Source organism: the organism of the source record quoted next, unplaced genomic scaffold (assembly GCF_019419815.1).
Source record: "Pyrus x bretschneideri cultivar Hongxiangsu unplaced genomic scaffold, Pyrus_bretschneideri_v1 Contig2, whole genome shotgun sequence".
In the NCBI taxonomy this organism is placed as follows: Eukaryota; Viridiplantae; Streptophyta; class Magnoliopsida; order Rosales; family Rosaceae; genus Pyrus; species Pyrus x bretschneideri.
In genome coordinates, this window is record NW_025999501.1 from 11,251,552 (window position 1) to 11,360,464 (window position 108,913).

The 108,913-nt window shown below is 37.1% G+C and overlaps 11 protein-coding genes, 2 long non-coding RNA genes and 3 pseudogenes across 41 annotated transcripts; 8 read left to right on the forward strand and 8 right to left on the reverse strand.

Moving 5' to 3' along the window:
- The first annotated feature begins 9,946 nt into the window (after positions 1–9,946).
- LOC125476745 lies at positions 9,947–11,246 on the forward strand. Of its 2 annotated transcripts, none has more exons than XM_048583195.1 (2): positions 9,947–10,566; positions 10,738–11,246. In XM_048583195.1, exons 1-2 carry the CDS (start codon positions 10,401–10,403, stop codon positions 10,881–10,883), a joined length of 312 nt encoding a protein of 103 aa, XP_048439152.1. In that variant the 5' UTR covers positions 9,947–10,400; the 3' UTR covers positions 10,884–11,246. The 2 variants fall into 2 exon arrangements, with proteins under 2 accessions (XP_048439152.1, XP_048439153.1); XM_048583196.1 differs by having other exon boundaries at positions 9,947–10,563; positions 10,735–11,246.
- Positions 11,247–14,100: 2,854 nt separating this feature from the next.
- On the forward strand, positions 14,101–16,462 carry LOC103930172 (annotated as a pseudogene).
- A 256-nt stretch (positions 16,463–16,718) lies between these two features.
- LOC125476634 lies at positions 16,719–20,007 on the reverse strand. Of its 2 annotated transcripts, XR_007257943.1 has the most exons (3): positions 19,433–19,897; positions 18,046–19,308; positions 16,719–17,816 (listed from the first exon to the last, which is right to left on the reverse strand). It is a non-coding gene; the product is annotated as an uncharacterized LOC125476634 (long non-coding RNA). The 2 variants fall into 2 exon arrangements; XR_007257942.1 differs by having other exon boundaries at positions 16,719–19,308; positions 19,433–20,007.
- Positions 20,008–25,067: 5,060 nt separating this feature from the next.
- Positions 25,068–27,679, forward strand: LOC103930187 (annotated as a pseudogene).
- Positions 27,649–30,200, reverse strand: LOC103930175 (BAG family molecular chaperone regulator 4). The gene is given in 6 exon segments (XM_009339474.3): positions 27,649–28,013; positions 28,015–28,044; positions 29,211–29,357; positions 29,441–29,775; positions 29,860–29,908; positions 29,910–30,200. Coding segments are annotated over 6 exon segments (882 nt in total). The 5' UTR covers positions 30,057–30,200; the 3' UTR covers positions 27,649–27,839.
- Positions 30,201–38,504: 8,304 nt separating this feature from the next.
- Positions 38,505–39,092, forward strand: LOC103930188 (transcription factor bHLH140-like). The gene has a single exon (XM_009339489.2). The coding sequence runs from the start codon at positions 38,505–38,507 to the stop codon at positions 39,090–39,092; it is 588 nt and encodes a 195-aa protein (XP_009337764.2).
- A 4,395-nt stretch (positions 39,093–43,487) lies between these two features.
- Positions 43,488–46,899, reverse strand: LOC103930178 (receptor-like protein 7). Its single transcript, XM_048583410.1, has 2 exons — positions 45,682–46,899; positions 43,488–45,605 (listed from the first exon to the last, which is right to left on the reverse strand). The coding sequence occupies exons 1-2, from the start codon at positions 46,897–46,899 to the stop codon at positions 43,488–43,490; spliced, it is 3,336 nt and encodes a 1,111-aa protein (XP_048439367.1).
- Positions 46,900–49,517: 2,618 nt separating this feature from the next.
- On the reverse strand, positions 49,518–55,493 carry LOC103964689. 24 transcript variants are annotated; one of them, XR_007258150.1, is made up of 17 exons: positions 55,106–55,493; positions 54,926–54,990; positions 54,539–54,739; positions 54,335–54,420; positions 53,931–54,179; positions 53,739–53,832; positions 53,536–53,620; positions 53,409–53,437; positions 52,980–53,033; positions 52,799–52,869; positions 52,528–52,701; positions 52,331–52,396; positions 52,126–52,173; positions 50,835–50,886; positions 50,341–50,405; positions 50,031–50,122; positions 49,518–49,911 (listed from the first exon to the last, which is right to left on the reverse strand). XR_007258150.1 is itself a non-coding variant. In XM_048583553.1 (3 exons), the coding sequence occupies exons 1-3, from the start codon at positions 55,209–55,211 to the stop codon at positions 54,573–54,575; spliced, it is 333 nt and encodes a 110-aa protein (XP_048439510.1). In that variant the 5' UTR covers positions 55,212–55,493; the 3' UTR covers positions 54,538–54,572. The 24 variants fall into 24 exon arrangements, 2 of the variants coding, with proteins under 2 accessions (XP_048439510.1, XP_048439509.1); XR_007258161.1 differs by having other exon boundaries at positions 52,799–52,889; XR_007258153.1 differs by lacking the exon at positions 53,409–53,437 and having other exon boundaries at positions 54,931–54,984.
- Positions 55,494–57,269: 1,776 nt separating this feature from the next.
- LOC103930177 lies at positions 57,270–63,340 on the forward strand. The gene is made up of 5 exons (XR_007258165.1): positions 57,270–57,556; positions 59,412–59,476; positions 59,946–59,991; positions 60,467–60,511; positions 62,968–63,340. It is a non-coding gene; the product is annotated as an uncharacterized LOC103930177 (long non-coding RNA).
- An 861-nt stretch (positions 63,341–64,201) lies between these two features.
- LOC125476846 (receptor-like protein 33) lies at positions 64,202–68,184 on the reverse strand. The gene is made up of 2 exons (XM_048583411.1): positions 67,831–68,184; positions 64,202–67,324 (listed from the first exon to the last, which is right to left on the reverse strand). The coding sequence occupies exons 1-2, from the start codon at positions 68,182–68,184 to the stop codon at positions 64,202–64,204; spliced, it is 3,477 nt and encodes a 1,158-aa protein (XP_048439368.1).
- A 3,389-nt stretch (positions 68,185–71,573) lies between these two features.
- On the forward strand, positions 71,574–73,149 carry LOC125476847 (annotated as a pseudogene).
- Positions 73,150–73,295: 146 nt separating this feature from the next.
- On the reverse strand, positions 73,296–75,785 carry LOC125476848 (receptor-like protein 9DC3). Its single transcript, XM_048583413.1, has one exon. The coding sequence runs from the start codon at positions 75,783–75,785 to the stop codon at positions 73,296–73,298; it is 2,490 nt and encodes an 829-aa protein (XP_048439370.1).
- A 3,015-nt stretch (positions 75,786–78,800) lies between these two features.
- On the forward strand, positions 78,801–87,002 carry LOC125476849. Its single transcript, XM_048583414.1, has 4 exons — positions 78,801–78,956; positions 85,072–85,396; positions 85,546–86,476; positions 86,658–87,002. Exons 1-3 carry the CDS (start codon positions 78,801–78,803, stop codon positions 85,968–85,970), a joined length of 906 nt encoding a protein of 301 aa, XP_048439371.1. The 3' UTR covers positions 85,971–86,476; positions 86,658–87,002.
- Positions 87,003–87,495: 493 nt separating this feature from the next.
- LOC125476850 (receptor-like protein 33) lies at positions 87,496–90,750 on the reverse strand. Its single transcript, XM_048583415.1, has one exon. The coding sequence runs from the start codon at positions 90,748–90,750 to the stop codon at positions 87,496–87,498; it is 3,255 nt and encodes a 1,084-aa protein (XP_048439372.1).
- Positions 90,751–91,532: 782 nt separating this feature from the next.
- On the forward strand, positions 91,533–94,553 carry LOC125476851 (aprataxin-like). Its single transcript, XM_048583416.1, has 6 exons — positions 91,533–91,646; positions 91,711–91,872; positions 92,419–92,493; positions 93,034–93,108; positions 93,199–93,285; positions 94,218–94,553. The coding sequence occupies exons 1-6, from the start codon at positions 91,533–91,535 to the stop codon at positions 94,551–94,553; spliced, it is 849 nt and encodes a 282-aa protein (XP_048439373.1).
- Positions 94,554–100,045: 5,492 nt separating this feature from the next.
- On the reverse strand, positions 100,046–103,753 carry LOC103930189 (receptor-like protein 6). 4 transcript variants are annotated; one of them, XM_048583551.1, is made up of 4 exons: positions 102,130–103,753; positions 101,301–101,410; positions 101,059–101,152; positions 100,714–100,943 (listed from the first exon to the last, which is right to left on the reverse strand). In XM_048583551.1, exons 1-4 carry the CDS (start codon positions 103,579–103,581, stop codon positions 100,860–100,862), a joined length of 1,740 nt encoding a protein of 579 aa, XP_048439508.1. In that variant the 5' UTR covers positions 103,582–103,753; the 3' UTR covers positions 100,714–100,859. The 4 variants fall into 4 exon arrangements, 3 of the variants coding, with proteins under 3 accessions (XP_048439507.1, XP_048439508.1, XP_048439506.1); XM_048583550.1 differs by having other exon boundaries at positions 100,046–101,152; positions 102,130–103,749; XR_007258142.1 differs by having other exon boundaries at positions 100,804–100,943; positions 101,301–103,749.
- Positions 103,754–108,913: the final 5,160 nt, after the last annotated feature.

Below are 108,913 nucleotides of genomic sequence, written 5' to 3' on the forward strand. Positions count from 1 at the left end.
TTCTGGAGGCTCGGGACACCAATCTTGGTGTTCCACGTACATTAGCGGCTAGCCAATCATCCGCCCCTACACAAAAGCATGGCAACCTCTTGGTTCAAAGGATTCACAACCTCGGAAGAGGAAACCCACGACACAAGATCCCGAAGAGCCTATCGTGAATCTGACTATCGCTTACTCATTATATCCAACTCATGAGGAAAATCTAGATTATGGAAGCGTCCTTGAAGAGACGAATCCTCCTCCCGAGAATTGTGAGATTTCGGTCTATTATGCTAGCTTAGATGATGTGTGGCATAGAAATGAGATGATTGTCGACGATGCATTAGCATTTGGAGTAACTACAGAGATCATGTTAAGCGATGACATTGAACCACGTTCCGTTGATGAATGTCGACATAGAAATGATTTGTCAACTTGGAAACAAGCAATCCAAGTTGAACTTAATTCGCTTGCGAAATGTAAGGTGTTTGGACCTATAGCTCCTACTCATCCACATGTGAAGCCAATTGGCTACAAGTAGGTTTTCGTTCGGGAACGTAATGAGAAGAATGAATTATGCTTTACAAAGCTCGTCTTGTTACACAAGGTTTCTCACAACACCCCGGGATTGACTATGATGAAACTTATTCACCCGTTATGAATGTGATTACTTTTCGCTACCTTATCAGTTTGGTAATTTCTGAAAAACTGGATATGCAACTGATGGGCGTAGTAACAGCGTATCTCCATAAGAATCTTGATACAGAATTCTATATGAAAGTTTCCGCATGACTTACATTGACTAGTTCAAATATTTCCAAACCCCAGAACACGCTCTCAATTTGGCTAAGGCGTTCACTCTATGGTTTGAAGCAATCTGGAAAAATGTGGTATAACCATCTAAGTGAGTATTTGACGAGTCGAATTCCTCAAATTCTGCATAATGCTGAATCTATCTTGACTATCTACACACTCAAGGGGGAGTGTTGTAAACATTCCTAGTTTAAGTGTGATTGTGTAAATCCTAGGTTAGATTTGATTCTAGTTATCCTTTCCTATTACAACTTGTATTACTTGGGGACGAAGGAATATCTTCTCTCCTTTGACTACTATAAATAAAGGCACAATGAGGAGGGATAACAACACACATTCCCCTACAATTCTACAAACATATCTCTCTCAATTTCTCACCCTCTACCGCCGGTACCCTTTAACCTTATCAGATAAAATAGACCACAATAAAAATCTTATTTTCCTCCATAAAGAGGTATTTATGATACAAGAAGATACAAGGCCGATCGAATAAATACCTAATTACTTGATGACAAGGAAACTTAGATCTTAAAAAATATAGCACAAAACGGATTTCTAAGTAAATAAAAACTTACCCTTTTTATTTTCCAAACCACCCGAAGTTATGTTGTGGAGAATAAAACTACAAATTAAGTGAATAATTTCAACACTCCCCTCAATCTTGTGCTTTAATGAAGCACGAAGTAATCAAAGGATTATTAACGTAATCTCTCGAAGAACAAATCTGAAATTCACTAGAAAATTGAGAGAAATCCAAAATGGTTGTTTGTTTAATTGATAGTTGAATAATGAAAATGAGTATTTCGTCCAGAAGACTTAAATAAAGTATTCAAACGTTTCGAACAACTCAAAGGACTTCTAGAAATTAAAACAATATTAACAAATATTAATCGGATGAAAAACGAAAGATTTGATGGCCAAGTTCAGAGCTCGGACGCCAAAGTAGACAATTCCCAGTGTGTCATTTTGTCTTTTGATGATCCATCTCCTCCTTGATCCATTCTACCATTTGTTGTAGATTAGTCCCCTTCACTTCAAAAGAACTTGACCCCAAGCTATAGCCAAGATAAGAACTTCATCGTCCTTGAACTCATACAGATCAGCAAGATTGAAAGTATTGAAAAATCCCATAGAATATGGCAAATCAATAGCATAAGCATTGTCATTAAGTCGTTTAAGAACTTTAGAGAGACCATACTTTCATGGCTTGAGCTTGCTGTAAGTTCCAGTTGGAAAACTTTATCTTCTCAAGAATACCATGACAAAATCTCTTTCTTGAAACACTTAAACTTGCCGGTGATTATCGGCTACCGCTTTATACTTGGCATTGGTCTGCTCAAGCTATTGTTTGACTTCATCACGAACTGTCACCATCGTCCTCAGTCATATTATCTACATCAATGCTAACCTCGTGTTCTCGAAGCAGTTTCATTAAATCCACTACATGGTGAGGAACGACAGTGTAAATAATGGAAAATAAAGACTTCCCTGTAGCACAATGCACAACACTTTTATAAGCAAACTCCATTTGAGGCAGGGCATAGTCCTATTGTTTCAGCTTTTTTCCCACAAATGTTTCGAGCCATGTTGCCAAGAGTCCTATTGGTGACCTCCGTTTGTTCATCAATTTGGGGATAGGTAGTAGTACTTCGGGTCAAAGCAGTCCCAAACATCCTCCATAATGTAATCCATAAATGACCCAAGACCTTGGTGTCTCGATCGAAAGTGTTGGACATATGTACTCCATGCCATTGAACAACCTCCCTCAAAAACAATTTGGCTTTGTTTGGTGCATTTCGGTCTCTCTGCAAGCAATGAAATGAGCTATCTTGGAGAATCTGTCAATCACTACAAAAATTGAATCCACCCTCGACATCAAGCAGTTACGGTGGTCGCCATCAAGTTGTCATGACGATAGACATCAAGCAGTTGTGGTCAATCTATGCCTAGATTAAGGATGGGTAACAGTTATGGCGGGCGGGTAATCACGGTTATTTACCCATAACCGTTTAAGCTTTTACCCACATAACCGTTTACCCGTTGGGTATTTACATAAACGGGTATACTCATACCCATAACCTTTTATAAATGGTTAACCATACCCATTTACCCATAACCGCGTACCCGTTTACTTTTCTTTTTTACATGTCTACCTATTTTTTTAACAACTTGAAAATTAAAAAGAAATTTGTCATAATTTTCTTTTTTATAACTATTAAATACCGTTATAAGTACATTTAACATGTATTTTTATATTAACGGCAATATTATTTATGAATATATGCAATGTCTCCTAATTATTTGACGGTCAATCTATTACAAGAATCATGCATGGTTGTAGGTTAATTAATATTCTTGTATACATATACATATACATATACATATACATACATATACATATATATGTAAGTACGCATTAGTCTGCTAATAGGCTAATTTGATAAATATTTGGATTTTTATTTAGAATAATACATTCATCGATCCAAGCCATTTAATTGATTTCTAATTTTGGGGTCCAAATATTTATTGAAAACTCAAGGCCAATTAAATATATGTATATAGGTACGCATCATCTAATAATAACATGTTTCTAAATACTCAAGGTAATCATTATCTTGAATTGGTCAAAGCTCCAAAAGACTCTAAAACAAAACTGTCGAACACTAATGCTTTAGCACATTCAATCACATATATTAAAACATTAGCCCGTTCTATCAACTATATTTTTCTCTCAAGTGAGGCGCATATATATATATATATGTATATTATGGCCCTTCATAATCAAATATATCTCGGGATACTAAACCTAGTTAGAAACTTTTTTTTTTTTTTTAGTTTTACATATATTAAAATAAACGGTTAAATGGGTACCCGTTTATAACAGCGGGTAATACCCATAACCGCCCATTTAAATTTCACGGGTAAACGGTTATACCCATAACCATTTATTTATCTAAACAGTTACCCATAATCGTAACTGTCAAGTTTAAATGGGCAGATGACCGCTATTACCCATAACCAATGGGTATTTGCCCCATCCCTAGTGAGGATCCTCCTGACCAAACCCATCGGGCCATTGAAATTTTATCCAACAACTACAATTATTATAACTTTTAGAGGGGCCCCCTGTTTTTAGTCGTTGGATAAAATTTCAACAGGCCCAATAGGCTTGGTCAGGGGGATCATCACCCTTTGCTCAGGAGAGGATCTTGTATGTTTTGATATGGATCTAATGTATTGCACAATCATAGATAGGGTCTAATAAGTAGAGCAATTAAAGTGTCCATAATTTGAAAACAAAATTGCACCGACTGTCGTTGAATATTTTATCATAACTCTTCCAGAATTAACATGGAACTTTAAGTTACACATCAAATCTCATCATTTCATAAAAAAAAAACTCTCATTTTTTTTAGTGTAAAATATATCGTTGTATTAAAACAATAAAAAGACAAAAAGGTTACTCAAATCTCGTTGTTTCATCAAAAACTCTATCCGACTCCTGTTTTGAATTTTCCTTGCGATTCCTGCAGATTAGTATCCAAATTTGAATTTGAATTCTCATGAAGCTATGAGAACTACAAGTAATTTTACATGGTTTTGTTGAGTCGTTTACAATAATAAGCTTCATTTTTGCTGATATTTGTTACATGATTTGCAAGCGTTATACATTGATTGTCTTACATAAGTAATTGCTCAAAAGGCTTTTGACATTGATTGTGTTAGCTTCAGAGGCTTTTAACATTACCAAGATGGAGGACTACATCTTACTATTAGAATCATGTAAAATTACTTGTTCCACCATAATAGGTAGTTACAATACGATAGGAAGTTTAGCTTGTACAAGTACTTACATGGCAGGTAGTTCAGACTGTAAAAGTACTTATATAATAGGTAGTTTAGATTATAAAAGATTGGTTGAAATCTAAGTTTATGCCAACTAATATTATAATATGATAGGTAGTTTAGCTTGGATAAGTACTTATATGACATGTAGTTTAGACTGCAAAAGTACTTATATGATAGGTAGTTTAGATTGTAAAAGATCAGCTGAAATCTGGGTTTATGCCGACTAATAGGGTACCTGAGTTGAAAATAATAATAATAATAATAATAATATAACTAATAGCGAGGCCCCCCAAGAGATTTACGAGGCTTCGAAATTTTGGAAATGTCCTAAATTAATTTTAGGAAATATGTGGTGCAAATAGAATGACTCTAATTTTGGCTTATAGCACACAGTTTTTTGTGAAAAAAAAAATGAAATTTTTAGCTTTAAGAAATATTTTGCGCTGGAGTTAAGGAAAATATTGCAAAACCTTTGGATGTGATCCTACCGATTATTAGGTCCTAAAACTATTTTTTATTGATTCTTAAAGTGAGAAAATAGAAAAATATCTTTAATTTTAGGTTTTAAATCATTGATTATAAGTGTTTAAAAATGAATTATAATATATTTTGCACGGAAAAAATATATTTTGAAAAACACAAATATGATAGTTTGTTGTTATAGTAAGAGAAATAAAAGAAACATTAACAAAAAAAATAAAAAATAAAAAACTAAAAAAAAAATTGAAAACGGAGGGATCGGTATGAAGATAGCGACTTACTCTGGAAAAAGTCGCTATCTTTTTAGCGATTATACTTAAGAAGAATAGCTACCAAAGTACCGATCGTATCATTTTCTTCTTTTTTATTCTTTTTTTTCTTTTTCCATTGAATAGCTATAGTAGAGTAAAATAGTAATCACAATGCAAAGTATCAACCTAATAACAAAAAGTGCTGACACATGGAGTCCTATTCATAGATCTAATAATAAAAAAACTAAAAATTGGACTAATCTAATTGTTAGGCCATAAAATTGGGAAAGGGATCCTTTCCGGATCTCTTCCACCATATCCACCCAATTACCTAATTCGAACCCTTGAAATTTAGTCCAACGGCTAAAGTTATTATAACTTTTAAAGGGGCCCCTTGTTTGTAGTCGTTGGATCAAATTTCAAAGGCCTGGATTGATTGATTGGGTGGAAGGGATCCGGAGATGATCTCTTTTCATAAAATTGGACCTATTTCAAGTTAGTTTATTTACACATAACAGATTTGTAAGGAAGAAGTTAATTTAAACCACATATTAATGAAATTCTTTTTGTCAACTATAAGAGGGTGAAAACCATTTTTGTCTTCTATCACAAAATAAAATTATGGACAATAAACTAATTTGCACAAAATAAATTTTACAATTGTTTTTAAAAGCATTATCTACATGTAATCCTAACAAATCACCTAAAAGAACTCCGGATTTTTACGCGTGTATTGTTTTATGAAACTTCGAATTTCTATGGCACTTATTTTCAAAACTTCAAGTTCGAGTTTAAGTATGAACTCTAGGTTCATGATACCTACAAACAAACACAATATACATATGTAGTGAACGAGAATAGCTTCGGGACCTATGTGTGAAAAGAATGAGTGACGACCCAAAATATGGGGTTATCGTGGCTTGCAAGCCCAAAAGAGTGGTTGTTGGGTTGTTGAGCAACAAAGGAGAAGTAAATGGGTTAACAAATTATATACCCAATTATTGGGCTAAGAAGGAAAAGTGAAAAACAAGGCCTAACACATGGGCTTGTTATTTCATGCAAGCCAAAAATAAAACAAGGCCCAAAGAAAAAAGAAAAAAAAAAAAAAAACAAGTGGGACAGTTTGGTGCATATGCCTAATTGGGTTGCGGGTTGACTGCAGGCAGTCCATGTCCATAAGAAAGGTGATGCAAAACGGCTTTGTTTTGGACCTTAGAGTTTTGGAGCAAGAACAACTTGGTGGCTCAGGTAGCACAGCTTCAGGCTGCAGCTCCCATGCGTGTAGGGTTTGAAAATTCCCTTTTTTTTTCTTCTCTTATTCATGCATATTCAATTCACCACAATTATAAGAAAAATCAATTTAAGCTAAATCTATAATTTGGAAAAAAAAAAAAAAAAAAAAAAAAAAAAAAACGTAAAATTAGAGTTCATGCTTCATGGTGAATGTTTCATGCAATCATTGCTAAAAAAATATCGAAATTGAAACCATGTTTTATAGATTACTTGCTTGATGAATATTGTGAACGGCTTTGTAGTAAACAAGCATTCAGTTCCTTAGTTCAGTGTTAGGGGCATGTTTAACAATGCGTTGTGGCCTAAATTTAACTGAATGAGAGAGAAAGGGGTGGAGCTGCATAAAGAGAAAAGATATGCTTGGGAATTACTGTGATGATATTTCTCCGTACCTTGTGCCTTTTTAAAGAAAAATAATGGGGTTACTTGCCCTACAAGTAATACAAAGTTGTGCCTTTTTGTTTTTTTGTAATTAATTCTTGAATTGTTTCTCACTAACATTAGTAGTTGTTGAGACTATAAATACTCAAGTAATGATTTTTATTGTGAAATTGGTGTGAATGCCCACATAAAGAAAACAACCACATATGACTAAGGGTGGAAAGTGGAAGAATAGAAGTCAAAATTATATTGCTTAAATAGTTTTTATTGTTTTGGTGTGTTAGCCTTTTACATGCATTAAAAGAGACGTATGCTTGTATCGTATGGGTAGTACAAAAAGATGAAAAGTAGAAAGTAATGATCATGATTTTCTCATTTGTCCCTCTCTACGTTCATTTTTCTTATTTGATATTAGTGAAGAAGATAAACAGAATAATACATGGCTCCCGTTTCACTTCAATCTCCAACAACTCTAATAATATATATAGATACACATCATCTGATAATAACATGTTTCTAAATGCTCAAGGTAATCATTATCTTGAATTGGTCATAGCTCCAAAAGATTCCAAAACAAAACTGTCAAACACTCTAATACTTTAGCACATTCAATCACACATATTAAATATTAGCCCGTTCTATCAACTATATTTTTCTCTCAAGTGAGGCATAAATATATATATATATGGCCCTTATGACCAAATATATCTCGGGATACTAAACCTAGTTAGAAACTAATTTTTATTTTTTTTTAGTTTTACATATATTACAATAAACGGTTAAATGGATACCCGTTTATAACCGTGAGTAATACCCATAACCTCCCATTTAAATTTCACGGATAAACGGTTATACTCATAACTATTTATTTATCTAAATGGTTACTCATAACCGTAATCGTCAAATTTAAATAGACGGATAACTATGGTTACCCTTAACCAATGAGTATTTGTCCATTCTTAGCCCAGACCAAGCAAAAAAGTCGACGAATGGCCAGACCAACCACGGAGAAATCAATTTTCTTCTTATTATTTTTACTTGTAATTGCGTTGGTAGACATTATCCTAGACCAACCATAAGCGGCCCATGTTTATAATATCATGATGCTATAATAATTCCTTGCAGTTTTATATATATAATCACTTTATCTTGGTTGTAGAAATATCCAAAACCAATCTCTAACCTCTCTCAGTAAGAGGAAAGATAAAACCTTAGCAATTCTTATGGTCCAATCATATTTTGAAATAACTGAGTTCCCTAGAAAAATGTCAAAATAATCTAGTAGAAACTAACCAATATTTATACACGCAATATAAAAAAGGGGTGACTTAAACTCGATACCTTAGATGTAGAGTAAATATTATTAACCAATTGAGTTAAAAGCTTTTTGCAACCAATAATATTTAGACGAAAAAGAAATGTTAGTCAATAACTTACTTAAAATAGCTAGCATTATATTGGTAAGAATAATGGCAACACTTAAGGATAAGGATATATTTTACAATCAAACCTAGATGGGAATAAAAGAACCAATAAATCACCAATGTTTCATCTTGAATTATTATGAAGTTCTTCCATGCCACATCAGAAGATGGAAATAAAGATTCTGCCACACCCATTATTACTATAGCCAGGCTAGCTATAAGCATCCCTCAAATTGGGTCCATGATCTGCTTCATGTGAGGAACCAGGAAAAGTACCCCTTCTGTAGAGAAAGAGTAAGAGAGCAATGAGGAAGGTGGCAAATAGCAAGACTAGAACCAGCATCATAATCTCCCCTTGGACAGCGAATTTTGGGTGACTGATCAAGGGGAGAAGCTCATCGTTTTGAGACTTGGGAGCCAATGAAGGTGACAATAATGGAGTACTTGCCATGCTGAATAAAATTAAGGTGTAAATTAATTTCCTTTGCTCTAGGAATTTAAGGGATTGGTTCATGCTTTGCCAGGCGTTTCAATTGTTAACTGATTGGTTGGTCCATACTTCTTGTTGTTAGTTGATGTTGTGTTGTCAGGTCTGCATGTGAAAAGTGAGGCCGACAGGATACAGAGCACGCAAGGAAAGTATTATGGGCTAGTCCAACCGATCCTCTCCGGATTCTTATGAAAATCTTAAGGATTCGTGAATTGTGTTTATTTATTATACATTATATAATTAGTTTTTATTAAGTATTGTTTATGTTAAATTTTAAATATAAAAAATTCAAATAATTTCTGACCGCATGATGTACAATGAACGGGCACGATTCACTGATTCCTGAATCCTCACAAAGAGGATCAGAGCGAGGATCTGAACTCTGGCCTAGTTTGGTATTGATGTGTTATTTAAAAAAAATTATTTTTGATGTACTGTGAGAATAAAAAGCTATAAAATAATATTGTTATGTTTTTGAGAAAATTTTATGTAAAATTGTTGTAAATATGTTATGACTAAAATGTATATATTATTTAATGTGATATAATAATTATGAAAAAGACTAATGCAGTGACAAATATTAAAATTTTGTAAAATATGCAGAGTATACTTGTTATTTAAAATTTTCATTAAATGTGCACTGTTTACTAAGATTTGAAAAAACAAAACATTTTTTTAGAAGTATGCTAAACTCTAATTCTACTTTTCTACTATTATTGACAGCAATTTTTTAAATAAGATTTTTTTTTTTATTTTACCAAATTTTAATTTTTTTCCATACCAACCCTATATATAATATAAGGTAAATCTCAGTTTATTACTCTGAAATTTCTTGATTTTCAACATTTAATAAATATTTTTTATCTTAGAATGATACATAAAGTTATAATTTTGAACATTTTCATACATCCGTTAAGTTTATTGATAAATCAACCGTTAACTGATAACATAACGCACACTTGAACATTGATTAGACGCTATGTGTCATAGGAGCCCCGTAAATATTAAAAAAAATTAAAAAAAAAAAAAAAAAAAAGTTTCTAGGTTGCCCCTACCTCAACCCCCGACCCCTCCCTCCCTTCAACTGGGCGGCGGGGGAATGAATCCACTCCCTTTTTGTGCTGCATATGGGTTTCCCTTTCCCAGATCTGCAACTCACTCCCTTCTCTTACCTCCCGTTCAACTGGAATAAAAGAAAGAATCCCGTCCATTTGCATCTCAAGAAGTTGCAGAAGTATTAGCAGCAGCACCGCTGCCGGTCATCGATTCAGCGTCTTCCACCGTCACCAACTCCGAATCCGAAGACAACCCATCGTCGCTGCGGCCTAATCCGGAATCCCCAGTTCGTTCTCCTTCTTGGCCATCGCCAACTCCTGCTCCAAACGGTCATCCTCCTCATCTCAAAACCCAACTCCATCCTCTTCACCTCAAAACCCAACCATGAAATCAAAAGACACCCTTCTCGATCAACAGCAACTCCAAAACCCTATCGAATCGGGCCCTGTTGAACCCAATCTGCGAGCCAAGAGACGCCGTCGCAGGAAGAAGTTCTTCACAGTGTCCAATGGTTCTCCGTCGTTGGCCAAGAACCGCCACACCAACCTCAACAAAGACGTCGACGTCAAAGCCAGTAATTGTAATATCAGTGGGTTTTCCGGTCGACTCGCTCACGGAGGAGGAAATTGAGGCCCACCGGTCTGTCAGCGTCTCTCCCTCAATGCCCAATTGGATCTCCTCCGTATCACCCCTTCTCTCTTCTCCTGCTTCGACGCTGTCACCATGCTCGCCCTCAAATGCGACCGCAGATCCATCGGCGACGAGGAAAATGGGTCCAGCAGATTGGACGCTCACAGCGGCAGTGGTTTGACCATGAGGGAAGAGGTGGTTTGGCGATTCGACGGGAAGGGATGGGCTTACGAATAGACGGTGGAGTTGGGATGATGGGTCGGGGATTACAATCCGCTCTTACCGGCATGGGTATGGGTCGATGGAACTGGAGGTGGCAATGGTGAAGAACGAAATGGGGATTTCAAATTATTAATTTTGCTGGTTGGATCGAAATAGGGATGAGGTTACTTGGATTGACAAAAAAAAAAAAAAAAAAGCCTAGTTTTAAAAAAAAATATTTCTTTTTAAAAGTTTATTTTTAATTATTTTTTTATGTTCAAGTAGGACCATATTCACATATGACATTTAATCATAAGACCACGACAGATCCTAAAATAAATGAAAGGAAAAAGCATGTATCAATGAATAATTCTAAGAATATTTTATTCTTATCAAATAGGTCCAAAGCCTTATTAAAATTGTTTGAATTCTTGTCATGTAATAAAAAAAATTAATTTGGTCGGGTCAATAAATGGGTAGAACCCTACTATGGTTCCAATTATAGGAAAACGAAAAGTAATGAGCTTCGCTAACATGGTAGCGGCATGTATAAGAGCTGAAATGGGGGTAGGCCCCTCCATGGCATCAGGTAACCATACATGAAGGGGAAATTGGGGTCTACATAAATGTCACGTCATCAGTTGACTGCTGATTTAACAGTACATTTAATGGATGTATGAAAGTGTCATAAAATTATAACGTTATGTACCACTCTAGGATGAAAAAAACTTCATGTATAAAATATTGAAAACCAAGACACTTCAAAGTAGTAAACTGATATTTATCGTATAATATACTACCATTTGATTTGACACAACGTCTGGCTACCATCTAATCACAAATCAAGTTCACAACTATATGCCGTTAAGTAACATCTATGAGTCTATACAATGTTCCCTCTCATCTGATCTAATGTACGTTGATGGACTTGAATGAGAATTCTTTTCGGATCCTTTTTATGAGGATTCTTTCCGGATCTTCATTGTAAGGATTCTCAAATCATGTCCGTTTATCATACATTATACGGTCAGAAATTATTTTAAATATTTTTATTTAAAACTAAATATGAATAGTACCTGATAAAAATTGGCCGCATGATGTACGATGAACAGACATAATTTGAGGATCCCAAAATCCTCACAAAGAGGATCTGGAGAGGATTCTCATGCAATGGAGTTATCCAACATTAGGCCAGAAATTCGTATCGTGTTTTTCATATTCGTGTCGTTTTCATGTCATACCCGATATCTTAACAAGTCGTGTCATGTAATACCCGTTAAAGTAAACGGGTAATATGATCCAACCTGAAATCGACATGTTAATATTATCAGGTATAACCCGACTAGTTACCCATTAATGAAAATATATTTTAAATCAATGAATAATGAAAATGAAAAGCATGACTTGACCCAAAAAAAATGGAAAACATAATACTAAATTAGTATAAGCATGCATACCACATTGTCACAATAATATTACTTCAAAACATGAAGAAAAAAAAAACATTTGTCTTTGAAGTATTATATACCCCAAAATAAGAACCTAATGAAAAAACATTACTTCAAAATACCAAATATTCAAGGATATGCAAAATGAAGGGAGTTTTGTTTCAAGGTTGAGGAACCTTGCACGTTTTTTACAATAAAAATTCAAAAGATGATGTACCCATCCAAAAAGCTTAGAGGATGTGATCACGAGCGCATGCATATTTTCTTCACATTTTTCGCACTTGTATTATAATTTTTTTTAATGTGTTTAGTTATTTTAAATTACTTGATATTTTATTTTTAATGTGTTTTATATTTTTTTTAATCTCACTTTTTGCCTATAGTATACTAAAAAAATAAATTTTAAAATTTTTAATTTATATAGAATAATAATACAATAATACATATTTGTTATACAATATATACCTATACATCTTATAGTAAGTTGTTTTGTAGTATAAAAAATTAAAATCCTCAAAATAACTTTTTTCTTAACTTGGCGAAATGGGGTATCCGTGTGTCACCATCACGTAAACATGTCAAGGATCCAGTATTAACGGGTTCTTATCGTGTGACCCGATAACAACTTAATTAGTTATCATGTTAACCCGAAACCCGTTATTTTCGTATCATTAACAAGTTGTGTAAGAAATTGTCAAGTCTATCCAACATGACTTAGGAGTAGTTTGTGAATACTTTTATAGGAAGCATTTATAATAATAATGGTCTTTAGTGAAAGCACTTTTGTTAGAAGTGTTATTTGTCATCTGAAAGTTCTTCAAGCGATTTGAAAGTGCTTTTCTTTCAAAATTAATTGGAGTCAAACAAGCCAATACTCTTGTGGGTTTGCAGTAAGCATGTTTACTAGATTCGAAATTAAAATGAAGTTTATTAGTTTTTTTTTTTCTTATATTATTTTGTGTTTGTGATAGAGTTAATTGTGATACAATATAAATGTGTGTATATATTATGACACGTTCATGGGCTGAATCTAGTAGACCAAAGAAAATCTATGACGGATGTAGCCCCATTGGTCTTTCTGCTTATATGTTCAGTTTCTATGTCTGATGCCACAAACTAGAAAATCATTGACCAAAAAAACCCAACCCCATAAGAGCGAGTTTGAGGGAATCATCAAAGTGGCGACCCAGACTAAACGAGGATTCAGTGAGCAGAAGTGGCAGCAATTGTTTCTTAGTACGTGTATGAAGATTGATCTGCCGCAATGGAATACCACTACACTTGTACTAAGCAATGGAATACCGCTGCACCTGTACTAACTTCTAGTATCTACTGGACAAGTAAATTTAAGCCATCGGTTAAATATCAACCAAGTACCAACCGTACCATGTATTGTCAGTCGATACTTGTGTCAAACAATCTTTTCGTGTAACTTTTTAATATTAACTGATAATATGACTAGTAATTAATAAATGAGACTCACCATGGCACCGAACCAAAAAATTCGTATCCCTTGAGGTATATTTATATTCCAACATCATTGTTATTCCAAAGGCATGATCTTGATGGAATATCAATTGAATTTGGAATGAATTCTGCAAAGTAATATAGTGCCCTGGCTGATATAAGTTGTGGAATCCACGTAGCAAATTGCAAGCGTGGTCCTCTAAACAGTGCCACCCATTCCAACTTTAACCATATTCCCAAGTCAATTTGTTGGCTTAAAATTCCAATATTTTTTGTGATGGTTGTTCAAATATTCTCCCCAATTCCATTCCCTATGCTCCGATGGAGATTTGCAGCTTCTTTGATAATGGAGGCATGAAAAAATACAAGGAATAATTTACTTTAAAACTGTTGTCTATATACTGCAAAGAACATGCATATAGTCGGCCAAAAATTACAAATGGCTAGCATAGAGGATTGGGGAAGAAGCCAAACTCTACACAAGCTTGCCAAGCAGCTTGAGTTTTACAAACCTCCCTCCGCACTGGATAAATCGGAGGATGATAACGAAAGCGATAGATCTGTAAACTCTGGTATAAGCTTCAACTCTTTAGTAGTCGGCAATGAAGAGTGTTCTTGTGTCAAGTTGAGGTTGAGAGAGAGAAGAGCAGCTGTCCTGATATGCATCTTTGAGGGTGCTGAGGGTGAGCTAAGAGTTCTTCTTACTAGGAGATCCATGAATTTGGCATCACACCCAGGTATAATATGCTAAATTTGTTGTAAGGGAATGATCAAGCTCCTTTTCACCCTCGCGCCCCTATTTGTTTCTGGCCTTTATATAGAATAAAACCAAAGGAGAATCCAAGGATAAATAAATAGGGGTATGCAAGGGAAAGAAAGATGTGTGGAAATAATTTCTTATTTGTTAAGAATGCTACTAGACCCACCCCATTGTCTTATTTTCCCACCCATATTATTATTTCACTCACCATAAAAATTTTAAAAATTAAAATGCTATTTTCCCACCTACTATTATTCATAAAATAACCTTTAATATATTTAAAAAAAAAAAAATCTTGATCTCCATCCTTAGTCACATCGCTACACCTTCATTATACTCTAGCCGCACCAACACATGACTTTCAATGAAACTTTGGATTTGGGTGGTGGGTCGGGGTCCGGCTATTGTGGTCAAGTTGGTGGTTTGCATTTTCTATGCATGTTGTTGGTTCTCTGAAACTTTGGATTCAAAACAACCCACCAATGACTTTCAATGAGGTTGTGAGCTTCTTGGTGTTGGAAAGATGGAAGCATTTTACGGAAAATCATGAGCTGGTGCTTTGATGTTGCCTTTCTTAAGCTTAAGTGCATCTTGTTGAATCCAACCCCAATTGACACCCAAACCCCTCACACTTGCCTCAAATTCAGGCCTTACCAATATCCACTTTTGCATATCGGTGTCGTTGAGGACGATGGGAGGTGATTACTTGTTAGTGGCAGGTCACCCTGTTTTCTCTTATTTCGCCAGCCGTATGATCAAATCCACTCAATCTTGGCCATTACAAAAATAGTAGCGTTGACTGCCACGTAGGACCACATAGGGGTTTAAAAGTCTTTTGATAAAAAGATAAATATGTCATTAAAATTTTCATTAACAAGTGGGTGGAGAAATAGGTCACTGGGGTGGGTTTAACAGCACTCTTTGTTAATAGTCTCAAATTAATGTTAGACTTGGCCATGAACGCTATGGTTTTCTAAATCTGTTCTAGAGATTACACAGGAGATGTAGCATTGCCCGGCGGAAAAATGGATAAGGAAGATGCAGATGAATCTGCAACAGCACTAAGGGAAGCCATGGAAGAGATTGGACTCAATCCAAGTCTAGTTCAAGTCGTTGCAAAGCTAGAGTGCTTTATGTCCCAGGTACCACATACATGTATATGCTCATTTCTTTTCTTTTGACATATCGGTACAGTGAAATTTGAATCGAACGTACTTTTTTTTTTTTTTTTTTTTTTTTTGTTTGCCTTGCGCAGCATTTGGTCACCGTTGTCCCAGTGATCGGACTAGTAGCTAGAATTGAAGATTTCAAGCCTGTACTCAACGCCGACGAAGTTGATGCCATTTTTGATGTTCCAGTTGGAGATGTTTCTCAAGGTTATTTCTACCATACAAAAATAGTATATTGCCCTACAAAGGTCACAGGCAGAGCATGCATATGTCAATTTATAATCTTTTGTCAAAACGTAATTAAAAGTGGTTTCTTTTTTTGTGTAATGCAGAATGATAATCACAGATTTGAGGAGAGAGAATGGAGGGGTTGCAAGTACAGTCTCCATCTTTTCGATTTTGAATCAGAGCAAGGGCCGTTTCTAATTTGGGGACTAACTGCAAGCATTTTAATTCGGGTGGCCGCTGTCATCTACAAGCAGCCTCCATTATTCCAAGGACACAGCCTCCCTGACTTCCAAGAATTACAAAAAGCCTTGCATAGTGTGCATAATGTTAATGTAACATGAGATTATATACTACTACATATGTTGGAGAAATAAAAAAAGAAATGAATACTAATTGATACATCATATTCCGGGGTCTTAGTCTATGATTGAAACCATTTAATTTTTAGATTCTCTTTCAACGGTTATCCGTAGTAAAAGTCAACAAAATTAGTAATTGCTTATATGCTTAAACTTTTTGTATCTCTATTTTAGCTTTATACCAAACCACATTTGCACATTTTTAAGTGACCAAACAGTTTTGGATTTGGATGATTTTTATGCTAGGATAACCTTGAAGACTTCAAATATAGACAATTTCGACCGTTGGATTGCATTGTGGCACAACCTTAGGAAGAACTAGAAAATATGCCCACAGTTGCTGAGGGAATTGAATGCATCATGCGTAACTACATGAATAAGACACATTTAACCTAAATAAATTCAACACAATCATCAATGAATAGAGAGACACGAGTGAATGAGGTCAAAAAGATAAGCAGGCTTGGTTTTTATATACATTCAACTGAGCTGACATGTAAAGACATTGTACAATTAGCTAGACGAAACTAAACGTTCAAGTAGCTTAACTTTCCAAGCACAAACGTTCAAAGCAAAAAATATGCAGAAGACTTGTTTCCATAAGAAACAGAAGCACCATGCACTTGACACATATTTTGCTTCTGCAGTTAAGACGGCACACACTCAAATTGCACAAACACTGCACACACTCACACACACCTGCATGGCACAAAAGCAGTGTAAAATCTACATGTTTAGGCAATATCATCATGCTTGAGAATTCAAATTGTACAAACATTGCACACACCGGAATTCATATTATGATCCAGAAGCTTTCAAACTATGCATCAAAAGCAAAAGCAAGATATAAGAAATGAAAATGAAAAAACAAAACGAAAGCAAAAGCAGAATGAAAGCTAACATATGTCTTGGCCAACATATTTATAAGATATGGATACCAATCCACGGGACTCTAAACACCAAATAATTACGAATTTAGCTAAAGAATGTTAGCCACAAAAATCCTATTAATGAATCTCAAAATTTTCCCTAACCATTAAAATGGTAATGAAGCTCAGAATATTCCCTAAACACCGAAACCCACAGTACATGCCGTCTACCCAACAAAGATAAATTAAAAACAACAATTGCAAGATCAATAAGGACTTTGTGAACTACAACGATTAAAAGGGCTGGAAAAACACTAATCTAGATAAACAAAAGAAAGTGCACATTAAAGAGCACCAAAAAGCCAAACACTTTCAAGGTTGTCAAACAAATTTCAGTTCAAGGGGTTGAACCCATTGATCTAACTGCAAACATACAAAGGACAGAAGAAAAAATGCAGAAGAGAAAATCCAAAAATAAGAATGCCCCCATGATTATTGTTTTCATTTATCACTCACAAACCAATCACATATTTAAAATCTAGGCATGAAAGCTTTAGAAAGATAAATAAAAAATCCATTTAACTAAATAGGCTGTGAACATGCAATCAGGGCACATAATTATATACCTAAAAATGGCAAGGAACCCTTCTTCCTCCATGACCCGAGTTTCTAAAATTTCCAAAGAAAATAAATCCTTTAGCAATTCAGAGAAATTCGAGGACCAAATCTGATTAAATTCTGGTTAAATGAGCAAAGCTACACCAATTAAATGAGAAATTAAAAACATATTGAATCTAAGAAATAGAAGAATAATCACACTAAGACTCCCAAGACGACTATATTCAAACATTTTAGAGACGAAAGGAGCTCAAAAGTTTAAAATAGGCAGGTCAAATACCTTCAGTAAAATGCAATGATTTACCAATCTAATCACCAGAAAGTAGCACACAACACCAATCCGAGAAATAGGAACATCGGGATTGAATCCAAAATCACCTAATCAATGAATTTAATAAGTTTAGGGATTAGGTTCCAGAAAGATAATTGAAATTATAAAGAAACCAAAAATAGGGGTAAATTTCTATACATGGAAAGACAGTGAACCCTAAACCCTTATTTTCAAGCTCAATATATTTGCTGTTTTATCATGCGAAACACATAGAAAGCCAAAGTTCCCGATCAAGTTTACAACGACAAACACATCACAACTTGCTGTTTTTACATGAAACACATCCAAAAGTCAATACATTTGCTGTTTTTATTCATGAACCAAGCTCAACCCACTTTATGATTGCAAGAAATGCAAAAAATACAAAAGAAAATGTACACAGCATGAACCTCACCAAAAAATCTTCAAGAAACAACACAATCTCACAGCGGTGAAACAATAATGGCCTTGCGCCAATAACCATCAATAATCAATGGGTTCATGCCTTAAAACTTGTTAATAATAATTAACAGACAATGGGAGCAACAAAAGCTTGTTAATAATAATTAACAAACAATGGCAGCAACCTAACTGTTGAATTGATTAACTACAGTATCTGCTGAAAATAGCTTCACCAAAAAGAAGATTTTCAAACAGGCAGCAACCTGCCTGTTGCCATTCCTAGTCTCATTACTTGTACAAATAGCTTCACCAAAAAGAAGATTTTCAAACTTGAATTTAAAAATTCACTTAAGTTTAAATACGTCACGGATGAATTGATTAACTACAGTATCTGCTGAAAATATATGACAAAAAGTTAAATTTGAATACTGATCAGGAGGTAAACACAGAAATTCCTAATCAACCAAGTTACCAATGTCCTAAATCCTAATCACAAAAAAAGCACACTGATCAAATTAAAACTCCGAACTAAAACAAACCCAACTATAAATATCATTAAAAATGAATATTTCATCATTTTGGTATAGCAGCATAAAGCCTCATTAAAAAGAGAAAAAGAGAAAATGCAGAGGGAGAGAATACAGCAGCATAATCAATCAAGTTGATGCATATTTCAGTCGAGCCTCATTAACAACAGAAAATACGGCAGCACAGAGCATAACAGAAGCTTGGAAATGGAAAAGGAACCTGCAATTAGGTTTCTTCAGAAGCAAAAATGGCAGAACGAACCCAGAATCACAGAGACAGAGAGAGAATGTGGAGTGAGTCAATCTGAGCTAAATAAAGAAAATGAGCTTTAGAAAGTAGGAAAGGATGTTGTTCAACAAACTAAACAGTCAAGAAACCATTTTTAAATTTGAATCAGAGGACACACCAACTGAACACAGTGCATTACCTTTTGAATCAAGGGAGGAAACAGAAAAATCAAACTCTCCCATACCTCCTTCAGTAACCCCTTCCTGACCGGCTAACCCCACAAACTGCACACAACCATGCCTTCCCCATCAATTCTTGCGGAAATGGCTTCCAGCCGGAACAAAAATTCTGAAAGCAACCCTGCCCCCTAGCCCTCCACCCCTGCCTCGCCGTCTCTCTGCGCACCCGTTGCCAACAAAAACAAAACCAAACTTTCGGGCACCCCTCTCTCCTCCCATCTTTACTCCCATCCCTTTTGCAACGCACGGCTCTTCCTTCTCTCCTCTTCCCTCTGCCATTCTGCAGGCTGAAGGTTGGCCTTTGTCGGTGAGTCACTGCATCCACCTCACCTTATACCGAATCCAACCACCAGCCACAGCCCAAACCCGCAAAAGCCCATCCGCCCAAACCCAAAAAAAAATAAAAAAATGTTCCAGCCCGAACCCAAACCTTCCACAAAGATCACTCATTAAAGCAATGGCATGGCGTAAATAGAGCGAAAATCGGGTCCAAACCACAAAGGCCACTCTGTAAAGCAGTGGCTTGGCCGTAAATAGAGTGAAATCCGGGTCTAAACACTGTTCATTTGAACAGTGCAATTGGAATCCCTTCTCTAGACTAATGTAATGTCTGTGATATAAAATTTAAAGAGCGTTCAAAAATAAAATAAAATAAAATAAAATTTAAAGAAAACTAATTAAAATGATTTGAAAATTTTAAGTTTTAACGATAAAGATAAAATAAAAGATAAAGTGCATAGTATATGATTGACTTTTTAGTGTAAAAATATGGTTTTTCGTTAAAATGAATAGTGCCGGAAGTTTTTCGTTAAAATTCCCTAAAATTTATTGTAGAAAGACCATGAATAGTCATAGTTTCACAGAAACTTCTCCAAAATATAAAACTGGAAAGGTTAGCACTGAGTTCTTTGAAATTCAGTTGCCTAATTCAATGTAGCTGATATATGAATGAATGCATTCCTTTTGGTCATGTTGTTGCAAACCAAGAATCCTTCTATCAATTTGCTTATTAATAAGGGAGTTTTAACGAAAAGCGCACAGTATTATTCATTTTAATAAAAAAATCACATTTTTACACTAAAAAGTCAATCCTTGTACTATTCAATTTACCCTTTATTTTATCCTTATCATTAAAACTCAAAATTTTCAAATATTTTTTATTAGTTTTTCTTATTAAGATAAAGCTATAATTTCATCGAAAAAATCCGACAAAAAATTATTTATTCACAGTCAAACTATCACCAGCATCCGTGTATACATATACGCAGACTTAGATGACATGTTCCCTTTGTACATGCTCCGTACCATGACCTAATCAACTCTATAGAAACTTCACCGTAGTTTCTTGCATCTTTCATGGTGGAAAAATAGGTGCTCAAATGACCAACCTTTTATTCCTGGCAAAGTTTTATAATGATCGGTCGGATCACATTACTGATCAAACATTAATATTGTCACTAAATTAATTAGTTGTGTAATTCAGAAAAGTGTGTTGAGAAAAATTAGAGTACACAACTTGCCACAAGTGTTGGAGAGATAAAACAAGTAAAAAAATTACTTGTATTACACTCACAAAATATTACAACACATACTCTCAATGACACACCTTAGAAGCTATGACACTCTCTTTTTTTATAAAGACAAACCCTAGACCACTCACTCTTACAAAACTACTCTTGCTTCTCGCTCTCACTTGGTTGCCTCCTTGCTTGATTACTTGATTACAACACCACACGCATATTTATAGGTGTGATCAGCCAACCTTCCTAAGTGCCCAACCGACTTGGGCTTTCATTATAATTAACCATCTACTTGTTTCTACGAACAGCCCACCGACATAGGCTTTTGCTTCACACATTTGTTACAAGCTTCTAGAACTTTTTAGCTTAATATGCATGAACCACCGACTAAACAACTTGCTATAATTATCTAGCATTTTCTTAATATGCATGCACTGGCCATTGCTAGAATTGTCTAGAATCTAGATACCAATTGGGGTTGGTGCTGTTGATCTTCAACACTCCCCTCAACACCAGCTTATTCTTTCTTCCATGTTGAGTTGATGTCAGAGCTTTTTCCTGCACACCCATTTGCGTGATATGGGTTTCACATCTCTTCGCTTTGGCACGAGATTCCAAGCTTGATTTAGCTCCACTGCAATGACTTCTTCTCCCAACTTTGAGCCACTCAAGTTCAACTGCTTCTTCTTCTATGGTTACGTTAGCATATCTAGAATTTGGCTTCCAGATTCTTGTTGACCTCCTTAGTTGTGATCGTGGAGTTGATACTTCCACTTCACTAGGTCTTTCTTCTTCTGGTTGTTGATATACGCTAGGTTGCTAAGGGTTTTGAGGTACTACTTGCTCAACATCATCACCATCAAGTGAATCCTCATACTCATTTGGTCTCGATTGGATTCAAACAATTTGCTCCCCCATCTTCTGCTGCAGCTTATCTTCAATCTCTCTCGAATCAGGCAATGCCTCTTTTTTTGAAGACCACCAAGAAGATGTTTCATCAAACACCACATCTCGTGATGTGTAACATCTTCCAATTGTAGTATCACAACATTTCCACCCTTTTCTTTGTCTATCGTATCCCACAAAGATACATCTGATTGCCTTCTTGTCAAACTTGCTATGTAAATGACTTGGAACATATACATAGCACACATAGCCAAATACTCGAAAGTAACTAACTGTGGGTTTCATATCCCACAATTACTCTAAGGGTGAGACAAATTCTAACCTTGGTTGAGGAAGCATGTTGATCACATGAGCTGCAGTTCTCATTACTTCAGCCCAAAACCTTCCTGGTACATTTTTTACATGTAGAATACTCCGACATATTTCTACAAGATGTCGATTCTTTCATTCCGCTACACCATTCTATTGTGGAATGTTGGCACATGTGAACTGGTGACGTATTATACATTCTCGTAGATACTGGGAAAACTTATTTGAGGTATATTCTCCTCCATTATCCGTGCTTATGCAACAGATCTTTTTTCCCACTTCTCCTTCAACTGTCTCCTTAAACTCTTTAAATTTTGAAAATGTTTCAAATTTTTTTTTTATAAAGAAAATCCATACATACTTGGAGAAGTCATCAATGAATGTCACCATGTACCGCATCCCACTTATCGATGGTTGCTTGATGGGCCCGAACACATCGGAATGAACCAACTCCAACAGTTATTTTGCTTTAAACTTTGACTCTTCGTATGGTAGTTGATGTGCTTTGCCATACTGGCATCCTGCATAAACCGTGTATGTTCTCATGTCAAGTTGAGGTAGCCCTTTAAGCATTGACTTTTTCATCATCACATTTAGCTTGTGATAGCTAACATGACCCAATCTCATGTGCCATAAATCTGATGTCTTGTTCTTCCTTGTCTTGTCTACGTATGCAGTTTCTGCTGACATTACATAAACTGACTACAGTTGTCGTCCCTCCATTGTTTACGTCCCTAAGATCATGAGGTGTCGGTACACCTTCACATCTCGTGGGCCAAACAAGGCATCATTTCCTAATGACGTCAGCTGAGGCACTGAAAGCAGATTTTTCTTCATCCCTGGAACATGGTAGACATCTTAAAGCGGCACTTGGTTAGTGTTGTACCGGGGCACAATTACTGTATTACCGATATGAGCAATCGGTAACCTCGAGTCGTTGGCCATCACCACCAATTGACCTCTCTTGTACTCAGTCAGACTTTGACTTTTTCTTATCACCCGTTATATGGTTTGAGCAGCCTGAATCCACGATCCAATCATTCTTGTTGTTAATCGACTCCTGATTTGTTGCTGTGAGAGCTGACTTTTGCTTCTCCATAGCGAAAAATGCTTTAGCGTCCCACTCTTCCTCTAAAACTAAAGATGCAACGACGTCCCAATCATCTTCACTTTTCTCCTTTGAGCTGGCGACATTACTCTCTGCATACTTTTTGAACCAGCAATCATTCGTTATGTGGCCTTCTTTCCACAATTGTAACATTTTCCCTCATACCTTTTATTATTTTGGGACTGACCACGGTTGCCATGATACTTCGAAGCTCCCCCTGGCCGAGAACTCATTCCTCCTTGATGACCTTTCACCTTGTCACCATTTGATTTAGATCCTCCACCAGCGCGCTGTTTTAAGCTGCCTTTACTTTCAATGTAGAGCGTTTTCTCCTCACCTTATAACGAGACCCCTCCCATTTGCTTTACCAATGTTTCTTGATCGGTAAGTAAATTCTCAAACTCAACAAGTGATGGTTGGGTCAGCCATCCTTGTACAGCAGCAACGAAACCTTGATATTCGGGTCTCAACCATGGATAATTATTCTTTTTTACCTTGGTTTCTATAATTGCAGCAATAGGATCTAATTCAGAAATTTCACAGCAAATAGACTTTACCTTGTGGAAATATTAGGCAATCATCATGTCCCTTTGGGCCATTTATAACAACTCATTCTCGAGAAGTTGCAATCTTGTATCGTTCCTCTTTGAAAAGAGTATGGCAAAGGTGTCTCATGCTTCTTTCGGTGTTGAAGCCTTCCTTATATACTCCAACATGTCCTCTTCAACTGTGGTTTTCAAGGAGAACATTGCCTTACTTGCCTTGATCTTCCATTTCTGCAAAGTTCCGTTGGTGTCTTCTTCTGGCTATGTAACTTCATTACTGCCGACGACATCCCAAAGATCTTGGCCTTGAAGGTAAGACTTCATACATGTCACCTATGTGTTGTAATTTTTGTTGTTCAACTTCCTGATTCCTCCAACAACTTGAAGATCTCCCATCATGTCGGCAGAACTTCGATAAGCCAAACAAGATTAGTCAACAATCTTGCGAAGTACTAAACTTCTCACGATTCTTGAAAGCTTCACTAGAGACGATCCTCGATCGTACCGCTCTGATACCAATTGTTGAGGAAAATTAGAGTACACAATTCTCAATACAAGCGTTGGAGAGACAAAACAAACAAACAAATTACTTGTATTACACTCACAAAATATTACAACACAAACTCTCAAGGACACACCTTAGAAGCTATGACACTCTCTTTCTTTGTAAAGACAAACTCTAGACCACTCACACTCTCACAAGACTACTTTTACTTCTCACTCTCACTTGGTTGCCTACTTGCTTGATTACTTTGATTACAACACCACACCCATATTTATAGGTGTCATCAGCCAACCTTCCTAAATGCCCAACCAACTTGGGCTTTCATTATAATTAACCTTCTACTTGTTTCTACAAACAGCCCACCAACATAGGCTTTTGCTTCACACATTTGTTACAAGCTTCTAGAACTTTTTAGCTTAATATGCATGAACCACCGACTAAACAACTTGCTAGAATTATCTAGCATTTTCTTAACATGCATACACCGACAATTGCTAGAATTCTTTAGAATCTAGACACCAATTGGGCTGGTGTTGATCTTCAACAAAGTGAGGTTTCGTCACAGAAGATCTCGATGCAATTAGTAGACAAAACATCCAAGATAAGGAAACTTAATTTAATCAGGCGTCCAGACGTGGGACATGCTGTAACAATTCCAAATCTCGTCTGGACATGCTTTAACAACTCCAAATCTCTTTAAAATCAATTACACGAGTGACGTCCAACCCCATTCCCATTAAAAGTGAATTTCACACGAAGCTACCAATGGATTGATCAGATTACAAAAGCTTAAAGTCCATACCTTTATTTTTCTCCACAAAAAGGATTACATACTACTAACTAGCCACGAAGGCAAAGCTCTTAGTCCCCAAATTTGGCCATGGCCGGCATAACAAATGCTTATAGTGCAATAACCCTGGCGGTTCCGCCGTGGCTAAACAAAGGCCACAACACATGGCAACTTACAGCCGCCACTTTTGTAGGGTTACAAAGCATGTGGGGCCTTATGATCTTCTACGCCAGCATAGTGAAGAAGAAATGGGCAGTCAACTCAGCCTTCATGGCCCTCTACGCCTTCACCACCGTGCTCATCTGTTGAGTCCTCGTAGGCTACCGCATGGCCTTCGGGGACCAGCTCCTGCCATTTTGGGCTAAAGGTCCACCCTCTCTTGGTCAAAAGTTCCTCATCATCAAAGCCAAAGTGCCAGAAAGCACTCATTTTCACGACGGCGGATTGATTGAGACCTCGACGGTTGAGCCATTTTACCCTATGGCATCCCTTGTCTACTTCCAATTCACTTTTGCAACCATTACTCTTATTTTGCTAGCTGCGTCTGTTCTTGGCCAAATGAACATCAAGGCTTGGATGGCTTTTGTCCCTCTTTGGCTTTTATTTTCGTACACTGTTGGAGCCTTTAGTCTTTGGGGTGGTGGCTTCTTTTACCATTAGGGTGTCATTGACTACTATGGCGACTATGTCATCCATCTCTCCTCAGGCATAGCGGGTTTCACCGCCACTTATTGGGTAAGTACTTATGATTAAATCGTGAGTTTGGATCCTCTACTAATGTTTTTTGTGCTGATACTACGCATGAAGTTTTAGAATTTAGACTAATTTAAAGTTTTGCACATGTACTAATGCCATGTTTGCTTATGTGTTCTAGGTTGGTCCAAGGTTGAAGAGTGACAGGGAAAGGTTTCCACCAAACAATGTGTTGCTAATGCTTTGTGGTGCTAGTATGTTGTGGATGGGCTGGTCAGGCTTCAACGGTGGGGCCCCTTATGCTGCAAACATTGTTGCTCCAATAGCAGTGTTGAACACAAACATATATGCAACTACAAGCCTTCTTGTGTGGACGTCTCTGGATGTCGTGTTCTTCGGTAAGCTGTCGGTGATCGGAGCTGTTCAGGGCATGATGACGGGGCTTGTATGCATCACGCCTGGGGCGGGGTTGGTGCGGTCGTGGGCGACTATTCTGATGGGAATACTTTCTGGCAACATTCCACAGGTCTCCATGATGGTCCTGCACAAAAAGTCTACCCTATTGCAAAAGGTTAGAGTTTCTGCTTTCCACACTGTCTTTTTATTTCTACAATTTTTTGGTACTGTTTTTTGGCATATGACACGCATTGTGTATTTTCTAATCATGTCGTTAAAAACTTAAACGTTTTAATCTTATAAAGATAATTTTTAACGTTCTAATCTTATAAAGAGTTAATTTGTGCTCCTTCGATACATGAAATAAAGAATCTTAAGTAGGTTTAAGTCTCCATCAAACATTTTAATTTGTTTATATTTGGTCTTTCATTTCTTTTCCTTTGTTTTTTAAAATATTCATCTAGCTTACTTTGTATTCAAAGATTTCTACCTTATGGTCCCAACAAAAATCACATCCATCATTTTCCACTATACTAGTATATTATATTCGTTCCGTTATCCTTTAAATTTGTGCCTCCATCAACAGTAAATTGACCACCATGAAGATTAGGTTTTCTAGAAGATATTCCATTAGTCCTCTATCCTCTTTCCTTAATGCTTGACCAATCATCAATGAACAAAAGATCATAAATGAAATGAAAGGAATAGAAGGGGAGAAAACTAAAACTAACATTACAAATCCGAGTTCGTTCGGTTAAGATAGTGTATTCGCTTGAAGCATCTAATTTTAAATTACTTTTTCAAATTAGAACAACATAGATAATCGCCTTACTGTCACATAAATTAAATTAAATTCTTACCATATACAATTTTTTATTATTTACAGGTGGATGACACCCTAGGGGTATTTCACACACATGCAGTGGCAGGGCTTCTGGGAGGTCTGCTGACTGGGCTTCTGGCGGAGCCAGCACTTTGCAGGCTTATACTGCCAGCCGGCAACAGCAGAGGTGCATTCTACGGTGGCAATAGAGGGATGCAATTTCTGAAACAATTGGTTGTAGCCATGTTTGTGATTGCTTGGAACATCGTCTCCACCACTTTTATACTTCTGGCAATTAGGGTTTTCATACCTCTGAGAATGCCGGAGGAGCAGCTTAATATCGGAGATGACGCCGTTCACGGAGAGGAGGCTTGCGCTCTTTGGGGTGATGGAGAAAAATATGATCCAATCCTGTATCTCCAGCCAACAGTCCACTCTGTGTTCAATTTCTGAAGAAGATAACTCTTTTTATGCGAGTGACACTGGGAGGGGAAATCGAACTCAATACCTCAAGTGCAATCACAATTGCTCCGTAATGGAATACAAAAAGACGAGCAACATAACATGCAAAACGAATAATATGAATCCAAAGTATACCAATTCCATTTGATCTGAGCAGATGGTAGTTTCCTTTACAGTGATTTAAGGTTGTCATACAAACCCTTGAACTGTTAACGTGGGTACCAGTACCCAAAAATAGCTACTTTACATGCTAGAGTATCCTATGTCCCACTCTGAATCCTAAAACCCAGAAAAGTAGATAGAACTTTGGCTAATCGAAGTGTTCCCATTCCTGATTTGGTTCTGTTGAAGATGGCTCTGGCGTTGACGTTGGGGGATTCAGGGATCCAACTCCAGAGTCAAAGGTCTCCCACTCGGTTGTTACTGTGACAGCATTGCTACTGTTGTTAACTGGATTGCTGTTCCTCACCTTTAGAGCATCCAACTGCATCCACAAAGTTCTGGACACGTCGCACCTGTACAAGAAAATTGTTAAACCTGCCATAACAGATCCCTAATAGTTTATGGAACTTCAAAAGTTTGTAACAACCTATAAAATAGCCATTACATACTGACATTCCAATGTACTATTGCAGCAAATCAATTTTCAGCACAAAGAGAATAAGCTGCGAACATAAGGAGACCTTTATAGTTTATATTCACATCCATAAAATTCCATTGGAAGCAGTCCTATCTGCTGTACAAACTTTTAACCATGGTTGTGATACAGTAGACAATGTAAGAGAGGGTCGCCACACCACTAGCAACCCGTAGCTTAGCGGTACCTCTTCCTATTTCTAACAGGAAGCTCTTGAGTTCCGATCCTAATATAGCACATAGTTGAATCTCCAAAGGCAGGGCAAGGGTTTAAGTGAGGACGAAATGAGGAAGACAGGACTGAAAAAGAGCATGGCGAAGGGGAGAAATAGAATAACTATTGGAATTTGGAAGAGGGGTAACCGATCTCGTAATGCTGATCCATAAGAAAATCTAACAGCTCCAAATGCAGAAAGTAATGCAATTCCATCGCAAATACCAACATCAACACACATATAATGCTACTCTATGAAGAATATGACATCAACCGTAAGACACATGATACGTAGCAACAACAAAAGCCAACAATGCTTATATTGAGCAATCCTTTCGTTGTTTCAAGCAATACAATGAAATGATCTCTGTGGTGGAAGCCCTCAAGTGGAGTCTACTATGTGCGAAGATACTGAAGTTGGGCCCAAAGGACAAGTATATACTGACTACTATGCATCCAACCTTTCCTCAAAAACAATTTAGAAGAAACCTGGTGGGGTTCTTTAAATTAACACAACGGTAGAATCCTAAATAGAATACAGATAGGAAATCTTTTGATTCTCCCTCCCATCGCTTTGCATTGCTTCAATCACTCTAATCATTGGCAACGCTGCCATCTCACCACTAGAATCCATCAATTTTGATACAATCCATGCTACAGCAAAAGAAATTTTCACCTCCCTATATCTATAAACTACAACACTCCTCAACGCCGATGATCACAACAACTTCATTGTGTGATCAGTACAACACAGCACATCATTTCCACGAGAACAAACAAAATGCGTAGCAATTCCATCATAAGAAACCAAAAATCATGAAAAATACAAACCTCTGCCTTGCGTTGCATTTTTTCTTCTCCTTCAGCTTGAATGCCGTCCAATTTCAGCAACTGCCTCATGAGCAACTCTGTTGGCACAACAAATTCTTTATCGGAAACCTCGTTCCTGCCAGCCACAGCCACTTCCAAGGCAGTAACCTTTTAAAATCCAACAAAGCATTGTGAGCACCAAACAAATCTAACATTTTGGTAACTAAATACAATTGGCACACGGAACTCACCCTCTCCGCGAGCTTATCAACCTCGGCTCTGACTTCAGCAATCGCTTGAGAAGCTTTTGACATGACATTGCTTTTGCCTCCAACATCTCCACCACTGTTTGGCATCTTTTTGCTGTTGACTCCAACTTCTCCAGCACCGACTGGCATCTCATTGCTTTGATTTACCTCCTCAACCTTACTCTCCTTTCGGGCTTCCAGAAGCAGCACCTTCGAATTATTCTTCACACCGGCAATGTCCAGATGCTCCTCATCTGCCTTCTCCATCCCCCTGAAAAAGAGTCTCTGCGCCTCTGGCTCCAAATTAGTCTTCTGTGCAACATGTTTCTTCATATCCCCTGACGAAATCCAAAACAAAAAACAATCAAATTAATAGTGATGATTAAAATGGAATGATAAGAACATGGGCGAAAGGAGAATACCGAAAGTGGACTGGGCAGGGAGGAAGAGCTCGTAGCGGGGCCCGTTCCCCAGGGCCGAGAACGACGTCGATCTTGATCATGGGCCCACGAGGGGAGGCGGAAGCACCAACGCCAGCAGCCACTGCCGCCTTGTCCTCATCTTCCCGCCTCTGGACCAGCGCCTTCGGATTCGGGTTCGGATTGCTTTTCACCATCATAAAAAATGGGGCGCGAATCGAGTCGGGGTATCTCGAAATGGAAAGTGTCGGGCTGGGGTTCGAGAATTTGGGAAAAGAAGGGTTTTGTATCGACGGTATTGACTAGATAGCGACTGAGTGAGGGTTTGAGGGAGATAATGAGATATGATCGTACGGGTTTTAACGGAACGCGTTTCGTTAATGGGTTGGTCGGTTCCAATATTTGAGCGGCGCATTTGTCATCACATACACGGGGTTGATATTTCAACCACAATGGTTATTTAAAAATGAATATGAACACCTATTTAAATTTTTTAATATTTTAATTACAGAATTTTATATTTATGATTAGAATCGTTCATATTATGAATGACATTGTAAAGATTATTTTTGTAAAAAATAAATTAAAATTAAGGTCGTTTAGTCAATCTATTATAGCAAATACATAGACGGTTTGTAATACTTTTACTAGTACTGTTTATTTGTTTTTAAACAGTTTGATGACTAAACAACCTTAGTTTTAATTAATTTTTTGCAGAGGCGATCTTTATAGAGTGATTTATAATATGAACTGTTCTAATTATAAACACGAAATTCTATGAATTGGCAACGAACAATTTTGAGAAATTTTAAGTAGGAGTTCCTACTCATCTTTGAGTAGCTAAGTATTGTTCTTTCAACAAACCTACATAAGGGGAGTGGATAAACAAAAAATTGTTTAGGGAGAGAAAATGCTCTCTCAAACTCCCACCCTTGCGACAAGTGGCCATTTACTAAAATGGTGAAAAGTGTTGAGCTTTTTACATAACGAATGAGTTCAAACCCCGTCGATAGCTAATTTAACATCTAAAAAAAGACTCCCAACCTCGCGTGCTGCCTTCTGCTACCATTTTGAGAGCCGGTGGCATACTTCCTCAGCGTTCATTGGGCTATTTTTAGCGTATCTTTTGCTCTCTTCATCTTCTTCTTTACTCCTCTTAATTATCTTTAGGCTGTCATTTTTCAACAACCATCCTCCTCCATCTCATTCCTCTACCACTCATCCTTACAATCCATCACGCAATTACATTTTGAGTAGTGATATAGAACAATTTTTTGAACCAAATTTGCAAACTAAATTATGTGTAATCAATAGGAAATAGGTACATTAATCAACACTTAACTAATCTAATCATCAACCACCACAATATTTGATTTACAAATTCTGATTTAAAATTTGGTTTCCCTAGCATTACTCTTACATTTTCTCAAATCTCCACGCAACAAACTAAAGACAAACACCAAATTCAATTCCTCCCTTCACTGCCCCTAACCAACATACATATTGGATTTTCGAAATCAAGTGTGTCGTGACTTTGGCCAAAGCAAGAGTATTTCACATACCTCTTTGCCTCACTCATTTTTTAATAAACCTTCCTCGGCTTCTTCCCCGCCCCCTGCCTACCTCCTAGCAATATTTAGAACTTTGTTAGGTACCTTTTTTTATTCTTTAGAAAATGTATATAATCCATTTTTCAAAATTTTTATTTCTCAGGCTCATTCAGAAAAATTTGTCATGAGCCTGAAAAACTTGTCCCAAAAAAATTATAGCTCAAGTGTTTATACCTTGAGTTAAGAAATTTTGTTTTACACAATGATGTTCTACTAGCTGAGAGGTTCCTAGTCAAGTTATAATAATTATGTGTCAAAATCGTCATTTAAACAAATCAAATATATAAATTATTTTAAATACAAATTGGTTGTATTCATGAACCAATTGAGACACATGTATAACCAGTTCAAATGTTCTAATACAAATGCACAATTTCATTGCTCACTCTTTGCTACTTTCATTTCATTCCTTCGCTCCAAATGAACCCTAATAACCTTTACAATGAAGAAAGTTGAGAAGATATAGACATGACAACAATAATCGGTGAGTGAATTGTATGATATTGTTGTCGAAGAAGATGTTACTGTCAAACACCAAATTCACAGATAAGAAAATCAGCATGATTTACATCAACGCCCAATGAAAGATGGCTTCGGTCTAGGTGATCAACCTCCAAGATATATATACCGTCGAGCAATTTCAGAGGCGCTGCCGGTTGCGACCTTCATATGCACTTGGACAACAATAGTTGGAGGAGTCGTCAACAATGATGATTATTTTAAGCAGAAATTATATGCACTTGGAGTTATGGGTTTATTGCCCTGTCAAAAGATAACAGGCGCGCTTCGGATGCAGGCATGCAGTGTCGGATCCAATAAAATATTTAATCATGTAAAGTTTCTGATTTTGTGATTAGGGAGTACAAACATAGCTTCAAAAGAAGTAAAAAATGATTAGGAGGTAAGTAATTTGCAATTATTGGTTATGGAACTGCGGGAGTGGGTGTGTACTGACTGACAAAAACTCATTTGGAGTGGTCTATTTGGTAATGGCGTGCCTAAACGCAGCGTAACATCCAATCCTGCCCTGTACTCTGTAGGGTGTTTGACAATTTTGGGCATCTACTCGAAAGAAAAACAGTTCCATCAGGCAGGGCACGTGTTGTCTTCCCACATTGTGAAAACATTCCACGTGTTATGTATGTATGTTGGGTTACTGGTGAAGTGATAGGGCATAGTAGGAGATCAGAACTGTGGACAGCCCCTGTTCTGATACGTCTCCATTGATCATGCGTTGTAAGGCCAATTCGTATAAACAATATTTAGTACATAATCTTCCTCATGCAGGAGCAGCTCATATTTTCTTTCAGGAATTTATTGTTTTTTGCAGCCCTGAAACTGAATTTTCGAAGACTTATTTCTCGAACTTTACACGTAAAACTGATGTCATCTGAAAATCAAAATAAAGTAGGCGCTTAAGAACTTGCATGCCAGACTCAGTCATTGAATAGATTTATAAGAATGAGGTGCATAATGATTACAAGCAGATAATGAGCTATAAGTCGTTACATTATCATCTTATGTACTATTTTTTTTGGTTGAAATATGAGTTTAAACTTAATTGCTTAATTGGATGAGATGACTATATGTAAGTGATAGTACCTTTTTTAGTTGATCAAGAGAACAATTCTGTATATGTATGTATGTTGTTACAGTTGTCAAATTAAGTTCAACTTATACTATCAAATTTATCATGTTTATGTATTCTTTTACTTTTGCACATACTCTGAAGAGAAACAGGTATGAAGTTAAAACCGCATAATGAACTAGCTAAAATTAGTTATAGATCTCATCATAAACATTATACGTCATTGTCATTCATGTGAGTTAAACATGATGCTTCTTACTTAGAAGTTAAAAGAAAATACTAATAAACCTCAATAGTAGTTCGCATTTATTCTTTAATATATATGTATGTGTGTAACTTTGCTAAACAAGCATGTCAAGTTGTCCAACTATAACCTTCATTTTATTGCTTTTTAACAGTGGGAAGTTGGGTACTCAAACTTTTAAATTCTCAAACGTTCTGAGATAAATACTAATTAAACCAACCTTTTCAGGTAATAAATTCTATGTGATAATGTCAACTCAAAAGCCAATATTTCATAAGTTGGTTAAATTAAAATGATGTGTATTTAGTCTGAGAGTGGAGCAAGAGTTCCGTGATTCTTATACTTGCGTGCGCTCTTCTTAATTCTTCTACTTTTACCGCATCGGTGCCAAAAACAGCATAATGCAGTAAGACCAACTCCAACAATGGCTTATAACCTAAAATTCTCCTTCCCTACCCCCTCCTCCCAAAACCCACTCCAACCCATGTGCTAAACAAAACCTAAAATCCAAAACTCAAAAGAAGGCCAGATACCAGCCCATTTTTAGGCCAGAAGTCATTATGGGCCCTACTTGTTGTGAGTGAAACACGGGCTGTGAAGCCCAGATGCTTGAGCCACTCGCCCAACGCGCCAGCCATATTCCCACGGGGACCCCACCCACGTGGGCGTGTCCCCTGCTGTCAGTAGCCTAACGGCTACTTTTTTCGATCGAACGGCCATATTTAAATGGGCCGTTGGTTAATCCAACGGTCCAGGTTCAAATACAATCAAACGGCTTAGATCAAATACAATCAAATCTAACGGTAAAAAAAAAAATCTAACTGTCCAAACTTAAATCCAACGGCTAAAATAATTTAAAAAAATTATTTAACTTAAAATTCAACCAAAAACTCTATAAATACCTATGTATTTGTTCAAACATCCACACAAAACTCACTTTTCTCCTACAATTCTTCCAATTTTTCTTTCTACCATTTCTTCTCATTTCCAAAATTTTCAAGATGGCAAAAAAGCATGTTAGAGGTCGTAATTGGACCTTTAACTGAAGATATTGCTTTATGTTTGGCATAGATTTCTGTTAGCGAAGATGGTATCATCGGCACCAATCAAAATAGAAAGGTTTTGTGGGGTAAAATCGTTGATAAATTCCATGAAAACTCCAACGTTGGTCGAAGGGAAGTTGGTGGTGTTTATGATTCGTGGAAAATTATCAACAAAGCGTGCACTTTGTGGAAGGGAAGCTTGGAGAGAGTCATGGTTGACATGCCTAGTGGAAGGGGCGCCTTAGAAATTGTGAGTTTCTTTGTTGATATTTTAATTGTCATGTACATAATAGTATTTTGCAACTAATTGTTTTTATGTATTTGTTGCATAGGGTGACAAAGCAATGACAATTTACAAGATAAGAACTACACCAAAAAATCAAGCTTTTAAGTTGCATCATGCTTGGAACATCCTCTAGGATTGTCCAAGGTGGGGAACCGATGTGAACCAACAATGTGGAAGATTATTTCATAGTGAAGCCCCACCCCCAAATGATGTCAATGAAGGTGTGAATTTTGCCGACAATGAAGGTGTCGAACAAATGACTCCAACTTCTTCTTTTGAAAGGCCCTCGGGTAGAGATAAGCAAAAGGAAGCAAAGAGAAAAGGGAAGTCCCAAGATCCGACACGTGCACAATTTGCTAGCGAAATGGCAATAATGAACGAAAACCAGTGCTATCGGCAAGAAGAATCGCCCCAAATGCTTTTGGCCATGAAGGAAGAAGGGGATAGGGAGCAAGAAAGGTACAAAATTAATTTGATAATGGAGGACCTCGACAAATACACTCTAGAGAGAAAGAGATACTTACGTGGTAAACAAAAGGAAATTTTACGAAGGAATGCCACAAGGAGTATATTTCAAGATGATGATTCATCTCAAGACTATCACCCAAGTCCATCACCAAGTCAAAATGGTGGATATCATTATTAAGTTTATGTAGTCTATGAGTTTTCGATTGTATTAAGTTTATGTGGTTTATTAATTGTCTTTTTTTTTTAATTTTTTTTATTTATTTTTTTAATTTTTAAAGTTTATGTGGTTTATCATGATTTTCATGTATTGATTTAGTGATTTTTCAAAATTTATCGGAATTTAAATATTTTTAGATTAAAATGTTCATAAAATTAATTTAGGATAGTCTATATAATATTTTTTTTTTAAAAGTTAATTTAAAAAACATTATCCTTAATTCATTCTTTGATAATCTGAGACTAAAATTTTAGGTCAGAAGGGTTAGAGTAGAAAAACTATTTATGGACTAAAACTTAAATTTTCTAGGCTAAATATTTTTAGGTTTTAAGTTACCATTGGAAATGGTCTAAGAAGAAGTCAACTTCCATTAAATGCAGAAAGAGATGTATGGAAGGAGGCGAGGGTTTGATAACACCGTGAAAAAACAAAGCATATGAAGCAGCTTGCCAGGGCAACACAGAAGACGTTTCGTAACGTTTCTGTTACTCAAAAACTGCAGCAACAGTAAAAAACCCTGTGCACTGTATTCACCTTATAAAGCCAAAAACCATTCCTGCCGGCCTCGTAACAGTCACTTACTTTTCCTCAACAGTAAGCATCACTCCATATGATGTCGATGTTTCCATTTCCAATCTTCACGGGGCCCAACACTCAAACATCAAGTGGCTAATCCGCAGGTTACCAACTCCCTCCGTCCCAGCACGTGTGGACAGTGGAATAATAATATGTTCTTGTTTTTTTTCTTCATATTTTTGTAAAATGAAATGTTTTATGTTTTCTCCAAGGGCACGTGCCCACGCTCACTTTTTCCGTGCGGGAACTTTACATGAAGCTTGTTAATACAATACGGTAAAGAAAATATTACAAAAAAATGTGCCAAATTTTGTAACAAGTCGAACAAATTACCTTGATTTGTCACTAAAATAAGCTTCAATTCTGTAAGCTACCCCATTTAGTCAAAATTTTGGCTCCGGCTTTGTTCACATAGACGACTTCTACATGCATGCACATTCATAGGTTAGCTAGACAGACTTAATACTGATTGTATTTTTTTTGTTAACATACTTAATTTGTATAGAGATCTGCCATACACACTGCGAGAGGTATGATGGCGTTTAAATACAAAATCCGAAACAAATTTTATGTTAAGATAATATAAATGTGTCAAAACTATCACCTCATACATCATCTGTTTGTGACTGATGTGTGGTTTGACGAAGACAGATAAAGCAGGTAATTTTCTTTTGAACAAGTAAGAATAATTGGGGTTCTACCCACCCCATTGTCAAATTAAACTGGAGCCTCATATGTCCTGCTAGGGACCCCCAGCCCCACCTGGTTCCGTTGCTTCTTTTAATAGTTGTTTTCATACTTGCTTTTATCTTTTATGTGGGAAAGCAACAATCTATCATTTGCACTGCTGAATGCAAAAATTTTGAATCTACCGATTGAAACGGTACTTGTGGTGAATGTATCAATGTGTTCTTCTATGCCTATTGGAATGGGGGGACATTGATAGTGTTGTGATTTTTTTTTCCTAAAAAAAAATGCTTCGTCACGACATTTCATAGTGTTATCATATAGCAAATAATTTCCATGCACGTGCACTAGTTAGAGCTAAAGAATTCGCATTCATCCTTAATTAAAATGGTAACTTGATCAAAATTTAGGATATATATTTATATATAAAGAATTTGATTTCCAATAAAATGTGTTCTTTTGTTTTGATAGTTGTTTACAGAAGTACAAATATACTATCGTTACAACAGTTAATGTTACTTGTACTCAAAATTTTGAGCTAACAACATGTATATGTAAGTCTAATATAATTTTACCAAATAATTTCTATGTGAGATCATGGATGAAATATTATAGAAAATTTCTCTTTTTAAAATTTTGAATTAATTCACACAAAGAACTGTCTGACTCTTAAGAGAAAATCTTATCAAAATGTGATTCTTTCAAATGTGAATGAAGAAATTTAAAAGTATTATTATGATATGAGATTTAAGAGATAGAAAAAAATGAACATACAACATAATACATTGATTCAACAGATTTCTTATTTAGAATATTATCCGTATAGTATTATTAATTATGGAGAATCGGGTTAAATATTCAATGGGTGTGTTTGGGAATGAACATACAACATAATATATCGATTCAACAGATTTCTTATCTAAAATATTATCCATATAGTATTAATTGTGAAGAATGGGGTTAAATATTCAAGGACAATATTCAACCGGTGTGTTTGGGGGATCTAGCTGGAATCGTAGTACTAGTTGAAGCAATTTTTGCTAAAAAATTATCTTCAAAAGAAGAGCTGATGATAAGACCGCGAATCCATTTCTTTTTCTTCCTAAAGAGGTGCAATTGAGGGGACATGAATAGTAAATCTCTTTCAGAAAACAGTGTATATCCTAAGGATAAAAACTATAAAAAGCATAATCGTACAATTTAAAAGCCCGGCAAGGATTTGGTCCTCGGATTTAGACACACCTGCAACCAGGTAACATCCACTTAGAATTCATAAAAAAGGACCCCCACCCTCACTTCTCTCTTTAGTCTTTCCCTTCATTCCTGACCAGCCACGAAAAGCCAATTGGACTCCAACCCTAACAACAAAACACCGGACCCTCTCTCACTCTCTCCTGCCGACTGGTTAAGAGGCACTATTCCTTGTTTTTGGAGGGAGGTGTTTTCAATTGGTAATACAAGAATCCCTCTTATAACATGTTGTATGATACTTGTGGAAAAAAAATACTCACAAAACAATACTAGCATACTACAAAGTCACTTTAGATAAATGTATATATAGTACAAATGTATAATATCCATCAAATGCCTAAATAATAATAATAATAATAATTTGAAGAAATTAAAAGAGAAGCAAAAAGCAAAGGAAGCCTTTTGCTTAGGCTAAAGAACTCCTGGGCCTCTATATAGGACCCTAGGTAGACACCCGAATCCTGCGCCAAGATTGGCTGACTTACATGACGACATCTCTCTCCATCTCTCATTCTCCTTCATTCAAAATCATCAAATTAATAAAGAAATCCACAATCCATCTTTCCCTATCTATAAATACGTGCCCAAAGGCACTTCTTCCTACCAAGTTCTAGCTAGCCACAAAAGCCCAGATTCAAGCACCATATAGCCTACGTTTTACTGTGCCTGCCTAGCTAAATGGACTACTTCACTGCTACTAATGACTCTAGCTCAAATAATTTCTCTAAATCTTCTTCTTCCGTGACAAAAACCAATCGTGGTGGTGGGAAGAACAAAAGCAAAGGAGTGAGGCTGTCCACTGACCCACAGAGCGTGGCTGCTCGTGAGAGGAGGCACAGGATCAGCGATCGGTTCAAGATCTTGCAGAGCTTGGTTCCTGGTGGGACCAAGCTTGACACTGTGTCCATGCTGGAGGAGGCTATCCACTATGTGAAGTTCCTCAAGACTCAGATATGGCTTCACCAGACCATGATCAACTCTGTGGACGATCACCATGATCCATCATCGTCATCATCACCGTCCATGTTGATGGACATTCCAGCTAATCGTCATGGTCTTCATCCAACTGGGTGCTTTGATCAGCTTCCTCCGCAGCATCATCAGCAGACTCATGATTTGTACGCTCACAGCAACTTCGTTAGTGCTGCTGCTTCAGTGCAACCACCGTCGCCAGCGGTTAATATTCCAATAATGCCGGAGTATAATTACTTCCAAGGTCAAGAAACCCTTGCCAATATTGAAGCCTATATGAAATATTATAGCTAGCTTTAGCAGAGAGGGGACGGCCGGGTTAAAGAGCTAATATCGCCGAATCCTTCTCTGCTCTCATAAAGAAACTAGTTAGATTAAGTCTCTCTTGTATTAGGTTATGTATTAGTATATGTTGGGAGTTAGATGCGATTTGATGGTAGTGGTGGTGTGTTTAAATAACAAAAATATTGCTTTTAACTAATATTACTTTGTGTTGCTCTAAAAATGGAAAGGAATGTTCTCTGTGTTTGATGGTTTCTGTCGAGACCGATTTAGATTAAGTGCAAATTTGGTGTGCTGATGAACCTAGGAATGATCCTAAAAGTATCGATTAGCTTAAATATCCTGTGGGTTTTAGGCTGGATTAGTAGGGCATGTTTGCTAAATACGTGCTTGGGTCGATACTCGTTAGTTTCCTATAGTATTAAGGGAATACTCTTGGATCAATATACTCTTGTGATAAAAACTCCTAAAAAGTGATGCATTGTGAATCAATTTGCACTTTTTAATTTTATCTATTTTTTAGCTAACAAGTATTTTTCTTACATATAATCTATCGTGCCATAAAAATTCGCCCTGACGGAATTATAGCGTTAACGGAGTAGAGACCTCCCCAACAGACCCGATCGGATATATGTGAATTTAATTTCTACAAACTCAAGTACAGGTTCGTGAAACTTTTGAATTCGTACTTATTATGCTAAAGATAAAAAAAAATATACAAAGAGTAAAAATGTCAAAATAGATAATCAAACAAACCTCAATCACTTGTGTGTTTGAAACTGCTTTTGAAACAACGCTAAAAGCGTTTTCTAATAATAAAAAACAATATTTTGTTTTACGTTTGCTAGAAAATACTTGGAAATGGTGTTAAGTTGTAAAATCATTTAATTAAGAAACACATATTATGTACTTCATTCTGAAGCACTTGAATTCCTCATTAACTTTTGAGTTAATTGGGATCCACCTTGCCAATCATATCTTTTAGACTAAACATTGTTGTCTTTTTCAATTTAAAATGTGAGTTAGTCGTATGATATATAAATGTCATACTTTTGATTTTTTGAAACGCAAGTACGATATTCATTCATAACAGGAATAACGTATGGTTAGAGATAAGGGTGCTAACAGTAGGACCTCGATAAAAACCTTCCCGATAAGTAACCCGAATGAAGGGAAAAAGAGTGTTCCGCAACAAACAAAATAACAATTAAGACTATCCTCCCAAATAATCAAGACATTAACAATGAGAACCATCCTCCAACAGAAGGTCAGAAATTAAATCAAGGGGTTCCTTAAACCAAGAAACTGGGTGCTCCAAGGTTAGACTGAATCTGGCTAGCCGATGAGCCACTGAATTAGCATGTCTTCACACAAAGCTTGCTTTCCACGTTTTGAATGACTGCAAGATCCTTCGGGTATCCTCCAATAAATGCCCAAATGGCCTGTGATTAACCACCGCATTATTTTGAATTGCGACGATGACCAACAACGCATCCCTTCCAATATAATCTGCTCAGTCCTCCATTTGCTATAAAATCCCCAGCTACATTCCTAATGATGACGCCAACACCACCCGCTGCCGCATGTTCATCCCACGCACCATCAAAATTACACTTGAACCAACCTTCCTCCAGCCTCCTCCATGTCTGCGCATCATTAGGTTTGACAGGCTTTTGTACCACATTCCACTTTTTAAACTCATAGCATGAGCTTGTAATTGGATTTCCTGTGGTTGTAAAACTGATTCCTGCCAAAGCATTGCATTACGAGTGTTCTATATCTTCCAAATCAACACCAGTGCCAAATCAAAGCTCTCCTAGAGAGAGACTGAGCCAACCGAGCCAGTCATTCTTGAAACCCAACCTCTCTGTGCTGCAACATTTGCAACCCCAAAGGACTAAAGAACCATATCGCTGCTGCTCGGGAGCAATGCAATAGACCATGTTCAATTGCTTCTGGTACGTTGGCACAAAAAGGACAACAATCATCTACAATGGTGGTGAGCACACACTTTAGTTTAGTAAAAATGATATTCTTAACAATTATTTGTACCATTATTCGTATCACGTCTATAATAGAAATAGAACTCACGTGCTGGTAGACTTTATCTCTATTAGAAAAATAATACATGTAAATTGTAAGTGTAGCACTACTCTTAATTTAGGGGTGACTGGTGAGCACAAATACTCCCAACACTTTGTCATGAAAAAAAAAAAAAATTTATATAATGATCACAATTATTTTGTGAACTTGTAGATGAATTCAAGGGAGATTTTAATTAAAAGTCCACGTCACTAATTGTATTCAAGTTCGAGTATTAATACCGTCGGGTTCGTGTTCTTCATCCTTTTTTCGAATCACATAAGCAAGCAAGGTCACCAATCTCGGAACCATTAGTCCATCATTAACCAGGAAAACCCACCCCACCCAAACCGAATGTAAGGCCATCTCCATCCAAAATGGCTATACATAACTCTGTTCAAAATTATAACCATTTAAGAAATTATTTTTAAATAAACAGTATCGGTCCATATTCATATACCATCTTTAACCCAAGGGACTAAACATAGCCCTCTTACTAATTTATTAGTTTTAAATTTAATGCTTAATTTAGTTAAATTACCGTTAGATGTTTTTAAATCTTGCCATTAAATTTGAATCTATTATTGCAATTGGTTAAAAAAAAGGGCTAAGAGGGAGACTATATTTGGGTAGCCTGATGCCTCTTTGGCTAGGTAATAGTTTGGTGAGCTTCAGAAAATTATAACCCAACCATTAATTGGAAATGAATTTTTTGACAAATTAGTTCATTTTTTTTTTGTTTTTAAACCTTTAGCCCTCTCCGTTAAAGATGATCTAAGAGGATTGGACAGGTCACACCACAAGGTCCATCAAATGATAACACCGTTAATTGGGTTAGTTAAAAGTACTTGCCAATCAATCTTAAATTTGTTTTTGGGAGAAAACAGTGAGAGAGGCGACTGTCCATCACATTGTACTGGGTGCATTTGATAGGTTGTTTTAACCATATATTAATCGATAATAAAAATAAAAAGTAATAAAAATCATGAACCAACCTAGATTTTGAGAAATTTTTTAATGTGTTTGGAACACATAATGGTACATCATGTGTTAGTTAAATAAGTGATGAAATATTTGTGTTAAAAAATCAACAACTTAAAATATGAAACTTCCCTTTACTTATATAATGACAAATAATATACCATCGTGTTACAAACATAATAAAAAATTTATCCTAGATTTCCGTATAGCATTTGTAAGAAAAATAAAAAGTAACAAAAATGACACACAGTTCCCAAAAAATGGCAGACAAAATGAAACACTTTGGTAGTGTGTAATGTCAATGTAGCCAGCTAGAAAATAATACAACGTTTCGCAAAAACGCTTATGAGCAACAATGTTTAGGATATTAAGAATTATGAAACGAGCCATCAACGTTAGACATGAAAAAGCTAATAAAGAATGCACGAAGCGCATATCAAGTGGAAACTGGTCCTTCTAATGTCTTTCTTTCTCTTTGTTTTTGAAAAAAATAACAACTAGTGGCATACCGCTATTATCTACTCCTCTAGAGCATGGTTGGAATTGACAAGTGATGTTCATTTCCTCTTATGTTTTCGGGTGGAAAAATTTAAATTGTAGCTTCAATCATATGAGAAGTAAATAAAAAACATGGTTGATTCCAAATATTAATATAGTTTTACCTAATTGAAATGTTTTTCTTCCTTTTTGTTGGAAAATTTGCTTTTGCACGATACTTTCCTACCCAGTGGGCTTATAGTAAGCCCAGATGCATCTTTATATGGCCCATACAGTTGTTCATTAACAAGTTTTAACGTCCGACGACACCGTCGGAAGAGCCACGGCGGGAACCGTAGCAAATCTAACAAGTTCAACACTCTGCCATGCTGTGGACCACATTTTACAAAGAAGGGAGAGAGAGCGCATCAACGGCGCACTTTTATTCAGGTACCTAAAAACTTTAGCTCGTTTGGATGTGCTTTTAAAATGATTGAAAATGCTTTTGGAGAAAATATTTTTGGAACCAATCCTTAGTAAAAATACAAGTAAATTATGAAAAAGTATTTAAAATGTTTAATGAAAGAAACACATAATTGGTGATTTTTCCAGAAAGCACGTATTTTTGAAACCTAAAAATATTTTCTCTAAAAGGTTTTCAATCATATGAAAGTACATTCAAACGAGCCCTTAAACTTTTAGGTGCTTATTTGGTATACTAGTTTAATGGCTCACCACCTGTTTGATGAAAGTTCTCACTGGCATTTCGGGGTTTATAATTATATGAAACTGTAACACTAGCAAAAGTAGAAGTTAAGAAGAAATGTGAAAAAATAGAGAAGAAAGTCGAAAACAAAAAAGCTGTGTCTATGGAGTAAATGAGTAGGAAGAGGAAGAAAATGATGTAATAGGTGGTGAAAAACTGCATGTACAATTTGGGTTATGGATGGCCCTCTTCCTACTTATATCAAGTTTTGAACAAAACACACAATATGGACCCCGAAACACTCTGTCTTCTGAATCAATCTCGTCACCGCTATAGTCTTGCATGATATATGTGCTCTCTTCTTCGGAATCTTCGTCCTCCTCATCATCGTCCCATTCGTCGCGAGTTCTGTAAGAATATCCCATCATTGGAAGAATTACCAGAAGAATTTTGTCAATGGTGTCCTCTAACCAGTTTCTTCCTTCTTCCCACACCATTAAGAGGATAACAACAACTCCTCCTCCCACTCCATAACCCACTCCAGTATATATGGACTGCCAATCAAACTCAACTTTTGATGCTTTGTCTCGACCCTCTGGTGCTGCATTTGGTGATATGTTGGCATCACTGCATTTTAGAAGTGAAGGTGGCCCACATAATCCTTTATTGCCTGCGAAGGACTCTGCTGGAAATGTTGAAATCTGGGTACTGAATGGTATCTTCCCGACCAGTTGATTGTATGAGACATCCATGAAAGAAAGGAAAGTAAGGCCCCCAAACTCCACTGGAATTTGCCCGCTCAAGCTGTTGTTTGAAAGGTCTAACGACTCAAGTTGTCGTAGGTTACCTAATGATGATGGGATTGGGCCTGTGAGAGAATTGATGGACAAGTTGAGGCCATAGAGGGATTTGAGTTCTCCCACCTCCAAAGGTATTGATCCACTAAAGTTGTTGCATGAGATGTCAATGTAGGTGAAAACAGTTAGAATCTTTACCAACTCCATTTCCAGACCCTTATTTGTAACTGTTATAGCATCCTGATAGTATACCTGACTGAACTTGAGAACTTGAAATCGAAGGTGATTAGTTTTTGACTCGGCATCACTTTCGTCAGCCATCATTGCTTTCCAGGTTCTCAAGCATCTTCCTCGTATTTCACCATTAAAATTGTTGTGAGCTATGTCAACAATTTGTAGCTTTGGCCAGGTACCACTGATTTTGTGACATTCCATGTGTCCATAAAAACGGTTGGATCGCAAAACAAGGACACGCAAGGAGGATATCTGCTTCAACAAGCAAGGATAGGTATCTCTTATCTGATTGTTTCCAATGTTTAAAACCTCAAGCATTCCGCAATTGCCAAGAGATTTTGGAAATCGACCTTCTATCTGATTTTCATTGAGGTCAAGAGTTCTTAAACTGCAATGCTGAGGAAATCCATCAGGAACAGAACCATTAAGTCTGTTTCTCCTTAGATTAAGTACGGAGAGTGTCCCGCTTATGTTAGTCAAGCATTGGGGAATCGGGCCACTTAGAGAATTATTGGACAAATCAAGAACCTGAAGATATGGTTCCTTGCACATCGATTTCGGAATGCTTCCATTTAACTTGTTGCTTGAAAGAGAGAAGAACACAGTGTACATAAGGAAATCACCAATTTCAGCCGGAATGCTTGAGCTGAAATTATTTCTTGAATAATCCAGATAAGTGGCCAATCGTGGAAGCATTGGAATTTGTCCCTGAAGCTGGTTGGAATGAAGGTCAAGCAAATACAAAGTAGAAGTAGGATTGAGGAAAGGACCTTGTAGAGTTACCAGAAAGTTGCAAGAAAGATTTAGTTGACTAAGACTACTGAGCCTCCAAATCCAGTTGGGTATCTCACCATGAATCTGGTTTAGTGAAAGGTCCAAATAGCCTAATCGGGATTGATTTCTCAAGAAATCAGGAAACACTCCCAACTTTCCAGAAGCCAATTTCAATGTGGTAATGTGGGGATAAGAGGAAAACGAGGATCTGGAACTGTCATAATTAATCAACAAGCTATTGTATGAAAGATCAAGACTCGAAAGATTTCTCAGCTGCTGAAGGCTATTAAGTAAAAAGGTGCCACTGAAGTTGTTCGAAGAAAGTGAAAGTATCTTGAGCTCACTGAAATTAAAGATAGACACCGGAATTGGTCCTTCCAACTTGTTGCTACTCAAATCAAGGGTGTCCAGTACAGAATTATTAGCAAATCCATGCAAATGACCAGAAAATTGATTGTTGGAAAGCTGTAGCTTCTGCAGCATGGGAAGAGAAAACACAGATGGTGGAATAGTCCCATTAAGTAGATTGTGATCGCAAGTCGAGACTCACCAGATTAGTCAGGTTTTCCCAGTGCGAGGAATTAATCTGACCCGTTAGCCGATTGTATGAAAGATTTATTAGGGTCAGATTCTTGGCCATACTGAAGGATGGAACTGAACCATTGAACTTGTTCTTTGCGAAGTCCAGATAAACCAACTGCGTAAGCTCTTCCGTTGACCTCGGGATTGATCCAGTGAAATTGCAAGTTGCAATATCTATTTTGGACAGGAATCTGAGGTTCCCAATAGAGTTTGGAAGCAACTGGCCTGAAAAATTTGCCCCACTGAGAACCAGGGATCGAAGAGATCCATTCTTCGGAAATTCTGGCAAGGAACCACGAAGCTGCGGATTATCGGATAAGTCAATAGTCTGCAGTGTAGGTACCTGGAAGATCTTCTTAGGGAATGCACCATGTAATCCAGAATTCACCATTCGTAAGGAAGTCAAATTCGGGAAATTCGAGAAGAACTCCGGAACATGAGTAGACAAATTGTTGTTCTCAATACGAATAACCGAGAGAGATTGAAGCTTCAGTAGTGAACTATAAATAGGGCCTGAAAGATTACAAGAGGATAAGCTCAACACCCTCAATTTTGGCAACGAAGATGATATCGCTTGACACCACTCGGTCCCCTGTGCTGATATATTCACACCATCAAGATAAAGTTCAACAAGCTCAGAAAAGTTCGCAAGCAGCACATTCAATTTCGGATTCTCAAGATTCAACGAAGGAGTTCCGGGGAAATAAAGGGTAGACAAATCCAGAGTTACCAACCTCGTCAAGTGCGAAATCTCAATTGGAACCTGCCCCGCAAAGTAAGCATTCGACAAGTTCAGATTACTCAAACCGGTTAGCTGCTTGAACTCGGAAGGAATCTGAGTGTAGTTGAACTTGTTGTAAGCCAAATTCAGGTTCTCGATTGACTTCAGACCGAAAAGAGAACTCGAATTATCAAGTCCACCACTAATCGCCTCGCTGCTCAAGTCCAAATTCGAAACACAACCCTTTTTGCAGGACACTCCTTCCCAAGAGCAGTAATCCGTTCCATTCTTCCACTTCACAAGTTTTTTAGATGTTGCAGTGTCAAATACGAGGCTGTTCTTCAATTGTAGCAACAAAGATTGCTGATCCCCGGGACACTGGCCGGAGACATGAAATATGTTTATGCTGAGTGAAAAGTAATAAAGGGGTATTAAGAAAAGCCATGAAAACAGAGGAATTCTCATTGAAAGCTCAGAAAAAAGAAGCAGAGCAGGCTAGGATTTTCTCAGTGGATAAATGAAGGCAAACATCCATGAAAAAAAACCCTTTTGGCCCGTGGATTCGAGTCCTTGACCGGACCAAAATCTAGAGGAGTTAGCTCGGAAGGACGAAGAATTTAGAGGGAAGAACAAGGAGGAAGAAAAACGCAGACAGAACTGTCGGGATGGGGATTTGAAAGAAGGCTTGGAAACGCGTGTTTTGTATAATGTGGACTCGTTCTTACTTGGGCGGCCTTTGATTATTGTATTTTTATTATATTGTTGAAAAATAACGATTGCCATTGTTGATCCAAATTTTAAGTGGCATGCTTTTTGCATTCGGAGATTTTTGGATAAATCTTTTTTGTTTTAAATTTATAGAAAAAATAAGAAATTTGTAGAGGCATTATTACAACGGTCGGATTTTGAGTAATACATCTTGTCTATACGTTAAGAAAAATATATTGTCATTGCATATATGTGAGTCGAACCTATATACTCTTGAAATCAAGGCCAGACTACTAGATCCAAAGCTAATTGATTTAATTACTTTAAAGTTAAAATAATTCTTAGAAAACAAAATCATAGAATCTCGTTTTTATTTTTGGTTCAAAATCATAGTATAATTAGAAGAATCAGTCTTCAATTCTGACCAAACGGTGGTTGTCTCTCACATATTAATAAAAATTCTTGTAAGGCCTGGTAGTTGCAACACCAGACCGTCATCATCCTTAAATAATTATATTTTAATGATTAAATATGATATCCGTTTGCATGTTTTAAACAGTATTTAGGGCCTAAACATATGAAACGTAATAGGCTCCCTTCTATCTTATAGCCTGAAAAATATGTACGTTCGTAACTATCAAGATGTGATCCAATGATAAAGAATGAATTTTAGGCCTATATTCTACAAGGTACATTCTGAGTTTGATTCATGGCGCTCATAATTGCATGATAATGGACAAATGAAAGTTAAAATGTCTCAGAGAATCTTTTCGGCTCCTAGAAGGGGTAGATGACATTGGTGAAACCACCTGCTGAACTTTTTTTAAAGAAAAAAAATGTACGTACGTTCTTTATGTACCAAATATCTTCGCTATTTTGGTTTTCAAATTGGTGCTTTTCATGTTAAACAATGCATATGTGAATTTTTAATTTGGAATGCATCTTTTTCTTGGTAAGAAATGTCGATATCAGTTCCCTAATTTATATAGTGTGAAACCATTGATAAGTCGGGCATCTTTAAGTGGAGGTCAATTCTTGGAAAAGAAGGACAAATTATTATTTATTTGTCATTTTAGTTATGGATGATTTTGAAGCTGATTTTAGTGGTAGAGTATGATTCTCTTCCTTTTAAATTAATTTCTTCTTCGATCTTCTTCTATTTGAACGGTTACGATTGAGTCATGTTAGCATTTTGTGTTGATATATTTATAGAGTGAGATAGAGAAAACAAAAAGTGAGAAAGAGAGAGGAGAAAAGGGAGGGGACTCTTATTTGAATCCTCACGATAAAGCTAGTCAACATCTCGTGTTGACATCTTTATAAGAAGAGAAAGACATAAAAAAAAGTGAGAAAGAAGAAAAGGAAAGGAAGAAAATCCTACCCGGTCAATGTCGTTGTTGGTAAAGAGCAAAAGTCATGCAATCTTGTCAGTAAAGTTTGACATTTAGCCATGTAGTTTGGTCTTTGGTGCTTACCAATGATCTAAACACTTCAAAATAAATTAAAAGCATAATGTGGAAAATACTTGACTTTAACGTAGAGCCGTTACTTTTCTAAAGCCAATTACTCTCCGTTCGAGGACTTTTTAGTAGGAAACATTTTTGTTCTTAAACTCTTTTGTGACAAGTGTTTAGAAACAAGTTGAACTTTTATTAAAATTCCAAATGCTTTCTTGCAAATTACTAAAAAGTGCTTTCCAAATAAGTATTTCAGTTTTTTTCCTCTAAAAACATTTTTAAGACCAATAAACATTTAACCTTTTTTATCGAGCACAATTAGAAGTAATACTAAACCAATCCGAACTTGTTAAACACTTTTCACACCAAAATACAGATCGGAAAACCGAGGGAAACAAACACATACACAAGGGTAAATGAACAAGCGTAATGATTGAAGTTCCATACCAATTTAGAGCCTAGACAAGCGAAAGGAGTCGTTGAGTGGTACATGTACTACATATGGCCCCCCAATTTTTGGAGTCTTTGGAGTTGGTTTAATATTCTGCCTACAACGGTAAAAAATGGTCCCATGCGATGCGATGCGATGCGTCCTACCCCAACTACCCTGGTTTCCCTTAGACTAGGACACCCTGAATCTTCCTGCCCTTTAGGCAAAGGTAGATATGTTGTCACTAACAAGGGAGACTTGACATCTCAGCTTATCAGTTAGCTCGCTCATCTACATTTCTACTCTACAATTTTCTTCAATTTCGATCCTGTTGATTATTGAGGGTTCAATTTTAGGTTTGAACTAGAAAATGTGCCCGCGCGTTGCTGCGGGACTTGAATGCATCACCTTCAACTGCATGAATAAGATACATTTTACCTGAATAAATTCAACACAATCATAAATGAAGAGAGGGATAGATAAGTGAATGAAGTCGGTAAGATATGCAGCTTCGTTTTTATATATATTCAACTGAGCTGATATGAAAAGACATTGTACAATGAATAGGACAAAACTGAACGTTTTGGTTCCCTAGCCTGAAACCCCTTGTCTCAGACACCAAACACCTCTCTCCCTCAGAAGATTGAGACTACTTTTCATATTTTCATTTTAATGTACCAGCAAGGAAACGATAGTATATTCCAAAATCAACAGTTTACAGAGAAATATAAATATTGTTTTCAAGGAATTAATATGATTGCAAATTTAATAGCTCCATACATAGTCAGGTAGGATAAATGATGGAAGACGCACTGAAATTTGAGGTCCATAGGTTGAGAAGAGTCCATAGCATTGATCCATATATGGATAGCTTGCACAGATCTACAATTCAAGCTCCGAACAAAGTATCAATTTATCAGCAATTGTGACATTCATTATTCCTAAAAAAGTTATTGATTCACAAATAAACAAATAAAAGTAATCGGAAAAGAAACGCTTACCACATGCTAGCTGAATCCGAACTCAAAATGACCACGATATTATCCCAGCAATGATCACAAAGAGATTGCTGCCGGGGACTTCAGTCCATCCCCTGAAAACAATGGAATAATATATCCATTAAAAAACGTCACAAAAAGATTTACGGTCACTGCCCAACTATTATAATTATATGGTTCTATTGGCACATTCAGAATTCAAAATAAAATCTGGCAGTTGTTTGCACTTGTAAAAAATTTCTCTTTACAAAACTACATAAATTGTAATGACCCAAGAAATCAAAATTTGATTAGGCATTAGAAACAATGTTACCTTTTGGAGAAAAGGATGCTCAACCAAACGGAAGCCCAAATTTAAAACAGCAACTGAATGAGAATCTGACGTTATAAAATCCATAAGAAGCGTGTAGTGCGTCTAATTTAAAAAGTCTCTCACACATATGTAATTGCATGTAGCGCACCAGATTTATAAAAATAAAAAATAAAAAATAAAAATTAAACCTTGATACCAAAGGACTGCAAAGGATTGCTTTGTCATAGAAAGTAAAAGAATAAATTGAATCAACCGAACATGCTTCTTGCCAACCAACAAAGTAAAACACAGGGCAACAAAATCACAAATCAACATAGGCATCTCTTAAGAATTTAAATAACCAAGAATTCAATGAACTGATTGTAATCATTTGTGCATAAATGTGTCACTATTTACATAAAACACTTGAAGGACAATCAGTTTAGAGTTTCAAAATATAAAATATTAAAATTTCCATAAAAGATAAGCATTGGGAAACAAAGTTGGCATCTCACCTTCCACAATAGGTCAACAAATCCTTTGATTACGCTTTAGCTTCTTGTTAAACTGAAAACACAAATTCATTGTTCAGAATATCATAATTTCATGGAATGGTTCACCTTTGAATCAAGAACTGCCTTGTTTTATGTATGGTACTGATAATCAACTCATAATATTGGATCTCAATTTATTTCAAACTTTTATGCATTTTTTACTATTCTAGGATCCATTTAGGCAATCTCTTAGACCATTAGTTTGTTCCATTTGACTAAAATTAAAAACAGCACATCCGCTTGCTGCTTAGTGACTTGATAAGCCAGTCACAAAGATAACATGTAGAATGCAAATATGGATCAGGAAAAAACAACAGCTATAGAATTGATTATATAGAAGAAGAATACATACTTATTGTGAGGTTATCCCAGCTATACAGTATGACCCAATATATATAGCAAGTAAAAACTATGGTAGCAAAGATCTCACGTATATAAATCTTACATAAACTTTGTTTTTGTACAGTGTCTTCTCCCTTCAATGGCAGTTTGTTTCTTATCCAGAAAAATAAAATGAGCAGGTTAACGATACTCACATGTGCAAAATGCTAATCCTATGGTCTAAAGTTAACTGAGTTTTTTAGTGTAAAATCCCTAATTTCACTGCATTTCGATTGATCACAGTTCGTGACTTGTTAAACTTGATATATCCTTAGACATTTTGGGAACTTGATAGCTTAAATTTTCTTTAGTCACAGATGTGCTCATAAAAGCAAATTACAGCGACCCAATCTATACTAAAAACTTGGAGAAGGGACTCAATTAGTCAACGAACAGGTGCCTCACCTTTCATGTTAAAGACCAAAGAGAGAAAACCAAGCCGAACTCTTCAAAATTCGTTGGCACACATGCATCATCGGCTCAATTGAATGTATAATGCATACTTAGATACAACCATTCAAACAATTGTTATAGATTGACATAAGCATCCAAACTTCAAAAAAATTGAAACCTTAAAAAAAGCAAAACCTTTTTTCCTTCATATTTGAACTGTTTCAATTAGTTTATCTCTCTATCACTTGATTCATTATTTCTAAAGCAAGTTCTAATCACTACCAAAACAGCTTAATAACAGTTGATTATCTCTAAAAAAAAAAAGAGGGAAAATATGAAATACGAACTGTACTCAAAATCCCAAATGCTTAACACATGGTTCTAATCTAAACCCTGATTCTAAAATTTAGAATTCGACACAAAAATGAAAATTGGAATGATTAGCATGGAAATGAGAGAGGGAGAAGGTATTCCTTACCAACGACGATGAAATCCAACTACCATTTCAAGCTCCCTCAATCACAACCTGTAGGAAAATATCAAGCCCAAACATAAGTTCACTAAAATCCGAATTCAATAAAATCAAACACAAACAAAATACCAAAATTATAAATAAATAAAAAACTAAACTAAACTATAAATTAAAACTTTCAACTGAATACCGCAGAATTTAAATTACTTACCAGTAACAGATTTCTCTGAGTAATCAACTTCTCGATTATGGTCATCGAACACAACATTCTCCAAAACTGCCAAACACATGCAACCATACTTGATAAGAATTTGAAATATCACTCCAATCATGGCACAAAACATAAACATTTCACGCTAACTGTCATTTTTAAAGTAGAATGTTCAATTAAATCATGATGTTAAGTACCAGTCCCAAATTTGATAGCATTCCAAATATCTGGTTCCCAGTTCTTTGACAAATCAATGCACTTGGCATAGCAACCACCTTCAATGTTTGACACACCATTGTTGCTCCAGCAGTGCTCATCAAATCCAATTAGATACCGATTATGATCCGTAGACAGAGTCGTCTTCCCAGTGCCTACAACAAACATCCCACGATCAGTTACACAAACACAAAAGATTGATGTATCATCGCCAATTGATCATTGCACACATAAAATTATCATGATTCATACCTCTGCGTCGATATGGAATTTTATAAACTGGTCAAATGGAACTCGATTTCATTGACTTCACGGTGCAAGTGCTGTAAAAAATAAGCAAACACTGGCAATATGATCAAGCACATTCCAAGTATTAATACATCTAAATAAAACCTAACATTCATATGCGAATAATAATGAAGGTAGAGATTACTTGCAGAAGAGATGATTGCAATTGAGTGAATCCGCAGAACTCAGTAGATTCAAACTGCAAAACAGATGGGGAAAAATCAAACCCATTAACAGAGTGAAGAGAAATTTTAAATCTTTAAACGAATTCTAGACAAAATCATGTAAAGGGTCTGTTTTGGCTACCGAGAAACTTAGTATACATTTGAATATTATAACATTTTAATACAAAAATTTAGCTTTATTCAAATGGGAGAGATCAAAGGTTGCATCATTTAGCTTCACACATGGCCACAACACAATTTCAAAAACTCTGTCATCTTAAAGTCACATTCTTTATCAAACTCCCACTCTGGAATCGAACAGAGGTTGATAACGGACAAAAAGAAATACAAAGTACGAAATATAATCAATATCATCAGTCAAAACTTGGTGCAAAGGGTGAGGAGTCAACCATCTGACTTTTTTCCCCTTAACCTCTGCCTGCACGGACAAACAACGGAAGAATTCATACCCAAATAACACTAACATAAAATGCACAGTTGAAGATTCGATAAGCAGTGTACAGTACATAACCAAACCTGATAATATATGCCTTCAACAGATACAAAGACTTTACGCAATTTATGAGTCCAAGATATGTAAGCTTGCCATTCATGACTCAACCTGGTACGAAAGCAACACCAATATTAAGGGAAGATTCCACGAAACGATTAACTCCTAGAAGTAACTAAGCATCGTTTCATACTTCAGAACTCCTTTTTTTAGAAAAATTCAAATATACCTTCGACAGTTATGAATGCATTTGACATTAATTCTGTCCTCAATAGCTGAGGCAGTCATCTATATCTCTAAGTGCATCAACGAATTTTGGATATCTGCAGTTCCAAACATACCAAACAACAACTGTCAGAGGCTTTACATACAATAACAGACACGCAACTAATTTTTTAACAGTAAGAAAAACCCAACAAACCTCTGCAAAATAATTCCATCTAATTTGTAAGTGGGTCTTCTTTCTTTCAGGAGAGCAGCTCATTCCTTGTTCTTCTTCGCATCGGCTCTCTTTACTTTTCTTTCGTATGCTCTTATCCCTCTCAACTGCTCGAGTAGCGGTTCATGCTGAATGAAAGAAACATCCTTCAAGTGATAATAGGTATGGTGATTTCCTTTCACCTTTTTCTTCAGCTCCCAAGGGAACACGCCCTTTAGAATACACAATTTCCTATAATTTCCAACAACATGCACATATATTAAGCAATCATACAATAATTTAACCGATAAATCCAAATAATGCATAAACCCTAAACCCTAGATTAACATAAATTACATAAATCATGTGAAAATACAGAAATTACAACTTGAATACCAGAGACAGACCTGAAGAGGGGAAGACTGACTTGAAGCTGCTTGACAACTTGTGACCTGGTGACGTACCTCACGGCATTTCCTTCCTTCTTCTTTCCCTGCAAATTCGAGGGACAATCAACTGGAAGTGTGAGAAAATGGTGAAATTAAATATTGGTAATTGTTCTTTTAATACTTATGTATATAGGAGAGCTTATCGGAGACGGAGGAGGTGACCTAGAATTTACTGCAGGCCTGTAATGCTTATGCTTCAACGGGGCCTCGATTTACAGATAGAGGCTTGGCCCGATTGAAACGAAGCACAGCCTCTCTCCCCCTTGAAATCTGAAATCCCCACCCAAAAAACCACGCACGGGCCTTCCTGACGTGAACGGTGGAGTAAGACGACATAGGTGAGAGAAGAGATCGGCAAGGGATCTGAGGGAAATTACAGAGTGAGAAAATTTTTCTTCGGATTTTTATTGTGTCATTTGAGTGGCTGAAAGAGGACTACAACAATCAAATATAGTGAAAGAATAATTAAGGGCAAGCTGATTGTATGATTAAAGAAATCTCATACCTTCCATAAAAAAATCAAAGCGAAAACCAGGAAGAGATTGATACCTTACCGAACGTTGGGGGTAGCCCAAGTTGATCGAAATGGACGAAACCTTGCTCGACCTCTGTCTCTGTCCACATGAGAAAACAACATCACCCAAAAGGTCAGAGATTTCCAAAACCAAAAGGAAATTAAGAGAGAGAAACGGAGGAGAGTGAGAGAGAGAGAGAGAGAGATCGGAGTACCGTTAGTTAAGTCGTGGACGGCATCGGTTCTCCGACCACTGTAATCCCTGAAGATCTCTTCGGCCGTTCGCCGACTCGAGCCCATCTCCCTGCTCCTCTCCTTCATCTCACTGAAGCTCTCGAGCTACAGAAATGAAGGTCAGACCCTGCCATTCGTCCCTGAGGCATCCCCTCCTCACCGACTCTGTGCGTAACCTGTCAACCCTAAAGAATACATACACCCATGCTTTCCGCTCTGTATCTCTCTCCCTGTCCATCTCTCTCTCTAAAATGAGAGAAAATCCCATAGATCCTGGCAGAGGAGCTAGCAAAATCTTTCTCTCACTCAGTCCAAATTCGTAGCTCCCATCCGTCTCCAATCTGTCAGGCCCTGTGTCTCCCTCCTCTGTAGTCGCTCTGTCCCCCTCTCTCTCCCCGAGTCAAAGCTGAAATGCAGGCCCTGTGTCTCCCTGCTCTGTAGTCGCTCTGTCCCCTCTCTCCGCTCGACACAGCGACACCCAGCTGTTTCCAAGTCAAAAATGGGAGTCATCGTCTCTCTCCAATTGTCAGCCGTGATATCCCCCTCCCCTCTCTCCCCGAGCCAAAAGCTGAAATGCAGCGAACGGTTGAAAATCAGTTCTTAAGCCTGAGTGGCAATTGTGTAAATAAAACAAAAGTGTGTTTAAAGCAACCGAGTGGCAATCCTGTAAATAAAGTGAAATTCGGCCCAAAACACTGTTCATTTCTACAGTGCAATTTTGCCAGCTTCTTTAGACTAAAGTAATTATCAAATTGTAGGCGGTGAAGCGATTAACCATTGATGCTAGAAAGTATAATTTCTAAATTTACGATTCTACATCCTAAAACAATTAACCATATCAATAAATGAATTGAAAGTTTTAATAAATTCTGAAGAAGTTGAAGCTTCCAGGCTTGTCCCATCGCATCAACACTAGTCACCGGCAATATAAGCTTCCAGGCTTCCAGCCCAGTGGAGGAAGAAATCGTTGCTTTTCCGCCGTTAATTCAAACGTGCCACACGGAGTCTTCCAAAACATGGACATGGATGTCATTCTGGGTCGTCGTCACCTTTGGTGATTACAAAACCGATATGCGCTTTTGACAAGGGAAGAAAAGCAAGGAATGCCTGTCGTAGTAATATTGGTGGGTGCGCCTGGAACCGGCAAGTCCACCTTCTGCAAAATCTGTAGGATAGTGGCATTTGTCCTATGTTAAACCAAAACATGGTGCTATAGAATTATGCTGAATTAGAGTTTTGCATCTGTTACCCCTACAGTTAAAATGTAAAGCTTGATATGTTTTCTTCAGTGTTACAATATTTACTCTAAATTAGTACGAAAAAAAATGTGATTATATGTTTTACATATAAAGTAGATTGAAGTTCTTCCAAAAAAAAAAAAAAAAAAAAAAAAAGTAGATTGAAAACAAATAAATATTCTGGTGCAGGCCCTCTTAAACAAATAAATGCTGCAATCTTCAGAGCTGGAGGTCCCGCTCTGGAGGTTGCAACCAGTTGCAAAGAACAAGCCCAATCTCATGTTGTGGGACCCAACATGAACCCACACTGACCAAATTGTCTGAACAATGACTAGAGTAGAGGCTGCAAAGTTCTCCGGGAGGCTTACACTTTCACTTTTTGAAGGCCTCTAGAAATCATTTTGCAAACAGCGATCAAAAGACTAAGATAGAGGATCCTCATACATCTGAGAGAAGCAGAAGAAGTAAAGGGTATCAGTTCGATACTGAAGATTCTAACACTAGGAAACCAAACCTGAGCACTAAGTCCGATGGAATCACGACGAAATCCTGAGGGTCATGGGCTCATGCTCTCTACAACACTGCTGAATGATCTTTATCCAAAGGTGAATTAAATTATTACTTTAGTCTAAAGAAGGATCTCAAATTGCACTGTTCAAATGAATAGTGTTTGGGTCCGAATTTCATTTTATTTACGGCCATGCCATTGCTTCAAAGAATGGGCTTTGTCGGTTTGGGCTCTGTTTTGGTTGGCTTGAATTGCTTTTGGCGGATGGGGATGGGGTTTGGGCACCGAATCACGCACAGGGAGCAGGGGTGACCTGCAGATTGGAGAGAGAGAGGAGGGGCTGTGAATTTTGACTCGGGGAGAGATGGCTGTGCTTCGGTCGGAGCGTCATTTGGTGGGGGGGGGGGGGGTGGGGGAGGAGGACAGAGGGACTGACATATTGGAGAGAGATGGGAGCTAGGGGTTTCGACTCAGTGAGAGAGAGATTTAGCTAGGTCCTCTGCCAGGACCTATGGGATTTCCTCCGATTTTAGAGAGAGAGAGAGAGAGAGAGAGAGAGAGATAGAGGGGGAGAGAGGGAGTGGGGAAGGCATGGTGTGTGCACTTTGTGGGGTTAGCCGGTCAAGAAGGGACCGAGGGAGGTATGGGAGAGTTTGATTTTTCGGTTTCCTCCCTTGATTCAAAAGGTAATGCACTGTTTTTAATCAATTGTTTAGTGCCAATTCAACTTTATTTTTTAGTTTATTGTTTATAATTCATTGTTTACCGTTTGATTTGCCATCTGCTTTCTTCAAATTGCCATAGATACTTTTTTCCTTCATTAAAGTTGTCATAGATTTTTTAGATTGTTTAATTCATCAGCAGTTTATTGTTTATCCTGGTGGAAAAGTCCAGTCTTGGTGTGTCCTCTGACTCAAATTTGGAAATGGTTTCTGGACTGTTTAGTTTGTTGAACAACATCCTTTCCTACTTTCTAAAGCTCATTTTCTTTATTTTAGTTTTCATTCTCTGTGTCTGTGGTTCTGGGTTCTTGACTGTTTAGTTTTTATTCACATTTAGTGCATATAAGTCCCTTTCGTAAGAGGGATCTATTTTGATAAGAAACAAGACCTTACAACTGTCTCTGTACCATGTCACATATATTAATAGGATGCTTAGGTAATTGTAGGGGAAGTTATGCATGCATTCTTTCGGAAATCCTTTCCCAGAACCTGTAGTGATCCTGATATGAGTCTAAGTCTGCCTTGGTCTAGCTCAACATGGAAACGTTATGGAATATCTTCTTTATAAGCGTTTCTAGGCTCTAGCCTCCTCTTTTTGAGCAGACTTATCTAATATATAACAAAGCATGTTCTACTAGAGCTCAAATCAAACAAAGAGAGGGAAAATCAAAATACACCAGAAATAAAAGATCAAAAAAACTTAATTTATTAGGATGTATGGAGGAAAGGTTTTAGTCATTTTAAAATTGGGTTAAATTAACAATGTTATATAGTGATACTAATTTGATGCTTGCTTGCCCTGCAATCAACTCAGTGTTTAAGGATTATGTATGTTTCCCACTTCCCAGGTCTAATTCGATCGCATGCATGTAACAATAGTTAAATTTGGGGACTGGACAATTAACTAATCATAATTTATTTATTGTGTGTAATTACCTCCATAAGTGCGTGGTTACAAGTTGACCCTTTTCTTTGTTTTTTCTCGTTGAAGCTTTCCAGGGCTTCTTTGTATTGTTTTTCCTGTTTGTTGACAAATAAGATCATGTTTATTTTTCTTCTAATTTTCGAGTATATATGCATAAAATGTCAGTGGAGTCGATGCAGGCTCGAATGACAAACCTCACACAGAGTCACTCACATAGAGTCTGAAAATCTAATAAACTCTAATATGATTTTCTGTTTGATTGATGAATGAGGAGTGTGAGTGCAAATTCTAGGTTATGGGGAAGCATTAGTATTTGGAGGCACGAATTCTTTTCTACCATTATTTCAAATGTTCTCTAACTTATAGCATTAATAATCTGTTTAACTACATGATTCCCCATGTACCTAATTTTCCACTGCTGTTATTTATAATTGGAGTAGAGATTTTTAAAATTAGATTTAGACCTACTATAATTAACAACTCATGCAAAAATTATTTAATTAAGCACCAATTTTTTTGTCCTATATGTCTTAGTAGGACAACCAAGACATCACATATAGAGAAGTGGAAAGGAGAATGCCAACTGGTAGGCTGGAGAGCAGAGTCATTTTCTGTATAAGTTTTCTGTCACCAAATCTAGGTTGGAGAGCATGATCATTTTCTGTTTGCACATCACAATGTTTGTTTTGAGTACTTGTCATGCCATCGAGGCACAAATGTTCTTCCTGCATTAGTTAATTTTTTCCTTTGTATCCAAAGGTATTAAAGTAATTGTGATTGAAGTTTGTTTATGTCTGCTTTCCGAGATATATTTTTTGGTTACTAGATGTTTTACTCCGTTTATGAGTGCTTTTTAGTTAACTGAAAGAACGCTTTTCATTCTTCTGTTTTCAGGACTTCATTTCCTATTTACAAGTCAACTCCACAATACCAAAGTACAAGAGAAGCGAAGATTTGAGGTAATTTTTGCTCTAACTTCTTTGGATTTTATATTATGGGTTAATTATCAACCGGTTTTTGTTACTATATTTAGAATTGTAATTTGGTACCACTGCTGCCACCTGCCACTTGAGTTTTCATATCCTAATGACACAAAATGGTAATTTTAAATTCTAGGTTATGGGTAAGCATTATTATTTGGGGACACAAATTGTTTTCAGCCACTGAACCAAGTTCAAAATATTTTTTCGCGTAGCTTAAATTAATCTAAAATATCATTAGAATACCAAAAAAAAAAAAAAAAAAAAAAAAAAAAAAACTTGGTTCTCTTTATCTCATTGTTTCTTGGGTAGTTTTCTAGAATTGAGGCTGAAAGGTTGCACCACTTCTTTACTCCATATATGTGCACATCCTAATAATCTTTAGACTAAATAAAGCAAAGAAACATCATGATATTGCTAATGGATTTTCTATGTTTTGGAATTTCAGGAATTTCGATTGTTGGAGGGAGAAGTTGGTTCCTTGGCATTTTCAGGTATATAATTATGTACGCTGTTTTTATTCAAGCCCTATTTTAAATGTATGATTGGTTTGTGTGAAATGAATGAAAAAGAGAGTTAGAATACCCTGTTTTGGATTTTGAAAAAGAGAGTTAGAAATGTATAAGGATGTCCATTTTATATACCCTGTTTTGGATCACTGTGTGTGTTATTTGAAAAGGGGAGACATGAATGATCAGGGTGTGTGTGTGTTATTTGTTCAAGGAGACATCTGACATCCTTATTTGGATTTTCTCGCAAGCCTATTTTATATACTCTGTTTTTATTCAAAAGCTGCTGTCGTTTGAATATGATTCGTTAAAACGTGCTATCATCAACAATTTGCATGGAAAACATATTTCACTTTGTTTTCTTCACTCAAGGTGCTTTTCAACGCTGTTTCTAAGCTATTATTTTTGTTACCATTCTGTAAGTTAGTGCTAATGGATTTGCTATGCTTGCGATTTTCAGAAATTTGGATCGTTGGAGGGAGCACTTGGCCTTTTGGCTTTTGAGGTATATTTATTTACTGTGATTTTGTGACTCTGTTGTTACATTTTATTCATGCACGTTGGGACTAGATTTGGCTATATAATTGTGGCATCCTTTGACTATGTATAGCTATGATAACGGTGGAATGTGTAATTGCTATCTCTTAAGTTGGTATAATGTTAATGGTTTGCAGATGCTTAGCAGACTATCTGAAACTGCTTAAATTTTATATTTTGAGTTGCATAAATTCCACTAACATACACAACCAGAGTCAGATTGCCACCCGTAGTTGGTGGTATTGTCTTTGCAATGGTTTTAAAGTGGGGATTTAGAAAATCTAATAATAAAACTGAATTATATGTTCCATGCTTTTCGTTTTCATTTTGGGTTAAAAGGCTGGAGCTTTGGATTGGGATTTTCCTTTATTAAACTATAATTTTGTGCTTAGGAGGCTATATGAAACTGCTTAATTATTATTATTATTATTATTATTTTTTTTTTTTGAAACAGGAACTTTTTTCTCACTGTAATCTGTTTTGTTAAAGGTAATGATAAAGACTTATCAATTTAGTTTGTTCGAGAGGTTTATGATCAGAACCCTGATGAGACCTTCAGTGTGAAAGCCTTTTGGTTTCATAAGTCACAAAAAAATCGAATACCACCAAATGAATAAAAATCTGGCCGTATATGCATTGATGAGACTTTAAGGAGGTTACGATATGTTTCCCAATTATTAAACAAACCGAGATAGCTTAACAAGTTAAGTCCGATATCAGGCTCAATTGTAGGTTGCCTTTAATTATTATATCTTTGTAAGAAACATTAGCTTATATGTGCACTAAGTAAACTAAGATCATCTATTATAAGTTTCCCAATGTCTTCGATCTCTTTACAGTGTGTGTTATTTGTGTCTGATTGGTGTTTCCCCTATATTTCCCTATGTTTTCCATCTCTTTATACGTGCACTAATTAATTTGATCAGTGTATGTATTATTTGTGTCTAATTGGTGTTGGGTGTTTTCCAATTTGGGGTCTTTATTTACTTAACGCTTTTTAGCCAAAATGGTCCTTGAGATTTGCATAACACATCACTTTGGTCCATGAGATTGAAAATCAATAGAAATGGTCCCTAAGATTGTCCACCATCTATTATTTTGGTCATTCCTTTAAAAGCTCCGTTAAGTGTCCCGAAGCTCTTGGCCGGAAGTTTGGGCAATTTTCAAAGCTTCGTAACTCAATCGTTTCTTAACCAAATTCGACACATAATATATCAAAATGAAATAGGAAAGTGTAGAAGAAGATTATACCTATTTGGAAGCCCAATGGTTGCAGGAGATGGCCAGAAAATAGCCTGAAAGATGATTGGTCAGCGGGCAAACTGGAAAACTTGCTGGAAACTGGGTAAATTTTAAACGTTCATAACTTATTCAATACTCAACGAAATCGAGTGATTCAAAAACGGAAATCATACTTCTTGACGTAACGAAGAGAATGGTACCTTTCTTGACGGCTAATTCGTCGTGGTTTGATCGGAAAATGGCTCGAAAATGGCTAACTCAGACAGCCACTTTCGAGTCGTTTTCCGGTCAAACCACAGTGATTTAGCCGTCAAGAAATGTGCCATTCTCTTCGTCTCGTCAAGAAGTATGATTTTCGTTTTTGAATCAGTTGATTTCGTTGAGCATTGAAGAAGTTATGAACGTTTAAAGTTTACCCAGTTTTCCAGTTTTTCAGTTTTTCCGCGGACTAGTCACCTTTCAGGCTATTTTCCGATTATCTCCCGCAACAATTGGGCTTCCCAATAAGTATAATCTTGCTCTACACCTTACTATCTTCATTTTGATATATTATAGGTCGAATTTGGTTAAGAAACGATTGAGTTACGAAGTTTTTTAAATTGCTCAAACTTTCAGTCAAGAGTTCCGGGACACTTAACGGAATGACCAAAATAATGGATAATGGACAATCTCAGGGACTTCTATTGATTTTCAATCTCACGGACCAAAGTGATGTGTTATGCAAATCTCAGGGACCATTTTGGCTAAAAAGCCTTTACTTAATGTGCAATCCAGGGTCTTATTTGGTTGGAGAGAACATAATGTTTGACAAGATGATATCCAATCTGATTTTGTAGATATGCTGAATAAGTAAGGACTGTTTGCTGATTTAGTTGAATATCGAGTATCTTGGGAGTGTCTTTTGTTAGTAGATGATTAATTGTAGATGTAATGCCCCTTAGTAGAAGGAAATTAAGGTGCATTAACAAGAAAAATCAAGATAATGTGTGCACAAGTGGATTCGTATTTTTGCTGTCAGTTGGTGTCCAACATGATGCAAGCATAATTTGAAGTGTGTAATATCTTTTGAAATGTATATAAAAACCAAGTTGCTTATCTTACCGACTTCGTTCACTCATCTATTCCGCTGTTCATTCAAGATTATGTTTAATTTATTCATGTTAAATTGTCTTATTCATGCAGTTAAGGCTGGTGTATTCAAGTTCCGCAGCAAAGCGCGGGTATATTTTCTAGTATTATACTATGATCTGCATATAAAAAAGACTGCGAGCTTGAGGACTATTTTTGTAGAAAACATTTTTGTTCTTAAAACACTTTTGCTAGAAGTGTTTTTATTAGAAACAAGTTAAACTTAAATAAAACTCCAAGTGCTTTCTTACAAAATACTAGAAGAGTGCCTTTCAAATAAGTACAAGTTTTTTCTCCAAAAATGCTTTTAAGACCAATAAACACCAACATTTTTTACCGAGCACAATCAGAAGCAATACGAGACCTGCCCGAACTCGTAAAACAGTGTTCACACCAAAATATAGGTCAAAAAATCGAGGGAAACAAACACATACACAAAGGTAAATGAACAAGGTTAATGATTGGAGTTCCATACCAATTTAGAGTCTAGACAAGCAAGGGGAGTCGTTGAGTGGTACATGTACTACGTATGGCCCCCCAGTTTTGGTTGGAGTCTTTGGAGTTGGATTAAAATTCTGCCTTCAACGGCCAAAAATATGGTCCCATGCGTCGTACCCCCAACTACCCTGGTTTCCCTTAAACTAGGACACCCTGAATCTTCCTGCCCTTTAGGCAAAGGTAGGTATGTTGTCACTAACACGGGAGACTTGAAATCTCATTAGCTTATCGGTTAGCTCACTCATCTACATGTCTGCTCTGACGTTCTACAATTTTCTTCAATTTATCCGGCTGATTATTGAGGGTTCGATTTTAGGTTTGAACTGTCAAAATATGGGTGGTGAAGCGATTAGCCGTTGATGCTAGAAAGTATAATTTCTAAATTTATGGTTCTACATCCTAAAACAATCGACCATGTCAACAAATGAGATCAAAGTTCTAATAAATTCTGAAGAAGTTGAAGCTTCACAAGAACGAAAACTGAAACTTCACATTCATGATTCATCCAAACTTTACAAGAATGAAAACTGAAAGAAGTGTTCTGTTTTAAACTATCTTAGTTCACACCAAACATTAAAATTACATGACAATATTCGACAAATAGAGCAAGCCAGCCACAAGCTAATATATTCCAAACTAACTGCATTTATCTTTCTAAGAACAAGATCAGCTCGTCAATATCATCAGACGGCTTCTTATTTGCTAGGTAATGAAAATTTGAAACAAGAAATATATGGTTTTGGTCAAGCCAAGCATAATTGAGTGAGAGTTTCAACATCTCCAAAATCTATTAATGTAAACGTCTTCCTCTGTAACCGCTGCGTTTATCCAGACAAGGGAATATCTTGAAGAAGATGTTCTCCACAGTTTTGTAATACCATATCCTCCATCGCTTACAGAAAACGAGAGGCCCGATGAAAGCTCCAAGGCCAAAGATAAATCCAATCTCGGCAATTATAAGATCAAAATCAATTTTAGGTTGAGCATTAGAATGACCTTTTTTCGGTGGTGGTGGTAGTGGCAGTCCTGAGGGGATATAACCTGTCAAAGGAGGCCCCCACAACCCTTCATTGCCTGCAAAGGAAGCTGCTGGAAATGTCGAAAACTGAGTGCTGGTTGGGATCCTTCCAGTCAGTTCATTGTTTGAGAGATTCAAGAATGAAAGGAACGTGAGCTTTGTGAGCTGTGATGGAATTTTCCCGCTCAAGCTGTTGTTCGACAAGTCTAAGGACTCAACGTGTCGTAAGTTTCCCAAAGATGATGGGATTTCACCTGTTAGAGCATTACTAGACAAGTTGAGGACATAGAGCGATTTGAGTTCTCCTATTTCCACAGGTATTGATCCGGTGAATTTGTTCCCCGAGAAGTCAATTGAGGTGAAGATAGTTAAAATCTTCACCAGCTCCATCTCTAGACCTTTGGTGGTAACAAATACTTTATCATTGTAATATATCTGAGAGAAATATAGGACCCGAAATTGGATATGGTTGAGCTGTGACCGGCTAGCACCTTCGTCAGCCATCATCGCCTGCCAGGTTTTCAAGCATCTTCCAAGTATTTGACCACTAAAATTGTTGTGAGCTAGGTCAATAATTTGAAGCATTGGCCAGCTGCCATAGGCCTTAGGACATCCATTGCGCCCATAAAATTTGTTCGATCGCAAAACAAGGACACGCAATCGGGACATTTTGATTAACGAGCGTGGAAAAGTACCACTGATCTGATTGTTTCCAAGGTTCAACACCTCTAGCAGCTTGCAATTTCCCAGAGATTCTGGAAATTTGCCTCCTATCTGATTTCCATTCATGTCTAGTGTTTTCAAACTACAATCTCGAGGAAATTTATCAGGAATAGCACCAGTAAGGTTGTTTGTCCTTAAATTAAGTACTCCAAATGGCCTGCTCCTTGCAGTTAAGCACTGGGGAATCATGCCACTTAAGGAATTATTGGACAGATCAAGAACTTGAAGAGATGTTGCCTTGCATATTGATTCTGGAATGATCCCGTGGAAGTTATTGCTTGCAAGAGAGAAAAACATAGTGGACATAAGGAAATCACCAATATCTGTCGGTATGCTTGAGCTGAAATTATTTCTTGAGTAATCCAGATAACTGGCAAATGGTGGAAGCATTGGAATTGGTCCTTGAAGTTGGTTGGAATGAAGGTCAAGCACAAGCAAATAGGAAGGAAGATTGAGGAAATGACCTTCTAGAGTTACCAGAGAGTTGCAAGAAAGATTTAGTTGAACAAGATTACTGAGCCTCCAAATCCAGTTGGGTATCTCACCATGAATCTGGTTTTGTGATAGGTCCAAAGTGCTTAATGTTGATTGATTTCTCAAGAAACCTGGGATTCTGCTCAAATTGCCAGAAGCTAACTTCAAATTGGTAATTTTTGGAAATGAAGAATGAGAGGAATTGGTGTCGTTGTAATTAATAGACAAGCTATTGAATGAAAGTTCAAGACTCGAAAGATTTCTTAGCTGCTGAATATCATTTAGAAGGAAAGAACCAGTGAAGTTGTTTGAAGAAAGTGAAAGAATTTTAAGCCCTCGGAATCTCAAGATAGACATGGGAATTGACCCTTCCAATTTGTTGTAACTCAAATCGAGGGTATCCAGTAAGTACGAAGAGACATTTGAAAATTCAGGCAAATGACCAGAGAAGTGATTGTTGGAAATCTGTAGCTTTTGCAGCAAGGGAAGAGAAAACAGAGATGGTGGAATAGTCCCATCTAGTTGATTGGATCCCAAGTGGAGATTCATCAGATTAGTCAGGTTTTCCCAGTGAGTGGAATTAATCTGACCCGTTAGCTGATTGCAAGAAAGATCTATCAAGGTTAGATTCTTTGCCATACTGAAGGATGGAATTGAATCATTGAACTTGTTTGATGACAAGTCAAAATAAACCAATTGATGAAGGTCTTGTATTGACTTTGGGATTGATCCAGTGAAACTGCACCCCGAAATATATATGCTCGACAACATTTTGAGGTTGCCAATAGAGTTCGGTAGTAACCCTGAAAAGTTAGCCCCGCTTAGAACCAAGGACCGAAGAGATGCATTCTTTGGAAATTCTGGTAAGGAACCCTGAAGCTGCTTATTGCCTGATAAATCAATAGTCTGCAGTGTAGGTACCTGGAAGATCTTCTCTGGGAATGTACCATATAAGCCAAAACCTGTACCATAAAAGCCAGAATGGCATAGGTGCAAGGAAGTCAAATTTGGGAACTTTGAGAAGAACTCTGGAACTTGAATAGAGAAATCATTGTAATCTAAACGAATAACCGAGAGTGAGTGAAGCTTCAGTAATGAACTATCAATAGGGCCTGAAAGATTACAATTGGACAAGCTCAACTCCCTCAATTTTGGTAGTGAAGATGATATAGCTTGGCACCACTCGGTCCCCTGTGCTGATATATTCACACTATCAAGATAGAGTTCAACAAGCTCAGAAAAGTTCCGAATAAGCACATTCAAATTCGGCTTCTCAAGTTTCAGCAACAGAGCTCCCGAGAAATAAAAGGTAGACAAATCAAGAGTTACCAACCTCGTAAGTTGTGAAATCTCAAATGGAACCTGCCCCGCAAAGCCAGCATTCGACAAGTTCAGATTTCTCAATCCAGTTAGCTGCTTGAATTCGGAAGGAATCTGAGTGTATTTGAAGTTGTTGTAAGCCAAATTCAGGTTCTCGATTGACTTCAGACCGAAAAGAGAACTCGAATTATCAAGTCCACCACTAATCGCCTCGCTGCTCAAGTCCAGATTCGAAACACAACCCTTTTTGCAGGACACTCCTTCCCAAGAACAGTAATCCGATCCATTTTTCCACTTCACAAGTTTTTTAGATGCCGCAGGGTCAAATACGAGGCTGTTCTTCAATTGTAACAACAAAGATTGCTGATCCCTGGGACACTGGCCAGAGACAAGAAATATGTTTATGCTGAGTGAAAAGTAGTAAAAGGGTATTAAGAAAAGCCATGAAAACAGAGGAATTCTCATTGAAAGCTCAGAAAAAAAGGAAGCAGAGCAGGCTAGGATTTTCTCAATGGATACACGAAGGCAAACATCCATGAAAAAACCCTTTTGGCCCGTGGGTTCAAGTCCTTGACTGGACAAAAATCTAGCGGAGTTAGCACGGAAGGACGAAGAATTTAGAGGGAAGAACAAGGAGGAAGAAAAACTCAGAGAGAACTGTCGGGATGGGGATTTGAATGAAGACTCAGAAACGCGTGTTTTGTATAATGTGGACTCGTTTTTACTTGAGCGACCTTTGATTATTGTGTTTTTTTTTACATTGTGGAAAAAAATCGATTGCCTTGGTTGATTTAAGTGGCATGCGTTATGCATTTGGAGATTTTTGGATAAATCCTTTTGTTTTAAATTTATAGAAAACAGGAGATTTGTAGAGATATCATTACAACGGTTGGACTTTCCTGAGCTTGTTCCGTGACTTTTCTGAGCTTGGCCTTACTGAAGAATGGAACTGAACCATTGAACTTGTTCCGTGACAAGTCAAAATAAACCAATTGGTGAAGGTGTTCTGTTGACCTTGGGATTGATTCAGTGAAGTTGCACCCCGAAATATCTATGTTGGACAACATTTTGAGGTTTCCAATAGAGTTCGGAAGCAATCTTTGCAAGGAATATGTGTAAAACAAACATCCTAAAATTGAGGAAATACATCGTGCTTCTAAAGCTACTCCATACACGGTTGGGACTTGGTGCAATGGGTGAACAACCAACCCTCCACAATAGATGGAATTGGCTACCATTGCATCCGCATAAAATGAATTCCCTGCTCATAGAGAAATGGTTATGCGTTAAGGGTCTATCACCATCAGAATATAAAGGTCTCTAAGTGAGTAGAAGAGTTATGGTTTGTGATTTAGAACCAACCATGGTTACACCAGTCAAAGTCAGTCTTCTTCAGATTCCATGGCAATTGCAGTAATCAGGTCAGCCGATTATTTCTTTGTGTTTTAATTATATAACCATGCTAAGTTCTAACATGCCTCTTAGAGACGCTAAGGTTTCTACGAGATTTGCTGTTTAAATTTTCAGGAACTTGTCAAGAACATGATATTTATGGATTGCTTGACTTAGAAGTCTCCTCCCATCTATCCTGGAAAAATGAGAGGGCAGGAAAAAGGGAGTGGTGCTGCAAAGATTGCTATTTCCATTGTTCGTATACTCTTGTGGGGCTTAAAACGTAGGTTGTTTTATTCAATATTGACTGACTATTATGGAGAAGAGAGGGTAAAAGTTCGCCCCTGCAGAGGAGCTAAAACTTCACGAAATGTTGTGTATACCACACGTTTAGATACGTTCATTATACTCCCATTTCATATGAGAGTTTGTTTGGAAATGCTTTTAAAAATGATTGAAAACGCTTTTAAAGAAAATGTTTTTGGGTTCTAAAAGCACTTGAAGTGCTTTTTGGAAGAAGCACCACTTCAAGCGTTTTTCCGATATTCACTTGTGTTTTTGCTAAAGATTGATTCAAAAAAATATTTTTAGTAAAAGCGCTTTCAGTTTTTTTAAAAGCACTTTCAAATTATGTCCAAGTGTCTTTTACAAGGCTATAGGTGGGGTAATGAATGAAATCATGTTTTATTCTACATGTGGAGTAAAGCTTTTCATGATAACCATTTCATTTTTAGACACTTATAAATCCAATTCGACGCTGATAAGATCTCAGTTATCTCATGACGATGTCCAGAATTTGGAAGGCGTCCATTCAATGTTGGCGCTGATGACAATTATGCCTTGTTATCCACTGTTAAAACGTGGACTCCATAATCCTTTGTTTCTTGAGAAGGAAGCTATTGGAGATGTTGAAAGCTGAGTACCGATGAGCTGATTATTTGAGAGATTCAAAGAGCAAAAGGAAAGTAACTTTTGCACTCTGGTGGAACTCGACATGTCCAAGGATTTAACATGCTGTAGGTCACCGGAATACGAAGGGATTCCCCCGCTCAGCTTGTATTGATGCGGTGCCGGCTTTAATGTTGTGGAAAATATCTCCATCAGATTTGTCGTTTAGCTTGACTAGGAAGTCTTCATCCAGAAAAATCAAAGCTAAAACAGAGTAAATGGTCATGATATCAAACAGAGACAGTCAAATGAAGCTCGATTGAATGAAACTGTGATTTAGTGTTGCTTGGATCACCATTTTGGTTTTATGATCTGTATTTCAGGTGTCAAATTCCATACTTTTGAAATTTGATCGTGAATATGTCGAATGGATAATAAGTAATGCCGATTCCTGTATCGAAAAGAAGATTAAAAAATAGTAAGAAAAATTTTAACTAATATTAAATGACATCTATTCATTAAATGACATGGATGTTTACGTGGATTTTAACTAATATTAATGACAAAAATTAAAACTGAAAAAATATAAAATGTGGAAAATTAAAAAAAAAAAAATTTAAAGCGGAATAAACCCTAACTAGTTGGATGCTCATGCGTGATGCTATAAGCAGAAAGCTGCTTTTAAACAAAGCAGAAAGCTGAACAAGCATTCAAGAGCAGAAAATCCAACACACCAATATCCAATGACGAAATTTGTAACTTTGCCAGTCGATTTAGTATTGTAAGGTTATCCAGTAAGCAGTACACGTATATCACTTCTTTCTGGGAAGGCAGCTGCAAGACAACGGCCTGGTGATAATACATTCAAGTGATTGTACAATGATACCTGCTGCAAAAGTTGTGAGTAACCATCAAAATTCAAAAACCCGAACACGAGAGATTCATCGCATAGATGCGGTTTACTGCCCGGGAAGGTTGGAAGATTCATCGAATTGCACTCTGTGGAAGAAATAATTACCCATTTGTGGTCAGCGATGAGATAACAGAAATGACATATATACATGTGCCTCTGCTATGACCAGTTGGTGATTCAAAACACAAGAACAAAAAGCGATGCTTCGTTTTCTCTCACTCGCTACTCTTAGGCGAAACTGACCCTTTTTATGTTATATCCCCTACTCTAGTAATTACCTGTTCGATAATCACTCCCTTGAAATCTTGAGCTTTTATTGCTTGATCTATACCGGTCATAATTATCATCCAGATTTTATGTTTTTTCAGTTTTAACTTTACCTTTAATATTAATATTAATTAAAATCTACATAAGCATCCATATCATTTAATGAATAGGGTAAATCTCAGTTTACTACCCTTAAGTTTCGTGGTACTCTAGAACGAAAAAAACTTCACGTACCAAATATTGAAAATCACAAAACTTGAGGGTAGTAAACTGATATTTACCCTACAAAGAAGTGTAAAAATATTTGTCCTTTAATCCTATCTCTTTATGTAAATACGTTGTACATGTTTTATGTAAATAATTTTTTTATATTTTATATATCCATTTAACAATACTTAAATCCATTTAACATTCCTGTGGCAACGCGCGGACTAAACATCCAGTTACTCCGGAGATGTAAAAGCCTCGGCATTACAAGGTAGTTTAGTCTTTCACATTTTCATTTCTTATAATCACTTCAATTTTAATGTTCGATTATGTGGGTAATTAGAAAGCATGTAATAGTTTGTGACACAATTATAGAAATGAAGAGCTAGTTGTAGGCTCTGTTCGTGGTGATGTTGTTGAGGAAAAACTTAGAGTACACAACTCTAAAACAAGTGTTGGAGAGACAACACAAATAAACAAATTAATTGTATTAACTCACAAAACATTACAACACAAACTTTCAAGGACACAGTTTAGAAGCTATGACACTCACTATTTCTAGAGACACACTCTAGATCACTCACACTCCTACAAGACCATTCTTGCTTCTCACTCTCACTTGGTTGCCTAGTACTTCTTCTTCTTGCTTGGTTTATTGTTGATACAAATGGTGTGGATGCCTTCTCCTTTTATAGGCATGGATGAAACCTTAGAGAAGCATGGACACATCATGCTAGAGATATCTAGATAATTCTACTAACTTCCTAAGCTAGAATTATCTACACTAATCTTGCATATTGGTGGAAACCTCACCATTCTTCTAGACTCTTCCACCAACTTAAGAAACAACATTCTAGTCCTTTCTACAAAGGTCTACTTTAACTTGGATAATCTAGCAAACCATATTTAGTGAATGTTTTGGAATTCTTTATTCTAGATTTGTGTAGGTCTTTCAATGAGATGGGGTTGATTTCTTTAACAGATGTTTCTCTAAACGATGCTCCCACTCTGTCATTTCCTTCCATTTCAACAGCAGATTTTCAATTTGACCTTGAGTAGGCATCTGATATTATTGTCAAGAAAGTTATAGAATTTGTGAATAAGCTTGGAAATGCTAAACTTGTTTTAGTGGACTTGAGTCATATATAAATCAAAGATTTTGTCTTTGGTAAGGGCTAAAGCTTCAGAGAAAAACATTGCTTGCTTCCAACAAGTTCTTCACATTTGTGGGAGATACCACTCGGCTTCATTCAGAAGGTGGTTTACACTGCAATGTAACAGCTAATGCTGCTAATTGGTAAACATTTATAAATACCATGCAATATACATGTAAACATTTTGTTGCGGTGCCGTTCACAATATGAAATAACAGATCTGTAGGATATTGGCATTTGTCCTTTGTTAAACCAAAAATATGCTGCTATAGAATTATGCTGAATTATAGTTTTCTATCTGTTACCCTGCAGTTGAAATGTAAAGTTTGATATGTTTTCTTCACCGTTATAATATTTACGTTAAATTAGTACAAAAAAATGTGATTGATGTTTTACATATATAGTAGATTGAAAATAAATAAATATTTGGTGCAGGCGTCTTAAACCCGGAGGTGGAGGTGTCAATGCTGCAATCTTCAGTGCTGGAGGTCCAGCTTTGGAGGTTCCAACCAAAGAACAGCCCAGTCTGTATCCTGGGAGTGCTGTGGTTGTGCCTGCCTCTCCCTTCAACTTCTCCCTTGTTTAGTAGGGAAGGGTTAACCCATGTCATACATGTTGTTGAACCCAACATGAATCCACACAGACCAAATTGTTTGAACAATGACTATAGTACAGGCTGCAAAGTTCTCCGGGAATCTTAAACTTCACGTTTTGAAGGTTTCGCAACAATTGTGAGGACCCAAGCAAAGTCACCCAAGGGAAGCGTTGAGAACCTGGAGGCAAAGCTGCCAGAGTCACAAGTTCATTCTGACGGTGCCTCTAGAAATCATTTTGCAAACAGCGATCAAAAGACTAAGATATCAGGATGGTACTGAAGATTCTAACATTGGTAAACCAAACATGGGCAACAAGTCCGATAGAAGCAGGACTAAATCTTGAGGGTCATGGGCTCAGGCTCTCTACAACACTGCTGTGCACCCAGAAAAGCACAATGATGCTGTACTAGAGATATCGGATGATGTCGTTGTGCCGAATGATCTTTATCCAAAGGTAAGTGATGCCTATTTTCCGTATATTCTTTATCATCCTCTTCAATTTCTATCAGATTAAAAAAAAAATAAAAAACATTGGGAATTTTGCAAGCCAAAAAGCATGTTCTGGTGGTGGCACGGTGTGAAGGTCTTGATCGCCTGTCAGATGTACGTAAAGAGCACCTTCAGTTGTTAAGGACAATGCATAAAGTTGGTTTGAAGTGGGTTGAGAAATTCTTGGATGATGATTCATCTTTGGTCTTCCGTCTTGGATATCACTCAGTACGCATGCTACTTTTCTTAGAGCTTTCTGTTACATTCCTTTCAAAATTTATTGAAAATAAAGCATAAAGACACACAGTAAACTATTACAAATATAACTAGAACATACATAAATTAAAAGGTAAAACCAAAAAGTAAACTTCTTATTTATTGGATCTCAAATTTCCCAGGCATAGCTTGAAGTGCAGCCGTATTGGTCCCCATGATCATTAATTTCAGCGTCCCAACCTTTGATTTATGTGGACATGTCTTCGATGACGACCAATTCTATCTTCAAGTTGAGGGAATATCTTAACAAGGATTTTATACATTATTTTGTAATACCATTTACTCCATCTCTTGCACAACACAAGTGACCCAACTGCAACTCCAAAGCCACATACAAATCCAATTTCAACATTGATAAGATCCCAATCAATCTCATGTCTAGAACTCGGAACACTCCCAGTCAATGTTGGTGGTGGTGACAATCTTGCTTTGCTATCTACTGTCAAAGGAGACCCCCATAATCCTTTGTTACCTGTAAAGGAGGCACTTGTAAATGTTGAAAACTGATTACCGGTTGGGATCCTGCCAACCAATTGATTATTTGAGAGGTTCAAGAATGAAAGGAAAGTAAGATTTGCCAGCTGCAGTGGAATTTTCCCACTCAACTTGTTTTGCGACAGGTCTAAGGACTCGAGTTGTTGCATGTTGCCAAATGACGATGGGATTTCACCAGTAAAAGCATTGCTCGACAAGTTGAGCAAATATAATGATTTGAGTTCTCCCATTTCCTTAGGTATTGGTCCACTCAAATTGTTGCAAGAGAAGTCAATGGAGGTGAAGATGGTTAGAATCTTTACCAGTTCGATTTCAAAACCTTTGCTTACTACAGTTATTGTCTCCTGATAATGAATCAATCCAGGATCTTCAAACGGAAGCAGGCGGATTGTTGACGCGTTTTCATCTTTGTTATCTATCATTGCCTGCCAGGCTTTCAAATACGTTCCTAGTATTTCGCCATGAAAATTGTTGTGAGCTATGTCTATGATCTGAAGCATTGGCCACATTCCATTAGTCTCCTCGGGACATCCAAGGCGTCCATAAAATTTGTTGGACCGCAAAGCAAGGACACGCAAGGTGGAGATGTTCCTCAACAAGCATGGGAAGGTATCTGTTATTTGGTTGTTTTCAAGGTTTACAACCTGTAATTCACTGCATTTGGCTAGAGACTTTGGAAATTGACCATCTATCTGATTCTGATTGAGTTCTAGAAACTCTAAACTTTCAGGAAATTCGAAATCAGAAATACTTCCAGTAAGGTTGTTTCTCTTCAAGTTAAGCACTTGAAGGTTGCTCATTGCAGACAAGCTTTGGGGAATCATACCACTCAAAGAATTAAAAGACAAATCAAGGTGAGATAATGGGGAGGAGTTATCATTGGAAAATTCATGGAGTTGACTAGAGAATTGATTGTGGGAAAGTGTCAGTTGCAACAAGGAGGGAGAAGAAAAGATAGATGACGGAATACTACCAGTGAGTAAATTTGAATCTAATGCCAAATATTCGAGCTTATCAAGGTTTTTCCAGTAAATAGAATCAATCGAACCATTAAACATATTTGATGACATGTCCAAGTAAAACAAATTTGTTAGGCTTGCCATGGACTTTGGAATTGATCCACTAAAACTGCAGTTATAAAGATTTAAAATGGACAACAATTTGAGGTTGCCGATGGAATCAGGCAATAACCCTGAAAACTTTGTGTGGCTTAGGTCCAAAAATCCAAGAGATGCATTCTCAAGAAATTCTGGAAAAGAACCATGAAGACGTACATTACCGGAAAGGTCAATAGCTTTTAAAGTAGGTACCTGAAAGATCTCTTTGGGAAATGTTCCATTCAGAATGCAATTACGAAGACTCAAAGATGTCAACTTGGGAAAGAATCCTGGAATTGGACCGTAAATGTCATTACTATCCAATTGAATCACCGAGAGAGACTGTAGTTTTGCGAGGGACTGACAAAAAGGACCTGAGAGCTGGCTTCCACACAAGCTCAACACCCTCAGATTTGGGAGTGAAGATGATATTGCTTGGCACCACTGACTCCCTTGTGCTGATATATTTATCCCATCAAGATATAGCTCTGTAATCTCTGTGAGGTTCTGAAAGAGCATACTTAAATTTGGGCTCTCAAGTTTGGTGGCACACTGATGTTTACATAGAGAAATATCTAGGACATCCAACCTTGTCAAGCGTGAAATCTCAATGGGAATCTTTCCGGAATAACCAGAATCAGCTAAGTTTAGATACCTCAATTTGGTAAGCTTTCCGATTGATGATGGAATGCAAGAGCCGTTAACAAAAGAGTTATCAGCCAAGTTGAGGCTTTGAAGATGTTGAAGATGGAAGAGAGTGCTCAAGTTGTCAATGCCACCGGAGATGTTTTTGCTACTAATGTCAAGGCCAACAACGCTGCCGTTGGTATTGCAAGTAACACCAGCCCAAGAACAGCAGTCGGTACTTGAATTCCATGATATAAACTTGGATGAATGAGGATACTCAGATGACTCAGGAGCAAAGGTCAGGCTTTTCTTCAGATGGAGCAATTGCTGGTCTTCGAGACACCGACCTCGGACTGCAGCCGCGATGTTAACACAGAAAGTATTAGTGATAATGAAGAACAGGAGGAAGAAATATGGGAGTGGGAAGAGAGGCTTCATCTTGGATAAACTTAAGATTTTGAGGTTTAGAGAGAAGCTTAGGGAAATTGAGTTGTGAAAAACTGGGAATGGTTGTGGCAACTTTAATAGGCATGGTAAACTTGTGCCTTGACTTTGAAGTCTTCTCCCTCCCAAATCCCATATCTGCAAGTCTGTAACCTGCATGAAAAATAGGGCCAGAACTAAAAGCAGGTGACCGTGGCCGTGGGGGCAAGCACTATAGGGACAGAACTAAAAGCGGGTGGCCGTGGCCGTGGGCGCAAGGACTTGGCGAATTAGGATAAATAGGGGCAGAACTAAAAGCTGGTGACCGTGACCGTGGGGGCAAGGACTTGGCGAAGCAAGCATCACCTCCGGAAATTTCCACCTACTCAAACGTAGGTGCTTTTTAGGGTTTGCATTAGATTATTCTCGCCGACATAAGGGAGCTGCTGTCCCCAATTTGTGTATCGTGCAAGTCCCCTTTTTAATTTTAATTTTTCGCGGGGCATCTTAACGAAACAATTTTAATACTATTTACTTTTAATGTTAATAATATTTTTATTTTAAAAAATCATTATTATTCACTTATAATATTTTTTTATTATTTTGCTTAAAACTCAGTTTTCAAATTATTCTCATTAATTTTTTTTCCATGTCTATAATTTAACTCCTAGTTTAACAGTGTCAGCGTTTAATAATGGAAGAGATCCTCTTTTAACCTCAGGATGAGGATCATGAAATTCAAACAGTTCAATTTTAATCCAACCGTTCTAAACAAGAGATCTCCTAAAAAGTTATAATAATTGCAACCGTTAGATTAAAATTGAACAACCTGAATTTTGTGGTCAGGAGGATCCTCATTCTATGCACAGAAGAGGATCCTCTTCCTTTAATAATATCAAATAAATAAATAACTAAAACTTACAAAAAAATAAAAAATAAAAAAACAATCACCACTCAAACTAACCCATCAACACCAATCCTTCACCTGGAGAACTCTTCATCCCCGCGAAGCCTCATTTTCTGTCTCCTCGCCACTTTTTGTCTGTTCAAATACCCAATCGCGATCGACCCAGCCCGTCAAACAACAAATTTCAGATAAATTTGGGTTTGAGGGAGCAAGGAAGAGATATGGTCGATCCATATAAACTCAATTTGAATCGACTCGGTAACAATAAGCTGCGAGATCTTAATCGACGGCAAGGTTCGCCTCGATTATCTTATGCGGCTCCGCCGGTGAGATTGAAAGAGAGAGTGGAAAGAAGCTTCAACGACGGTGAGAATTATCGTCGACTGCGACGACTGGGTTGGGTTTGTTGGGGTTACTGGTTGCTTGGAAAAAATTGGAAGGAGTTCCAACTTCCAAGTGTTGGGTTTGTAGTGTTTACTGTTTTGGTTTCCCTTGATAAATTATAAAAGTTAACGCTGTTAAATTTGAGTTAAGGTAAATGATACGTGTCGAAAAATTAGAATTGAAACATGAAGGAGACATAAATTTGGGGATAGCGGATCCCTGTGAAATTGTAATGTTAATTAATGGGTTGATTTGTTGATCTATAGACTTTCAAGTCTAGGCCTTGCTGTTTACTGTTTAGTGAGACTATAACTCTTTTTTTTTTTTTTTTTTACTATAATTAGTGATTTGAAAAATGATAACCGCATTATTTTTAAGGAAAATTAACTAAACATTAAAAATAAAAATTAGTTTTAATGAAAAATAACAAATAAACGTGTTGTGAATAATAGCAGGAAAGGTAAAAATATGATTTTTCTTTAAAAGTTTACTGTACCAGAAGTGTTTCGTTAAAAATCTCTCATTTTATCTTTCCAACCTACATCCTTTTATTTTAGATTATCAGATTAAATAATTTTAATAAAATCAACGAAAAAGATTAAAATGCGTGTTTGCGGAGAAAGAAAGAGTGTATGATATATTTGCTATAATGTCATCAGTAGCGACATATTATTCCTTAAGAATAATTGTAGTACTACTTTAGGCAATCTGGCAAATGGAAATTTGTCGCATGAAAGATACTAATTAATATACTTGGATTTATATATGACACTGTAGAATTGTTAGATTAGGAAAGAGTTTTGAAATGTTATATGAATTTTTATACTTTCTTTTTAAGGAAAACTAATTAAAATGGTTTGAAAACTTTGAGTTTTAACAATAAGAACAAAATAAAAGGTAAAGTAAATAGTACAAGGATTGACTTTTTAGTGTAAAAATGTGGTTTTTCGTTAAAATAAACAGTATCAGGAGCTTTTTGTTAAAGTTATCTTCTTTTTAATTTGTCATATGAACTAAAATATAAACAATTTATCATACCAACTCCATTAAGTTTTTCATCTAATATAAATCACGTGCTTTGCAATGACTTGTTTTCAGTAGCAGAGCCAAGAGAGGTGCATTGAGATCCCTTGACCTCAATAAATTTGTAAATATACTCTTATGAAATTTTTTTTTTAAACAAATGATATTATCTATATTAAGGAGAAAGATTAAATTTATCCTTATATTAGTAATATGTGGCTCAAATTAAAGAGCACGTTGTTTTCACTACACAGCAAAAAGAAAAGCAGACCAAAAAATGGAAAGGCATTTGCCTTTGCCTTTCGGTACCTAAAAAGCAGAGGCGAATGGATGGCATTTTGATGCCTTTTGTGGTTATTAAATGCAAAGGGTAGAGATGAGGGAGACGCTCGTTGAAATGTCTCGAATATTAATCCTGAACATAAGTTATGTGTGTTTTGCATATGAGTTATTTTGGATTAAAAAATTAACGGAGTTAGAGTTAGATGACAAACTAATGATTCGGAAAATTGATATGACAAATTAAAGAAGGTGTATAAATTCATATAACATTTCAAAAAACTTCCCTTGGTTTTATGGTTTGACGTTGAATTTGAAGTCTTGATTACCTCAATTTATGACTTTTGATGAAGTTTAATTAATTTCTAGATATATTTCATGTAAATTTAGAGTAAAAAGTTTCCAAAAAAAAAAATTAGCGTAAAATATAAGACAACATGGCGTTCAAGTTTTACTGTGTTGCATTCCTATCTTCATTTCCAGTGGCTATTGACGATGGCGATACATGGTCAGTCAATACAAACAAAAATGACTATCTAAGCTCAGCTAAAACCGTGATGAAGTTGAACTGTGAACGTGTGTTTATGCACTTGGTTAATCGGAATGTGTAAAATAATTGTCCTATATTTTATGAAGTTTTTCAAGGTCCAAATTATAGTTCTCGCCAATTGAAAAAAATAAATCAATAAAATCAAATCAAAATGTAAGCAATGCATCTATTCTATACTATTATGAGCACCCTTTTTATCAACTTTTTTTTTCTTTCTATTTTGCCCTTACTTTTAATGCACACTATTGACAAAAAAAAGGGCAAAATAGTGATTTTGTATCTTTTGACAAAATGACAATCATATCCCTATTATTCCTATTTTACCCTCTTTTTTTTTTTTTTTTTTTTTTTTGAAAAAATGACAATCATATACTTATTTTTTCAATTTTACCCTCACTTTTAATACACAATATTTACATAAGTAGGCCAAAACAGTAATTATGTAATATTAAAAAAATATACACTTATTAAGAGAAATTGTTCACACACACAAAGTGTGTGCTATTTGCTAGTATGCCAAAAGAAAACTGACCTCCCATCACCAATAACTCAATGACTTTTGATACACAATATTTACATAAGTAGGACAAAACAATAATTATGTAATATTAAAAAAAATATACACTTATTAACAGAAATTGGTCATACAAACAAAGTGTGTGCTCTCTGCTAGTATATCAAAAGAAAACTGACCTCTCATCACCAATAACTTAATGACTATTGTGGATACAAATTTTCGCCTTCTTCTTCTTGGACAAAATTGCACCTACAAAACAATTAACACATTAGGTCAAGGCCAAGAACCTCACACGCCCACTATAAATGGGGGGGCTTTGGCCGATGAACCTCCGATGTCAAAGTTAGAATTTTGAAAGAAAAGTGTTTAGAGAATTTAGAGAATTTTGCAAAAGTTTTGAACTTGGATTTTAGAGAGAATGAGGGCTATATATGGGTATGGCCAACCCTATTAGGAGAATGGGGACTGGCCATATGTGGTATTTTTTTGTGTTAATTGTTATCAATTAGCTAATTAATGAATTAATTAAGTAATAAATCAATTAATTAGCCAATTAATATAATTTTAGAGAAATAATTTGGGAGTTACCTTGTGGGGAAGATTTGATGAGGATGGATGAAATAGGTTTTGAATAATTACCTATTTTGACTACTTTTGACCTTGATTGAGGGATGATTGTCCGCTTGCGCGTAGAAATCCTGATGTGCCTCAAGGGTAATCTTGACATTTTTACCCAAAAATCCACATGTTGCCTTCATATTTTTCTTGATTATTTTTTGCTCCACAACTATTATTATTCAAAATATGCAAAGCATGCTTCAAACCATGCCACACAGAAAACCGTAAATAGATATTTTGGTTTTTGTAAGACGAAAGAAGAAAACGTTGACGTGCAAAAAAAATAGTTATCAAACAAATTTCAACCAAAAAAAAAAAAAACGAAACAACTTTCGAGCTCCAAAAGGCCGTTTAATAATCGTTCCGTTTTTATTTCATTTTTTAATTTTTTAAAAAATTAAAAATTTATTTAATAAATACTTTCAATTTAAAAATAAATAATTATCAAACAAATCCTAAATAACTTAAGCGAGCCATACAAAGGAAAACGGGGTGATGGTAATGCATGTATGCCAGGTATAATTTTGTGATTTGCTTGACTTGTTGACTTCAAAGTATCGGTTGTTTTATTCAATGTTGACAGACTATTGAGTGGAAAGAAGGGTAAAATTTCGCACCTACGAGGGGCTAAAACTTCACGAAACAGTGTATACATGCATTATACTTCCAGTTTCATATAAGAGCTTGTTAGAAAATGATTTTAAAACGATTAAATGAGTTTTTAGAAAAGAAAATATTTTAGAACAAATCTTTAGTAAAAACAAAAGTGAATCTTGAAAAATCATTTGAAGTGATGTTTCTTCCACAAAGCACTTCAAGTGTTTTTGAGACTCAAAAATATTTTCTTTAAAAATATTTTCAATAATTTGAAAAACACTTCCAAACGAGATCTAAATCTCTCTTTTACAGGACTACAAGTGGGGTAATTAATGAAATCATGTTTAATTTTTTGGTCGGAAGCGGCATTCTCTTAGTGCATTCTACAAAAGCACTTGAAGTGATGTTACTATCGGGATAAATTGAACAAATAATTTAGATTAGCTTCCATAGAAACACACTTGAATGAGTCAGTGCCTAGCTACAACTACACTAAACGTTGGTGTAAAATCTGTTGCACCACGGAAGAAAATAAATTAATAAAATAATTTGGCAAAAACTAATTTTGTGCTTCAATAACTTTTGAAATTTGAGGAAGAACCTTAGTTGAAATGACCAAAGATAAAGAAGGGCTAATAATAGGTTCATCCAACCATTTGTCAAACCAAAAGAAAACGGACCTCCTATCACCAATAATTCAATGACTAGGTAAAGCACGCTTCAAACCATATCACACAAAAGACCATAAATAGATATTTTGGTTTTTGTAAGGTGAAAGAGGAAAATACTGATGAGCAAAAGAAATGGTTATCAAACAAATTACAACACAAAAAAATGAAACGAATTTCAAACTTTAAAAGGCCGTTTAATAATCATTCCGTTTTCTTTTTTCTTTTTTCCTTTTTTTTTTTATTTATGAAAATTGAAAATTTGTTTGGTAATTTAAGGGAGCCATACAACGGAAAACGTGGTGATGGTAATGTATCATGTATGTATAGCGGGTGGTTTGCTTGACTTGTTGACTTCAAAGTCTTTCCCCGTATCCCTTGTAGTTGTGGGGATTAAAGTGTAGGTGGTTTTATTCAATGTTGACAGACTATTGGGTGGAAAGGAGAGGGTAAAATTTCACCCCCACAGAGGAGCTAAAACTTCCCGAAACAGTGTATACCCCCTCGTTCAAGTGATGATTCTTCCACAAAACACTTTAAGTGTTTTCGAGATCCAAAAGCAATTTCTCTAATAACGCTTTCAGTAATTTTAAAATCACTTCCAAACGAGGCCTAAGTCTCTCGTTTACAAGGCTACAAGTGAAGTAATTAATGAAATCATGTTTAATTTTTTGGTTAGAAGCGGCATTTTACGAGTGCATTCTACAAAATCGCTTGAAGTGATGTACTAACTGGATAACTTGAACAAATAATTTAGATTAGCTTCCATATAAACACACTTGAATGAGTCAGTGCCTATTCCCTGAGCGTCAGATATTCCAAACCAGAAATTTTCAGCGCATTACTCAGGTTTATGATTTGATTGACTTTGAACTAGTCTAGGCATTTCTGCAATCTACATGTTGCTCCTATTTTAGTTTTTGACTGATTATGGTGATATATAGTCGATCAAATACAAACACCGTTGTAGATGGAAGAAAAACAGAATGGTTTGTGTATGCTCATGTTGATATTCTGGATAGCAAGAGAAATATGTTCTCCGAAAAATCTCATCGATTGTATGTAACTATGATATCCTGGAGGATTCATTGGGGTAACTTCCTTCAATTAAGTCTCTCACAGAGGAACACGCCCAATTCAAATCCTTTAGTAGTTAAATGTTAACCCTCTCTTTTAGTAGTTGAGTGTTAATATGGAAGACTAATCATCGCGATGGATACTTCGCCTTTGTCAACTCAAAGTCTTAAAATAGAAGTTAGAGATTGTCCAAAAATTGAAGTTGAGGTTCATCGTAAAACCAGTTAACAATAGGGCGAGTGACTAAACTTCTGTAAGCCCTTATAAGGTTTCTTAACTTTCCGTTGTGCTCAGGCATCAAGGGGAGAATACTGATTGAACTTAGGGATGGGCAAATACTCATTGGTTATGGGTAACTGCGGTTACCCGTCCATTTAAATTAAACGGTTATGGTTATGGGTAACCGTTTAGATAAATAAACGATTATGACTATAACCGTTTACCGTGAAATTTAAATGGGCTGTTATGGGTATTAACCGCGGTTATAAACGGGTAACCGTTTACCTATTTATTTTATATATGTAAAATTAACACAAACCATGTTCTTGATCCAATAATACTTAGCACCCAATAAATTAGCAAGGAATTCATCGGTCCTTCTCTCAATAACACTGCTACAGGAATGATGATTCTCATCATCAAAGAATTCGCCAAATTAATTTAAATTCCTTGCAGGTAACCATGAAATTGACAGAAATGTCTTCTAAACAATTTTTGTAACCCAATAATACTTACCAAATATTATATTTACCTTCATTGGTAACAGTTAAAAATATCGTCCTTAATCTATTATTTCAATTATTGGAATGGTATAAGGACTTAAAAAAAATTAAAATACGGAAATGTATGATGAATGTACTTATAACGGTGTTTAATTGTTAAAAAAAAAAAAATTATGACAATTTTTTTTTAATTTTCAAGTTGTTAAAAAACCATGTAGACGGGTGAAAAATGGGTAATGGTAAAAAAATGAAAAAGATAAACGGGTTAAAAAGGGTAAATGTGTATTAAACGGTTATGGTTAAATGAGTATGTGGTTATGGGTCTGGTTAACCGTTTATAAACTATTATGGGTATGGGTATAACCGTTTAGGCAATTACCCAACGGGTAAATGGTTATGTGGGTATAAGCATAAACGGTTATAGGTAAATAACCGCGGTTACCCGCCTGTCATAACCGTTGCCCATCCCTAATTGAACCGTAGTTCGCTGATTTTTGTAAAAACAGTTGAGTTTTTCATTTCTGTTTCTTACCTGAGAGGGTTGGCTTCAGCCTTATGTGCAATCTCGGACATAAAAGTTGGTGAGGAAATCCTGAAACAAGTAAGAGCAAGTTTGCTCTGTTACAAATTGAGGTGAAAAATAAAACATTAGGTGTTGTATGATATATATGATGAGTTTAAAGTTGAATGGCAGAATGTTAAAAACATATCCCAATTCGGAAGTCAAGATATTGTTTGTCAAAATATTATGATGGATGGAGTTGGTCTTGACATGTTACTACACAATTTGAACAAAAAATATGTAACAACATGTAGTACTGTCTTTTGGGTTTATTAGATTACACTAACTTCAGGAACCTTAACTGTATGAGGAAATTTATTGAAAACAAAACATAAAGATACACAATAAAGTATTACAATATAACTATAACATATCTAATTAAAAGGTAAAACCAAAAAGCAAACTTCTTATTGTTGGATCTCAAATTCCTAGGCATAGCTTGAAGTCCAGCTCAATTGGCCCCCATGGTCGTTAATTTCAGCGTCCTAACCTTTGATTTGATTTGTGTGGACATGTCTTCGGTCACAACCAATTCTATCTTCAAGCCGGAATATCTTAACAAGGATTTTATTCATTGTTTTGTAATACTATCTACTCCATCTCTTGCACAAAAAGTAACCCAACCGCAACTCCAAAGCCACATACAAGAATGAGGATCCTCTCCGGATCCTCTTTGTGAGTATTCGGAGGATTCTCAAATTGTATCCGTTCATCGTATATCGTGCGGCCAGTTTTCATCAGGTACTACTCATGTTTAATTTTAAATAAAAGTATTTAAAATAATTTCTGACCACACGATGTACGATGAACGGACACGGTTCATTTCATCCCATCCTTGGATCAACTTGCAAATCTCTTGACAAAAGGTCTATCTAAACCACAGTTTCTTCTTCTGTGGTCCAAACTTGTCGCCTCTCAACCGTCCAGTTTACTGGGATGTTAGAGGAGTCTTGTCCAAGGAAATTGTCTCTCTTAAGGTTTAGCAATTAATATTGTAATCTGGTTCCGATTGTATTCATAATTTGAAGAGATCCTTACTTGTACACCAAGTAAACATGATTGTATGCATAGGCCTTTGTGCTATGAACTTATCAAGTTTATAATTTCTATAGATTTAACATGTTGTAGGTTACCGGAATACGGAGAGCTTAACACAATTATAGAAAAAATTATCACAGGAAGACGATTGAAAAAGAAAAGGATAAGAAAATTTTGATGCCTAATATGATAAGGAAATGTCCTCACAAGTTTCTTCCGAAATAACGATTTTAAAGAATTAGAAAAATAATTAAAGCAAACCCATCTTTAAAATCCAAATCGAATCGGATCTTGTCAATTTTCGGGTCGACGATGTGTGACATGTGTCCCATTACGCAAGCACCAGGCACCGGCAATAGAAGCTTCAATCTTCTAGCCCAGTGGAAGAAGAAACCGCTGCTTTTCCGCCGTTAATTCAAAAGTGCCTCGCAGAGTCTTCCAAAACATGGACATGGATATCGACGAAACAGCCAAAGGTACGCCCCTTCTCCAAAAACGCCGCGTTTTACCATTCTCAGTCGTCGTCGCCTTCGGTGATCATAAAAACTGTACGCGCTTTTGGCGGGGGAAGAAAAACAAGGAAAGCCTGTCGAAGTAATATTGGTGGGTGCGCCCGGAAGTGGCAAGTCTACCTTCTGCGAATATGTCATGCGCTCCACTCGCCCTTGGGTTCGCGTTTGCCAGGTATATCTCTGTGCACACAGTGTGTTCGATGAAATGTCGCAGTGGGCTCAAGATTGCTATTTTCAGTACGTAGTATGGTACTCCGGATTTCTATTCATTTGGGTTCTTGTCTTATGCTGTTATATGTTCATATTTTATGTTTTTGTAAGATACTGTCAAAAACGGTAAAGCCGGAACGAAAGGGCAGTGTATAGAGAGTGCAATGAATGCGTTGAAGGATGGGAAGAGTGTGTTTATAGATAGGTGTAATGTAGAGAAAGAACAAGGGGATGAATTTGTGAAGCTTGGTGATAGTTCCCAAGTTGATGTTCATGCTGTGGTGCTTGATCTTCCTGCCAAGCTTTGTATATTGCGGTATGTGAAGCGAACTGGCCATGAAGGAAACGTGCAAGGCAGGAAAGCTGTGGCGATTGTGAATAGAATGCTGCGGAACAAAGAACTGCCTAAGCTGAGTGAAGGGTTTGCTATTGCCAGAGTCAGAGTGATGTTCAATCTGTGGTTGATGCATATAGTGGACTTGGTCCGTTGGATACACTTCCCAATCAGAAGAACCCCGGTGCAAAAATTCAACTAGGTATAATGAAGTTCTTAAAGAAAACAGATGGTCCTGCCAATACTGAATCAACTTCGAAGACTGTACCGGATTCTAATGCTTCTCAAATTACTGAAGAAAAGGAAACCTCTTTGAAAGGAACAGGTTCACTTTCTGAAAAATCTGGTAAGGAGTCAAAGGAAGGTGAAGAGCTAGTTGTAGGCTCTGTTGGCGGTGATGGTTCTCTAAACGATGCTTCCACTCTGGCATTTCCTTCCATTTCAACAGCAGATTTTCAATTTGACCTTGCAAAGGCATCTGATATTATTGTTGAGAAAGTTAAAGAATTTAGGATTAAGCTTGGAAATTCTAGACTTGTTTTAGTGGAATTGAGTCATTAATCGAAGATTTTGTCTTTAGTAAGGGCTAAAGCTTCAGAGAAAAGCATTGATTCCAACAAGTTCTTCACATTTGCAGGAGATATCACTCGGCTTCATTCATTCAGAAGGAGGTTTACACTGCAATATAATAGCTAATGCTACCAATTGGTAAGCATTTAGAAATACCATGCAGTATACATGTAAATATTTTGTTGCGGTGCTAGTTCGCAACATGAAATTACAAATCTGTAAGATATTGGCATTTGCGTCCGATCTTTTTGAAAGAATTATGTCTACCCAGGATTCCAATGAAAAGAAAATTGAACTTGATATACTGTTGTTATTTCAGGTTTAACAATGGAGGCTTTGTTGCATGCATTTTGCTTATTCCCTGAGCGTCAGAGATTCCAAACCATAAATTTTCAGTGCATTACTCAGGTTTATGATTTGATTGACTCAAATTCACTTTGAAGAAGTCAAGGCATATCTGCAATCTACATGTTACTCCTATTTTAGTTTTTGACTGACTAAGGCCATATATAGTCGATCATATACACATACCGTTATAGGTGGAAGAAAAACAGAATGGTTTGTGTATGCTCATGTTGATTTTCTGGGTAGCAAGAGAAGCATATTCTCCGAAAAACTCATGTATTGTATGTAACTATGATATCGTGGAATTGTGACTGTCGTAGTCTGCTCTGTTATAAATTGAGGAAATCCTGAAAGTTGGTGAGGAATTCCTGAAACAATAAGCGCTGGTTTGCTCTCTTATTAATTGAGGTGAAAAATAAATCATTAGGTGCTGTAGTACTGGATATGATGAGTTTAAAATTGAATCGCAAGGTCTTAAAACATATCACAATTCAGAAGTCAAGATTTTCTTTGTCAATATTATGATGGATGGAGTTGGTCTGGCATCGTACTACACAATTCGAACAAATAATACATTACATGTAGTACACTCTTTTGGGTTTATCAGATTACGCGAACTTCAGGAATTTCGACGGTACGAGAAAATTTATTGAAAGCAAATCATAAAGATACACAATAAACTATTACAAATATAACTAGAACACACATAAATTAAAAGGTAAAACCAAAAAGCAAACCTCTTACTTGTTGGATCTCAAATTTCCTAGGCATAGCTTGAAGTCCAGCTCAATTGGTCCCCATGATCGTTAATTTCAGCGTCCCAACCTTTGATTTATGTGGACATGTCTTCGGTGAGGACCAATTCTATCTTCAAGCTGAGGGAATATCTTAACAAGGATTTTGTACATAGTTTTGTAATACCATTTACTCCATCTCTTGCAAAACACAAGTGATCCAGTAGCAATCCCAAAGCCAACAATAAACCCAACTTCAGCACCAATCAGATCCCAATCAATTCCGTGCGCAGAATTAGAATGTTTGCCATCTAATGTTGGTGACAGCCTTGGTGACATGTTGGTATCACCGCATCTTAGAAGTGAAGGTGGCCCACATAATCCTTTATTGCCTGCGAAGGACTCCGCTGGAAATGTTGAAATCTGGGTACTGATTGGTATCTTCCCGACCAGTTGATTGTTTGAGACATCTAGGAAAGAAAGGAAAGTAAGGACCCCAAACTCCACTGGAATTTGCCCGCTCAAGCTGTTGTTTGAAAGGTCTAACGACTCAAGTTGTCGTAGGTTACCTAATGATGGTGGGATTGTGCCTGTGAGAGCATTGCTAGACAAGTTGAGGCCATAGAGGGATTTGAGTTCTCCCACCTCCGCAGGTATTGGTCCACTAAAGTTGTTGCATGAGATGTCAATGTAGGTGAAAACAGTTAGAATCTTTACCAATTCCATCTCTAGACCTTTGGTGGTAACTGTTATAGCATCCTGATAATATACCTGACCGAACTTTAGAAATTGAAATCGAAGGTGATTAGTTTTTGACTCGGCATCACTTTCGTCAGCCATCATTGCTTTCCAGGTTCTCAAAACTCTTCCTGGTATTTCACCACTAAAATTGTTGCGAGCTATGTCAAGAATTTGAAGCTTTGGCCAGTTACCGCTGGTTTTGTTACATCCCATATGTCCATAAAAACGGTTGGATCGCAAAACAAGGATAATCAAGGAGGATATATGCTTCAACACGCAAGGATAGATATCTCTTATCTGATTGTTTCCAATGTTTAAAACCTCTAGCATTCTGCAATTGCCAAGAGATTTTGGAAATTGACCTTCTATCTGATTTCCATTGAGGTCAAGAGTTTTCAAACTACAATGCTGAGGAAATCCATCAGGAACAGAACCAGCAAGTTTGTTTCTCCTCAGATTAAGTACTTCCAGTGTCCCACTTATGGTAGTCAAGCATTGGGGAATTGGACCACGTAGAGAATTATCGGACAAATCAAGAATCCGAAGATATGTTCCTTGGCACATTGATTCTGGAATGCTTCCATTTAACTTGTTGCTTGCAAGAGAGAAGAACACAATGTACATAAGGAAATCACCAGCGTCAGCCGGAATGCTTGAGCTGAAATTATTTCTTGAGTAATCCAGATAAGTGACCTTTTTTGGAAGCATTGGAATTGGTCCCTGAAGCTGGTTGGAATGAAGGTCAAGCACAAACAAACTAGAAGTAAGATTGAGGAAAGGACCTTCTAGTGTTACTAAGGAGTTGCAAGAAAGATTTAGTTCACCAAGACTACTGAGCCTCCAAATCCAGTTGGGTATCTCACCATGAATTTGGTTTTGTGATAGGTCCAAAGTTCTTAATCTTGATTGATTTCTCAAGAAATCAGGAAAGGTTCTCAACTTTATAGCAGCTAATTTCAATATGGAAAATTTCGGAAGGGAGTAGGAGGAATTGGAACTCTCATAATTAATTAGCAAGCTATTGTATGAAAGATCAAGACTTGAGAGATTTTTCAGTTGTTGAATATCATTAAGCGGAAAGGACCCACTGAAGCTGTTTGAAGAAAGAAAGAGTACTCTAAGCTCTCGTAGATAAGAGATGGACATGGGTATAGGCCCTTCCAAACTATTGCTGCTCAAATCAAGGAAGTATAGGGGAGAAAAATTACCAAATTCAGGTAACTGGCCAGAGAAGTTATTGTTAGAAAGCCCTAAATTTTGCAGCATGGGAAGAGAAAACAGAGATGACAGAATAGTCCCATCAAGTAGATTGTGTTGCAAGTCGAGATTCACCAGATTAGTCAGGTTTTCCCAGTGAGTGGAATTAATCTGACCCGTTAGCTGATTGTGAGAAAGATTTATTAGGGTCAGATTCATGGCCATACTGAAGGATGGAACTGAACCATTGAACTTGTTCCGTGACAAGTCAAAATAAACCAATTGATGAAGGTCTTCTATTGACCTTGGGATTGATCCAGTGAAATTGCACCCCGAAATATCTATGTTGGACAACATTTTGAGGTTTCCAATAGAGTTCGGAAGTAACTGGCCTGAAAAGTTAGCCCCGCTTAGAACCAAGGACCGAAGAGATCCACTCTTCGTAAATTCTAGTAATGGACCTTGAAGCTGCGGATTACCAGATAAGTCAATAGTCTGCAGTGTAGGTACCTGGAAGATCTTCTCCGGAATTGTACCATATAAGCCAGAACCTGTTTCATATAAGCTTGAACCTGTACCATATGAGCCAGAACCGCGTAGGTGCAAGGAAGTCAAATTTGGGAACTTTGAGAAGAACTCTGGAACTTGAATAGAAAAATCATTGTAATCTAAACGAATAACCGAGAGTGAGTGAAGCTTCAGTAATGAACTATCAATAGGTCCAGAAAGATTACAAGTGGACAAGCTCAACACCCTCAATTTTGGCAGTGAAGATGATATAGCTTGGCACCACTCAGTCCCCCGTGCTGATATCCTTACACCATCTAGATGAAGTTCAACAAGCTCAGAAAAGTTCTGAATGAGCACATTCAAATTTGGATTCTCAAGATTCAACGCAGGAGTTTCGAGGAAATAGTAGGTAGACAAATCAAGATTTACCAACCTCGTAAGGTGTGAAATCTCAATAGGAACCTGCCCCGCAAAGCCAGCATACGACAAGTTCAGATTGGTCAAACCTGTTAGCTGCTTGAACTCGGAAGGAATCTGAGTGTAGTTGAAGTTGTTGTAAGCCAAATTCAGGTTCTCGATTGACTTCAGACCGAAAAGAGAACTCGAATTATCAAGTCCACCACTAATCGCCTCGCTGCTCAAGTCCAGATTCGAAACACAACCCTCTTTGCAGGACACTCCTGTCCAAGAGCAGTAGTCCGCGCCATGGTTCCAGTTCACAAGTTTTTGAGATGTTGCAGGATCAAATGTGAGGGTGTTCTTCAATTGTAGCAACAAAGATTGCTGATCGCCGGGACATTGGCTAGTAACCACAAACGTATGGAAGGTGAGTGAAACATAGCAAACGCGGAGTAAGAAAAGCCATGAAAGCAGAGGAGTTTTCATCGGAAATTGTTGCTGATATGTGACACCAAATGTAAGGAAGGAACAGCTTAGGCAGGTCCCTAGTTATTCTTCTTTGTAAATTTACTTTGTTTTCTGTTGTGAATAATTACATTTGCATTGATAGATTGTGTAATGGCGTGTGAGCCAAAGACCAATTTGGTCTTAGTGGCGTGGTTTTCTGTTTTAAAAATACTGTATCTTTTTATATATATTTTTTCTTGGTTAAAGACTTCATTTCTTTAACATATACCTTCCTTTAGATTCTTCCATATCTATTATTCAATAGAAGGTATTGTGTTACAAAGTTGACTTTTAGACTAAGTTTTGTATTTATAAATATGCCATAGAAGGAAAAAAAATCTTTTAAACACAAAAAAAAGTCTTGTGCGTGAAAGGGCCACATTTTAATTCTCACAAACTGCCCCATTTTATTGAACTGTGGTTTGTTGTGATGTGATTGTAATTTGAATTTCAGTTCCGCACAGCCAATTGCACACATCTACATGTATAACCATTTCATCTTCCATTTTCCCTTATCTCAAGTACAAAAAAATGGGAACTACAAACAAAAAATAAAGTAATTTCCAAGCTCCAATAGGCTGTTTAATAATATTTCGTTTTTTTTTAATTAAAAACATTTTTAGTAACTATTTTTAATTTAAAATAAATAAATAATAATAATTATCAAACGGATTCTAAATAACTGAAGTGACTCAAACGAATTGACGTGTGTATGTATGGCTCTTAGAGCAAGTCCACCGTTGTGGACTGCTCGGGGGACAATGGACCAAACAGGGCTGGATAGCCCGACTGCAAGCCTCCAGCGTTGGGAGCCCGAGGGACTGGGCAGGCCCGAGCAACAGGCCCGTGAGGAATCGCCAGCCCGTGAGCCCGAGGTGGACCTGACGCAGGGCTGACGTCAGGCTGGCGTCAGTCCCTTTTTTAATTTTTTTCTGTCAGGCGCATGCGCCTCACCCGCGCGTGGGGGCGCATCAGCAGACAAGTTTCATACCACAGGGGCCCGCGGAGCAGTCAGCCTCAGTTACCGTTGGGAAGCCAAGTGGCTTCCCACGGTGCGTTCGATCTGAACAGCTCTTTAACTTGGACCGTTCAATCTCAATGGTAATAATAATAAAAAAAAGCTTATTTAATATCAACCGTTCGATCTGAGATCAACGGTTGATATTAAATAGGCTTTATAAATAAATAAATAAAAGAAAAAATAATTTTAAAATTAAGAAAAGTTACCATTGTGACACGTGGCACAATCTGGAGTGTTGGAATTCAAATTTTTTTTATATCCAACGGCAGAGATTAATTAGTTGAATAAAAATTAAAAAAAAATTGTAAAAAATCCGAAAAAAAAAATGTTTTTACTTTTCTATAAATACCTTCTCATTATCATCTACCTTACACCACGATTAAAAATTTTATCCGAAATTACAAATAAAATTATTTTGTATTATTTAATAATACTTCGGATAATGACACGTGGCGCAACAAGAATAATTAAAAATCTTATCCGAAATTACAATTAAAATTATTTTGTATTATTTTATAAATAAATAAAATACTAATATTTTATTGCCTATTGCTAGGGCTATTGAAGTGCAACGGTGGAGATGCAAAAAGTAATTACTGTTCATTAAGGCAGTTATTGTTCACCAGGTGGATAGCATAGTATATTGCCTGGGGAAGGTTTCACATGCTGGAGTTGCTCTTAGAGACGCTAAGAAAAACGCGGTAATGGTTTCTACCAAGTTTGTGGTTTGCTTGACTTGTTGACTTCAAAGTCTTTCCCCATATTCCTTGTGGGGTTTGAATTGTGGGTTGATTTTTCAATGTTGACGAGAGATAGGCTAAAACTTCACGCAAGGGAGTGTGTTTCCCACGTTCAGATACATGCATTATCCTCTCGATTTTATTTAATAGCTTGTTTGAAAGTACTTTTAAAATAACTGAAAATTCTTTTAGTAAAAATATTTTTGAAATCAATCTTTAATAAAAATGCAAGTAAATCTTGGAAAAATCACTTGAAGTGGTGCTTCTTCGATCTAGAAAACACTTCAAGTGCTTTTAGAACCTAAAAACATTTTCTTTAAAAACGTTTTCAGTTATTTTAAAAGCACTTTCAAACTATGCTTAAGTCTCTTTTCTACAAGGCTTCAGGTGGGTTAATTAATCAAATCGTGTTTAATTCTACATGTGGATTAAAGCATTTCACGATAACCATTTCATTTTGACTTTGGTTTTCACTTTTTTGTGCTTGATATATGAGGAAAGTATACGGAGATAGGTCTTAACAAATTGAAAGATAAAGATCGCAAGTATCTCATGACGATGTCCAGAATTTGGAAGGCGTCCATTCAATGTTGGTGGGTGATGACAATTCTGCTTTGTATCCACCGTTAAAAGGTGGACTCCATAATCCTTTGTTTCTTGTAACAGAAGCTATTGGAAATGTCGAAAGCTGAGTACCCCTTGAGATCCTGCCGACGAGCTGATTATTTGAGAGATTCAAAAAGCAAAAGGAAAGTAAGTTTCGCACACTCTGGTGGAACTTGACATGTCCAAAGATTTAACATGCCGTAGGTCACCGGAATACGAAGGGATTCCCCCACTCAGCTTGTATTGATGCGGTGGCGGCTTTAATGTTGTGGGAAATATCTCCATCAGATTTGTCGTCGTTTAGCTTGACTAGGAAGTCTTCATCCAGAAAAATCAAAGCTATAACAGAGTAAATGTTCATGATATTAAACAAACTGAGCATTACAAACAAATGTGAAAATTTTGACCGCAAATATGTCGTTCTTACCTACCTTTTACAATTAAAAACTTGCAAGTTGCAACATCAAAATATCAAAAAGTAACAAACAAGCTCACACTGCAATACAAACAAATGTGGAAAATTTGATCGCAAATATGTCATTCTTATCTACCTTTTACAATTAAAAACTTGCGACATCAAAATATCAAAAAGTATCAGAACAAGCTCACACTACATCTCGTACTTTATATTTATGTGACAGCAGAAGCAAATGTCTTATTTCTTGCCAAACACAGGCAGAACAAGGAGGCCAGCTGCATTGCCCCTCATAACAAATTCAACGTCTCGGCCTTTGATTTATGTGAACATGTCTTCGGTGAGGACCAATTCTTTCATCAAAATGAGGGAATATCTTAACAACGATTTTATACTTAGCCATGTAGTACCATTTACTCCGTCTCTTGCACAACACAAGTGACCCGACCGCAATTCCAACTTGCATGATGATTCATCTTTGGTCGTCCGTCTTGGATATCACTCGGTACACATGCTACTTTTCTTAGAGCTTGCTGTTATATTCGTTTTCTCCAACGTTGCCTTTCGAAATCCTCTCTGCTAAAGGACTGGTGAGGTTAGTATTAATACATCAGACTAGGTGTAAATAATAAACTTGAACTTTAGGGGATATCATCTCTTGCAGGATCCCTCAATGCGACAACTGCATCTGCATGTTTTTAGCCAGGATTTCGATTCAATACATTTGAAGAACAAGAAACAGTGGAACTCCTTCAACACTGCTTTCTTTCGAGACTCCATGGATGCAGTAGAGGAAGTCAGTAGTGATGGAAAAGCAAAGCTAAAAGATGATGATAGCCTGTTGTCTACGGAGCTTCGATGCCACCGATGTAGAAGCGCTCACCCCAACATGCCGCGATTAAAATCTCACATTACCGACTGTCGAGCCCCCTTTCCAAGCACCCTGCTCCAAAATGGTCGTCTTGTTCACGCACCAAGCAATGTCAGCATTGATCCGTAGGTGTAAAATCCATCGCATCTCATCGAAATTTTGTTGAATATAGACAAATGCTTTTTGGTGGCTTAAACGGTATTGCATTGTGATCCTTGGTATGGCTTTTCATGATTCTCAATCTTCACAAATTTGTGTTCTCGCAGAGGTTAGTAGTAACAAAATGCATTTTTCATGATTACCATTTCGTTTTTAGTTGTCGAAATTACAGCGTTTTCGAACTCCGTAGTTATCATATATTTAGCTCCCGTTCCTAAATATACACACCAAACATTAGGCCATCTCCAATAGTTGATACTTAGTACTACGGTACGGGTTTAGTAGTATTCTTCTTTACTTATAAGTGAAAAGTCTTAGATTCGATTATCTCCAAATACGAATTTGAACCTCATTATTGCTAGCCCATTATGAGGTTTGGCCTACTCCCCCAACCCTTAGTGTACCCCAGGGCCGGCGGAGCTATTTTCACACCCTCATCTGTCTCCGTAGGGCGGGCTTCCTTTCTTTTAGGTTACCCTAATGCGGGTCTCTCTTTTTAACAAACTACTGATCGGCTTCCGTGCCGTGGATCAGCTGTTGACGCAGAAAGGGGAATTTGAAACCTCGTTCTCCTAAGATAGGCGTATTGGAACTTACCTCTCGGTATGGGGTTGTTTATTAAAAAAAATTAAAAAATTGAATAGAGCATAGCTATAATTTTCCATCTCCAATGGTACAAGGGCTAGATTTTATTTTTCTCAATATTTTATTACTTGTTAGCGTATTGAGAAATATTATAGCACATCACTCACACATCAACTACTATGTATTGTCTACATAACTAAACTAATATTTACACCTATGTTAATATATGCTATGGAACAATTTTTTTAGGAAGTGTATACCGACAAATATTTGGGGTATGACACGTGTAAAATTGAGAACTAATTAGCAAGATTTCTTATATATTTTAGTCCGCGTGACTCTTTATCATTGTTGAATTTTAATCCCAACGATTAGAAAGAAAGATGCATACGAAAACAAGGACAATACTGCCATCCTTCACAGGGAATGCACTTATGCGTTTACATGCAGTGTAAAAATCACCGAACTTATTTATTTGTGTAGATATCTACATCATTGGCCTTTATTGTGGTGTCTCACAAGCACGATAAATTTTTTATTGGGTTCAGAATACGGGTAGTACACCACATATTATTATATAAATGATAGAAAATTTTATTTTTCAAGTTGTTAATTTTTAAACACAAATATCTTACTACTTGTATAATGACACGTAATATACGATCTCATACTATGGTCACACTTAAAAATCTCTCCACAGGCACACTGCAAATGAGTATCAAACAAATATCAAAGCACCCCAGTACAATGATGCCGCATGGCTATCCCACTTTTCCTACCAGGTGCCGTCAATTTGGATTATTCGAGCAATTGTTTGACAACATGGCGGACAATGATGCATGGCTAACAAAGATGATTCCCTATCGACAGTCAATTTCCAAGAAAATCCACACACCGCTGATGGAGGAGAACCTAGAACATGCTATCAGTTACCGGCAAAGGTTCGGAATGGAATGGGATTTGGTAAAGATTCTCACTGCCTACATCTTGATTGACTCCCCATGCAACTAAGAAACGAGACCACAAATAAACAGCAATTCGTGTTGAGAATGAAGCTCATATTAATGGGAGAAGAAATCGTGTATGGGCTTATAAGTAAATTTGGCTACTTCTAATATTTCAATTGTTTTTTTATGGTAGAACCTCAACTTTCTTTTGGTATCAGACCAAGTTTGTCTTGTGGGAGAAGCCAAACGGCCACACATGCTGCATGTCCCTCGATTTGTGTTGTCCACGTGCTAAGTTTGAAAATTTGTCACACATGAAGATGCGTGTTTAGAATAAATCTCATGATGACTGGATGAGGGATCTTGCATGGACTTGTAACTAAGTTGGACTACTTCTATATAGCCAATTAGTTTATGGCAAAACATCAACTTTCTTCAATCCAGAACCATGAAAATAGTAATTCGGAGCAAGCTGAGTCATTTAGATCAACCGTAAGAGGCATGCATAAAAGTATTTGCCTCAAGGAGGAATCTTAGAATTCCGTCAATTTTTTGGGTTTCGAAAAGTGTGGATTTTCACAAAATGAAATACTATGATATGCTGGGAATTCTTTATGATAATCATCCACGCCTGAAACGTATCTTAATGCTTGAAAGTTGGATATGATTCATCAAACCATTGGTCCAAATCATTAACTTTCATTAAAAGTTTTGCTTGTATGATTACGTTTCATACATGTGGGTCTCATATATCCAAATCTAAATATGTGATATGAATCAAATCTAAACTGGATTAAAGTTCATGCACGAAATATAAAACAGAATAAAAGTTCAATAACAAGCTGTGCGTTCTATATCTTGCCACGTAATCAAATCAACAAAAAAAAAAATCGCGAAATAAACAATGGTGCACATTTTGTTATATTCATAGATTCCAGTTGTAAATAAATGGTTCTCTTCTGTCCTTTCCTTCTCATAAAGCACTGATAATTAACCAGTTACAACGATGACACATCCAAACATAATTATTAGGTTAATATTTTGGGTCAAACAATGCTGGAAGATTTTAGCTCCTAAATAATCCTGATATTAGACACATGATTAGTTACAATCAACAACGTTGTTTAAACACGTGGATTTGTCAAGAATATTATTTTTCATGATCGTATCACTCAATAAGAATTATGCACGTATAAATACAAAAGATTCACACGTTACATGTGACAAGATGCATTGGGAAGTCATCTCAGACTTGAAATGCGAGTATTTGCACTAATATGTAATGTGCAAATTAGTTTTGAGTCGAATGCTCGTTCAGATCACATAAACTAATTAAACGATGAAAACAGAGACCGCAGGGAAATGTGTTAAATTGAAACATATATAAGAAAGTAAGAAACCCTTAACGAGAAGGAATGACGCTGCGTAGATGAAAGGAAATGACATGGAAAATTTTACTGGGGGTTGGGTGGGCGGCTGTTGGCAGCAGAAACCCTAGACCCCCACTCAAGCAACTCTTTGCTGGTATCATCCTTGTGGACTATCACCTCTATGAAGCACAAGCTATCCTTCTTTGCCCCGGTTGCAGTCTCAATCGCTTCGATCAGTGTCATTGTCAATTTGGCACAGTGTCATTGTAAGCTTACTTCATGGAACAGTGTCATTGTCATTGTCAATTTGGCAAATGTTTTGTGTCAATTTGGCTGTCATAGTAAGCTTACTTCATGGAACAGTGTCATTGTCTGAATATTGGTGCTTAAGAGCATGAGTTAATGACATTAGCACAGCACTATAATTTCTCGACATGTCGTGAGCTGAAATGCTAGAAAGGAAAAAAAATGTCCCACTTCCTCTGGCCTCCTGAAGTGTTTCCATTCCAGTGTCACCATCTTTTGTTTCATTCATTTGTAGAATATCTTCTTCTTTTTTCTATACCTTTATTACCTTTTAACTTTCATTATCTGTACTTGATGAGTATTATTAGACCCATTCTCAAAATTTTGCATCCCCTGCTTCTTTCTTATGGTCCTTATACTCAAACATGTGCAAGTTTGTATTTTTCTGATGGATTAGACTATTGGGAACTTAGTTTCTTTTACTTTTTATATATTTTTGTTGGGTTTTTTGTTTTTCAGAAAATGAGTATTTGATTAATTGCTTGACTTTCACTTTCAAAAGGACTGTTAGAAGTTTTTGTGTCAATTTGGTTGTGATGGTAAGATTACTTCATGTAACATTGTGTTGTGGCATGTGAGTGTCGAATTTTTTTCTTAAATTTCGGAAAGAAATGCGTTTTAACGGTAGTCCTATACGATGAAGTTAGCATCCGTATAAGTTGGGAACCTAAAACAGGATTGCTGTACTCATAAATTCCTACTTTTCTCTGCCTCCTTCCCCTCTACTTTCACCAGTTGTGACTTATTTTCTTTTTTGGTTCTATCTCAGGAGTTTGTCAAGGAGAAAGTTCGTGAATGAAAGAAATCTAAACGAGAGGTATTTTCTTTTTGGTAGATATCATGAATTATGTTTGGGTGTTTAAACAATATTTGCCTAAAAGTATACTCTGTTTTTTAGTGCTATTTCAAATAAGGTAACGTCCCGAAACACTGATATTTTGGTTTTCTATTGGTATGTGTGAAACCAGCTTGATTCAGGTTACAAGGTTGAGGGTTGCGGATAGTTAATCATGTTCAATAACCTTAGTTACATGGCCATTCACTTAAATTTTGGTTTCAAGTTGTAGAAATACGGCTTTGCATTCTTTCTTAATATAAGCTTTCATTACAGCTTCAGTTTCACATCATTCGTCATTGGATTTGCCAATATAAGTTTTTAGTGAGAGAATCTTACTGGTGAATTGTTAAAAGGTAGGAAGAGAGGAAGCAGCCTGCAAATTTATAAACTAACGTTCAGATGCATTTTCTGTGGTATGGGGTGTCCAAGAGAAAGGGTTTCAGGGATTAGGTTTGGGTGGGATTTCAAGGATTAGGTTTGGGGTTTTGTTTGTGCGATTTGTAGAGAGATGGGGGGTGTCCGAGATAGGATTTAGGAGATTTGTTTTAGGAATTGCAGAGAGAGATAGGGAGTGTCCGAGAGAAGTGTGGGAGGATTTAGATGTAATGGCTGCCTTTGTTACATTATGATTTATGTTTTTTGCCATAGAGTCGAAGATGTTCGGTCTCAGAAAACGTGAACAGCCACTCTCCGTGATCGAATGCTGCACACCATGCTGCATATTTTTTTGTTTGAACATCTGTGCTTGATGACTTACCTGCTCAAACACCGTTTTTTCTGTGTTTTGCTAACTGCTAAGTGAGGTATGTAGGCTGCATGGCATATATTTTACCGTCTTAACTGCAGGGGCAAAGTATGTGTAAACTGCAGCTTGCTTCTGTTTCTTCAGTTTCATATGGAAACAGACCTTCTGCTTATTTTTGCCTTTGAACAGTTGTGGTTACAAAATTAGCTACTTGAACGAGTTCTCAACACTTTCTGTTTTTAATTACCTATTGAAATGGTTGCCTACACTGCAGGACACATTATATGTGTGAACTACATGTTTCTTCTGTTTCTTGAGGAAACAAAACTTTTTTGCGAAACCATCTCTTTCTAATCAAAGACATTTAGTTTCTTCCCACTCATTGTACAATGTGTTTATATGCCAGCTCACTTGAATGTATATAAAAGTAAATTTGCTCAACTTATCGACCTCATTCACTCATGTATCTCTTTGTTTGTTCATAATTGTGTTGAATTTGTTCAACTTAAATGTGTTTTATTCATCCGATTACGCCTGAAACAGTTGGTTCCTGCAGCAACGCACAGGCATAATTTCTAGTAATTTCTAAATTTAGGATTCTACATCCATAAACAATCAACCGTGTCAATAAATGAGATCAAAGTTCTAATAAATTCCGAAGAAGTTGAAGCTTCACAAGAACGAAAACTGAAACTTCACATTCATCCAAAGTTTACAAGAATGAAAACTGAAAGAAGTGTTTTGCTTTAAACAAGCTCAGTTCACACCAAACATTAAGATTACGTTACAATATTCGACGAATCAGCAATTCAACAAGAAGCTAATGTATGCCAGACTTTAACATGCATTTATCTTACTAAGAGCAAGATCAGTTCGTCAATATGATCAGACGGCTTCTTATTTGCTAGGTAATGAAAATTTGAAACCAGAAATATAGGGTTTTGGTCAAGCCAAGCATAATCGAGTGAGAGTTTCAATAACTCCAAAATCTGTTAATGTAAACATGTCTTCCTCTGAAACCGCTGCTTTTATCCAGACGAGGGAATATCTTGAAGAAGATGTTCTCCACAGTTTTGTAATACCATATCCTCCATCGCTTACAGAAAACGAGAGGCCCAATGAAAGCTCCAAGGCCGAAGATAAATCCGATCTCAGCAATTATAAGATCAAAATCAACTTCAGGTTGAGCATTAGAATGACCTTTTTTCGGTGGTGGTGGTGGTGGTGGTGGCAATCCTAAGGGGATATAACTTGTCAAAGGAGGCCCATACAACCCTTCATTGCCTGCAAAGGAAGCTGCTGGAAATGTCGAAAACTGAGTGCTGGTTGGGATCCTTCCAGTCAGTTCATTGTTTGAGAGATTTAAGAATGAAATGAATGTGAGGTTTGCGAGCTGTGATGGAATTTTCCCACTCAGGCTGTTGTTCGACAAGTCTAAGGACTCAACGTGTTGTAAGTTGCCCAAAGATGATGGGATTTCACCTGTTAGAGCATTACTAGACAAGTTGAGGACATAGAGCGATTTGAGTTTTCCCATTTCCACCGGTATTGATCCGGTGAATTTGTTTCCTGAGAAGTCAATTGAGGTGAAGATAGTTAAAACCTTCACCAGCTCCATCTGTAGACCTTTGGAGGTAACAAATACTTTATCGTCGTAATATATCTGAGAGAATGATGGTAGGACCTGAAATTTGATGTGGTCCAGTTGTGACAGGCTAGCACCTTCGTCAGCCATCATCGCCTGCCAGGTTTTCAAGCATCTTCCGTGTATTTGACCACTGAAATTGTTGTGAGCTAGGTCAATAATTTGAAGCATTGGCCAGCTGCCATAGGTCTTAGGACATCCAATGCGCCCATAAAATTTGTTTGATCGTAAAATAAGCACACGCAATTGGGGCATTTTGTTTAAAGAGCGTGGAAAAGTACCAGTGATCTGATTGTTTCCAAGGTTCAACACCTCTAGCAGGTTGCAGTTGCCTAGAGATTCTGGAAATTGGCCTCCTATCTGATTTCCATTCAGGTCTACCGTTTGCAAACTACAAGATCGAGGAAATTTATCAGGAATCGCACCAGTAAGGTTGTTGGTCATTAAATTAAGTACTCCAAGATAACTGCTTCCAGCAATTAAGCACTGAGGAATCATGCCACTTAAGGAATTATTGGACAAATCAAGAATATTAAGATATGGTGTCTTGCACATTGATTCTGGAATGCTTCCATTTAACTTGTTGCTCGCAAGAGAGAAGAACACAGTTAACATAAGGAAATCACCAATGTCAGCCGGAATGCTTGAGCTGAAATCATTTCTTGAGTAATCAAGATAAGTGGCCAATTGTGGAAGCATTGGAATTTGTCCCTTAAGCTGGTTGGAATGAAGGTCAAGCATAGACAGAGAAGGAGGATATTCAAGTAAAGGACCTTCTAGTGTTACTAAGGAGTTGCAAGAAAGATTTAGTTCAGAAAGATAACTGAGCCTCCAAATCCAGTTGGGTATCTCTCCATGAATCTGGTTTTGTGAAAGGTCCAAAATTCTTAAATTTGATTGATTTCTCAAGAAATGCGGAAATTTTCTCAACTTTGTAGAAGACAATTTCAATGTGGTAAGTTGAGGAAAGGAAGAATAAGAGGAATTAATATCAGCAGAAGTAATCAACAAGCTATTGTATGACAGATCAAGACTCGAAAGATTTCTTATCTGTTGAAGAGCACTGAGAGGAAACGAGCCACTGAAGTTGCTTGAAGAAAGTGAAATAACCTTTAGCCCTCGGAGATTTGAAATGGACATGGGAATTGGCCCTTCCAAATTGTTGCCACTCAAGTCAAGGGTGTCCAGTACAGAGTTATTAGCAAATTCAGGCAACTGACCAGAGAAGTGATTGTTGGAAATCTGTAGCTTTTGCAGCAAGGGAAGAGAAAAAAGAGATGGTGGAATAGTCCCATCTAACTGATTGGAACTCAAGTCGAGATGCATCAGATTACTAAGGTTTTCCCAATGAGTGGAATTAATCTGACCCGTTAGCTGATTGTGAAAAAGATTTATCAGGGTTAGATTCTTGGCCATACTGAAGGATGGAACTGAACCGTTGAACTTGTTCAATGACAAGTCAAAATAAACCAACTGATGAAGGTTTTCTATTGACCTTGGGATTGATCCAGTGAAATTGCACTGCCAAATATCTATCTTGGACAACATTTTGAGGTTGCCAATAGAGTTTGGTAGTAACCCTGAAAAGTTAGCCCCGCTTAGAACCAAGGACCGAAGAGATGCATTCTTTGGAAACTCTGGTAAGGAACCCTGAAGCTGTTGATTGCCTGATAAATCAATAGTCTGCAGTGTAGGTACCTGGAAGATCTTCTCTGGGAATGTACCATATAAGCCAGAACATGTACCATATACGCAAGAACTGCTTAGGTGCAAGGAAGTCAAATTTGGGAACTTTGAGAAGAATTCTGGAACTTGAATAGAGAAATCATTGTAATCTAAACGAACAACCGAGAGTGAGTGAAGCTTCAGTAATGAACTATCAATAGGGCCTGAAAGATTACAACTGGACAAGCTCAACACCCTCAATTTTGGCAGTGAAGATGATATAGCTTGGCACCACTCAGTCCCCCGTGCTGATATCCTTACACCATCTAGATGAAGTTCAACAAGCTCAGAAAAGTTCTGAATGAGCACATTCAAATTTGGATTCTCAAGATTCAACGCAGGAGTTTCGAGGAAATAGTCGGTAGACAAATCAAGATTTACCAACCTCGTAAGGTGTGAAATCTCAATAGGAACCTGCCCCGCAAAGCCAGCATTCGACAAGTTCAGATTGGTCAAACCTGTTAGCTGCTTGAACTCGGAAGGAATCTGAGTGTAGTTGAAGAAGTTGTAAGCCAAATTCAGGTTCTCGATTGACTTCAGACCGAAAAGAGAACTGGAATTATCAAGTCCACCAGTAATCGCCTCGCTGCTCAAGTCCAGATTCGAAACACAACCCTCTTTGCAGGACACTCCCGTCCAAGAGCAGTAGTCCGAGCCATGGTTCCAGTTCACAAGTTTTTGAGATGTTGCAGGATCAAATGTGAGGGTGTTCTTCAATTGTAGCAACAAAGATTGCTGATCGCCGGGACATTGGCTAGAAACCACAAACGTATGGAAGGTGAGTGAAACATAGCAAATGCGGAGTAAGAAAAGCCATGAAAGCAGAGGAGTTTTCATCGGAAATTGTTGCTGATATGTGACACCAAATGTAAGGAAGGAACAGCTTAGGCAGGTCCCTAGTTATTCTTCTTTGTAAATTTACTTTGTTTTCTGTTGTGAATAATTACATATGCATTGATAGATTGTGTAATGGCGTGTGAGCCAAAGACCAATTTGGTCTTAGTCAGTGGCGGCTGTGGGGTCCCGAAGGAACAGCTGCACAGAGCCTCCATCTCCAAGGGAACTTTTAATTAATTAATTATATATATATATATATATATATATATTCCAAAAAAAAAAAACTATATATGCATAACTTCACTAAGTTCAAATTTGAAAAATACCCAAATGGTTTTCTGTTTTAAAAATACTGTATCTTTTTATATATATTTTTTCTTGGTTAAAGACTTCATTTCTTTAACATATACCTTCCCTTAGATTCTTCTATATCTATTATTCAATAGAAGGTATTGTGTTACAAAGTTGACTTTCAGACTAAGTTTTGTATTTATAAATATGCCATAGAAGGAAAAAAAATCTTTTAAACACAAAAAAAAGTCTTGTGCATGAAAGGGCCACATTTTAGTTTTGACATACTGCCCCATTTTATTGAACTGTGGTTTGTTGTTATGTGATTGTAATTTGAATTTCAGTTCGGCACAGCCAATTGCACACATCTACATGTATAACCATTTCATCTTCCATTTTCCCTTATCTCAAGTACAAAAAAATGGGAACTACAAACAAAAAATAAAGTAATATCCAAGCTCCAATAGACTGTTTAATAATCATTTCATTTTTTTTTAATTAAAAACATTTTTAGTAACTATTTTTAATTTAAAATAAATAAAAAATAATAATTATCAAACGGATTCTAACTAACTGAAGTGACTCAAACGAATTGACGTGTGTATGTATGGCTCTTAGAGATGCTAAGAAAAACGCGGTAATGGTTTCTACCAAATTTGTGGTTTGCTTGACTTGTTGACTTCAAAGTCTTTCCACATATTCCTTGTGGGGTTTGAATTGTGGGTTGATTTTTCAATGTTGACGAGAGATAGGCTAAAACTTCACGCAAGGGAGTGTATTTCCCACGTTCAGATACATGCATATCCTTTCGATTTTATTTAATAGCTTATTTGGAAGTACTTTTAAAATAACTGAAAGATATTTTTGAAATCAATCTTTAATAAAAACACAAGTAAATTTTGGAAAAAGCACTTGAAGTGGTGCTTCTTTGATCTAGAAAGCACTTCAAGTGCTTTTAGAACCTAAAAACATTTTCTTTAAAAACGTTTTCAGTTACTTTAAAAGCACTTTCAAACTATGCTTAAATCTCTTTTTTACAAGGCTACAGGTGGGTTAATTAATCAAATCGTGTTTAATTCTACATGTGGAATAAAGCATTTCACGATAACCATTTCATTTTGACTTTGGTTTTCACTTTTTTGTGCTCGATATATGAGGAAAGTATACGGAGATAGGTCTTAACAAATTGAAACATAAAGATCGCAAGTATCTCATGACGATGTCCAGAATTTGGAAGGCGTCCATTCAATGTTGGTGGGTGATGACAATTGGGGAAGGTTGCAGTTGAAGTTTGGAACGGAGAAACAGAAATCTGGGCTTGGACAGAGCCTTGGTGCAAATATCAGCAATCTGATCCTGGGAAGCCACAAAATGCACAGAGACTCGATTTGCCAGAACCTGTTCCCGAATGTAATGGTAATCAAGCTCGACATGTTTGGTACGAGCATGAAAAATGGGATTTTTGGCTAAGGAGAGAGCGGAGATATTATCACACCATAACTGGGGAGAACGAGGAAGAGGATAAGTGAGATCAGTAAGTAGTTTGCAGAGCCAGGTGAGTTCTGCAGCAGTGTTAGCAAGGGAGCGATACTCGGCTTCAGTGGAGGAGCGAGCAACAGTAGGTTGCTTCTTTGCACTCCAACTGATGAGAGAATTGCCAAAGTAAATGCAATAACCGCCTGTGGAGCGTCTGTCTAAGGAGCAGCCTGCCCAATCTGCATCAGAGAAGGCACGTAGAGACAGAGCCTGGGAACACTTAGAGAACCATAAGCCCAGGTCGATAGAACCCTTGAGATAACGCAGAATACGCTTCACAGCTTGCATATGAGAGATCCGTGGAGTGTGCATGAACTGGCAAACCAAATTGACAGCAAAACTGAGATCAGGGCGAGTCCAGGTGAGGTACTGGAGAGCACCAACGAGAGACCGATATTCAGAAGCATTGTCAAGGAGGGGAGAAGTGTGATCAAGCTTGGTGGTGCTGAGAGGAGTGGCGCAGGGCTTGGCACCTTCCATGTGCGCCTTGGTCAGAAGATCTAAGATATACTTAGTCTGATTGAGAAAGATACCTGAAGAGGACCGTTTTACTTCGATGCCAAGGAAGTAGTGAAGAGCACCAAGGTCTTTGATGGGAAAGAGAGCACCGAGATGCGATATAACTTGTTGACAGGCTGCAGTGGAAGGACCAGTCACTAAAATATCATCCACATAGACAAGGATGAACACCAAAGTGGGAGATTGCTTGATAAACAATGAGTGATCACTCTGAGAACCTTGGAACCCAAGAGAAGATAAGGCCGTATGAAGCTTAGCATACCAGGCTCGAGGGGCCTGTTTTAAACCATAAAGAGATCGATGAAGGTGACAAACATGATGTGGTTTAGATCGATCTTCAAAGCCAGGGGGCTGCTGCATGAACACAGATTCAGTGAGATTGCCATGGAGAAAGGCATTGCTTACATCGAGCTGATTGAGGAACCAGTCATATTGAGCAGCAAGAGTGAGAAGAATACGAATGGTGACAGGCTTGGCTACAGGGCTGAAGGTTTCAGTGTAATCCAAGCCCTCTTGCTGGTGAAAGCCTTTAGCCACTAAACGGGCTTTATACCGATCAACAGAGCCATCGGGTTTTCGTTTGATTCGAAAAACCCATTTACAACCCACAAGATTGGGAGACGAAGAGGAGGGAACAAGGGACCAGGTACCTGTGTTGGTAAGTGCAGTAAATTCTTCCTGCATTGCCTTTCGCCAATGGGAGTATTTGGAGGCTTGGGAGTAGGTTGTAGGGATATAGTCAACAGCAAGATGGGGAGGAATAGGATGCTTGGTGGCAGTGAGAGCTTTAGGTTTAAAGATGCCGGATTTTGATCGGGTTTGCATAGGGTGAAGGTTGGTGGGGGCTGGAGACTGGGAGGAATGAGAAGGAGAGGGATCTGCAGGGGGAGATAAGGGGGCAGGATGAGAGGATAGAGATATGGAATGGGAGAGAGAGGCAGGATTCACAGGAGCAGAGGGAGATGAGGGTGAGGTAAGAACAGGAGGTGGGGGATGATAGGAAAAGGTAAGAGAAGAGGGAATGGAAAAGGGGGAGGAGGAAGAAGAATGGACAGGAGGTGATGGATGGGAAGGCAAGGAATGAAAGGGAAAAAGGGATTCATCAAAGATAACATGGCGAGAAATATAGATTCTGTGAGAGGAAGGATGAAGACAGACATAGCCTTTATGATTTAGGCTATACCCCAAGAAAACACAAGGTTTGCTTTTTGGATCAAGTTTGGAGGATGTGTATGGCTTCAACCAAGGAAAGCAACGACAGCCAAAGACCTTGAGAAATTTATAATCTGGGACTTTCTTGAAAAGAGACTGCCAGGGAGAAGGCCGGGAGATAGTAGGTAGCCTGTTGATTAGGTAGACAGATGTAGCAAAAGCTTCAACCCAGTAAGGATGGGGTACTTTAGATGCTGCTAAGAGAGTGCGAGCAGTCTCAACTATGTGCCTGTGCTTACGCTCAGCACACCCATTCTGCTCAGGAGTGTGAGGACAGGTGAGTTGATGTTGAATGCCAGAGCTAGATAAGAACTGAGAGACAGCAGTGCTAACAAACTCTCCACCAGAATCAGAACGTAAGGTAATAACTTTGGAACACAGAGAGTTTTCAACAAGTAATTTCCATTGCTTAAACACAGTAAGTACATCAGATTTATACTTCAAAGGATAGAACCAGCAATAACGAGTATAGTCATCTAGAAAAATGACATAGTATCGAAATCCCTGATGAGAAACAGATGGTGTTGGGCCCCAAACATCCGTGTGAATGAGTTCTAGAGGCTTGCTGGAGGTACAAGTAGTTCGTGAAAATGGTAGTCTGGAACATTTCCCTAGTGCACAATCTGAGCAAAACAGTTTATTTAAACGATCAACAACAGCAATACAGGATTGAGAAGCCAACTTATTGACAATCTTCACAGAAGGGTGGCCCAATCTTTGATGCCAGAGGTGTCTCGGAGCTTTGACAGAAGCAACTAAAGCATGAGACGAAGAAGCAGGTAATGATGCTGCAGAGATTGGATAGAATCCATGTTGAACTGGACCTTTAAAAAGCATCCTCCCCGAAGAAAGATCCTTCACAGTGAAGTGAAAGGGATAAAGATGCATAGAACAGGAATTTTCAAGTAGAAATTGATTCGCAGAGAGAAGATTATGCTTTAAGGCAGGGACATGTAAAACATTCTTTAACAAAAAAGAATGAGTAGAAGTATGTAAAGAGGATGCACCAGAGTGGAGAATGGGCAAACCTTTGCCATCTCCAATATACACTTGTTCTGGACCAGTATATGGTTCTGAATTCTGAAGATGAGCAGTCGAATTCGTCATGTGCGAGCTAGCACCAGAATCGATGATCCAGATAGGATTAGGAGGGGAAGTATTAGCAATCATGGCAGAATGAGAAGCTTTGCCAGTGTAGTGAGGATCCATGCGATGGGGACAGTCACAAGCTTCATGTTCTGGTTGGCGACAGATCTGACAGAATAACTTGCGAGGAGAAGAGTAATGTGGACGAGAACCACGAGAGAATCGTTGAGTAGGATTCCGAGAGTAGTTATTCCGGCCAGTGTTGTGTCTAGAGTTGCCACGAGATTGAACATTACCCCGATTTGGACGGCCTTGATTAGTAAACCCTTGAGAAGTATGCGAAGCAACAAAACCTTGAGGAGGAAAGTTTGCAGGCAACGGAAGAAGACCAGCAGATGAATGATACGCCTGAAGAGAGGCAGTAGAAACAGGTTTCTTCCGATTATTGAGCTGAATTTCCTTACTAAGAAGTAAGCCATGCAACTCATCAATAGTAGTAAAACCAATACGAAACTGAATAGCATCAACAAATGAGTCAAATTCGAGAGGTAAGCCATGAAGTGTGACTGAGATAAGTTCTGAATCCTCCACGGGAGCACCAGCATTGGCAAGGGCATCTGCAATTTCTTCAATTTGTTGAAGATATTGAGCAGCAGTCAAATCACCTTTAACAAGACTGCGAAGACGA

Excerpts from the sequence above, each read along its gene's own strand:
- LOC125476745 (XM_048583195.1), top strand. The coding sequence starts at position 10,401 with ATGAAATCAAAAGACACCCTTCTCGATCAACAGCAACTCCAAAACCCT. Across the intron at positions 10,567-10,737 it reads GAACCGCCACACCAACCTCA|CCATGCTCGCCCTCAAATGC; the intron begins ACAAAGACGTCG and ends TCGACGCTGTCA.
- LOC103930188 (XM_009339489.2), top strand. The coding sequence starts at position 38,505 with ATGGACTACTTCACTGCTACTAATGACTCTAGCTCAAATAATTTCTCT.
- LOC103930178 (XM_048583410.1), bottom strand. The coding sequence starts at position 46,899 with ATGAGAATTCCTCTGTTTTCATGGCTTTTCTTAATACCCCTTTATTAC. Across the intron at positions 45,606-45,681 it reads GGGAAAACCTGACTAATCTG|AAGCTACAGCTTTCCAACAA; the intron begins GTGAGTCTCGAC and ends CCCATGCTGCAG.
- LOC103964689 (XM_048583552.1), bottom strand. The coding sequence starts at position 55,211 with ATGAAGGAGAGGAGCAGGGAGATGGGCTCGAGTCGGCGAACGGCCGAA. Across the intron at positions 54,991-55,105 it reads CGTCCACGACTTAACTAACG|AGACAGAGGTCGAGCAAGGT; the intron begins GTACTCCGATCT and ends TCATGTGGACAG. Across the intron at positions 54,812-54,925 it reads TACCCCCAACGTTCGGTAAG|TCCTCTTTCAGCCACTCAAA; the intron begins GTATCAATCTCT and ends TGATTGTTGTAG.
- LOC125476846 (XM_048583411.1), bottom strand. The coding sequence starts at position 68,184 with ATGGTAGCCAATTCCATCTATTGTGGAGGGTTGGTTGTTCACCCATTG. Across the intron at positions 67,325-67,830 it reads CTCAGGAAAGTCCAACCGTT|TGTCCCAGGGATCAGCAATC; the intron begins GTAATGATATCT and ends GTCTCTGGCCAG.
- LOC125476848 (XM_048583413.1), bottom strand. The coding sequence starts at position 75,785 with ATGAAGCCTCTCTTCCCACTCCCATATTTCTTCCTCCTGTTCTTCATT.
- LOC125476849 (XM_048583414.1), top strand. The coding sequence starts at position 78,801 with ATGGCGTTCAAGTTTTACTGTGTTGCATTCCTATCTTCATTTCCAGTG. Across the intron at positions 78,957-85,071 it reads AACGTGTGTTTATGCACTTG|AAGCTTCAATCTTCTAGCCC; the intron begins GTTAATCGGAAT and ends CACCGGCAATAG. Across the intron at positions 85,397-85,545 it reads CTTGGGTTCGCGTTTGCCAG|ATACTGTCAAAAACGGTAAA; the intron begins GTATATCTCTGT and ends TGTTTTTGTAAG.
- LOC125476850 (XM_048583415.1), bottom strand. The coding sequence starts at position 90,750 with ATGAAAACTCCTCTGCTTTCATGGCTTTTCTTACTCCGCGTTTGCTAT.
- LOC125476851 (XM_048583416.1), top strand. The coding sequence starts at position 91,533 with ATGGACCAAACAGGGCTGGATAGCCCGACTGCAAGCCTCCAGCGTTGG. Across the intron at positions 91,873-92,418 it reads TGGACCGTTCAATCTCAATG|GTGGATAGCATAGTATATTG; the intron begins GTAATAATAATA and ends ATTGTTCACCAG. Across the intron at positions 93,286-94,217 it reads ATTCAAAAAGCAAAAGGAAA|GATCCCTCAATGCGACAACT; the intron begins GTAAGTTTCGCA and ends CATCTCTTGCAG.
- LOC103930189 (XM_048583549.1), bottom strand. The coding sequence starts at position 103,581 with ATGAAAACTCCTCTGCTTTCATGGCTTTTCTTACTCCGCATTTGCTAT. Across the intron at positions 100,944-101,058 it reads TGGACCACATCAAATTTCAG|GAAACAAATTCACCGGATCA; the intron begins GTCCTACCATCA and ends TTGACTTCTCAG.